This window comes from Thalassophryne amazonica, chromosome 1 (genome assembly GCF_902500255.1).
Source record: "Thalassophryne amazonica chromosome 1, fThaAma1.1, whole genome shotgun sequence".
In the NCBI taxonomy this organism is placed as follows: Eukaryota; Metazoa; Chordata; class Actinopteri; order Batrachoidiformes; family Batrachoididae; genus Thalassophryne; species Thalassophryne amazonica.
In genome coordinates this window covers 23,968,632-24,102,651 of record NC_047103.1, presented here as the reverse complement: position 1 = coordinate 24,102,651, position 134,020 = coordinate 23,968,632, and the positions used below count along the sequence as shown (strand labels likewise).

The following is a 134,020-nucleotide window of genomic DNA, read 5'->3' as shown; positions in this document are numbered from 1 at the left end:
TATTTTAACGTGCTGAAGATGCAAAAGCTTTTTGTAAATTTTTGTTTTTCGCTGTTTGCAGTTTTGTAAATGAAGGTAATGTAGCCATGTCAGCCAAAGCGCAGCTCCTTTGTAGCGTCATTGTTCCACGCAGTATGCAAAACGTGACAAACTTTTTTTTTTTTGTGCTCCTGAAACAAACCGCTGTTTAAGGAAGGGTGCTTAAGCGCTAACCTAACACCATCACCAACCCCCGGAATGCATGAAAAATTTGGAAATTTGACAATACTGTTGCTTGAAGTCTTATGTAGTACCAGAAGTACTAGAAGGGTCTGTTTTTGGGAATGCTTTACGTTCGCATACTGCGCAGAACATTGCATCGTTGAAGCTTGTACATATCAGACATGACACTGCCAGAAAACAGTTTCTTCATGAACAACTACATTAGAGTGCGAGACGTTTGAGTGAACTCAGTGAGACTCCGATGACGCTACGATTTTTAGCAACAATATTTTCTTTAACAAATGGCTTCTTGCCAGTTTAGCAGCAGCTAAATTGTTGTCACTGTAAAGGCTAACAAACAATGTTAAATTCAGTAAAGTAACACTAACTTTTATTAAACACATTATTAGAATATATTTTCATAGATATAACTACTTAATTCGGTAGTCTGTAAACAAACGTCATGCTACCCAGCCTGGTTATCCAGCCTAGCTCCTGCTACCTAAGTAAGTTAGCTAGCTTGGTGGCCACCTAGATTGTATATGTAACTGAATTAATTAAATCTGTTTGTACTATAAATGTTACATGTGAGTGTAAAATGTCTGACGTGTCACACTTTGATCTCCACACCTACAAACTCCCTTTGATGGTTGTTGGAGGTAATGGCAGTTGGGCGTTTTGTGCGCTGAAAGTGCCCTTTTTATAACTCCAGCGGCAGGAATTATTGCATGAATCAACATGCGCGATCACCAAATGTGGTAGTTCTTAAACTTCAGTCAGAATTGTCTGTGAGAATTTAAGAAAAAACAAAAGTTTTGCTGCACTGTCAGAGGAATCACATGTAATAGTTAGAATAATTTGATTTTGAGGAGTCCAACATACAGTAGTGTTCAGAATAATAGTAGTGCTATGTGACTAAAAAGATTAATCCAGGTTGAGTATATTTCTTATTGTTACATGGGAAACAAGGTACCAGTAGATTCTCACAAATCCAACAAGACCAAGCATTCATGATATGCACACTCTTAAGGCTATGAAATTGGGCTATTAGTAAAAAAAAAAAGTAGAAAATGGGGTGTTCACAATAATTGTAGCATCTGCTGTTGATGCTACAAACTCAAAACTATTATGTCCAACTGCTTTTTTAGCAATCCTGTGAATCACTAAACTAGTATTTAGTTGTATAACCACAGTTTTTCATGATTTCTTCACATCTGCAAGGCATTAATTTTGTTGGTTTGGAACCAAGATTTTGCTCATGTACTAGTGTGCTTGGGGTCATTGTCTTGTTGAAACACCCATTTCAAGGGCATGTCCTCTTCAGCATAAGGCAACATGACCTCTTCAAGTATTCTGACATATCCAAACTGATCCATGATACCTGGTATGCGATATATAGGCCCAACACCATAGTAGGAGAAACATGCCCATATCATGATGCTTGCACCACCATGCTTCACTGTGTTCACTGTGAACTGTGGCTTGAATTCAGAGTATGGGGGTCGTCTCACAAACCGTCTGCGGCCCTTGGACCCAAAAAGAACAATTTTACTCTCATCAGTCCACAAAATATTCCTCCATTTCTCTTTAGGCCAGTTGAAGTGTTCTTTGGCAAATTGTAACCTCTTCTGCACGTCTTTTATGGAACAGAGGGACTTTGCGGGGGATTCTTGCAAATACTCGTAAATTAGCTTCACACAGGCGTCTTCTAACTGTCACAGCACTTACAGGTAACTCCAGACTGTCTTTATCATCCTGGAGCTGATCAGTGGGTGAGCCTTTGCCATTCTGGTTATTCTTCTATCCATTTTGATGGTTGTTTTCCATTTTCTTCCACGCGTCTTTTTTTTTTTGTCCATTTTAAAGCATTGGAGATCATTGTAGATGAACAGCCTATAATTTTTTGCACCTGCGTATAAGTTTTCCCCTCTCAATCAACTTTTTAATCAAACTACGCTGTTCTTCTGAACGTCTTGAACGTCCCATTTTCCTCAGGCTTTCAAAGAGAAAAGCATGTTCACCAGGTGCTGGCTTCATCCTTAAATAGGGGACACCTGATCACACCTGTTTGTTCCACAAAATTGACGAACTCACTGACTGAATGCCACACTACTATTATTGTGAACACCCCCTTTTCTTTTTTTTTTTTACTAATAGCCCTATTTCATAGCCTTCAGAGTGTGCATATCATGAGTGTCTTGTTGGATTTGTGAGAATCTACTGAATCTACTGGTACCTTGTTTCCCATGTAACAATAAGAAATATACTCAAAACCTGGATTAATCTTTTTAGTCACATAGCACTACTATTATTCTGAACACTACTGTAAGTGTAGATTTAAAACTGATTAGACACGGCAAAAATATGTGGCTGCACTTCGCTTATTGTGCCAATGTCTATATTTGTCACTTCATCAGGAAAGAACGTCTTGACTATAACGTAGCTCTCGATGTGACAGTCCAGTTTCCAGAACAGATTTAAAGAGACGCTTACAACAAAGATTATTTTGGATTTATTCTTTACTGTAACAATCAAAAGAATCAGTGGTACTTAAGGATTTGTCCGTTTCAGCTGTGTGTTTGACATGGTCGTGTGTCGTGGTCACTGCTTTGGTGTGGATGTGCGTGAATTTGTTGTTGCAAAGACCAACTGAATCACCATGTTTGTCAACAACCCAATCAAATCAAAACAACTTTTCTCAGGTTACAATCAGGTCCATTTGTTTTTTGATGAACAAATTCCACTTTGAACTGTCAAAATTAGTAACATTTGAGAAGACACACTATTTCCATGGATTTAATGCTATTTTACTGAGCTGTTGTTTGAACTTTCTGAATGTAACTGATGTCGTTGACTTTGTTCATGTAAATTTCTGCTGCTTCAGTTTGTGTTCTATTTATTCACAACTTCAACAATAAAATCTTTCAAATGTCACAAGGGTTTTATTCAATAAATTTTAACACATTACCCAAAACATGAAACTCAAGTCTGAAGGTCAATCAAGTGCTTTATTTAACTTTTGCAGGTTAATAGCAATGATGTGAAAACAGTTTAGGTTTAAGTAAAGGTTGACAAATACAGTAACATCTTTAATTGGTGATGCTTGAAGAATATAGAGGCCAAAACATGAATTTGTCTAAATAAGATGTATAAATAAATAGACTCTTTATTTATACCTTATTACATGTTTATATATTTAGATATTTATATTTCTACACTTGTATTACACATTTATCTTTTTATTTAGTCTTAATTCATGTTTGGTCCTTTTAAGTATAAATAAATGGCTAAATACATATGTGTATGAAGTGGGTGGTCCGTGTAAAAATTTTTTTTTCTCCCTCTGACGATGCAATTAACATAAAGGTGTGGGTCTATACACTTCCTGCTCCCCACATCTGACTTCTTCACCAATGAGCATCATCATATTTAAAAACCAGTAATGCAGGTTTATCTGGAAAAATAAATTATTTAAAAAGGTCTAAAAATAAATGTTATGCTCTGGCCAAGTAAAGGCAGGACATTGTACATACGAAGCGCTCCCTTTGTATATTGTGTGTCAGTTGTGCGCACCATCGGTTTTGGAATCTGTCAGTAGTGGGCGGCCTATAGACACGCCCTTTATGTTAATTGCCTCATTTGCCGGGGGGGGATTATCCACCTCATACATTTATGTATTTATCCATTTATTGTTTTCCTTCAGAGGACCAAATATGAATTAAGACTAAATAAATGTATAAATAAACATCTATATATTCATTTATTTATAATTGTGTGTATGTATGTATTTATTTTGATCATTCATGTTTGGTCCTTTGAAGATGAGTAGTGACAGCAAAAATACAATGTTTACTACATCACATCATAGTTTTAATGATTGAAAGATTTGATTTTGAGGAAGGTTTGAAACATTTCAGCACACTGGCATAGTGGTTAAATGCAGGGGGTCCAGTTGCAAAATAAAACTAAAGATGCAACACTGGAACATTCTCTCAGATCTGGTGTGTAATTTTATATATAACTGTTGATGTATTCGGTTATACAGTAAATCTTATTTTATTAATTGCTTGATTTATTTATTTGGTAAAAAAGTACATGTACATTATGGTGTGTGTGTGTGTGTATATATATATATATATATATATATATATATATATATATATATATATATATATATACACACACACACACTTTTGTGGTCCTAAGTGAAAAAGGAGAGGGTGTTTTTAAAAAAAAAAAAAAAAAAGAAAAAAAAAGGCAGCATTAATACTAACAGACTGCTTTGGTGCAAAATGAAAGTTTAACAGAAAAAAAAAAACAATGTAGTTTCCATTCGATTACAATTTATTGGGTGTGTTTCTGTCCATTATTTACTTGTATTAATTATTTTATCAAGAATAATCTAATTGTGCTCAGACATAAAATGATTTCTCTTACTTAAAATCTATTTTTGAGAAGATATTCTCACCTTCCATCATTAATACTGATCATCAGACTAACAAAAGTGATGTTCCAAAATCAACACTGGTAATTCAGATGTTCAAATGAGATTGAACAGATTATATCAGGCACAATCAGAGTAGTTTGTACACAAAAACACACAAGCAATATGAGATTTGTTTGAATCAAAACAATCCTAATTCATTCATGTGCATCTTTTTTTTTTTCTTTTTTTTTTTTTTTTAACACCAGGGCCCTTATCCGCCAAGCATCCTAAAGCTAAAAATAGCTCCTAGTAGTGTTATTCTAAGAAAAATCATAGAATTCCTCAAATTCTTTGACATTTCTTGGAATTTTCCATTGGTAAGAAGTTATTCACAAAGCACCTTAGGCCTTATAAGAGAGCTCCTCTCTTAGGCTTCTTCAAAGTCCTCCTCCCTCCTCTTAACAATTTGCCATAAATACGCCAATGTGAAAGGGGCAGAAAACACAGAGGAAGCAGAGATATTCTCCATATGTAGGATGACAGTGAGCCAATAACACGCTACCTGCTTGATCTATGTAATTCTTTTCTGTTAATTTATGGTCTTAATGTATTTCTAAATTGTTTAGGTTCTTATATACACATTGTCAGTATTACAATTATCGGTATTATTAATATTATTTTCTTTTATTATAACATCTATTTTGTCATTTGATTTTTGAATGGACCACAATGGAAATACGTATTTTCACTTTCTTGCGTCTTGTATGCATTTTTTAACATATTTACAATTTATATATATATATATATATATGAGAGAGAGAGAGCTAAATAAACTCACACATGCACACGTTTAATATATAGATAATTCGCCATGTGAATGAGGTACGTTCAAACATTTTCAAGCTGTATAACAATTGATTTAATTTTGCTGGGTTTTATCATCATCATATTAAGTTATCCTCATGATTACGTCTTAATGCAGCTCAGGTTATATGATCGGTTGATTTTACTGTCCATTCATATTTATAATTGTTTTGTTTTTTTTATTTCTCCTCTGCTTTCCGTGACAACTAATCACAGCTCTTAGAGAACTGCGTGATACCTAGCAATGGGGTCAACCCCACCTCCTCACAAAGATAGGGGTTTTGTTCCCCACCTTGCGGATACAGGCCGAGATGAACAGTAAAGTTTTGGAAAAGTTGGTGAGAAGCCACATTTATTTTGGGGCATCACTTCTTCCTTCCTGTTCCAAAAGACAAGTTTACCCCCCCCCCCCCCCCCCAAAAAAAAAAAAAACAGCCCTCACTCGTAACAAAGTAACCATTTAAGCCCCTTTCACACCAAGCCTGCTTCAAGATGCATCATGCGGCGTCATGATGAGGCCAAGCTGATGCAGCCTAACGCCACAATACTGTAAGGGACGCAAAGGGCGGCACAAAATGGATGCAACAAAATTAAACATTTAATTTTTTCTGCATCGAGCACTGGACGCAATAAGGACCTAGTTTTCTCGCAAGTTGAGGCAACTTAACGGTACTTAACGTGACTGGATGCCACACCCATACAATATAATGCTACCCAATGCCAATTTATGATTCCTGCTGTGCTCCATTGTTGCCGAGCTATAAATCATGTAGGATTATTGTCGAACTTTTTATATCGTGTACATAATTCAGTAAAACTACACCGCTCAAAAAGTACATGTGAACAATTAAAAGAAAAAATGCTCATTGCAGCCTGGCCGCAGCTCCTCGCGCTCACCTCAAGTTCTCTCACGATTATGTTAAATAAAGTCCATTAAGTCCTGCTCACAGACTGATTGCCAACGACAGGACATGTCCACATCCAGTATAACTCTCATGGAGGACATCTCCACGTCCACTCACGTACACCGACTGCAGCTCCGCGGTCACAGGTAGAACAGAAATCTGAGCGCACGCCTGCAGCGCTGCACAAGAAGAAATATAAACTAGAACAGAAACCAGAGCGCACACCTGCTCATTTTATAGTCTGGCTGCAGCTGAGCTCCTCTGTGCTCTCACCTCCTCAAGGGTGCAACTGATGCAGACATTCCTCCGTTATTAGATACACAGCATACGCAAATCGAAGCAGGCCTGGTGTGAAAGCGGCTTTAGTTCTTCACTAAATGCAGTAAAATAAGTGGTTCGTCACAGCATTTTGGATCTTATAAAGTTACATTGTCAGAATCCTCTCATCCCAACAATGATTAAATTTCACATTTGTACCTGAAGTGACATTTAATAGTATTAACAGTTTATCCACAAATGTGAACAGTTGTCATACAACTGATTCAAAGCAGCATCAGTGTAAACTGCAAATGAAGACCTGAAGTGTTGGAAATCAGCAATTTGGGTCCAAATCATCATCTTCAAACTCCACATTCATCTGGGAACAAAAGAAATGATTCAGAATGGTTGGCATTGTTATTATATGGTTTTCATGTAACATGCTTTTCTTTAGCCAGTATTAATGTTAGCCTACAGTACTAACATTCCAAATTGCTCGTTGACAAACTTGTAGGAAAGGTTATGTTCAAATACGAATAAGATAATTTATCAAGCACAAAAACAGTTATTTAGATATTCTACAGCATATGCTGCAACAACCTTAACTGAAATGACAGATTATAGAATCGTTTTAGCATAAACCGTATCATTTTTCAGAGCATCCCGTACAACATATTTACGATGTCCTGTACGACACACTGCCCTGTACTTTTGTAGTCTCTGCATTTAATAAAAAATAGTCTTATATGAGAAAAGGTTTCATTTGGCTTCTTTTCAGACTCTAGGGAACATATTCAGCATGGTTACATTAATCTGTCTCCATTCAACTCAGACTTTTTGTGTTGAATTTAATGGAAAGAATTTTACCAATTGTCTGTGTCCCATATGACAGATTTTATTTTTTTGTTTTGTTTTTTGCCTGTTTCCCCCCAAAAACATTTCTGATCAAAAGTATGCACAAGGCAATATTGCCCAGTGGTATCATAACCTATCTGCACCCAAATGTAGGTACTTGCTCTAACACTGTCTCACCAGGCTGGAAATGCATCTCTGAATGTCCCGTACGACCTGTGGTGGGCACAGATAACCAAAAAAAATTTACTTCAATAACAGATAATCGGATAACTGAAAAGTTATCTTTGATAAAGATAAAATGATAAACCACCCAAAAATGTATCGGAAGGTACAGATAACTGATAACCGATAAATTCCAGTATTGTTTCTGGTACATTTGCAACTAATAACAAACTAAATTTGAGTTTTAACACCACGATTGCTTCTGGTAGTATCAAAAGCAACAACAAACCCAAACAATGAGCCCGCACTTCTGTCTTTGAACATCTTGCTCCCTGCTGGAAGCTCTACCACATGGCTTCCAGCACAAACGCAAGCTGAGAGCAGCCGCAAAGCCCAGCTCTCTACTTATTCGCAACGCTCCGGTCAGGCGGAGGTCTTGGAAAATAAAGCAGTGCTGACTTATGGTTTGGTGTATAAATAAAATGAATACTGATAGAATAACTCCATTAATGTCAATTCTGTCATTTGTACAAAGTTAAAATATAACATGTATCTTTTAATGTTGAATAATACACTAATTCTGAAGTTTTCTAAAAAAAACACACAGATCGCAAAGGATTCTGGGTAAAATGTGCCTCTTCTGCTAGACAGATTGGTCGAGTCATTCATTATGTAAACCAACAAGTTAATGTGACGTGTCGTGTGTTGGTGTTTACAGATAAATGTGGATTTGTAAAATATTCCACTTTTTTTTTATTTGTAAAAACAGGCATTTTTACAGAGCTCTGGAAGTGTCATTGCAAAATGTTTTGCATGTGGAGAGAATGTGCGCTCATTTTATTATATTGTGTGCACATTTTATGATGTGCGCACATTTTATTATATTGTGCACGTTTTATTATATTGTAAAACGTGCATTCAATATTGTCTTGACACATAAATGTTGGCTATTCGCCGTATTGACGGTTCAAATCCTGCAAAACCTCAGAGGTCGCCACGCTGCAAGATCTCAGAACTGCATTGAGATGCTCTGATCACGCTGCACTTTAACCGCTGCACACAGACAACACCATTAACAACATAAAACTATTTTTATATTGTGCCTAAAACTCTCATAAATATATTCTCTGGGTTTATAGACGTTGTTACTGCATTTATTTTATGTAAACATGCGAGAATCACAGGCTGTCTCTCTGGTATTTTAGGCACTAGAGTTTAATGCTGTTGTCCGTAGAGCCTGATCAGTGTTTCAAATTCATTGAGTCAATACTGAGTCAATACTAAAAGTTAGTGGTTAGCTGTAACTTCTGCTAAATTTTTTTTAGTGGTTTATCTGTGTAACGTCGTAAAAGTTAACGTTTCAGTTAGTGGATTAGCGATTATTGAAGCTAACGTTTCAGTTAGCTGTGCCCACCAATGCTGATGTCACATTTCTGGTGTTAATGCAGCGCCTCCAGGGGTGATTTATTTTTAGGGAATTTGTTTAGTGCAGTGGTTATTAATAGAAAATGCACATTTTGAAAATAACTGCAAAAAATGTTTTATTTAACACTTAGAATAATACTATTATACAAAAAAAATTACAAGAGCTCCCTTTTAAATGTGCACAGGCCAAGAGTATGAATGAGGGAAAGAAAAGCTCATAGCACAGAAGGGGTGTTGCTTTGTTCTCTGCATAGGATGCCAATAAGCTACTAAATCTTTGAATAGAAAATAGTTGTTGGCTGCTATAATAATGTATATAGTGGTCTAGAATTAACTGCAGGATCCCGGTGGCCATTGCTGCTTTTGCTAACAGCAGGCTATGCTGTTTGCATTACTAACACCAGTGATCTTGATGTTAGTTCTGTGTAGAGTTGAAATGCTAGCATTAGCATCAAAGATAGTTCCTGCATGTGTGATATGCAACACTGACATTGCGTTTGTTCAATTTATTTTTATTTATACAGCTCCGAATCACAACCAAGCTGCCTCAAGGCACTTAACACAAGGTCTAACTTTACCAACCGAGCAAGCACACAGGTGACAGTGGTAAGGAAAAAATACCTCTGATGATGCTGAGGGAGAAACCTCAAGCAGACCAAACAGATGAGTGACCCACTGCTTATGCCATTCTAACAATATCTGTACAAAGTTTTACCAAGTTGTAGAAACAAGAAACAGAAAAAAAAAGAGTGCATTACAAAGTCCGGCATCCTGGGGTGCAGGCCACCTTCCATCCATCGCCTCATTAGTTTCACTTAAGTAAAAACTGTTTTTTGTCCGCTAATGTGGAAGAACATTGCAGTGAAACATTTCACAAACATAAAAAGCACAAAAATCCATGACATTTTGTGCTTTTCCCATGTTTGTATCACAGAAACTGCACAAATTAGCATGTTGTCAAACCAATTATCAAGTGAATAATTACAATAACAGATTAAAAGAAAACAGGGGAGAATACTGGATTTTGTTTCTTTTAAAGTAGCAGAGCAACAGGATCAATCTGCAGCTACCTGAATGTCAAAATGTCCAAATCAAGCAGATTGTTTGTCTGAAGGCAGAAAGAGAAGAGCGAGGTGAAAACATTTTAGTCCATGGGCCAAGCAGGTTTTCGGTACCACTTAAGGGGAATAAACAACACTTAGAATTCAGCCTCAGTGTATCATGGCCTACACAAAAATGTATGACAGCAATCTCAGGGTGGTCTCAGCAAAAATTGTGACAAAGGTCAGTTTCAGTTTGTACAGGGGTCAAAAGTTAAAGTTGCTCCAATTTCAGTACAGAATGATGCAAATTATTGGTTGAAATAAAAGGATTAATAAATGGAATAGTTTTGACTGTGTTGAATGTTTGGTCTCCAAGGTAAAGGTCAAACAAGGTCAACATCTATTGGATTCTATGACATGTGACATATATTACCCTGTAACATGATAACTAAACATGACAGATGGTCCAAACTATTCCTTATTAGAACCCTATTAATCCAAACAATAATTTGCATCATTTTTTTTTTTTACTGAATTTTAGGAACCTTAACTTTTGACCCCTGTACAAACTGAAATTGACCTTTGTCACAATTTTTGCTGTTTTTACCCCATAACTCCAGAACATTCCATCACAGATAGTCCAAACTGTACCTTTTTGTAATCATTATGACCAGACAAGTAATGGAACACTGAACTGGTACGCAACAGGACTCACCACAGCGTCGATGTCTCGTGGACTGACGTGCTGCTCCAAAGCCCTGTAGACATCGGGAGACATCGGCATCATGTTGTCCTGCATTCTGGACGGATGGCTGGACCAAGAGGACACGGCAACCGGTACGTTAAAAGATCATCCCAGACTCAGAAGGAAAGCAAACACTAATGACGTTAACGTTAAGTGGTAAGGACAGACACCACCACAGTGGAGCTGAAGTGACCCAATCATGATGTGTCTACATTTAGCTTTAACTTAAGAAGGTATAACAAAAATATCATTTACTAATTTAGGAATGATGGACATCTGTATACATAGTTCCTCCATCTCAGGGGCCATAATTAATTGGACAAACTACACAACTGTTTTTAATACAAATCACTTTTTGGTGCCAGTCTTCTTTACACTGGTCAAGGAATGAATGGCTACATGAACATTTTCAAGATACTGAATGTTTTGGACATTGTTTCTTTGAGCAATAGTACTTGTATTTACTATGTCCAATTACTGATGGCCTCTAAATGGAGGTTAAACGTACTACAATGGTTATGCAAGAATACTCTTATTCAACCCACTGAATTAATAGATAATTCTAATACAATTACATTTGTTATGCAAATCTGATTGGTTAATCGTGAGAATTCAGACCATAAAAATATCGCGTTGACGGTGGCAAAATACTCGAATGTTTCAAATCTGATGTATTACTCTGTGCCCTGACCACGCACGTTGCTACACAGATGCCAATAATGGCACTGTCAGCTGAGAGCGAGAGAAACTGGATGCCGAAATGGGTGAATTTAAGATGCCATATGAACGTATTGATGTGGATTCTGTTGATGAGATGGAGAAATCTGTGGGTCTGCTCACAGAATTTCCAGTTTGGCATGAAGACTATGTTGCTACGGTAAGCTTCGCCGAAAACACAGATCCAAGTCGAATTACTTACAGAAAAATAAACCGTGCAAACAATGGAATTGGATTAGAATGGGAATAATCCTCCTTGTGTTTGATGATTTGCGGACGTTAATGCTGGATTTTACGGTCACAGATCATCAGCCTACCTCTATATTATTTCATTTCAACTCCACTGTGGTGGCGCACAAATGCAAATTTCAAAAACATGTCAATATCCAAATATAGAGCCAACTGTGTAAGAAATTAATGGATTTAATCAACATTAAATCCATTTCTACATATTTCTACATATTTTATTGTTGTTTCACATCTGCTTAGATGCTGTGAATACATTTAAATCAGTTTGAAGACTTTAACCTAGAAAAAAATGTCACTTTTGAGATGGAGCAAGTATAAATATGTTTATTCCTGTTTATTTCAGTTGTGTTAATGTTTAAGACATCAGTTCTAACTGAGTGGTGGGCACAGATAACCAAAAAATTAACTTTGATAACAGATAATCAGATAACTGAAAAGTTATCTTTGATAAAGATAAAACGATAAACCACCCAAAAATGTATCGGAAGTTACAGATAACCGATGAATTCCAATATTGCCTCTGGTACATTTGCAACCACTAATAAACTGAATTTGAGTTTTAACACCACAACAGCTTCTAGTAATATTAAAAGTGACAACAGACCCAAACAATGAGGCCACACTTTTGTCTTTGAACGTCCTGCCCCTGCTGGCAGCTTTTGTTTACTACACAGATTCCAGCACAGAGGCACCCTGAGAGCAGCCATAAAGCCCAAAATAAAGTCATGCTGACTTATGGTTTTGATTTATAAATAACATTAATACTGATAGAATAAATGGTAAAAATGGACTCTATTTATATAGCGCTTTTCCATCTGCATCAGATGCTCAAAGCGCTTTACAGTTATACCTCACATTCACTCCGATGTCAGGTGAATAACTCCATTAACGTCAATTCTGTCATTTGTACAAAGTTAAAATATAACATACATCTTTTAATGTTGAATAATGCACTAATTCTGAGGTTTTGTAACAAACAGACAGATCGCAAAGGATTCTGGGTAAAAGTGCCTCTGCTAAACAATGATTGGTTCAGTCATTCATTATGTAAACCAACATGTTAATGTGTCGTGTGTTGGTGTTTACAGATAAATGTGCTTTTGTAAAATATTCCATTTTTTATTTGTAAAAACAGGCATTTTTATGGAGCCCTGGAAGTGTCATTGCAAAATGTTTTGCATGTGGAGAGAATGTGCAGTCATTTTATTAGTGCCGTGCGCACGTTTGATGTTGTAAAACGTGCACTCAATTTTGTCTTGACACATAAATGTTGGCTTTACACTGCGAGTTTTGGCCCGTTTTCAGATGATTTTTCATTCGTGCGAGAATTTTTTTTGCTGTTGTGTTTTGTTTATAAACTTAATTTGTAAAAAAAATTAAAGCCATTTGCAAAGCCAAAAAGTTGATTTGACAACCATCTGATATAACCGGGGTCAAAATAAATAGAACACTGCCATCTACTGGTGCCCAGACGCTTAGTACTTAGGGCGAATACTGCCATGAACACTACTGGCCAGTAGATGGCAGTAGAGGCTTGAAAAACTTGCCAAAACAAAATCCCAGCTAATCCGTGTCTGATACATTTAAGATGGGTGGAATTTAACAAACGCAAATACAATAACGTCTATAAACCCAGAGAATATATTCATGAGAGTTTTAGGCACTAGAGTTTAATGCTGCTGTCCGTAGAGCCTGAACAGAGTGTCTGAAATTTGTCCTGTCGTGAACATACTGAGATTACACTATCCTACCCATAATGCACTGCTGGGCACTAAAACCTTAAAATTAGCACATTACTTTAAAACTAAAACATATAGCTGATATTTTCACTTTATAAAACGTCAGACATGCCAGTAATTTTAAATAAATAGTTTGGTTAAAATTTGAACCATAAGTTAAAAATGTATGCCTCTGGGTGACTTGGGTGATATTGCCAGCATATCAGTATGGTGTTAAAGGAAATGATTTTTTTTTTTTTTTTTGTGAGACCAGTTCTCTTTTGCTTGCAGAGGATAGAGTGGTTTCTTATGGAAGTAGTTCTCCTCTGTTTGCAGAGGGTAGAATTATGCATCTGTTAAGAAACTTTTAACAGGTAGGTGCTCAACTGATTTTAAATTTTAAGTGTTTGTCACTGTTCATCTTTGTTTACTATGTTATCGATCTAAACGTTGTCGGACAAAAATGTATCAGAAGATAATTAGTCCGATAATGGTATCTAAAAAGATAATCCGATAATGAAAACATTATCTTCGATAATTATCTATTATTGGATTATCGGAACTGTGCCCACCACTGTTCTAACCCACATACAGTAATTTGAAACATGAACCACCTGAAAATTTGGAGGTCAGATGATTTATTTATTTTTTTGTAAGTCTTCTGAAACAATGAAAAAACAGCCAAAAGATCTGAAGCAGTCTTCGTTCTCTCACTGGCTCTGTTTTTGTGCCGAACGATGATTCTGTACTTACACTTCTGAGACTGATATGAGCTCCGTCTTCATGTAGCCGTATTTCTCAAGGTTCTCCGTGTCCATGGGCTCTGAAGCTGTAAACGTCCAACAGAGATGCATCAACTTTCCTGTCTGAAGAACCAAACTGAGCGATTAGAGTCTGATGCCTAGTAGATCTTTCCCACGTACTCTCTGACGGTTTGGTGTAGTATTTTCCGAAGGCTTTGTCTTTCGGGATGTCTGGGTAGAGGAAGCGGAGCGGGTTCTCTGGAATATTATCGGCAGCCATCATCTTGTAGGTGCGGATGATGTCAGGCAGTGAAACGGCACCCAACTCCTTCTTGGTGTACGGCTCCACAGAGTGGTAGACCGGCTATCTGGGTGGAAAAAAAAACAGCATTTCAACCATCAATCTGCTGTTACTACCTTCGATGCATATATCTTTATGGTTCTATATAAACGCGACCCAAACTCTGGGAATCACTGATCTGCCACATCTACTATTATAAGCAACAGGTCAGTTGTCATCATGTCCCACAGCAGCCTGTACTTAAGGTTCTTGAAATGGAGCCATATCACCACCTGGTGTACATTTATTATTAATGCAGGTACAATAGAATTTCACCAGGAGCTCTAGTAGCAAATATAACTCAAACCTTTTCACAAAGTGTGGTTCTGCAGGTGGGCTATGGTACCTTTGTGGTGCCATGAAGGTACTGCAACTGGACCATGAGTGGTCATTAAAAGAAATCTTAACTGAAAATTAAAATTTGAAATTTGGACAGACAAAAAAAAAAAAAAAACTAGCATTACACACAGAAATTAAATTTTTGTCAATAACTCGAGAGTATTTACCTTCATGTGGCTTGATGATGTAAGTGATCACTGAGTCGCGATCGTATATTGTGAATCATTAACTCCGTAATGAAGACTCAATTACATCACCACATAGTGATAGAAATTAGTGAATAGTAGAGGATTTAGAAATGTCTTCTGGATGCTCACCGTGCACATCGTGTTCGATCCAGGTAAAGGTGATGGCGCCCTCTTTGCTGCTCTCACTGAACCTGAGCAGGAAGGTTCCCGGACACTTGTCAATCAGCAGAGCCTTCTCTCTCTCCTTACTGATGAAACCCATGATAGACCTACACACAAATAAATCCAGACTCATTTAAAAATCCGCCCTGGGCTTCCTATCAGGAAGAAACTGCACACAACCAACCAAAACCATTTTACCCCTCTGGTACACGCAACCAAGTTTAAAAGATCCAAACTAAGATGTGAAATAATTCACAGAAAAATAAGTCTTAACTGTTTTGATAACCAGTTAATTGTTTAAAGACATAAATGTGAGCCTAAAAAATAGACTTTTCAGACTTAAAACCAAAGTGCTGTCTTAATAACCAGCCTGCGTTAGAATTTATTGGACCCACTGCATAAAGACTCTCCCATTTTCCACTTCATCAACCAATAGCAAAATACTGAACCCAAACACATGACGTTTCCACTAAATGTTCAACAGGCATCGCTCTGGTTTGTGAGCCTAATTTGGAACTGAATTTTGGCAAAAATATACAGAATGCTAAATGTTTCTTCATCAGAATCTAAAATCAGCAAGCGTATATTAATTTAGATTAGATAGAACTTTATTGATCCCTTTGGGAAGACTCCCTCAAGGAAATTGAGGTTCCAGCAGGATTGTATAGCAGTACAAAGGGTAAGAAGCACACAGAGTATCAAAATTGAGAGTTTAAAAAAAAAAGTTTGCAAATATAAATACCAGACATACTGCTCAATACTGGTTTACTGGCTACTACTGCTCCTCTCCTTCCTGTCCTCTGTCTTCCTGTTACTTCTCCTCCCCCTGAGTGAGGACTATATTGTTCCATAATTTAAATATTTCTAATATTGTTAGGGGCTTAATGTTGTTCATTTTGTTGTTTATTAGTTTTAATGTAACCATGATGCTATCCTCTTGGCTGAGGCACTGTTTCCTCAGACAAGTGGTTAGAGCAATGTTTCCTTATCCTGTTCCTCTGGACACAAAGTATTACACATTTTCCATTCCTCCTTGCTCTGTGTGTACCATTGTTCTGCCAGCTTGTGATTGGCTGAATACATCTGACTAAGATGGCTGGGTTTGAGTACATCACTGACAAATTTGCAGTACTTTTGGTCCTGGGGACCAGGTTTGGGCAACACTGGGTTAGAGAACCAAAACTTTGGAAAAGCACCAAATGTGGTTCCCTATTGAAACTGAATACAAGAAGTCCTTAACAATGGTTCCAATCCACACTGGTGGCACAGTGGCCAATTTTGTGGATGGTACCTTTAGACCACAGCTACTGAACCAAATCATGTCGTGGCACAAAACTGACCCGTCATTCCACAGACAAAGCAGCTGTCTTTTGATGAGATCCAGAATTCCTTCGATCCACAACCAGAAAGGAAAGGCTTTCTCGTTTGCAGTTTGCTGTAAGAAAATGGTTTTACAATTTGTGATTTTGTTTTAATGAAGGTGGAGGCAGACTCTGGAGAGAAGGGGAATGAAAATCAGTAGGGGAAAGACAGGATACATGTGTATGAATGAGAGTGAGCACAAAGTTTTCCACAACATAAATTGCAATGACAAACAATAAAATACCTTAATTTAAAAACAAATTAAACAGAATAAATAAAGAATTTATATATTAGAGGGACAATAAAGGTAGAATGGTTTAGAGACAGAGAGGCAACACTAAGATATTTGGGCATGTGCAGAGGAGGGACATGGTATATCAGGAGATGGATGCTGAGGATGGAGACCAGGCAGGAGGAGAAAAGGAGGATTTTGAATGTGGTGAAAGAGGACAGCAGGTGGCTGGTGTGACAAAAGATGAACAGGGAAGGATGGAGACAGATGACCTGTGGTGGCAACCCCCCGACAGAATCAACCAAAAGAAGATTGAAAAGAAACACATGTATTGCTGAAGCCAGGGTCTATGTAAATTTTGCTTTTGTCAAAAAGAAGTCACACCAAAAGTCAATGCATTTATCTCACACTTTTTGAGTTCTTTTTAGTCTTTGAACAAACAAATCCAAATGGCACATGAAGAATTTGGCAGAGGCTCTGGTTCACACCTTGCAGAACTTGGGCCACTGGATCTGCCCCTCTGGGTTCTGCTGGGCTTTGGATCCTAAAACGACACAAACATTTTGTTCAAATCTCACTTTTGCTACATTTACACGCATTAGAAGCACTTTTTTTGCACAGAGTAACAGATCGAGTTGTTCTGTTTATTCATTCATTTTCTGTTGCTTATCGAGGTCGCAGTGGCAGCAGACCAAGCAGCTCATTGCACACAAGTCCTGTATATCTTCCCAGGGGATCCAGAGGCATTCCCAAAGCAACAGGGAAATATAATCCCACCAGTGTGTCCTGGGTCTCCTCTAGGGTCTCCTCCTAGTTGGACGTGCCTGGAAGACCTCCCAAGGGAGACGCCAGATGGCCGAAACACCTCTGCTGGCTCCTTTTGATGCAAAGAAGCAGCGGCTCTACTCAGAGTCCCTTCCTGGTAGTTGCGCTTCTCACTCTGTCCAGGAGTGTAAGTCCACATACCCAACGGAGGAATCTCATTTTTACAGCTTGTATCCGCAGTCTTATTCTTTGTCATTACCCAAAGTTCATGATCATAGGTGAGGACTGGAGCGTAAATCGTGTAAAATTACAAACTACATTGGACTCCATTCTAAAAAAAAGAAAAAAAAAAGACACTAAGCACATTTATCACCCCCAAAATGGAAAGAATATTATTATAAGAGTAAGCCCTACAAAGTTCCTGGGGATCCTCATTGATGACTTTCTTAATTTCAAATGTCACATTGATGATCTAACAAAAAAAAAACACTTTAAATATGCTGCATTTTTTTTTAAAGCTGACACATTTTGTTCCACACTCATGCTATATAAAACATTATTTGACACTATTTATTATTTGAGCCTCATTTACATTACTGCAATATCATATGGTGTAACATATAAAAGCTAGAAATCATTCAAAAGAAAGTCATAAGCACCTTATCATGGTCTGACTTTAATTCTCCTCCCAGAATACTTTTCCACCATTACAACTTCTCGGGCTTGCTGAGTATAATTACCTCTGGAATGCTTATATGATGTACCAGATTGTCTACAAACTCAACCATAAACTGCGTGACCTCATTCCAGTCTTCCTTCCTATGCACACCTATGTCACCAGGAACAAAAACCTAATTAATGGGGGGGGGGGGGATGAATTTAAAAAATGAAGGTTAAAATGGACCAGTTTTAGTATTGTGTGTAGAAGACTAACAATGTCTCATTCCATCTTCAAGAAAAAGCTAAAAATGCAACTCCTGTCATTGTATGATTAATTTACTGATCTCCATTCATTATATCTTGAGTTTACCTGCTAATCTAATGTATTCAGAATGGTGGGATTATCTGTTGTGCGTCGGTTATACAGTATGTCTACATGTATGTTGTTGTACTCAAAGGATATCTGGCCAATATCTTGTGTTACCTTCTTATTTGTAGGAAACTGGGGCCCCTATCAAAAGCTTTAAATAGCTAACTTCAGGTGACCCTTTCACACATTCAGGCATCGTGATCATGTGTATGATATACAGCGGGTAAAATAAGTATTGAACACATCACCATTGTTCTCAGTACATTAATTTCTAAAGATGCTATTGACATTAGGTTATGTGTAACTAGAAGCACTCGGAAAGTGCAAACCTCCGCCAAGGCCAATGGGTCACTGACGCCATAACATCTACACGCCATGGAATCACTGAACCTAAAAAAGGCTAACAATGATGTTTGCTCAGCAGTAAAAAAAAAAAAGTTTCATCTGCTGTGACTGGATAGCATGTATCCTTAGCGCTTGACATCACAGTTTATTGCAACTTGCACCTTTCCCAGAAGCTACTGTCATCTGAGCACTGATATTGATATTGCATGTGCTTATAGACAAAAACAAATAAGAGACAAAATTAAATTTATTATTCAACTAAACTGCAAATATATGAATTTTTTAACATTTATGAAACACTTCTCTAAACCAGGCCATAGGGTCAGTGACCCTAAAGAGATTCCCTCCTTGGCACAGTGATCTATTCAACAATTCAATGTTACAACCAAAACTATGATACATACACTTTTCTTTCCTTTATATTTGACTTCCTTGACCATGAAAACATACCACTAAAACTTGGAATCACTTTTATGTCTTTATTAGTTGAAAAATTATTGTATCAATCAATCAATTTTTTTTATATAGCGCCAAATCACAACAAACAGTTGCCCCAAGGCGCTTTATATTGTAAGGCAAGGCCATACAATAATTATGTAAAACCCCAACGGTCAAAACGACCCCCTGTGAGCAAGCACTTGGCTACAGTGGGAAGGAAAAACTCCCTTTTAACAGGAAGAAACCTCCAGCAGAACCAGGCTCAGGGAGGGGCAGTCTTCTGCTGGGACTGGTTGGGGCTGAGGGAGAGAACCAGGAAAAAGACATGCTGTGGAGGGGAGCAGAGATCAATCACTAATGATTAAATGCAGAGTGGTGCATACAGAGCAAAAAGAGAAAGAAACAGTGCATCATGGGAACCCCCCAGCAGTCTACGTCTATAGCAGCATAACTAAGGGATGGTTCAGGGTCACCTGATCCAGCCCTAACTATAAGCTTTAGCAAAAAGGAAAGTTTTAAGCCTAATCTTAAAAGTAGAGAGGGTGTCTGTCTCCCTGATCTGAATTGGGAGCTGGTTCCACAGGAGAGGAGCCTGAAAGCTGAAGGCTCTGCCTCCCATTCTACTCTTACAAACCTAGGAACTACAAGTAAGCCTGCAGTCTGAGAGCGAAGCGCTCTATTGGGGTGATATGGTACTACGAGGTCCCTAAGATAAGATGGGACCTGATTATTCAAAACCTTATAAGTAAGAAGGAGAATTTTAAATTCTATTCTAGAATTAACAGGAAGCCAATGAAGAGAGGCCAATATGGGTGAGATATGCTCTCTCCTTCTAGTCCCCGTTAGTACTCTAGCTGCAGCATTTGAATTAACTGAAGGCTTTTTAGGGAACTTTTAGGACAACCTGATAATAATGAATTACAATAGTCCAGCCTAGAGGAAATAAATGCATGAATTAGTTTTCAGCATCACTCTGAGACTGTGTGGGCTCGCTGAAGAGGAGGTACTGCTGGCCCACCACCACCAGAGGGCGCCCTGTCTGGAGTGCGGGCTCCAGGCACCAGAGGGCGCTGCCGCCTCACAGGAGCAGCCGGGGTGACAGCTGTCACTTATCGCCTACGACAGCTGTCACCAATCATCTGATCAGCAGTGGTATATCAGCAAGACGACATCTCCACCTCTTTGCCGAGATATCGCTCTACCTAGGAGGTACAGTACTCAGCCGACTGTGTTGTCTTTTTGACATTAACACTTTGTTACTTTTGTGCGTTAAATAGCAGACATTCTTCCGACGAGAGGTGGAGGTGGTTTTCCCGCCATACGGGTTGCTGGGTGCAAACGCACCCACATTTAACTGTTTTTGTTCCTCGCCAGCAGTACCAGATCCGACACGCGGAGGCAGTGGCCACCTGGGAGTTCGGGACTTGGCGGCTCCAGTATTCCCGGGGTTCGGTGGCGGAGGAAATCATGTGGTTCCGGTTCTGCTTTGGACAGACGTCTCTTATCTTCGAGCCTGCCCACGTGACACATTTTGTGAATTGACTTCTTTGTCTATTGTTGTAATCTGTTGTGTTTGTTGTGCTTATTCACAACAGTAAAGTGTTGTTATTTGACTTCCTCCATTGTCCGTTCATTTGCGCCCCCTGTTGTGGGTCCGTGTTCCTACACTTTCCCAACAGGATATCTCGGCCAAGGTCATGGACTCCGAGGGGCGTCACCCGGCTGTTGAACGACCAATGGGAGAGCAGGGAGCGCAGGCGTCTGCAGGAGACGTGATTGGTGAGCTGCAGCACATTCTCACCGCCTTTACGGCTCGGTTGGATCAAATGACTGAGCAAAACATCCTCCTGAACCGCAGGGTGGAGGCTCTCTCCGCACAGATGGCGGCGAGCGCTCAGGGCGCTGCTGCAGCTCGTCCTCCTGCCGACCCTGTGCAGGATATAAACGTTCCAGTGGTGGTTCAACAACCCCTCCCACCATCCCCTGAAGCATACATAAGCCCTCCTGAGCCATACGGAGGTTGTGTGGAGACGTGCGCGGATTTTCTTATGCAGTGTTCGCTCGTCTTCGCACAACGTCCCGTCATGTACGCGTCAGATGCTAGTAAAATAGCTTATGTGATTGCTCTGCTTCGGGGTAAAGCACGCGCCTGGGCTACGGCGCTCTGGGAACAGAACTCACGGTTGTTATCAGCATACACTGGGTTTGTGGGGGAGTTCAGAACAGTGTTTGATCACCCTAACAGAGGAGAGACCGCGTCAACCGTGCTGCTGTCAATGAGACAGGGACGCGAGAGCGCAGCCGCTTATGCAGTCAACTTCCGCATCACGGCTGCGAGGTCCGGCTGGAATAAAGTTGCGCTCCGCGCCGCCTTCATAAACGGACTGGCGTTGGTTCTGAAGGAGCAGCTGGTAGCTAAGGAGGAACCGCGGGATTTAGATGGGCTTATCGATCTCGTTATACGGTTAGACAATCGGTTGGAGGAACGCCGTCGGGAGCGAGGCGAAGGACGTGACCGGATACGCGCCGCCCCTCTCCCTTCCGGGTTCGAAAAGGGGCCACCGTCCCCACGCTCCACAGCCGCAGCGCTTTGTAGGGCAACAGCTCCCCCTGCTGACATTGTTAGGGAAACGCACAGGGCCAAAATGGGGAGGCTGATCCGTGGAGAGTGTTTTCTCTGCAGTTCAACTGAGCACACACAGAGAAACTGCCCCAAACGGCCAAAACGACAACACTCGCCCTTAGAGGACTGGGCTAAGGGGGGGTCAAACATTCAAGTGAGACACACACAAATTGCCACACGACTCCCAGTCACAATCCTGAGCGGGGATTTAACCCTTCAAGCCCGAGCACTGGTGGACACGGGGTCAGAAGGGAATCTGCTAGGCAAGGGAGGTAGGGCTCCCTCTGGTGGCGCTTCCTTCGCCGTTGCAGGTGCGGGCACTAGATGGCACCCTCCTCCCTTTACTCACACACAAGACACAACCAGTAACTCTGGTGGTGTCTGGAAACCAACGGGAGGAGATGAGTTTTTTTGTAACTCCTTCTACCTCCCGCGTGATTTTGGGCATCCCATGGATGTTGAAGCACAATCCCCGGATTGATTGGCCGTCTGGGGTGGTGGTTCAGTGGAGCGAAACCTGCCATCGGGGTGTTTAGGATCCTCGGTTCCTCCCGGTTCACAGGCTAAGGAGGAGGTCAAAGTCCCTCCCAATCTGACGGCAGTGCCGGTTGAGTACCACGATCTTGCTGACGTCTTCAGTAAGGATCTGGCACTCACCCTTCCCCCGCACCGTCCGTACAATTGTGCCATTGATTTGGTTCCAGGCGCTGAGTTCCCGTCCAGCAGGCTGTACAACCTCTCACGACCTGAGCGCGAATCAATGGAGACCTACATCCGGGACTCATTAGCTGCCGGCTGATCCGGAACTCCACCTCCCTGATGGGGGCAGGTTTCTTTTTTGTGGGCAAGAAAGATGGCGGACTTCGTCCATGTATTGATTACAGGGGGCTGAATGAGATTACGGTTCGCAACCGATACCCGTTGCCATTGTTAGATTCCGTGTTCACCCCCTGCATGGAGCCAAAATCTTTACTAAAGCTGGATCTTAGAAATGCGTATCACCTGGTTGGATCCGGAAGGAGACGAATGGAAGACGGCATTTAACACCCCATTAGGTCACTTTGAGTACCTGGTCATTGCCGTTCGGCCTCACCAACGCCCCCGCGACGTTCCAAGCCTTGGTTAACGACGTCTTGCGGGACTTCCTGCACCGATTCGTCTTCGTATATCTGACAATATTCTCATCTTTTCTCCGGATCCTGAGACCCATGTCCAGCATGTACGTCAGGTCCTGCAGCGGTTGTTAGAGAACCGACTGTTTGTGAAGGGCGAGAAGTGCGAGTTCACCGCACGTCTTTGTCCTTCCTGGGGTTTTATCATCTCCTCTAACTCCGTCGCCCCTGATCCGGCCAAGGTTGCGGCGGTGAGAGATTGGGCCCAACCAACAAGCCGTAGGAAGCTGCAACAGTTCCTCGGCTTCGCTAATTTCTATAGGAGGTTCATTAAGGGCTACAGTCAGGTAGTTAGCCCCTGACAGCCCTGACCTCTCCAAACGTCTTCTTCACCTGGTCGGATCGGTGCGAAGCCGCGTTCAAGGAGTTGAAACAACGGTTCTCTACTGCGCCAGTTTTGGTGCAGCCCGACCCTAGCCGCCAGTTCATGGTTGAAGTGGACGCCTCTGACTCAGGGATAGGAGCTGTGCTGTCCCAGAGCGGAGAGACCGAAGGTACTTCACCCATGTGCCTACTTTTCACGCAGGTTGACCCCGGCTGAACGGAACTATGACGTCGGCAATCGAGAACTCCTTGCGGTGAAAGAGGCTCTTGAAGAGTGGAGACATCTGTTGGAGGGAACGTCCGTGCCATTCACGGTTTTCACTGACCACCGGAACCTGGAGTATATCAGGACCGCCAAGCGGCTGAACCCCAGGCAAGCCCGCTGGTCACTGTTCTTCGGCCGTTTTGACTTACGGATCACCTACCGCCCGGGACCAAAAACCAGAGATGGATGCCTTGTCCCGGGTGCATGAAGACGAAGTCAAACGGAGTTGTCGGATCCACCGGAAACCTATCATCCCGGAGGTCCGCTATCGTGGCCACCCTCACCTGGGACGTAGAGGAAAACCGTCCGGGAGGCCCTGGCACGGAGCCCGGATCCCGGAACTGGGCCGAAGAACAAACTTTACGTCCCACCAGAGGCCAGGGGCTGCAGTCCTGGACTTCTGTCACGGCTCCAAGTTCTCCTGTCATCCAGGGGTGCGTAGGACCGTGGCAGTTGTCCGGCAGCGCTTCTGGTGGGCGTCCCCTGGAGGCCGACGTCCGGGATTATATCCAGGCCTGCACCACCTGCGCCAGGGGCAAGGCTGACCACCGCAGGGCATCGAGGACTGCTCCAGCCGCTGCCTGTGCCTCATCGCCCCTGGTCCCACATCGGCCTGGATTTTGTCACGGGCCTCCCGCCCGTCCAGGCGCAACACCACCATACTCACGATAGTGGACCGATTCTCCAAGGCGGCCCACTTCGTGGCCCTCCCGAAGCTCCCGACTGCCAGGAGACAGCGCGACCTCCTGGTCCACCACGTCGTCGGCTGCATGGGATTCCAAAGACATCGTCCTCCGACGCGGTCCCCAGTTCTCCTCGCAAGTATGGAGGAGCTTCTGCCGGGAACTGGGGGCCCGGTGAGTCTCTCGTCCGGGTATCATCCTCAGACCAACAGGCACGCAGACCGGGCTTCAATCAGGAGGTGGAACAGGCCCTGTGCTGCGTGACGGCCGCGCACCCAGCGGCCCTGGGAGTACCATTTGGCCCTGGATCGAGTAGCCCATAACAGCCAGGTGTCTCAGCCACCGGTCTCTCCCCCTTTGAGGTGTGTCTGGGGTATCAGCCCCCAATTGTTTTCGGTGGTTGAGGGAGGAGGTCGGTGTGCCCTCGGTCCAGGCCCCACCTGCGGAAGTGCCGTCGGGTGTGGCGCGCCGCCCGTTCTTTCTTTGCTAAAGGCCCGGACGAGGGCAAAAGCCCATGCAGACCGTCGGCGGACCCCGGCCCCTGCGTATCGGCCAGGGCAGGAGGTGTGGTTGTCCCACAAAGGACATTCCCTGAAAGGGACTCCCCTAAACTACAGGACCGTTACATCTGTACCTTCAGAATCCTTAAGGTCATCAGTCCAGCCGCAGTGGAGGCTGGAAGCTTCCAGCCTCACTGCGGATCCATCCTGTTTTCCATGTGTCCCGGACAAAGCCGCATCACACCTCACCCCTCTGTGCTCCGGGTCCGGCGCCGCCTCCTGCCAGGATCATCGAGGCGAGCCGGCTTGGACTGTGCGCCGGCTCTTGGATGTCCGTAGGATGGCCGGTGGCTTCCAGTATTTGGTGACTGGGAGGGGTACGGACCCGAAGAACGCTCCTGGGTGAAGAGGAGCTTCATCCCTGGACCCGGCCCCTCCTGGCCGATTTCTACCCGCCGCCACCGGACAAGCCTGGTCGGGCGCCAGGAGGCGCCCGTTGAGGGGGGGTCCTGTTGTGTGGGCCGCTGAAGAGGAGGGTACTGCTGGCCCACCACCACTAGAGGGCGCCCTTCTGGAGTGCGGGCTCCAGGCACCAGAGGGCGCTGCCGCCTCACAGGAGCAGCCGGGGTGACAGCTGTCACTTATCGCCTACGACAGCTGTCACCAATCATCTGATCAGCAGTGGTATATCTCAGCAAGACGACATCTCCACCTCTTTGCCGAGATATCGCTCTACCTAGGAGGTACAGTACTCAGCAGACTGTGTTGTCTTTTGACATTAACACTTTGTTACTTTTGTGCGTTAAATAGCAGACATTCTTCCGATGAGAGGTGGAGGTGGTTTTCCCGCCATACGGTTGCTGGGTGCAAACGCACCCACATTTAACTGTTTTTTGTTCCTCGCCAGCAGTACCAGATCCGACACGCGGAGGCAGTGGCCACCTGGGAGTTCGGGACTTGGCGGCTCCAGTATTCCCGGGGTTCGGTGGCGGAGGAAATCGTGTTGGTTCCGGTTCTGCTTTGGACAGACGTCTCTTATCTTCGAGCCTGCCCACGTGACACATTTTGTGAATTGACTTCTTGTCTATTGTTGTAATCTGTTGTGTTTGTTGTGCTTATTCACAACAGTAAAGTGTTGTTATTTGACTTCCTCCATTGTCCGTTCATTTGCGCCCCCTGTTGTGGGTCCGTGTTCCTACACTTTCCCAACAGAGACAAGACCTTTCTAATTTTAGAGATAATTACGTAAATGCAAAAAGCAGTCCTACATATTTGTTTAATATGCGCTTTGAATGACATATCCTGATCAAAAATGACTCCAAGATTTCTCACAGTATTACTAGAGGTCAGGGTAATGCCATCCAGAGTAAGGATCTGGTTAGACACCATGTTTCTAAGATTTGTGGGGCCAAGTACAATAACTTCAGTTTTATCTGAGTTTAAAAGCAGGAAATTAGAGGTCATCCATGTCTTTATGTCTGTTAAGACAATCCTGCAGTTTAGCTAATTGGTGTGTGTCCTCTGGCTTCATGGATAGATAAAGCTGGGTATCATCTGCGTAACAATGAAAATTTAAGCAATACCGTCTAATAATACTGCCTAAGGGAAAGCATGTATAAAGTGAATAAAATTGGTCCCTAGCACAGAACCTTGTGGAACTCCATAAATAACTTTAGTCTGTGAAGAAGATTCCCCATTTACATGAACAATTGTAATCTATTAGACAAATATGATTCAAACCACCGCAGCGCAGTGCCTTTAATACTTATGGCATGCCTAATCTCTGTAATAAAATTTTATGGTCAACAGTATCAAAAGCAGCACTGAGGTCTAACAGAACAAGCACAGAGATGAGTCCACTGTCCGAGGCCATAAGAAGATCATTTGTAACCTTCACTAATGCTGTTTCTGTACTATGATGAATTCTAAACCTGACTGAAACTCTTCAAATAGACCATTCCTCTGCAGATGATCAGTTAGCTGTTTTACAACTACCCTTTCAAGAATTTCTGAGAGAAAAGGAAGGTTGGAGATTGGCCTATAATTAGCTAAGATAGCTGGGTCAAGTGATGGCTTTTAAGTAATGGTTTAATTACTGCCACCTTAAAAGCCTGTGGTACATAGCTAAACTAACAAAGATAGATTGATCATATTTAGATCGAAGCATTAAATAATGGTAGGGCTTCCTTGAGCAGCCTGGTAGGAATGGGGTCTAATAGACATGTTGATGGTTTGGATGAAGTAACTAATGAAAATAACTCAGACAGAACAATCGGAGAGAAAGAGTCTAACCAAATACCCGGCACCACTGAAAGCAGCCAAAGATAACGATACGTCTTTGGGATGGTTATGAGTAATTTTTTTCTCTAATAGTTAAATTTTGTAGCAAAGAAAGTCATGAAGTCATTACTAATTAAAGTTAATGGAATACTCAGCTCAATAGAGCTCTGACTCTTTGTCAGCCTGGCTACAGTTGCTGAAAAGAAACCTGGGGTTGTTCTTATTTCTTCAATTAGTGATGAGTAGAAAGAGTCCTAGCTTTACGGAGGGCTTTTTTTATAGAGCAACAGACTCTTTTTTCCAGGCTAAGTGAAGATCTTCTAAATTAGTGAGACGCCATTTCCTCTCCAACTTACGGGTTATCTGCTTTAAGCTACGAGTTTGTGAGTTATACCACGGAGTCAGGCATTTCTGATTTAAAGCTCTCTTTTTCAGAGGAGCTACAGCATCCAAAGTTGTCTTCAATGAGGATGTAAAACTATTGACGAGATACTCTATCTCACTTACAGAGTTTAGGTAGCTACTCTGCACTGTGTTGGTATATGGCATTAGAGAACATAAAGAAGGAATCATATCCTTAAACCTAGTTACAGCGCTTTCTGAAAGACTTCTAGTGTAATGAAACTTATTCCCCACTGCTGGGTAGTCCATCAGAGTAAATGTAAATGTTATTAAGAAATGATCAGACAGAAGGGAGTTTTCAGGGAATACTGTTAAGTGTTCTATTTCCATACCATAAGTCAGAACAAGATCTAAGATATGATTAAAGTGGTGGGTGGACTCATTTACATTTTGAGCAAAGCCAATAGAGTCTAATAATAGATTAAATGCAGTGTTGAGGCTGTCATTCTCAGCATCTGTGTGGATGTTAAAATCGCCCACTATAATTATCTTATCTGAGCTAAGCACTAAGTCAGACAAAAGGTCTGAAAATTCACAGAGAAACTCACAGTAACGACCAGGTGGACGATAGATAATAACAAATAAAAACTGGTTTTGGGACTTCCAATTTGGATGGACAAGACTAAGAGTCAAGCTTTCAAATGAATTAAAGCTCTGTCTGGGTTTTTGATTAATTAATAAGCTGGAATGGAAGATTGCTGCTAATCCGCCCGGCCCGTGCTACGAGCATTCTGACAGTTAGTGTGACTCGGGGGTGTTGACATTTAAACACATATTCATCCTGCTGTAACCAGGTTTCTGTAAGGCAGAATAAATCAATATGTTGATCAATTATTAATCATTTACCAACAGGGACTTAGAAGAGAGAGAATGTTTAATAGACCACATTTAACTGTTTTAGTCTGTGGTGCAGTTGAAGGTGCCATATTATTTTTTCTTTTTGAATTTTTATGCTTAAATAGATTTTTGCTGGTTATTGGTGGTCTGGGAGCAGACACCGTCTCTACGGGGATGTATAAAACGATTTTTCGTTAATGGTGGTTTTCTTCTGGATCTAGCTTCATAACATTTGAAGCTACATTAAATCTGATGACACCTTACTGAATCAGTACAGATTCAGCTACAATTTGTTAGTTGTGCATCTCTAGCTTCATTTGTCACCTCACACTGACACATTTTCTATTTTCCCTATATTTTTGCATATTCTGGCTCACCAGATCCGGAATCCGGATCCGATCATCACCAAACTTTGTTGTTTGATAGAGCATTTGACTATGTTACACCCTAATTTTTTTCAAGCCTTTCTGCCTTGTTTTTGTGGAGTTAGAAACTAGAACGTCAAAATTCCCCCATCCCGCAATGGTGAAGAATCCTTTAAAAAATTCCTGGATCCGGATCACCACTAAAATTTAATCACTTGTTCCTCTTGTCATTTCCAACCACTCCACAAAATTTCATCAAAATCCGTTCAAAGTTTTCTGCGTTATCCTGCTGACAAACAGACAGACAAAAACAAACAAATGCAACTGAAAACATAACCTCCTTGGCGGAGGTAATAAATTTAAGAAATATTACAATTTGAAAACAAATGCACCCAAACGTGATGACAGCTGCAACTGCTTAATGCTAACTTTTAACATTGAAAATGCCATAGACATGCTAACGCGTTAGCATCGGGATCCGGATCACCACTGAAATTTAATCACTTGTTCCTTGTTCCTCTTGTCACAAAATTTCATCAAAATACGTTCAAAACATTTTTGAGTTATCCTGCTGACAGGCAGGCAGACAGACAAACAAACAAACAAACGCGACCGAAAACGTAACCTCCTTGGCAGAGGTAACAGTGTGTAATGACAGAGGGATAAAGTATTGAACACCTGAAAAAAGGGAGATGCAAAAAGGCATGGAAAGCCAAGACACCTGCTGAAATCTATCAGTAATTAGAAACCAATCCTGCCCCTTGTCAGTGCAAATTAATATTAGCAGGTTCCATCCCAACGAATGGCCTATAAAAAGCTGTCTCATCACCAAGGTGTCACAGAAAAAAAAACATCTCATGATGGGTAAAAGCAAAGAGCTCTCTGAAGAGCTTCATAATTATTGTTGCAAAACATACTGATGGCACTGGTTACAGAAAGATTTCTAAACTTGTGTATGTTACAGTGAGGATTGTTGGGGCCATAATTCGGAAGTGGAAAGAACATCATTTTGCCATAAACTGGCTACAACCAGGTGACCCTCGCAAGATGTCTGACAAAGGAGGGAAAATAATTATCAGTAGAATTGTTGAAGAGCCAAGGGCCGCTTGTGAAGTGTCAGAAACACCTGGAATTACCAGATACAATTGTTTCAAAAGAAACAATAAGTAATGCACTCAACCGCCATGGCCTGTACACATGGTTACCACACAAGACTCCATTACTGAAGAAAAAGCATGTTGAAGTTCATTTAAAGTTTGCTGGACAACATTTACACAAGCCTGTGAAATACTGGAAGAATATAGCCTGGTCAGATGAGACCAAAATTTAACTCTTTGGATGCCATAATACACACCATGTTTGGAGGATAAATGGCACTGCACATCACCCCAAAAACACCACACCAATAGAGAAGTTCGGAGGTGGGAAGATCATGGTGTGGGGCTATTTTACAGCATCTGGCACTGGCAAACTTCATAGAATTGAAAGAGGGATGAATGGAAAAATGTACCGAGACATTCTTGATAAATATTTTCTACCATCTACCAGGACGATGAAGATGAAACTAAGGTGGACATTTCAGCAAAATGTTGATCCCAAACACACAGCAAAGGAAACTCTCAGTTGGTTTCAAAGAATGAAAATAAAGCTGCTAGAATGGCCCAGCCAATCACCCGACTTGAATCCAATAGAAAATCTATGGAAGAACTGAAAGTCAGAGTTCATAGAAGATGTCCAAGGAATTGTCAAGATTTGGAGACATTCTGTATGGAAGAATGGGCCAAAATCACACCTGAGCAATGCATGTAATTAGTTTTCCATACAGGAAGCATCTTGAAGCTGTCATTACCGACAAAGGGTTTTGTACGAAGTATTAAATAAATTTCAGTGTGTGTTCAATGTGTTTTTTGTGTCATTCCACTTTACTACACCAAAATCTGTACATATTTGTTTTGGTTTATTTGTATGTGTGGATTATTGGGTTGCTACCAACCTCTGGTGAAAATGTCATGTCAATAGCATCTTCAGAAATATGTATTGAGAAAAATTGATATGTTTGATACCTATTTTACCTGCTATATATATATATATATATATACTGTATTTAGTTGCTAATGTGTGAAAACTAATTGATTGGTACACTGAGAGCCTTGCATTCCCCCTCAGCTCCTTCATCACGATGGCACACCTGCCAACATTTGATGCCACAATGCGGGACACGTAGGCGTAGCTGCGAGCGGCAACGGCGCGGAGTGTAACTAGGGGGGTCTGGGGGCATGCGTGGACACAACTGCGGGACTAACGAGCGTCCCACACCACTCTTGCGGGACGCGGGACACTGTGATAAATCCTGCCAAATGTGGGATTTTTGGCAGCTCTGCAATGGTCCTGTGCAGCGTCTTACGCCAGACGTCATAACAGCATAGCATCAGAGATGATGGAATCCCAATATTTTCTACATATGACTTATGTGACTTATTGCACATTATCATGCCTGATGCATCAAATTTTGTTGTTACCAGCAAAGCGTACCAGGAAGGACAAACATATTATTGTTTTTTAAAACAGATTATCAATTACTTATTTATCGTCATCAATTCACCGTTTCTGAGAACGATGCAGTACATTTCTCCTTTTGTAGAGAAGCTTGAATCTTCGACTGGACTGGGTTGCTTGACGCGAGGACGTTTGTGATTTGAAGCGAAACGTCCTCGCGTCAAGCAACCCAGTCCAGTCGAAGATTCAAGCTTCTCTACTATGGAAACCACCTGGACAACTGAGAGCCTACACAGAAACTTTCTCCTTTTGTTCAATAAATGTAGACATTCTGAAATAGAATGTTGTGCAGCATATTAGATTTGTAGACAAACCTGGCAAATTGACATAAATAGTCAAATATATCAGCAAGGTTTGTTACATTTGGAGGCATATCTTGAAACACGTCAATATTAGCATGCTAGCATGCACGTATCATAGCCTGAAATGCAAACACTAGCATGCACCCAGCGTAGCCCTTTTTGTTTTTTACTGGCTGTTGACAGAGGTGTGTGCTCCATGGCTCTAGTTTTATTTTGGAGCCTGATGGTGGATTACTGTGGTGTTTGGTTCTGACCGAGTAGTTTGTCTGCTAGCATGTTGAGCTGCTCCTGGTTCAGGCCTCGCTTGGTGACGGAGGAGAACTGCCAGCTGAGAACCTCGGATAGCTGAGACCATTTTGCTGGTGGAGGCGACAGGAAGAACTTTAGATTCTGAAAAGAAGAGAAAAATGCCTTCATAAGATTTTGCTCACATATGGGTATTAGCCACACTACATAATGTTCCGACTGTTTCTGGAGAAATCGATGTTTTCCAGTGAGGACCGTCTGTCAACTACACAGGCTAACTGCATGTCAATGTTGATACTAGTTGCAGCAGTTACGTTGTGATGACTAAACCTTTGTAAGCATACCTTATTTGTAGCCAAAGAGTTCTAAAGTTTGATCCTGGTTGAGTGATCTCATACTAACTTTTTACTTTGGTTGTTGTTCCGGCTGATGGCTTCTGTTCAAGTCACCACTGTTCAGGTGGATCGCGAATGAATAATTTGAAGGCTTCTCATAACGAACACGCCAAAAGGAACAATGGTGGGTGTGACACCATAAGTGCAAATATGGTTGAATGTTCAACACAAAAAATTACAGCCACAAAAAGCGCAAATTCGCCCTATTGACGTTTCAAATCCCGTAAAATTTCGAAGAGGTCGCCGAGCTGCGAGATCTCAGTAACATTGAGAACTGCATTAAGACGCTCTGATCAGGCTGCACTTTAACCACTGCACACGGACAGCACCATTAACATCGCAACATAATACTATTTTTATATTGTGCCTAAAACTGTCATGAAATATTCTCTGGGTTTTTAGATGTTATTGTGTTTGTTTTATGTAAACATGCAAGAATCACAGACTGTCTCTCCGTTATTTTCAATGGGAGCTGCTGTGAGCTCCGCTCGCTTCTGATCATGTTCTGGTGGAACGTGAAGTTTGCTCTTTAACGTCTTGATTATTGTTCTTTACAACACTGTTTGTCCTCTTTGTTCCAGACTATATATAATATTCTGAAATTCGGTTTGCGTTTATAAATTCCACGCAGATTAAATGTAACAGACACGGATTATTTGTTATAAATGTTTTAGCAAGTTTTCAGGTATCATGCATGCAGTCTCTTATTAACGTGACAAAAAGCATAAAAAATTACATTTTGTAGTATAATACACCCATACAATATAATGCTACCCAATGCCAATTTATGATTCCTGCTGTGCTCCATTGTTGCCGAGCTATAAATCATGTAGGATTATTGTCGAACTTTTTATATCGTGTACATAATTCAGTAAAACTACACCGCTCAAAAGTACATGTGAACAATTAAAAGAAAAATGCTCATTGCAGCCTGGCCGCAGCTCCTCGCGCTCACCTCAAGTTCTCTCACGATTATGTTAAATAAAGTCCATTAAGTCCTGCTCACAGACTGATTGCCAACGACAGGACATGTCCACATCCAGTATAACTCTCATGGAGGACATCTCCACGTCCACTCACGTACACCGACTGCAGCTCCGCGGTCACAGGTAGAACAGAAATCTGAGCGCACGCCTGCAGCGCTGCACAAGAAGAAATATAAACTAGAACAGAAACCAGAGCGCACACCTGCTCATTTTATAGTCTGGCTGCAGCTGAGCTCCTCTGTGCTCTCACCTCCTCAAGGGTGCAACTGATGCAGACATTCCTCCGTTATTAGATACACAGCATACGCAAATCGAAGCAGGCCTGGTGTGAAAGCGGCTTTAGTTCTTCACTAAATGCAGTAAAATAAGTGGTTCGTCACAGCATTTTGGATCTTATAAAGTTACATTGTCAGAATCCTCTCATCCCAACAATGATTAAATTTCACATTTGTACCTGAAGTGACATTTAATAGTATTAACAGTTTATCCACAAATGTGAACAGTTGTCATACAACTGATTCAAAGCAGCATCAGTGTAAACTGCAAATGAAGACCTGAAGTGTTGGAAATCAGCAATTTGGGTCCAAATCATCATCTTCAAACTCCACATTCATCTGGGAACAAAAGAAATGATTCAGAATGGTTGGCATTGTTATTATATGGTTTTCATGTAACATGCTTTTCTTTAGCCAGTATTAATGTTAGCCTACAGTACTAACATTCCAAATTGCTCGTTGACAAACTTGTAGGAAAGGTTATGTTCAAATACGAATAAGATAATTTATCAAGCACAAAAACAGTTATTTAGATATTCTACAGCATATGCTGCAACAACCTTAACTGAAATGACAGATTATAGAATCGTTTTAGCATAAACCGTATCATTTTTCAGAGCATCCCGTACAACATATTTACGATGTCCTGTACGACACACTGCCCTGTACTTTTGTAGTCTCTGCATTTAATAAAAAATAGTCTTATATGAGAAAAGGTTTCATTTGGCTTCTTTTCAGACTCTAGGGAACATATTCAGCATGGTTACATTAATCTGTCTCCATTCAACTCAGACTTTTTGTGTTGAATTTAATGGAAAGAATTTTACCAATTGTCTGTGTCCCATATGACAGATTTTATTTTTTTGTTTTGTTTTTTGCCTGTTTCCCCCCAAAAACATTTCTGATCAAAAGTATGCACAAGGCAATATTGCCCAGTGGTATCATAACCTATCTGCACCCAAATGTAGGTACTTGCTCTAACACTGTCTCACCAGGCTGGAAATGCATCTCTGAATGTCCCGTACGACCTGTGGTGGGCACAGATAACCAAAAAAAATTTACTTCATAACAGATAATCGGATAACTGAAAAGTTATCTTTGATAAAGATAAAATGATAAACCACCCAAAAATGTATCGGAAGGTACAGATAACTGATAACCGATAAATTCCAGTATTGTTTCTGGTACATTTGCAACTAATAACAAACTAAATTTGAGTTTTAACACCACGATTGCTTCTGGTAGTATCAAAAGCAACAACACCCAAACAATGAGCCCGCACTTCTGTCTTTGAACATCTTGCTCCCTGCTGGAAGCTCTACCACATGGCTTCCAGCACAAACGCAAGCTGAGAGCAGCCGCAAAGCCCAGCTCTCTACTCATTCGCAACGCTCCGGTCAGGCGGAGGTCTTGGAAAATAAAGCAGTGCTGACTTATGGTTTGGTGTATAAATAAAATGAATACTGATAGAATAACTCCATTAATGTCAATTCTGTCATTTGTACAAAGTTAAAATATAACATGTATCTTTTAATGTTGAATAATACACTAATTCTGAAGTTTTCTAAAAAACACACAGATCGCAAAGGATTCTGGGTAAAATGTGCCTCTTCTGCTAGACAGATTGGTCGAGTCATTCATTATGTAAACCAACAAGTTAATGTGACGTGTCGTGTGTTGGTGTTTACAGATAAATGTGGATTTGTAAAATATTCCACTTTTTTTTTTTTGTAAAAACAGGCATTTTTACAGAGCTCTGGAAGTGTCATTGCAAAATGTTTTGCATGTGGAGAGAATGTGCGCTCATTTTATTATATTGTGTGCACATTTTATGATGTGCGCACATTTTATTATATTGTGCACGTTTTATTATTTAAAACGTGCATTCAATATTGTCTTGACACATAAATGTTGGCTATTCGCCGTATTGACGGTTCAAATCCTGCAAAACCTCAGAGGTCGCCACGCTGCAAGATCTCAGAACTGCATTGAGATGCTCTGATCACGCTGCACTTTAACCGCTGCACACAGAAACCCATTAACAACATAAAACTATTTTATATTGTGCCTAAAACTCTATAAATATATTCTCTGGGTTTATAGACGTTGTTACTGCATTTTTTATGTAAACATGCGAGAATCACAGGCTGTCTCTCTGGTATTTTAGGCACTAGAGTTTAATGCTGTTGTCCGTAGAGCCTGATCAGTGTTTCAAATTCATTGAGTCAATACTGAGTCAATACTAAAAGTTAGTGGTTAGCTGTAACTTCTGCTAAATTTTTTTTAGTGGTTTATCTGTGTAACGTCGTAAAAGTTAACGTTTCAGTTAGTGGATTAGCGATTATTGAAGCTAACGTTTCAGTTAGCTGTGCCCACCAATGCTGATGTCACATTTCTGGTGTTAATGCAGCGCCTCCAGGGGTTTTATTTTTAGGGAATTTGTTTAGTGCAGTGGTTATTAATAGAAAATGCACATTTTGAAAATAACTGCAAAAAATGTTTTATTTAACACTTAGAATAATATTATACAAAAAAATTACAAGAGCTCCCTTTTAAATGTGCACAGGCCAAGAGTATGAATGAGGGAAAGAAAAGCTCATAGCACAGAAGGGTGTTGCTTTGTTCTCTGCGCATAGATGCCAATAAGCTACTAAATCTTTGAATAGAAAATAGTTGTTGGCTGCTATAATAATGTATATAGTGGTCTAGAATTAACTGCAGGATCCCGGTGGCCATTGCTGCTTTTGCTAACAGCAGGCTATGCTGTTTGCATTACTAACACCAGTGATCTTGATGTTAGTTCTGTGTAGAGTTGAAATGCTAGCATTAGCATCAAAGATAGTTCCTGCATGTGTGATATGCAACACTGACATTGCGTTTGTTCAATTTATTTTTATTTATACAGCTCCGAATCACAACCAAGCTGCCTCAAGGCACTTAACACAAGGTCTAACTTTACCAACCGAGCAAGCACACAGGTGACAGTGGTAAGGAAAAAAACCTCTGATGATGCTGAGGAGAAACCTCAAGCAGACCAAACAGATGAGTGACCCACTGCTTATGCCATTCTAACAATATCTGTACAAAGTTTTACCAAGTTGTAGAAACAAGAAACAGAAAAAAAAGAGTGCATTACAAAGTCCGGCATCCTGGGGTGCAGGCCACCTTCCATCCATCGCCTCATTAGTTTCACTTAAGTAAAAACTGTTTTTTGTCCGCTAATGTGGAAGAACATTGCAGTGAAACATTTCACAAACATAAAACACAAAAATCCATGACATTTTGTGCTTTTCCCATGTTTGTATCACAGAAACTGCACAAATTAGCATGTTGTCAAACCAATTATCAAGTGAATAATTACAATAACAGATTAAAAGAAAACAGGGGAGAATACTGGATTTTGTTTCTTTTAAAGTAGCAGAGCAACAGGATCAATCTGCAGCTACCTGAATGTCAAAATGTCCAAATCAAGCAGATTGTTTGTCTGAAGGCAGAAAGAGAAGAGCGAGGTGAAAACATTTTAGTCCATGGGCCAAGCAGGTTTTCGGTACCACTTAAGGGAATAAACAACACTTAGAATTCAGCCTCAGTGTATCATGGCCTACACAAAAATGTATGACAGCAATCTCGGGTGGTCTCAGCAAAAATTGGTGACAAAGGTCAGTTTCAGTTTGTACAGGGGTCAAAAGTTAAAGTTGCTCCAATTTCAGTACAGAATGATGCAAATTATTGGTTGAAATAAAAGGATTAATAATGGAATAGTTTTGACTGTGTTGAATGTTTGGTCTCCAAGGTAAAGGTCAAACAAGGTCAACATCTATTGGATTCTATGACATGTGACATATATTACCCTGTAACATGATAACTAAACATGACAGATGGTCCAAACTATTCCTTATTAGAACCCTATTAATCCAAACAATAATTTGCATCATTTTTTTTTTTTTACTGAATTTTAGGAACTTAGTAACTTTTGACCCCTGTACAAACTGAAATTGACCTTTGTCACAATTTTTGCTGTTTTTACCCCATAACTCCAGAACATTCCATCACAGATAGTCCAAACTGTACCTTTTTGTAATCGTTATGACCAGACAAGTAATGGAACACTGAACTGGTACGCAACAGGACTCACCACAGCGTCGATGTCTCGTGGACTGACGTGCTGCTCCAAAGCCCTGTAGACATCGGGAGACATCGGCATCATGTTGTCCTGCATTCTGGACGGATGGCTGGACCAAGAGGACACGGCAACCGGTACGTTAAAAGATCATCCCAGACTCAGAAGGAAAGCAAACACTAATGACGTTAACGTTAAGTGGTAAGGACAGACACCACCACAGTGGAGCTGAAGTGACCCAATCATGATGTGTCTACATTTAGCTTTAACTTAAGAAGGTATAACAAAAATATCATTTACTAATTTAGGAATGATGGACATCTGTATACATAGTTCCTCCATCTCAGGGGCCATAATTAATTGGACAAACTACACAACTGTTTTTAATACAAATCACTTTTTGGTGCCAGTCTTCTTTACACTGGTCAAGGAATGAATGGCTACATGAACATTTTCAAGATACTGAATGTTTGGACATTGTTTCTTGAGCAATAGTACTTGTATTTACTATGTCCAATTACTGATGGCCTCTAAATGGAGGTTAAACGTACTACAATGGTTATGCAAGAATACTCTTATTCAACCCACTGAATTAATAGATAATTCTAATACAATTACATTTGTTATGCAAATCTGATTGGTTAATCGTGAGAATTCAGACCATAAAAATATCGCGTTGACGGTGGCAAAATACTCGAATGTTTCAAATCTGATGTATTACTCTGTGCCCTGACCACGCACGTTGCTACACAGATGCCAATAATGGCACTGTCAGCTGAGAGCGAGAGAAACTGGATGCCGAAATGGGTGAATTTAAGATGCCATATGAACGTATTGATGTGGATTCTGTTGATGAGATGGAGAAATCTGTGGGTCTGCTCACAGAATTTCCAGTTTGGCATGAAGACTATGTTGCTACGGTAAGCTTCGCCGAAAACACAGATCCAAGTCGAATTACTTACAGAAAAATAAACCGTGCAAACAATGGAATTGGATTAGAATGGGAATAATCCTCCTTGTGTTTGATGATTTGCGGACGTTAATGCTGGATTTTACGGTCACAGATCATCAGCCTACCTCTATATTATTTCATTTCAACTCCACTGTGGTGGCGCACAAATGCAAATTTCAAAAACATGTCAATATCCAAATATAGAGCCAACTGTGTAAGAAATTAATGGATTTAATCAACATTAAATCCATTTCTACATATTTCTACATATTTTATTGTTGTTTCACATCTGCTTAGATGCTGTGAATACATTTAAATCAGTTTGAAGACTTTAACCTAGAAAAAAATGTCACTTTTGAGATGGAGCAAGTATAAATATGTTTATTCCTGTTTATTTCAGTTGTGTTAATGTTTAAGACATCAGTTCTAACTGAGTGGTGGGCACAGATAACCAAAAAATTAACTTTGATAACAGATAATCAGATAACTGAAAAGTTATCTTTGATAAAGATAAAACGATAAACCACCCAAAAATGTATCGGAAGTTACAGATAACCGATGAATTCCAATATTGCCTCTGGTACATTTGCAACCACTAATAAACTGAATTTGAGTTTTAACACCACAACAGCTTCTAGTAATATTAAAAGTGACAACAGACCCAAACAATGAGGCCACACTTTTGTCTTTGAACGTCCTGCCCCTGCTGGCAGCTTTTGTTTACTACACAGATTCCAGCACAGAGGCACCCTGAGAGCAGCCATAAAGCCCAAAATAAAGTCATGCTGACTTATGGTTTTGATTTATAAATAACATTACTGATAGAATAAATGGTAAAAATGGACTCTATTTATATAGCGCTTTTCCATCTGCATCAGATGCTCAAAGCGCTTTACAGTTATACCTCACATTCACTCCGATGTCAGGTGAATAACTCCATTAACGTCAATTCTGTCATTTGTACAAAGTTAAAATATAACATACATCTTTTAATGTTGAATAATGCACTAATTCTGAGGTTTTGTAACAAACAGACAGATCGCAAAGGATTCTGGGTAAAAGTGCCTCTGCTAAACAATGATTGGTTCAGTCATTCATTATGTAAACCAACATGTTAATGTGTGTGTGTTGGTGTTTACAGATAAATGTGCTTTTGTAAAATATTCCATTTTTATTTGTAAAAACAGGCATTTTTATGGAGCCCTGGAAGTGTCATTGCAAAATGTTTTGCATGTGGAGAGAATGTGCAGTCATTTTATTAGTGCCGTGCGCACGTTTGATGTTGTAAAACGTGCACTCAATTTTGCTTGACACATAAATGTTGGCTTTACACTGCGAGTTTTGGCCCGTTTTCAGATGATTTTCATTCGTGCGAGAATTTTTTTTGCTGTTGTGTTTTGTTTATAAACTTAATTTGTAAAAAAAATTAAAGCCATTTGCAAAGCCAAAAAGTTGATTTGACAACCATCTATATAACCGGGGTCAAAATAAATAGAACACTGCCATCTACTGGTGCCCAGACGCTTAGTACTTAGGGCGAATACTGCCATGAACACTACTGGCCAGTAGATGGCAGTAGAGGCTTGAAAAACTTGCCAAACAAAATCCCAGCTAATCCGTGTCTGATACATTTAAGATGGGTGGAATTTAACAAACGCAAATACAATAACGTCTATAAACCCAGAGAATATATTCATGAGAGTTTTAGGCACTAGAGTTTAATGCTGCTGTCCGTAGAGCCTGAACAGAGTGTCTGAAATTTGTCCTGTCGTGAACATACTGAGATTACACTATCCTACCCATAATGCACTGCTGGGCACTAAAACCTTAAAATTAGCACATTACTTTAAAACTAAAACATATAGCTGATATTTTCACTTTATAAAACGTCAGACATGCCAGTAATTTTAAATAAATAGTTTGGTTAAAATTTGAACCATAAGTTAAAAATGTATGCCTCTGGGTGACTTGGGTGATATTGCCAGCATATCAGTATGGTGTTAAAGGAAATGATTTTTTTTTTTTTTTTGTGAGACCAGTTCTCTTTTGCTTGCAGAGGATAGAGTGGTTTCTTATGGAAGTAGTTCTCCTCTGTTTGCAGAGGGTAGAATTATGCATCTGTTAAGAAACTTTTAACAGGTAGGTGCTCAACTGATTTTAAATTTTAAGTGTTTGTCACTGTTCATCTTTGTTTACTATGTTATCGATCTAAACGTTGTCGGACAAAAATGTATCAGAAGATAATTAGTCCGATAATGGTATCTAAAAAGATAATCCGATAATGAAAACATTATCTTCGATAATTATCTATTATTGGATTATCGGAACTGTGCCCACCACTGTTCTAACCCACATACAGTAATTTGAAACATGAACCACCTGAAAATTTGGAGGTCAGATGATTATTTATTTTTTTGTAAGTCTTCTGAAACAATGAAAAAACAGCCAAAAGATCTGAAGCAGTCTTCGTTCTCTCACTGGCTCTGTTTTTGTGCCGAACGATGATTCTGTACTTACACTTCTGAGACTGATATGAGCTCCGTCTTCATGTAGCCGTATTTCTCAAGGTTCTCCGTGTCCATGGGCTCTGAAGCTGTAAACGTCCAACAGAGATGCATCAACTTTCCTGTCTGAAGAACCAAACTGAGCGATTAGAGTCTGATGCCTAGTAGATCTTTCCCACGTACTCTCTGACGGTTTGGTGTAGTATTTTCCGAAGGCTTTGTCTTTCGGGATGTCTGGGTAGAGGAAGCGGAGCGGGTTCTCTGGAATATTATCGGCAGCCATCATCTTGTAGGTGCGGATGATGTCAGGCAGTGAAACGGCACCCAACTCCTTCTTGGTGTACGGCTCCACAGAGTGGTAGACCGGCTTATCTGGGTGGAAAAAAAAACAGCATTTCAACCATCAATCTGCTGTTACTACCTTCGATGCATATATCTTTATGGTTCTATATAAACGCGACCCAAACTCTGGGAATCACTGATCTGCCACATCTACTATTATAAGCAACAGGTCAGTTGTCATCATGTCCCACAGCAGCCTGTACTTAAGGTTCTTGAAATGGAGCCATATCACCACCTGGTGTACATTTATTATTAATGCAGGTACAATAGAATTTCACCAGGAGCTCTAGTAGCAAATATAACTCAAACCTTTTCACAAAGTGTGGTTCTGCAGGTGGGCTATGGTACCTTTGTGGTGCCATGAAGGTACTGCAACTGGACCATGAGTGGTCATTAAAAAGAAATCTTAACTGAAAATTAAAATTTGAAATTTGGACAGAAAAAAAAAAAAAAAAACTAGCATTACACACAGAAATTAAATTTTTGTCAATAACTCGAGAGTATTTACCTTCATGTGGCTTGATGATGTAAGTGATCACTGAGTCGCGATCGTATATTGTGAATCATTAACTCCGTAACGAAGACTCAATTACATCACCACATAGTGATAGAAATTAGTGAATAGTAGAGGATTTAGAAATGTCTTCTGGATGCTCACCGTGCACATCGTGTTCGATCCAGGTAAAGGTGATGGCGCCCTCTTTGCTGCTCTCACTGAACCTGAGCAGGAAGGTTCCCGGACACTTGTCAATCAGCAGAGCCTTCTCTCTCCTTACTGATGAAACCCATGATAGACCTACACACAAATAAATCCAGACTCATTTAAAAATCCGCCCTGGGCTTCCTATCAGGAAGAAACTGCACACAACCAACCAAAACCATTTTACCCCTCTGGTACACGCAACCAAGTTTAAAAGATCCAAACTAAGATGTGAAATAATTCACAGAAAAATAAGTCTTAACTGTTTTGATAACCAGTTAATTGTTTAAAGACATAAATGTGAGCCTAAAAAATAGACTTTTCAGACTTAAAACCAAAGTGCTGTCTTAATAACCAGCCTGCGTTAGAATTTATTGGACCCACTGCATAAAGACTCTCCCATTTTCCACTTCATCAACCAATAGCAAAATACTGAACCCAAACACATGACGTTTCCACTAAATGTTCAACAGGCATCGCTCTGGTTTGTGAGCCTAATTTGGAACTGAATTTTGGCAAAAATATACAGAATGCTAAATGTTTCTTCATCAGAATCTAAAATCAGCAAGCGTATATTAATTTAGATTAGATAGAACTTTATTGATCCCTTTGGGAAGACTCCCTCAAGGAAATTGAGGTTCCAGCAGGATTGTATAGCAGTACAAAGGGTAAGAAGCACACAGAGTATCAAAATTGAGAGTTTAAAAAAAAAAGTTTGCAAATATAAATACCAGACATACTGCTCAATACTGGTTTACTGGCTACTACTGCTCCTCTCCTTCCTGTCCTCTGTCTTCCTGTTACTTCTCCTCCCCTGAGTGAGGACTATATGTTCCATAATTTAAATATTTCTAATATTGTTAGGGGCTTAATGTTGTTCATTTTGTTGTTATTAGTTTTAATGTAACCATGATGCTATCTTTGGCTGAGGCACTGTTTCCTCAGACAAGTGGTTAGAGCAATGTTTCCTTATCCTGTTCCTCTGGACACAAAGTATTACCATTTTCCATTCCTCCTTGCTCTGTGTGTACCATTGTTCTGCCAGCTTGTGATTGGCTGAATACATCTGACTAAGATGGCTGGGTTTGAGTACATCACTGACAAATTTGCAGTACTTTTGGTCCTGGGGACCAGGTTTGGGCAACACTGGGTTAGAGAACCAAAACTTTGGAAAAGCACCAAATGTGGTTCCCTATTGAAACTGAATACAAGAAGTCCTTAACAATGGTTCCAATCCACACTGGTGGCACAGTGGCCAATTTTGTGGATGGTACCTTTAGACCACAGCTACTGAACCAAATCATGTCGTGGCACAAAACTGACCCGTCATTCCACAGACAAAGCAGCTGTCTTTTGATGAGATCCAGAATTCCTTCGATCCACAACCAGAAAGGAAAGGCTTTCTCGTTTGCAGTTTGCTGTAAGAAAATGGTTTTACAATTTGTGATTTTGTTTTAATGAAGGTGGAGGCAGACTCTGGAGAGAAGGGGAATGAAAATCAGTAGGGGAAAGACAGGATACATGTGTATGAATGAGAGTGAGCACAAAGTTTTCCACAACATAAATTGCAATGACAAACAATAAAATACCTTAATTTAAAAACAAATTAAACAGAATAAATAAAGAATTTATATTTAGAGGGACAATAAAGGTAGAATGGTTTAGAGACAGAGAGGCAACACTAAGATATTTGGGCATGTGCAGAGGAGGGACATGGTATATCAGGAGATGGATGCTGAGGATGGAGACCAGGCAGGAGGAGAAAAGGAGGATTTTGAATGTGGTGAAAGAGGACAGCAGGTGGCTGGTGTGACAAAAGATGAACAGGGAAGGATGGAGACAGATGACCTGTGGTGGCAACCCCCGACAGAATCAACCAAAAGAAGATTGAAAAGAAACACATGTATTGCTGAAGCCAGGGTCTATGTAAATTTTGCTTTTGTCAAAAAGAAGTCACACCAAAAGTCAATGCATTTATCTCACACTTTTTGAGTTCTTTTTAGTCTTTGAACAAACAAATCCAAATGGCACATGAAGAATTTGGCAGAGGCTCTGGTTCACACCTTGCAGAACTTGGGCCACTGGATCTGCCCCTCTGGGTTCTGCTGGGCTTTGGATCCTAAAACGACACAAACATTTTGTTCAAATCTCACTTTTGCTACATTTACACGCATTAGAAGCACTTTTTTTGCACAGAGTAACAGATCGAGTTGTTTGTTTATTCATTCATTTTCTGTGCTATCGATGGTCGCAGTGGCAGCAGACCAAGCAGCTCATTGCACAACAGTCCTGTATATCTTCCCAGGGGATCCAGAGACATTCCCAAAGCAACAGGGAAAATATAATCCCACCAGTGTGTCCTGGGTCTCCTCTAGGGTCTCCTCCTAGTTGGACGTGCCTGGAAGACCTCCCCAAGGGAGACGCCAGGATGGCCGAAACACCTCTGCTGGCTCCTTTTGATGCAAGAAGCAGCGGCTCTACTCAGAGTCCCTTCCTGGTAGTTTGCGCTTCTCACTCTGTTCCAGGATGTAAGTCACAGACCCAACGGAGGAATCTCATTTTTACAGCTTGTATCCGCAGTCTTATTCTTTGTCATTACCCAAAGTTCATGATCATAGGTGAGGACTGGAGCGTAAATCGTTGTAAAATTACAAACTACATTGGACTCCATTCTAAAAAAAAAGAAAAAAAAAAGACACTAAGCACATTTATCACCCCCAAAATGGAAAGAATATTATTATAAGAGTAAGCCCTACAAAGTTCCTGGGGATCCTCATTGATGACTTTCTTAATTTCAAATGTCACATTGATGATCTAACAAAAAAAAAACACTTTAAATATGCTGCATTTTTTTTTAAAGCTGACACATTTTGTTCCACACTCATGCTATATAAAACATTATTTGACACTATTTATTATTTGAGCCTCATTTACATTACTGCAATATCATATGGTGTAACATATAAAAGCTAGAAATCATTCAAAAGAAAGTCATAAGCACCTTATCATGGTCTGACTTTAATTCTCCTCCCAGAATACTTTTCCACCATTACAACTTCTCGGGCTTGCTGAGTATAATTACCTCTGGAATGCTTATATGATGTACCAGATTGTCTACAAACTCAACCATAAACTGCGTGACCTCATTCCAGTCTTCCTTCCTATGCACACCTATGTCACCAGGAACAAAAACCTAATTAATGGGGGGGGGGATGAATTTAAAAAATGAAGGTTAAAATGGACCAGTTTTAGTATTGTGTGTAGAAGACTAACAATGTCTCATTCCATCTTCAAGAAAAAGCTAAAAATGCAACTCCTGTCATTGTATGATTAATTTACTGATCTCCTTCATTATATCTTGAGTTTACCTGCTAATCTAATGTATTCAGAATGGTGGGATTATCTGTTGTGCGTCGGTTATACAGTATGTCTACATGTATGTGTTGTACTCAAAGGATATCTGGCCAATATCTTGTGTACCTTCTATTTGTAGGAAACTGGGGCCCTATCAAAAGCTTTAAATAGCTAACTTCAGGTGACCCTTTCACACATTCAGGCATCGTGATCATGTGTATGATATACAGCGGGTAAAATAAGTATTGAACACATCACCATTGTTCTCAGTACATTATTTCTAAGATGCTATTGACATTAGGTTATGTGTAACTAGAAGCACTCGGAAAGTGCAAACCTCCGCCAAGGCCAATGGGTCACTGACGCCATAACATCTACACGCCATGGAATCACTGAACCTAAAAAAGGCTAACAATGATGTTTGCTCAGCAGTAAAAAAAAAAAAAGTTTCATCTGCTGTGACTGGATAGCATGTATCCTTAGCGCTTGACATCACAGTTTATTGCAACTTGCACCTTTCCCAGAAGCTACTGTCATCTGAGCACTGATATTGATATTGCATGTGCTTATAGACAAAAACAAATAAGAGACAAAATTAAATTTATTATTCAACTCAAACTGCAATATATGAATTTTTTAACATTTATGAAACACTTCTCTAAACCAGGCCATAGGGTCAGTGACCTAAAGAGATTCCCTCCTTGGCACAGTGATCTATTCAACAATTCAATGTTACAACCAAAACTATGATTACATACACTTTTCTTTCCTTTATATTGACTTCCTTGACCATGAAAACATACCACTAACACTTGGAATCACTTTATGTCTTTATTAGTTGAAAAATTATTGTATCAATCAATCAATTTTTTTTATATAGCGCCAAATCACAACAAACAGTTGCCCCAAGGCGCTTTATATTGTAAGGCAAGGCCATACAATAATTATGTAAAACCCCAACGGTCAAAACGACCCCCTGTGAGCAAGCACTTGGCTACAGTGGGAAGGAAAAACTCCCTTTAACAGGAAGAAACCTCCAGCAGAACCAGGCTCAGGGAGGGCAGTCTTCTGCTGGGACTGGTTGGGGCTGAGGGAGAGAACCAGGAAAAAGACATGCTGTGGAGGGGAGCAGAGATCAATCACTAATGATTAAATGCAGAGTGGTGCATACAGAGCAAAAAGAGAAAGAAACAGTGCATCATGGGAACCCCCCAGCAGTCTACGTCTATAGCAGCATAACTAAGGGATGGTTCAGGGTCACCTGATCCAGCCCTAACTATAAGCTTTAGCAAAAAGGAAAGTTTAAGCCTAATCTTAAAAGTAGAGAGGGTGTCTGTCTCCCTGATCTGAATTGGGAGCTGGTTCCACAGGAGAGGAGCCTGAAAGCTGAAGGCTCTGCCTCCCATTCTACTCTTACAAACCCTAGGAACTACAAGTAAGCCTGCAGTCTGAGAGCGAAGCGCTCTATTGGGGTGATATGGTACTACGAGGTCCCTAAGATAAGATGGGACCTGATATTCAAAACCTTATAAGTAAGAAGGAGAATTTTAAATTCTATTCTAGAATTAACAGGAAGCCAATGAAGAGAGGCCAATATGGGTGAGATATGCTCTCTCCTTCTAGTCCCCGTTAGTACTCTAGCTGCAGCATTTTGAATTAACTGAAGGCTTTTATAGGGAACTTTTAGGACAACCTGATAATAATGAATTACAATAGTCCAGCCTAGAGGAAATAAATGCATGAATTAGTTTTTCAGCATCACTCTGAGACTGTGTGGGCCGCTGAAGAGGAGGTACTGCTGGCCCACCACCACCAGAGGGCGCCCTGTCTGGAGTGCGGGCTCCAGGCACCAGAGGGCGCTGCCGCCTCACAGGAGCAGCCGGGGTGACAGCTGTCACTTATCGCCTACGACAGCTGTCACCAATCATCTGATCAGCAGTGGTATATCAGCAAGACGACATCTCCACCTCTTTGCCGAGATATCGCTCTACCTAGGAGGTACAGTACTCAGCCGACTGTGTTGTCTTTTTGACATTAACACTTTGTTACTTTTGTGCGTTAAATAGCAGACATTCTTCCGACGAGAGGTGGGAGGTGGTTTTCCCGCCATACGGGTTGCTGGGTGCAAACGCACCCACATTTAACTGTTTTTGTTCCTCGCCAGCAAGTACCAGATCCGACACGCGGAGGCAGTGGCCACCTGGGAGTTCGGGACTTGGCGGCTCCAGTATTCCCGGGGTTCGGTGGCGGAGGAAATCATGTGGTTCCGGTTCTGCTTTGGACAGACGTCTCTTATCTTCGAGCCTGCCCACGTGACACATTTTGTGAATTGACTTCTTTGTCTATGTTGTAATCTGTTGTGTTTGTTGTGCTTATTCACAACAGTAAAGTGTTGTTATTTGACTTCCTCCATTGTCCGTTCATTTGCGCCCCCTGTTGTGGGTCCGTGTTCCTACACTTCCCAACAGGATATCTCGGCCAAGGTCATGGACTCCGAGGGGCGTCACCCGGCTGTTGAACGACCAATGGGAGAGCAGGGAGCGCAGGCGTCTGCAGGAGACGTGATTGGCGAGCTGCAGCACATTCTCACCGCCTTTACGGCTCGGTTGATCAATGACTGAGCAAAACATCCTCCTGAACCGCAGGGTGGAGGCTCTCTCCGCACAGATGGCGGCGAGCGCTCAGGGCGCTGCTGCAGCTCGTCCTCCTGCCGACCCTGTGCAGGATATAAACGTTCCAGTGGTGGTTCAACAACCCCTCCCACCATCCCCTGAAGCATACATAAGCCCTCCTGAGCCATACGGAGGTTGTGTGGAGACGTTGCGCGGATTTTCTTAGCAGTGTTCGCTCGTTCTTCGCACAACGTCCCGTCATGTACGCGTCAGATGCTAGTTAAAATAGCTTATGTGATTGCTCTGCTTCGGGGTAAAGCACGCGCCTGGGCTACGGCGCTCTGGGAACAGAACTCACGGTTGTTATCAGCATACACTGGGTTTGTGGGGGAGTTCAGAACAGTTTTGACACCCTAACAGAAGGAAGACCGCGTCAACCGTGCTGCTGTCAATGAGACAGGGACGCGAAGGAGCGCAGCCGCTTAGCAGTCAACTTCTGCATCACAGGCTGCGAGGTCCGGCTGGAATAAAGTTGCGCTCCGCGCCGCCTTCATAAACGACTGGCGTTGGTTCTGAAGGAGCAGCTGGTAGCTAAGGAGGAACCGCGGGATTTAGATGGGCCTTATCGATCTCGTTATACGGTTAGACAATCGGTTGGAGGAACGCCGTCGGGAGCGAGGCGAAGGACGTGACCGGATACGCGCCCGCCCCTCTCCCTTCCGGGTTCGAAAAGGGGCCACCGTCCCCACGCTCCACAGCCGCAGCGCTTTGTAGGGCAAACAGCTCCCCCTGCTGACATTGTTAGGGAAACGCACAGGGCCAAAATGGGGAGGCTGATCCGTGGAGAGTGTTTTCTCTGCAGTTCAACTGAGCACACACAGAGAAACTGCCCCAAACGGCCAAAACGACAACACTCGCCCTTAGAGACTGGGCTAAGGGGGGGTCAAAACATTCAAGTGAGACACACACAAATTGCCACACGACTCCCAGTCACAATCCTGAGCGGGGATTTAACCCTTCAAGCCCGAGCACTGGTGGACACGGGGTCAGAAGGGAATCTGCTAGGCAAGGGAGGTAGGGCTCCCTCTGGTGGCGCTTCCTTCGCCGTTGCAGGTGCGGGCACTAGATGGCACCCTCCTCCCTTTACTCACACACAAGACACAACCAGTAACTCTGGTGGTGTCTGGAAACCACCGGGAGGAGATTGAGTTTTTTGTAACTCCTTCTACCTCCTGCGTGACTTTGGGCATCCCATGGATGTTGAAGCACAATCCCCGGATTGATTGGCCGTCTGGGGTGGTGGTTCAGTGGAGCGAAACCTGCCATCGGGGGTGTTTAGGATCCTCGGTTCCTCCCGGTTCACAGGCTAAGGAGGAGGTCAAAGTCCCTCCCAATCTGACGGCAGTGCCGGTTGAGTACCACGATCTTGCTGACGTCTTCAGTAAGGATCTGGCACTCACCCTTCCCCCGCACCGTCCGTACAATTGTGCCATTGATTTGGTTCCAGGCGCTGAGTTCCCGTCCAGCAGGCTGTACAACCTCTCACGACCTGAGCGCGAATCAATGGAGACCTACATCCGGGACTCATTAGCTGCCGGGCTGATCCGGAACTCCACCTCCCTGATGGGGGCAGGTTTCTTTTTTGTGGGCAAGAAAGATGGCGGACTTCGTCCATGTATTGATTACAGGGGGCTGAATGAGATTACGGTTCGCAACCGATACCCGTTGCCATTGTTAGATTCCGTGTTCACCCCCCTGCATGGAGCCAAAATCTTTACTAAGCTGGATCTTAGAAATGCGTATCACCTGGTTCGGATCCGGAAGGGAGACGAATGGGAAGACGGCATTTAACACCCCCATTAGGTCACTTTGAGTACCTGGTCATGCCGTTCGGCCTCACCAACGCCCCCGCGACGTTCCAAGCCTTGGTTAACGACGTCTTGCGGGACTTCCTGCACCGATTCGTCTTCGTATATCTGGACAATATTCTCATCTTTTCTCCGGATCCTGAGACCCATGTCCAGCATGTACGTCAGGTCCTGCAGCGGTTGTTAGAGAACCGACTGTTTGTGAAGGGCGAGAAGTGCGAGTTTCACCGCACGTCTTTGTCCTTCCTGGGGTTTATCATCTCCTCTAACTCCGTCGCCCCTGATCCGGCCAAGGTTGCGGCGGTGAGAGATTGGGCCCAACCAACAAGCCGTAGGAAGCTGCAACAGTTCCTCGGCTTCGCTAATTTCTATAGGAGGTTCATTAAGGGCTACAGTCAGGTAGTTAGCCCCCTGACAGCCCTGACCTCTCCAAACGTCTTCTTCACCTGGTCGGATCGGTGCGAAGCCGCGTTCAAGGAGTTGAAACGACGGTTCTCTACTGCGCCAGTTTTGGTGCAGCCCGACCCTAGCCGCCAGTTCATGGTTGAAGTGGACGCCTCTGACTCAGGGATAGGAGCCGTGCTGTCCCAGAGCGGAGAGACCGATAAGGTACTTCACCCATGTGCCTACTTTTCACGCAGGTTGACCCCGGCTGAACGGAACTATGACGTCGGCAATCGAGAACTCCTTGCGGTGAAAGAGGCTCTTGAAGAGTGGAGACATCTGTTGGAGGGAACGTCCGTGCCATTCACGGTTTTCACTGACCACCGGAACCTGGAGTATATCAGGACCGCCAAGCGGCTGAACCCCAGGCAAGCCCGCTGGTCACTGTTCTTCGGCCGTTTTGACTTCCGGATCACCTACCGCCCCGGGACCAAAAACCAGAGATCGGATGCCTTGTCCCGGGTGCATGAAGACGAAGTCAAAACGGAGTTGTCGGATCCACCGGAACCTATCATCCCGGAGTCCGCTATCGTGGCCACCCTCACCTGGGACGTAGAGAAAACCGTCCGGGAGGCCCTGGCACGGAGCCCGGATCCCGGAACTGGGCCGAAGAACAAACTTTACGTCCCACCAGAGGCCAGGGCTGCAGTCCTGGACTTCTGTCACGGCTCCAAGTTCTCCTGTCATCCAGGGGTGCGTAGGACCGTGGCAGTTGTCCGGCAGCGCTTCTGGTGGGCGTCCCTGGAGGCCGACGTCCGGGATTATATCCAGGCCTGCACCACCTGCGCCAGGGGCAAGGCTGACCACCGCAGGGCATCGGGACTGCTCCAGCCGCTGCCTGTGCCTCATCGCCCCTGGTCCCACATCGGCCTGGATTTTGTCACGGGCCTCCCGCCGTCCCAGGGCAACACCACCATCCTCACGATAGTGGACCGATTCTCCAAGGCGGCCCACTTCGTGGCCCTCCCGAAGCTCCCGACTGCCCAGGAGACAGCGGACCTCCTGGTCCACCACGTCGTCCGGCTGCATGGGATTCCAACAGACATCGTCTCCGACCGCGGTCCCCAGTTCTCCTCGCAAGTCTGGAGGAGCTTCTGCCGGGAACTGGGGGCCACGGTGAGTCTCTCGTCCGGGTATCATCCTCAGACCAACAGGCAAGCAGAACGGGTCAATCAGGAGGTGGAACAGGCCCTGTGCTGCGTGACGGCCGCGCACCCAGCGGCCTGGAGTACCCATTTGGCCCTGGATCGAGTATGCCCATAACAGCCAGGTGTCTTCAGCCACCGGTCTCTCCCCTTTTGAGGTGTGTCTGGGGTATCAGCCCCCATTGTTTCCGGTGGTTGAGGGAGAGGTCGGTGTGCCCTCGGTCCAGGCCCACCTGCGGAAGTGCCGTCGGGTGTGGCGCGCCGCCCGTTCTTCTTTGCTAAAGGCCCGGACGAGGGCAAAAGCCCATGCAGACCGTCGGCGGACCCCGGCCCCTGCGTATCGGCCAGGGCAGGAGGTGTGGTTGTCCACAAAGGACATTCCCCTGAAAGTGGACTCCCCTAAACTACAGGACCGTTACATCTGTCCCTTCAGAATCCTTAAGGTCATCAGTCCAGCCGCAGTGAGGCTTCAGCTTCCAGCCTCACTGCGGATCCATCCTGTTTTCCATGTGTCCCGGACAAAGCCGCATCACACCTCACCCCTCTGTGCTCCGGGTCCGGCGCCGCCTCCTGCCCGGATCATCGATGGCGAGCCGGCTTGGACTGTGCGCCGGCTCTTGGATGTCCGTAGGATGGGCCGGGGCTTCCAGTATTTGGTGGACTGGGAGGGGTACGGACCCGAAGAACGCTCCTGGGTGAAGAGGAGCTTCATCCTGGACCCGGCCCTCCTGGCCGATTTCTACCGCCGCCACCCGGACAAGCCTGGTCGGGCGCCAGGAGGCGCCCGTTGAGGGGGGGTCCTGTTGTGTGGGCCGCTGAAGAGGAGGTACTGCTGGCCCACCACCACTAGAGGGCGCCCTGTCTGGAGTGCGGGCTCCAGGCACCAGAGGGCGCTGCCGCCTCACAGGAGCAGCCGGGGTGACAGCTGTCACTTATCGCCTACGACAGCTGTCACCAATCATCTGATCAGCAGTGGTATATCAGCAAGACGACATCTCCACCTCTTTGCCGAGATATCGCTCTACCTAGGAGGTACAGTACTCAGCCGACTGTGTTGTCTTTTTGACATTAACACTTTGTTACTTTTGTGCGTTAAATAGCAGACATTCTGCCGATGAGAGGTGGAGGTGGTTTTCCCGCCATACGGGTTGCTGGGTGCAAACGCACCCACATTTAACTGTTTTTGTTCCTCGCCAGCAGTACCAGATCCGACACGCGGAGGCAGTGGCCACCTGGGAGTTCGGGACTTGGCGGCTCCAGTATTCCCGGGGTTCGGTGGCGGAGGAAATCGTGTGGTTCCGGTTCTGCTTTGGACAGACGTCTCTTATCTTCGAGCCTGCCCACGTGACACATTTTGTGAATTGACTTCTTTGTCTATTGTTGTAATCTGTTGTGTTTGTTGTGCTTATTCACAACAGTAAAGTGTTGTTATTTGACTTCCTCCATTGTCCGTTCATTTGCGCCCCCTGTTGTGGGTCCGTGTTCCTACACTTTCCCAACAGAGACAAGACCTTTCTAATTTTAGAGATAATACGTAAATGCAAAAAAGCAGTCCTACATATTTGTTTAATATGCGCTTTGAATGACATATCCTGATCAAAAATGACTCCAAGATTTCTCACAGTATTACTAGAGGTCAGGGTAATGCCATCCAGAGTAAGGATCTGGTTAGACACCATGTTTCTAAGATTTGTGGGGCCAAGTACAATAACTTCAGTTTTATCTGAGTTTAAAAGCAGGAAATTAGAGGTCATCCATGTCTTTATGTCTGTAAGACAATCCTGCAGTTTAGCTAATTGGTGTGTGTCCTCTGGCTTCATGGATAGATAAAGCTGGGTATCATCTGCGTAACAATGAAAATTTAAGCAATACCGTCTAATAATACTGCCTAAGGGAAGCATGTATAAAGTGAATAAAATTGGTCCTAGCACAGAACCTTGTGGAACTCCATAATTAACTTAGTCTGTGAAGAAGATTCCCCATTTACATGAACAAATTGTAATCTATTAGACAAATATGATTCAAACCACCGCCAGCGCAGTGCCTTTAATACTTATGGCATGCTCTAATCTCTGTAATAAAATTTTATGGTCAACAGTATCAAAAGCAGCACTGAGGTCTAACAGAACAAGCACAGAGATGAGTCCACTGTCCGAGGCCATAAGAAGATCATTTGTAACCTTCACTAATGCTGTTTCTGTACTATGATGAATTCTAAAACCTGACTGAAACTCTTCAAATAGACCATTCCTCTGCAGATGATCAGTTAGCTGTTTTACAACTACCCTTTCAAGAATTTCTGAGAGAAAAGGAAGGTTGGAGATTGGCCTATAATTAGCTAAGATAGCTGGGTCAAGTGATGGCTTTTTAAGTAATGGTTTAATTACTGCCACCTTAAAAGCCTGTGGTACATAGCTAACTAACAAAGATAGATTGATCATATTTAAGATCGAAGCATTAAATAATGGTAGGGCTTCCTTGAGCAGCCTGGTAGGAATGGGGTCTAATAGACATGTTGATGGTTTGGATGAAGTAACTAATGAAATAACTCAGACAGAACAATCGGAGAGAAAGAGTCTAACCAAATACCGGCACCACTGAAAGCAGCCAAAGATAACGATACGTCTTTGGGATGGTTATGAGTAATTTTTTCTCTAATAGTTAAAATTTTGTTAGCAAAGAAAGTCATGAAGTCATTACTAATTAAAGTTAATGGAATACTCAGCTCAATAGAGCTCTGACTCTTTGTCAGCCTGGCTACAGTGCTGAAAAGAAACCTGGGGTTGTTCTTATTTTCTTCAATTAGTGATGAGTAGAAAGATGTCCTAGCTTTACGGAGGGCTTTTTTATAGAGCAACAGACTCTTTTTCCAGGCTAAGTGAAGATCTTCTAAATTAGTGAGACGCCATTTCCTCTCCAACTTACGGGTTATCTGCTTTAAGCTACGAGTTTGTGAGTTATACCACGGAGTCAGGCATTTCTGATTTAAAGCTCTCTTTTTCAGAGGAGCTACAGCATCCAAAGTTGTCTTCAATGAGGATGTAAAACTATTGACGAGATACTCTATCTCACTTACAGAGTTTAGGTAGCTACTCTGCACTGTGTTGGTATATGGCATTAGAGAACATAAAGAAGGAATCATATCCTTAAACCTAGTTACAGCGCTTTCTGAAAGACTTCTAGTGTAATGAAACTTATTCCCCACTGCTGGGTAGTCCATCAGAGTAAATGTAAATGTTATTAAGAAATGATCAGACAGAAGGGAGTTTTCAGGGAATACTGTTAAGTGTTCTATTTCCATACCATAAGTCAGAACAAGATCTAAGATATGATTAAAGTGGTGGGTGGACTCATTTACATTTTGAGCAAAGCCAATAGAGTCTAATAATAGATTAAATGCAGTGTTGAGGCTGTCATTCTCAGCATCTGTGTGGATGTTAAAATCGCCCACTATAATTATCTTATCTGAGCTAAGCACTAAGTCAGACAAAAGGTCTGAAAATTCACAGAGAAACTCACAGTAACGACCAGGTGGACGATAGATAATAACAAATAAAACTGGTTTTTGGGACTTCCAATTTGGATGGACAAGACTAAGAGTCAAGCTTTCAAATGAATTAAAGCTCTGTCTGGGTTTTTGATTAATTAATAAGCTGGAATGGAAGATTGCTGCTAATCCTCTGCCTCGGCCCGTGCTACGAGCATTCTGACAGTTAGTGTGACTCGGGGGTGTTGACTCATTTAAACTAACATATTCATCCTGCTGTAACCAGGTTTCTGTAAGGCAGAATAAATCAATATGTTGATCAATTATTATATCATTTACCAACAGGGACTTAGAAGAGAGAGAATGTTTAATAGACCACATTTAACTGTTTTAGTCTGTGGTGCAGTTGAAGGTGCCATATTATTTTTTCTTTTTGAATTTTTATGCTTAAATAGATTTTTGCTGGTTATTGGTGGTCTGGGAGCAGACACCGTCTCTACGGGGATGTATAAAAACGATTTTTCGTTAATGGTGGTTTTCTTCTGGATCTAGCTTCATAACATTTGAAGCTACATTAAATCTGATGACACCTTACTGAATCAGTACAGATTCAGCTACAATTTGGTGTTAGTTGTGCATCTCTAGCTTCATTTGTCACCTCACACTGACACATTTTCTATTTTCCCTATATTTTTGCATATTCTGGCTCACCAGATCCGGAATCCGGATCCGATCATCACCAAACTTTGTTGTTTGATAGAGCATTTGACTATGTTACACCCTAATTTTTTTCAAGCCTTTCTGCCTTGTTTTTGTGGAGTTAGAAACTAGAACGTCAAAATTCCCCCATCCCGCAATGGTGAAGAATCCTTTAAAAAATTCCTGGATCCGGATCACCACTAAAATTTAATCACTTGTTCCTCTTGTCATTTCCAACCACTCCACAAAATTTCATCAAAATCCGTTCAAAGTTTTCTGCGTTATCCTGCTGACAAACAGACAGACAAACAAACAAATGCAACTGAAAACATAACCTCCTTGGCGGAGGTAATAAATTTAAGAAATATTACAATTTGAAAACAAATGCACCCAAACGTGATGACAGCTGCAACTGCTTAATGCTAACTTTTAACATTGAAATGCCATAGACATGCTAACGCGTTAGCATCGGGATCCGGATCACCACTGAAATTTAATCACTTGTTCCTTGTTCCTCTTGTCACAAAATTTCATCAAAATACGTTCAAAACATTTTTGAGTTATCCTGCTGACAGGCAGGCAGACAGACAAACAAACAAACAAACGCGACCGAAAACGTAACCTCCTTGGCGGAGGTAACAGTGTGTAATGACAGAGGGATAAAGTATTGAACACCTGAAAAAAGGGAGATGCAAAAAGGCATGGAAAGCCAAGACACCTGCTGAAATCTATCAGTAATTAGAAACCAATCCTGCCCCTTGTCAGTGCAAATTAATATTAGCAGGTTCCATCCCAACGAATGGCCTATAAAAAGCTGTCTCATCACCAAGGTGTCACAGAAAAAAAAACATCTCATGATGGGTAAAAGCAAAGAGCTCTCTGAAGAGCTTCATAATTATTGTTGCAAAACATACTGATGGCACTGGTTACAGAAAGATTTCTAAACTTGTGTATGTTACAGTGAGGATTGTTGGGGCCATAATTCGGAAGTGGAAAGAACATCATTTTGCCATAAACTGGCTACAACCAGGTGACCCTCGCAAGATGTCTGACAAAGGAGGGAAATAATTATCAGTAGAATTGTTGAAGAGCCAAGGGCCGCTTGTGAAGTGTCAGAAACACCTGGAATTACCAGATACAATTGTTTTCAAAAGAAACAATAAGTAATGCACTCAACCGCCATGGCCTGTACACATGGTTACCACACAAGACTCCATTACTGAAGAAAAAGCATGTTGAAGTTCATTTAAAGTTTGCTGGACAACATTTACACAAGCCTGTGAAATACTGGAAGAATATAGCCTGGTCAGATGAGACCAAAATTTAACTCTTTGGATGCCATAATACACACCATGTTTGGAGGATAAATGGCACTGCACATCACCCCAAAAACACCACACCAATAGAGAAGTTCGGAGGTGGGAAGATCATGGTGTGGGGCTATTTTACAGCATCTGGCACTGGCAAACTTCATAGAATTGAAAGAGGGATGAATGGAAAAATGTACCGAGACATTCTTGATAAATATTTTCTACCATCTACCAGGACGATGAAGATGAAACTAAGGTGGACATTTCAGCAAAATGTTGATCCCAAACACACAGCAAAGGAAACTCTCAGTTGGTTTCAAAGAATGAAAATAAAGCTGCTAGAATGGCCCAGCCAATCACCCGACTTGAATCCAATAGAAAATCTATGGAAAGAACTGAAAGTCAGAGTTCATAGAAGATGTCCAAGGAATTGTCAAGATTTGGAGACATTCTGTATGGAAGAATGGGCCAAAATCACACCTGAGCAATGCATGTAATTAGTTTCTCCATACAGGAAGCATCTTGAAGCTGTCATTACCGACAAAGGGTTTTGTACGAAGTATTAAATAAATTTCAGTGTGTGTTCAATGTGTTTTTTGTGTCATTCCACTTTACTACACCAAAATCTGTACATATTTGTTTTGGTTTATTTGTATGTGTGGATTACTTGGGTTGCTACCAACCTCTGGTGAAAATGTCATGTCAATAGCATCTTCAGAAATATATGTATTGAGAAAAATGATGATATGTTTGATACCTATTTTACCTGCTATATATATATATATATATATATATATATATATATATATACTGTATTTTAAGTTGCTAATGTGTGAATAAACTAATTGATTGGTACACTGAGAGCCTTGCATTCCCCCTCAGCTCCTTCATCACGATGGCACACCTGCCAACATTTGATGCCACAATGCGGGACACGTAGGCGTAGCTGCGAGCGGCAACGGCGCGGAGTGTAACTAGGGGGGTCTGGGGGCATGCGTGGACCCACACAACTGCGGGACTAACGAGCGTCCCACACACACTCTTGCGGGACGCGGGACACTGTGATAAATCCTGCCAAATGTGGGATTTTTGGCAGCTCTGCAATGGTCCTGTGCAGCGTCTTACGCCAGACGTCATAACAGCATAGCATCAGAGATGATGGAATCCCAATATTTTCTACATATGACTTATGTGACTTATTGCACATTATCATGCCTGATGCATCAAATTTTGTTGTTACCAGCAAAGCGTACCAGGAAAGGACAAACATATTATTGTTTTTTAAAACAGATTATCAATTACTTATTTATCGTCATCAATTCACCGTTTCTGAGAACGATGCAGTACATTTCTCCTTTTGTAGAGAAGCTTGAATCTTCGACTGGACTGGGTTGCTTGACGCGAGGACGTTTGTGATTTGAAGCGAAACGTCCTCGCGTCAAGCAACCCAGTCCAGTCGAAGATTCAAGCTTCTCTACTATGGAAACCACCTGGACAACTGAGAGCCTACACAGAAACATTTCTCCTTTTGTTCAATAAATGTAGACATTCTGAAATAGAATGTTGTGCAGCATATTAGATTTGTAGACAAACCTGGCAAATTGACATCCAAATAGTCAAATATATCAGCAAGGTTTGTTACATTTGGAGGCATATCTTGAAACACGTCAATATTAGCATGCTAGCATGCACGTATCATAGCCTGAAATGCAAACACTAGCATGCACCCAGCGTAGCCCTTTTTGTTTTTTACTGGCTGTTGACAGAGGTGTGTGCTCCATGGCTCTAGTTTTATTTTGGAGCCTGATGGTGGATTACTGTGGTGTTCTGGTTCTGACCGAGTAGTTTGTCTGCTAGCATGTTGAGCTGCTCCTGGTTCAGGCCTCGCTTGGTGACGGAGGAGAACTGCCAGCTGAGAACCTCGGATAGCTGAGACCATTTTGCTGGTGGAGGCGACAGGAAGAACTTTAGATTCTGAAAAGAAGAGAAAAATGCCTTCATAAGATTTTGCTCACATATGGGTATTAGCCACACTACATAATGTTCCGACTGTTTCTGGAGAAATCGATGTTTTCCAGTGAGGACCGTCTGTCAACTACACAGGCTAACTGCATGTCAATGTTGATACTAGTTGCAGCAGTTACGTTGTGATGACTAAACCTTTGTAAGCATACCTTATTTGTAGCCAAAGAGTTCTAAAGTTTGATCCTGGTTGAGTGATCTCATACTAACTTTTTACTTTGGTTGTTGTTCCGGCTGATGGCTTCTGTTCAAGTCACCACTGTTCAGGTGGATCGCGAATGAATAATTTGAAGGCTTCTCATAACGAACACGCCAAAAGGAACAATGGTGGGTGTGACACCATAAGTGCAAATATGGTTGAATGTTCAACACACAAAAATTACAGCCACAAAAAGCGCAAATTCGCCCTATTGACGTTTCAAATCCCGTAAAATTTCGAAGAGGTCGCCGAGCTGCGAGATCTCAGTAACATTGAGAACTGCATTAAGACGCTCTGATCAGGCTGCACTTTAACCACTGCACACGGACAGCACCATTAACATCGCAACATAATACTATTTTTATATTGTGCCTAAAACTGTCATGAATATATTCTCTGGGTTTTTAGATGTTATTGTGTTTGTTTTATGTAAACATGCAAGAATCACAGACTGTCTCTCCGTTATTTTCAATGGGAGCTGCTGTGAGCTCCGCTCGCTTCCTGATCATGTTCTGGTGGAACGTGAAGTTTGCTCTTTAACGTCTTGATTATTGTTCTTTACAACACTGTTTGTCCTCTTTGTTCCAGACTAATATATATATAAAATGCCTGAAATTCGGTTTGCGTTTATTAAATTCCACGCAGATTAAATGTAACAGACACGGATTATTTGTTATAAATGTTTTAGCAAGTTTTCAGGTATCATGCATGCAGTCTCTTATTAACGTGACAAAAAGCATAAAAAATTACATTTTTGTAGTATAATATTCATTTATTTTTGTCATCATGTAGATTCTCTATGTTGTTTGACTGCAGCGACTCTATGGCGCGCAAGGGATTATGGGATACGTCAATAGGGCGAACGTAAATGTACACTTTGGGTCTCTTCCACATACATATAAACACAGATTTTAAAAACTTATTTGTTTTCACCTTGGGCTCAGTGGTCAGCATGTTGTACCAGAGGATGGAGGCCCAGCCGCTGGGTAGCTGGGAAACATTAGAGATGACGACAACAGGAAGTGACATGACCTATGACAACAAGTCACAAAATCAACATGAATTCAGACTGAGCGTCTAATGAAAATAATACAACACATGCTACACACGAAAAGTAAGAATATTTGTTTTTACCACCGCCACCCCCACCTCAACAAAAATGCTTAGAAATGAAAAATGTAATTACTGTCTGGTGCTTGCATATTACCATAATGATTTTTGCTGATAAATCAGTAATCTGTGTTTACAAATTTACCTCAATTGAATAATTTGTGAGCATGAACTGCTTAGTGTGCTTTCTGGACAAGAAGTTGCACTTTTTTTGGGGGGGGGGGGGGGGGGTCTTGCAATCTATATTTCAAAGCAACTTATATGTCAAAAATTCAGCATCATCATCATCATATCTATGGCCACAGCTTGGTACTGTCTGTATGACAAGCTGCTCCTGTATGCTGATCTGAATGAGGTACTCCTTGATCCACACTCTGGAGCAGAAGGTGGTGGTAATACATTTGGTGGATGCCAACGGCCGTAAAACAAGAAGATGATGATCTGAATGAGGTGGACACACTGGGTCTTAAAGTAGAGAAGCTTGAATCTTCGACTGGACTGGGTTGCTTGACGTGAGGACGTTTCGCTTCAAATCACAGAAGCTTCCTCAGCTAAAATTCATTGCTCTGGTAGTCTGACTTCTATCTTGACTCTTGTAGAGAAGAATAAACCAGAAGCCAACAAAAGCTGGAGTTTTTTAACCTAACCAGACCCCACCTACCGAGAGACTGACTGCTATAGGCTAGTGACTAAACAATAGCTCTAATTAGCACCTATTGTGCGCTAGTTAGCACTCTCCTAATGACAGGACAGAAGCCTCCCCTGATGGCTCCCTTGACGACTCACAATCAAGCCTCCCCTGATGGCTCCCTTGACGACTCACAATCAAGCCTCCCCTGATGGGGAGGCTTCCGTCCTGTCATTAGGAGAGTGCTAACTAGCGCACAATAGGTGCTAATTAGAGCTATTGTTTAGTCACTAGCCTACAGCAGTCAGTCTCTCGGTAGGTGGGGTCTGGTTAGGTTAAAAAACTCCAGCTTTTGTTGGCTTCTGGTTTATTCTTCTCTACAAGAGTCAAGACAGAAGTCAGACTACCAGAGCAAGAATTTTAGCTGAGGAAGCTTCTGTGATTTGAAGCGAAACGTCCTCACGTCAAGCAACACAGTCCAGTCGAAGATTCAAGCTTCTCTACTATGGAAACCACCTGGACAACTGAGAGCCTACACAGAAACTAGATCTTACAGAATGAGCAAATTAATAATTTACACTCAAACTAAAAATCATGTTTTGAATAAAGAGAGAGAACAGCTAAGGTAAGCCTAACTATAATGTTTTAAAAATAAATAATCAATTAAAAAGTTTATTTACATTTAGTAAGGTAAACGTGCACACATTTAACTTCTTAATATTTTCATCTGTTCAGTGAAGCAGAAGCAGTTTCCCCTTGAGTTGTTTGTGCCTTATACAATAATGTTTATTATTATTAAGTCCATTTGCTTCTGCTAGCTAATATGGCATTTGCTTTATTAATAATGCACAGATTAAATTAATTTTGCCATGTTGCAATAATAAATTTGACAGACTGATGCAACAAGTTTTTTCCTCTTCAAGACACGTTTTTTTCAGAGATGGAACTACTCCAGTGTAACATACAGCCTGGAAAATACACTAGTTTGTCCTCAAGTATCAATTTCTACTAAGTTTCTTAATATGTACCCATAAATTTACCAGCATAAGACAAAAAAAAAAAAAATGCTCTCAAATGAGCAATGTGTTCACGCAATTTACTGAACTTCTGCTCTCAGTAATTTTATAACACAAACATTTGAATGTGTTAAATTAGAAAAGTGTTAACAGAAATTACTTGATTTGTAATCACACATTTGTAATCTGTGAACCCAGAACAATCAGTAATTTGAACACAAATATCAGTGTATAAAGTTAGCAAACTGTTCAAAAATGATTTAATCTGTGTTCTAATATGACAAAACTGTTGACACATTGTGTTGTTCCCTCATGTTAATGAGTTGTCTTGACAGCACTACAATCTGTTCACAAAAGACTTACTTAATCTCAAATGAATAATGTATGAGCATAAACTACAACCCCAATTCTACTGAGGTTAGGACGTTGTGTAAAATGTAAATAAAAACAGAATACAATGATTTGCAAATCCTCTTCAACCAATATCCATATTCATATGAATACACCACAAAGACAAGATATTTAATGTTCAAACAGATAGACTTTGTTGTTTTTGTGCAAATATTTGCTCATTTTGAAATGGATACCTGTAACACATTTCAAAAAAGTTGGGACGGGGCAACAAACGACTGGGAAAGTTGATGAATGCTCAAAGAACACCTAATTGGAAACAGGTGAGTGTCACGATTGGGTATAAAAGGAGCATCTCCAAAAGGCTCAGCCATTCACAAGCAAAGATGGGGCAAGGATCACCACTTTGTGAACAACTGTGTGAAAAAATAGTCCAACAGATTAAGAACAATGTTTCTCAACTTTCAATTGCAAGGAATTTAGGATTCCATCATCTACAGTCCATAATATAATCAGAAGATTCAGACAATCTGGAGAACTTTCTATACGTAAGCGGCAATGCTGAAAACCAACAACGAATGCCCGTGACCTTCGATCCCTCAGGCAGCACTGCATTAAAAACTGACATCATTGTGTAAAGGATCTTACCGCATGGGCTCAGGAACACTTCAGAAAACCATTGTCAGTTAACACAGTTCGTCACTACATCTACAAGTGCAAGTTAAAACTCTACCATGCAAAGTGAAAGCCATACATCAACAACATCCAGAAACACTGCCGCCTTCTCTGGGCCCGAGCTCATTTGAAATGGACAGACGCAAAGTGGAAAAGTGTGCTGTGGTTTGATGAGTCCACATTTCAAATTGTTTTTGGAAATCATGGACGTTGTGTCCTCCGGACAAAAGAGGAAAAAGATCATCCAGATTGTTACAAGCGCCAAGTTCAAAAGCCAGCATCTGTGATGGTATGGGGGTGTGTTAGTGCCCATGGCATTAGCAACTTACACATTTATGATGGCACCATCAATGCTGAAAGGTAAATCCAGGTTTTGGAGCAACACATGCTACCATCCAAGCAATGTCTTTTTTCAGGGACGTCCCTGCTTATTTAATCAAGACAATGCCAAGTCACATTCTGCACGTGTTACAACAGCGTGGCTTCATAGTAAAAGAGTGCAGGTACTAGACTGGCTTGCCTGCAGTCCAGACCTGTCACCCATTGAAAATGTGTGGCGCATTATGAAGCACAAAATACGACAAGGGAGACCCTGGACTGTTGAACAACTGAAGTCCTACATCATGCAAGAATGGGAAAGAATTCCACCTACAAAGCTTCAACAATTAGTGTCCTCAGTTCCCAAATGCTTATTGAGTGTTGTTACACTCAACAAAAATATAAACGCAACACTTTTGGTTTTGCTCCCATTTTGTATGAGATGAACTCAAAGATCTAAAACTTTTTCCACATACACAATATCACCATTTCTCTCAAATATTGTTCACAAACCAGTCTAAATCTGTGATAGTGAGCACTTCTCCTTTGCTGAGATAATCCATCCCACCTCACAGGTGTGCCATATCAAGATGCTGATTAGACACCATGATTAGTGCACAGGTGTGCCTTAGACTGCCCACAATAAAAGGCCACTCTGAAAGGTGCAGTTTTGTTTTATTGGGGGGGGATACCAGTCAGTATCTGGTGTGACCACCATTTGCCTCATGCAGTGCAACACATCTCCTTCGCATAGAGTTGATCAGGTTGTCAATTGTGGCCTGTGGAATGTTGGTCCACTCCTCTTCAATGGCTGTGTGAAGTTGCTGGATATTGGCAGGAACTGGTACACGCTGTTGTATACGCCGGTCCAGAGCATCCCAAACATGCTCAATGGGTGACATGTCCGGTGAGTATGCCGGCCATGCAAGAACTGGGACATTTTCAGCTTCCAAGAATTGTGTACAGATCCTTGCAACATGGGGCCGTGCATTATCCTGCTGCAACATGAGGTGATGTTCTTGGATGTATGGCACAACAATGGGCCTCAGGATCTCGTCACAGTATCTCTGTGCATTCAAAATGCCATCAATAAAATGCACCTGTGTTCTTCGTCCATAACAGACACCTGCCCATACCATAACCCCACCGCCACCATGGGCCACTCGATACACAACATTGACATCAGAAAACCGCTCACCCACACGACGCCACACACGCTGTTTGCCATCTGCCCTGAACAGTGTGAACCGGGATTCATACGTGAAGAGAACACCTCTCCAACGTGTCAAATGCCAGCGAATGTGAGCATTTGCCCACTCAAGTCGGTTACGACGACGAACTGGAGTCAGGTCAAGACCCAGATGAGGATGACGAGCATGCAGATGAGCTTCCCTGAGACGGTTTCTGACAGTTTGTGCAGAAATTCTTTGGTTATGCAAACCGATTGTTTCAGCAGCTGTCCGAGTGGCTGGTCTCAGACGATCTTGGAGGTGAACATGCTGGATGTGGAGGTCCTGGGCTGGTGTGGTTACACGTGGTCTGCGGTTGTGAGGCTGGTTGGATGTACTGCCAGATTCTCTGAAACGCCTTTGGAGAGGGCTTATGGTAGAGAAATGAACATTCAATACACGAGCAACAGCTCTGGTTGACATTCCTGCTGTCAGCATGCCAATTGCACGCTCCCTCAAATCTTGCGACATCTGTGGCATTGTGCTGTGTGATAAAACTGCACCTTTCAGAGTGGCCTTTTATTGTGGGCAGTCTAAGGCACACCTGTGCACTAATCATGGTGTCTAATCAGCATCTTGATATGGCACACCTGTGAGGTGGGATGGATTATCTCAGCAAAGGAGAAGTGCTCACTATCACAGATTTAGACTGGTTTGTGAACAATATTTGAGGGAAATGGTGATATTGTGTATATGGAAAAAGTTTTAGATCTTTGAGTTCATCTCATACAAAATGGGGGCAAAACCAAAAGTGTTGCGTTTATATTTTTGTTGAGTGTAGAAGGAAAGGTGATGTAACACAGTGGTAAACATACCACTGTCCCAACTTTTTTGAAACGTGTTGCAGGCATCCATTTCAAAATGAGCAAATATTTGCACAAAAACAATAAAGTTTATCAGACTGAACATTAACTATCTTGTCTTTGTGGTGTATTCCATTGAATATAGGTTGAAGAGGATTTTCAAATCATTGTATTCTGTTTTTATTTACATTTTACACAACTTTCCAACTTCTTTGGAATTGGGGTTGTAAACAAATGGCTTAATGTGTAAAGTTAGTAAACTTTTTCAACAAATAACTTAATTTGGACTCTCAAATGAACAATTTCTGATTACAAATTAACAGCCCAGCACAATCAGCTGCATTTCCATAATCCTACATGTCTAATATACATGATATTATTAGTCAATCAACTGTTTTATCACTTTATATCAAATAAACAATTAATAAAGCGATTTATCAATGTCAACAAATGATTGGTTCTACCTTCTTAAATGTGATCATTTGTTTTGCTACTATTGCTGGTGTTTATATAACTACCAACAGAATCTTTTGAGATCTGGTACAAAAAAATGCTGATGCTTATTAGTGATTATGAACATACAGTAATGTGTAATTCTTCTGAATCATGTGGAGTAGCCATTTGTTGTTGCCTCCCCACACTCTTTTGGCACAAATTGTGTACAGATATAGATAATAATTTGTGAATATAAAATACATATCTGTTCAGTAATAATTAATTTCAGTTTACAATTTCATTGTACGTGGTTAGTGCTTCCACGTCCCAACAGCCAGGGGCTGTGAGCATGGACCGGGCCGCCGGGCCACCCGCCCTCAACTGCCACCCAATCCTCTTTGCACCCGACCCCCATGGCCCCCTCTGCAGGTGGTGAACCCACAGGAGGGCGGGCCCACATCGCTCTTTCTGGCTGAGCCCGGCCAGGCCCCATGGACTAAGGCCCGACCACCAGGCGCTCGCGCGCGAGCCCCAACCCCAGGCCTGGCTCCAGGGTGGGGTCCCGGCTCCGCCATACCGGGCGACGTCTCGGTCCTTGATTTTTTACTGGTCATGGAAGTTCTGAACTGCCCTTAGTCTGACCCGTCACCTAGGACCTGTTTGCCTTGGGAGACCCTACAAGAAGCACAAAGCGCCCCTTGGGGAAAATCAGCACTTCCAAATCCGAGGTCATGGTTCTCGACCGGAAAAAGGTGCTTTGCCCTCTTCAGGTCGGTGGAGTGTCCTTGCCTCAAGTGAAGGAGTTTAAGTATCTCGGGGTCTTGCTCACGAGTGAGGGACAGATGGAGCGTGAGATCAACAGACGGATCAGTGCAGCATCTGCAGTGATGCGGTCGCTGTATCGGACCGTCGTGGTGAAGAGAGAGCTGAGGGCAAAGCTCTCGATTTACCGATCGATCTACGTTCCGACCCTCACCTATGGTCATGAGATTTGGCTCATGACCAAAAGAACGAGATCACGAGTACAAGCGGCCGAGATGAGTTTCCTCCGCAGGGTGGCTGGGCGCTCCCTTAGAGATAGGGTGAGGAGCTCGGTCACTCTGGAGGAGCTCGGAGTCGAGCCGCTGCTCCTCCACGTCGAAAGGAGTCAGTTGAGGTGGCTCGGGCATCTTTTCCGGATGCCCCCTGGACGCCTCGCTGGAGAGGTGTTCAGGGCACGTCCCATTGGGAGGAGGCCCCGGGGAAGACCCAGGACATGCTGGAGGGACTACATCTCTCGGCTGGCTTGGGAATGCCTTGGGGTTCCCCCAGAGGAGCTGGGGGAGGTGTGTGTGGATCGGGAGGTCTGGGCGGCTTTGCCTGAGCTGCTGCCCCCGCGACCTGTCTCCGGATAAAGCGGAAGAAAATGGATGGATGGATGGATGGTTAGTGCTTCAACTACTTTTTTTGACATTTGTGTGGCATTTTATAAATTAAACACTCATAAAATCGTTAGCAATGAAAATAATCGTTATCATCCCGCCCTCTTGCTAGATTTTGTAAAATAAACTGTTTTATCTGTGAGCTGCATCAGTGGTTGGGTTTACAAGCAAATCATTTTTCGGTAACAAGTGTCTCTGTTTACATAATTCAGACTCGCTGACTGGATGACAGAAGCAAGGGGAGGAGTCAGTGTTTGTGCGTTTTGGTCTCACCTCCAGCTTGACGCTGAGGCCAGACTGATTGAGCTCAGACTCGAAGCTGAGTGAATGAAGCTCCTCTGTGACGATCAGGGGACCCTAAACAAACACAAAACCACCACTATGACAAAAACACTCTTACATTTTGAACATCCTTCATTTCTTTGGGTTTTTACCTCATTGTTTCGGTTTCCAGGAACTTTCTGCTCTTTCAGTTGCTGTTTGGGGTGGGGGGGGGGGGGAGACATCAACGATTCAACGCTGTGTTAATACATTTTTAAACACTGACGTGCCATACTTTACAACAAAAGCTGCAGTTGTTCAGTTTTTACAAAGTTTATACATTTAACTTCCCAAATTAATTAGACGTGATTTACTGCAGTATACACATAAAAACACAAAAATTGCAAATAAATAAATAAATTCTTACCAAATGTCGGAATTCTGCTGCCAAGCTCCCGTTTGATTCCTCCATGTTCATAACTTTTGTGTTTGTCCCTAAAATGTTGAACTTTCGAAACCTGTTTATTTATTTATTTTTTTTTTTTGGGGGGGGGGGGGGGGGGATAATAATCACTTTACTACTTAATTAACACACAATGACAATGTTGATAATTAATTTAAAAACAATTCCAATGTAAGTTTTTTCATTATTGAACACAGTCAATTATTGGATTAGTACACTACAAAAACTACTACTAGTAAACAACTAGAGAGGAACAAAAAAAGGTACAACTGATAATAATAACAACGTTAGTAGCAGAACTAATAGTAACTGTAGAAAATAAAGGGAAAATGACATTAAACTTTCATAGAGTGTATTTGCAAAATAAATAAATAAATGAATGAAAATTCAATTACATTCTTTAAAAAATTGAATGACTGTTAAATGATAAAATGGTCCTTAAAAATAATAACTTCTAAATAATCATTTATGAGTCATTTCCATCTTTCTTTACTTTCCCCACATGAAATATTGGTATCATTTTGACACGTACCCTTTTTTCTCCACGACGTCCCTGTGGAGAAGAAACAGATATGTGAAGTATTTGAAAACTTTGCTTAACTGTATCCAAATGTTAACAAATAAATCAACTTACTTATCAAATAAAGCTTTGACTTTGAGTTGATGGTTAAATTCCTGCAGCTTAACCAGGAACCTGAACAAAAAAGACAGAAGAAATTCAGTAATAAACATCTGCAGAGTAAGAACAAGTGGCAGAAACAATAATTAATATAAGTAGGGCCATGTATATTTGGACTTCACTTCTGAGAGCATGGCACTGGTCTTGCGTGTTGCTGCACCCACCACATTACAGAACCACTCTGAGTCCTAGATGGAAACCACACAGAGAGACAACTGGTCCATATCCACCTCTCAAAAGTAACCATCTGTTTCAGTCGGGGGAAACAAGGGCCTCCCTTTGGCCTTCTCCAGCTGCTGGGGTCCCTAAAGCCAAAATGTCGGAGCCAGTGACCTCCACAATGGAAGCGATACTCCTCATCCCCTAAGCAACCTCTTGTCTGTCACAAAGTCATTCCAGCGGTACTCAAGGAAGAGACCAAGTATGAAAGCCATCCAGCTGTGGTCTTAGGTCACTGGTTAGCACCCAGGTTTCACAGCAATACAGTAAGACAGGAAGGCCCTGTACCTGAAAGACTTGGAGCTTTGTTTTCTGGCAAAGGTATCAGCATCACCAAACACTTCTGTCCACCAACATCATGAGTCCATAAGCTCTATGGACAGCCGTAGAAAAAAACCCCGTTCTTTGTCTGGACTGTAGTTTCACGGCAGTGAAGCTCAGTTGCTTCTTACCGGAGTTTGACGGTGAACTGGACGCCTGTTTTGAGCACCAGTGGCCTCTGTGGGTGGGTGGGCATGCACGGCTGACGCTCTACAACCAAAGAGCTGCACACAAGCAGAAACAGTTCAGTCAGTCACGATGTGAACTGAAAATGACCAACACAATGACCGATAACTTATTTACTTGGTAAGGAGGGTCTTGAGGAGATCCAAAGCTCGGGCCTCCAGGAAGCCTTTCTTCTGGGTGATGGGGTCGTTGTCGTATGTGAACTTCTGCTCCAACTCTTGCAGCTTCTTCAGGTGCTGACGGACATGCTGCAGGCTCTCTGCTGCCACCGTGAACCTGCCGGGAGGAGGAGCAGAGAGAGGCAACAGAGGAAGAAAGCAATACAAGATGAACCCGGAGACAAGCAAAAAGATATGAAGAAAAAAGGTGAAGGAGAAGAATAAATATGGAGTGGAGGAAAGCAAAGAAAAAGATGAGGATGGAGAGAAGCATGAAGCATGAATATGGAAGAGGGGAAAGAAATAATAGATATAATAAATAAAAATAGATGAAATGATAATCTCACACTGAATTAAAGTCTGAAACACTGACAGATGACCTCCTGCTGTTTTCTGGTTTCTGGACTTTGGTTCTTACCAGTGCTGCAGCAGGTCCACGCAGGCATTTGGCGGCCCGCCGATACAGACGATCTGCTGGCGCTGCTTCCACTCCGGCAGCTCCTCGCTGATCAGGTCCGACAGCAAAGCCTGAGTCACGTTCAGAAGTTCGGCAAGCTGGACCACCACGTCCTGATGAACAACAGAGGTCACAGGTATTTATTTTTGTTTTCAAACTGCAAACTTGCAATTAAAAAGGCCACCAAGTTTAATACAAACTTTTCAAGCAATCCCAGTTTAATTTTGTTTCGGTTTCATGTTAAACAATCTTAAAGTCTCACAGTTACGCCTGTGCCGATGGGAAAGAAATTCGATCCTGAAACAAATCATGACGCAAATATCTGGAGTTGCAATAAGCCCGGTGATGCCCTGTGTGACACGCCCCCACATACTCTGCAGGACAGTGCTGCAGCTACACACAGAAAGGCCACAGATGGGAATCAAACCCATGACCTTTTTGCTGTGAGGCAGTAGTGCTAACCACTAAGCCATTCTTCTGCCCTTGCTGTAAACTGCATAAACATAAAACACTCCATTGTTTTGGATGGCTGTCAAATGTTTTGCACATGTAATTGCACGCATGTGTTGAATGGATGAAGCAGGCGTTGTGGATCTGGTACCAACACCAACCTTATTTATCTGTTTGCAGTGGTACACTGATAATGATAAAACATTTGGACTAGGGGACACTGCAACAGCTACAAGCACATACTTCATAATACCATGCAGTGACTGGGTTTTTAAACATGCTCAAAACTTCACAATGGAACACAAACAGCCTGATATCGGGTCAGATAGGCACACACCAAACCATATGGTTCTGATCAGATTTCCAATCAAACTGGCTGAATATTTCACTGGATCATCTGCTGGTCGGTCAAACAAAACTAAAAAAAGTGGCCGCAGTTAATATTTCCTTGAAAATGATATTGATTCGGCCTAAAAACCGGATATCCGGAAACACCTGGAAAACTTTCATCACTATATAAAAGGATGAGCACCTCACCTGTCGTTTGGCTTTCAGCTCAAAGCACATCCTGCCGATCATCATCTTCTCTTTCTCCAGCTTCATCTGAGACATTCCGTTCACTTCGTTCTCTAAAGAAATTAAATTTAAGTACCTTAAATCTACTCTCCAGATTACGATGCCTCTTTTCTTTTTTTTCCATTTGGAATCATTATTAGCATAAATCAAATGCAAACGTGCCAAGAAATACCAAACCAAATACCAAGACCGGGCTGTTGAGAGGCAAAATCCTTGCTATGCTGTGGGCCTATTGTTTGAATGAACACTTCTGACATATAGCACACAGCCTTATATGGTATTTTGGGGTGCTGCATATGCAAATTTACAATCCTTATGAACATGCATTGATTTTCACACAGGCTGAATTCATCACACAGCTCATTCATGCTGATGTTAGAAGTATTTGGTGTGGCAGACCCGTACAATTCTATTGTATGAAATAAAGTAGAAGACATAGGTCCGTCATAGGCCCTGAGAACTATTAGTGATAGAGCATATCCATGGATACCATAGCGTCAAGCAGATGACTTCCCCTAGACGGGATGTCAGTCCATTGCAGGTTACTTCCCCAGTTATAGACAATACTCATTTATAGCTGGGTGGACGGAGACAAAGACACGGACAGGTAGGTCTTCATCTTGGTAGGCCAACCTTTAAACATCTCAGAATTTTGTGTTTAAGAAAACCCAGGTGTACATATTAGGCCTGTTTCCACCACAGCAACTTGCTGGCAATTTTAGGGGGTCCAATACTTTTGCGCATGTCTCCACTGCAAGGACAGGAACATACCACACAACAGTGGTGAGTGAAAAGAGAAGAGTTTAAACAGGACTACAAGGGTCTGAACGACCACCACAAGTAAAGTTGCTCAGAACACCCAAGGAAATACTGCACCACAGACCGTCTATTAGCAATGTGGGGAATAAAAACTCCCTTCTTTTTTGTTTGATGACAGACTCTGTGAGTAGGGTAAACAATTAATGGCAGATATTTTAAAGGTTTACATTACCCAGCGCAATTAAGTTGGAAGCAAAAAAAGTATAAATAACTCCTGGTTTTGCCTTCTGACTAGTGCACGAACTATGGATACTAGCGATAGCTAGAAAGCAAACTTTTTTATGTTGCCTTACATTTAATGCTAAAGATAAAGGCTGCTTGCAAGTTATCACTAACAAAACAATGGCTGAGAAGACCAATTACTGGGTCATCCCTGAAATGTTTGTGACATCTGGGAAGTAGGACGAGTTCCTGTGGTATAAATGGGCTTATTGGTAGACCTAGGTTCTCTCAAGAAAAACTAAGAGAAATTTAAGATAATAATACAAAAATATTCTTGCATGAGGCCAAATGTGTTTCGAGAAAACATTTTTGGTGGAAATGTTAATAATTAGACATATGGAAACTGTTACCCAGGACTAAACACTGCCTCATTATTATAAGGCAGATCCTCTACAAGTGTGTCAAATTTCTCACCTTGGTTTTTCAGTGTGTTGAATTTGAAGTCATATTCATCCTGCAGCTCTTCAAGATCCTTAATATTTTGATCCACAACCTGACAAAGAGATTTAGTAATTCTTCAATAGCATTTTGTATCAATTAATCTCTTTTTTATTTATCAGAATTAAAAAAGACATACAGCTATAGGAAAATAAAATTAACCAAAGGTACATGATTCATCCAGCAGGTTCTTCACAACACTAAATTTTATTTTCCATGAGCTTTTCAGTAAACAAAATGAGGCACAATATTTCAGACAGGACAATAGTTTAGGTCATGTTGGCTTTAAGGCACCTATTTTCAGGCCACTTTATCGTGACTTGATCAAGTTGGCAAATTATTTTGACAATTTTTTAAAGTCTTTTTACGAGTAAACCATGTCAATGATATATGAGGCATAAAAGTTTCCAAAAACATTGATACAGTTTGAAGTCTGTTTTAAGATGATACCAAGACATGGGCCTCAGCTGTAAACTTAATATCCACATAGAGACAAACTTCACTACTGACTTGAGTTAGACATTTCTATCATAGAACAAGTGCAATTTCAAAAGAATCCAAGCATCCAAGAATGAAGGAGAAGGATAAGTTACATGAAAGCACCAAGTAAAATGTCTAACTTAAGAGACAACGAGATCCAGGAGTTTCTGTTCATAATTACAGACCAACTACTAAATATCAAATTCAAGGAAAGGCAAGAAGTATTTCTACATTGTAGTTTTTGCATGATATTTCTTCCTCATGCTCATGAACCCAAACAGTCTTTTCAGTGGGTGAATAGCAGTGGTGGGCACAGTTCCGATAATCCGATAACAGATAATTATCGAAGATAATGTTTTCATTATCAGATTATCTTTTTAGATAACTTTAAAAACCATTATCAGACCAATTATCTTCCAATTAATTTTTGTCCGATAACTTTTAGACCAATAAACAAAGTTGAACAGCAACAAACATTTTTAAAATTTAAAATCAGTTCAGCACCTACCTGTTAAAAGTTTTGTAACAGATGTACAGTTCCACCCTCTGCAAACAGAAGAGCGCTGCTTCTATGAAAATGTCTCTATCCGCTGCAGACAAAGGAGAACTGATCCAAAAAAAAAAAAAAAAATTCATTTCCTTTAACACCATACTGATATGCTGGCAATATCACCTAAGTCATCCAGAGGCATACATTTTTAACTTATGGTTCAAATTTTAACCAAACTAATTTTGGACAAGTTATTTAAAATTACTGTCATGTCTGAAGTTTTATAAAGTGAAAATATCAGATAAATGTTTTAGTTTTAAAGTAATGTGCTAATTTTTAAGGTTTTGTGAGCAAGCAGTTTTGTTGTGCCCAGCAGTGCATTTTGGGTAGGATTATGTAATCTCAGTACGTTCACGACAGGACAAATGCATTTCAGACACTCTGTTCAGGCTCAACGGACAACAGCATTAAACTCTAGTGCCTAAACCTCTCATGAATATATTCTCTGGGTTTATAGATGTTATTGTATTTGCGTTTGTTAAATTCCACGCATTTTAAATGTAGCAGACACGGATTATCTGGAATTTTATTTTGGCATGTTTTCAAGGCCTCTACTGCCATCTACTGGCCAGTAGTGTTCATGGCAGTATTCGCCCTAAGTACTAAGCGTCTGGGCACCAGTAGATGGCAGTGTTCTATTTATTTTGACCACGGTTATATCAGATGGTTGTCAAATCAACTTTTTGGCTTTGCAAATGGCTTTATTTTTTTTTACAAATTAAGTTTAAAAACAAAACAAAACAACAGCAAAAAAAAAAAAATTACAAGACAGCTCTGCGGTGTTTGCACAGGCAAAGTGCGAGCGGTTGGATGCTTGTAGCTTTTCAGCAGCAGGATAACCTCACAACGGCCCACCAGAATAATATCAAACAGGTTTGATTTCCATTCGACCATACGATCGGCGATCAGGAGGTGGTTGTGAGATGTTAAATGCAGCTTGTTACTCCATGTACACTACACGATGCAGGACGCGTGATTAACCTGAAACGCGGTCCAAAAAATTCTCGCACGAATGAAAAATCATCTGAAAAAGGGCCAAAACCCGCACAGTGTAAAGCCAACATTTATGTAGACAGTACTGAGTGCACGTTTTAAAACGTGCACACGGCACTAATAAATTGAGCGCACATTCTCTCCACATGCAAAACATTTTGCGATGACACTTCCAGGACTCCATAAAAATGCCTGTTTTTACAAATAAAAAAATGGAATATTTTACAAAAGCACATTTATCTGTAAACACCAACACACGACACACATCACATTAACGTGTTGGTTTACATAATGAATGACTGAACCAATCATTGTTTAGCAGAGGTACTTTTACCCAGAATCCTTTGCGACCTGTCTGTGTTTGTTACAAAACCTCAGAATTAGTGCATTATTCAACATTAAAAGATATATGTTATATTTTACCTTTGTACAAATACAGAATTGACATTAACGGAGTTATTCAATCGGTATTAATGTTATTTATAAATCAAAACCATAAGTCAACATGGCTTTATTTTCCAAGACCTCCGCCTGACCGGAGCGTTGTGATTGGCAGAGAGGTGGGCTTTATGGCTGCTCTCAGAGTACCTCTGTGCTGGAAGGTGTGTAGTAAACAAAAGCTTCCAGCAGGGGCAGGATGTTCAAAGACAAAAGTGTGGCCTCATTGTTTGGGTCTGTTTTAGCCTGGCACGACTGTATCATGAACCGGCGCTTCGTAACACCATGCTAGGGCAAACAATGGAGTCAGGGACAGCTAGCTGCAATGTAACGTTATCATTGGTAATGAAAATGAAAGCTGGCTGGTGGTATTGTTTTACCATGGTATTGAATTTGCTGTTGAGAATCATGTAATTTCACTAGTATTGTATCAACTACAAATTTTTCTTTTTGTATTTGACAACTCTTCAACATTAGTGGTTGCACAACCTGCACAAAACACCACATCATCCTGCATGTAGCCCCGCCTACTATGTCAACATTGTGTGTTTGAAAGTTACTAGTGTGATCAAGATGTTAAGTTGGTATTTCCCACAATCTGGAGCTTAGACAGAGAGCAGCTTGGAGCCAGAGGATCCTAAGTTCAAGTCCGCATCAGACAGACAGAAAACCTAGTAAGGCACCCCTGAGCAAGGTCCTTAATCTGCAAGTTGCTACTGGTGTGCAGTTGAGCACCTTGCATGGTAGCACCTGACTTGAGTGTGGGAGTGTCTCAATGCAAATCATCAATGTAAATTGCTTTGAGCGAGTGCATCAGATAGAAAAAAGTTATAGAAATGCACTCCACTTACTGAGGCCCAGTCTTACCTGGACTCTGTCCTTCATCTCCTTCACTTTGTTGTCCAACTTCTGCTTCTCCACCACCATAGCCGCAATGGCCCCCTCACCTTCCTGCTGGATGAGTGACAAATTTTAAATTACTCAACCTGAAAGTATCCTTGAATTCTTACACACATATTTTTTATTTATCCATTGATTCATTTATTTATTTATCGGGGGGGGGGGGGGGGGGGGGGGTTGTTGTCGTACCTTATTAACTGTTTTAATGTGTGTGGCAGTTACCACACTGGCTGTAAAATTGCTTTTGTCATCACTGAAAAGTTTAATAGAGTGTTTAAAAAATAAATAAGAATTGGGCAGTGCAGTCTCATTTGAGGGTGGGCGCTAAAGGGTTAAGACATGATGCATATGATGCATTCGGGGACACCCCTCATATTTCCCCATCCCATATGTCCCCATCCTAAACATGGCCCTTTCTGTGAATTTTTGGGCAAATTACATGGCAAACAAATGAAATGCAAAGAAAAAGTGACGATGCGGTGGGAAGCGGACATGTGCTGCGGTTTGTTTATGACCCAGTGTCGCCAACTGAACGGTCCTCCCTAAAAATCGGTCTGCCCTGCTTTCATTGTGCATGCATCCTTTCGGAGCATCACCAGCATCATTTCTGAGTGTCAGCATTGAATCACCGATTATCACCTCGTTTCTGCTTAAAACTGCACTCCAGTCATCTTCTATCTCAGCGACAGCTATATGAAGCTTTTCCACATAAATTCAGTATTATTTCATCATAAAAGATGGGGGACCGATCAGAGTGCCTACGTCATTTCAGAGCGTCAGTAGCAATTCACCGATTATCGTTTCTGCTTAAAACTAAATTTAGAATGATTGAAGAGGTTTTACCTTGTCATCTGATAACTCAGGCACATGGGATGTGCAGGCAGTACATTCTGAGTGTCAGTCCCAAGCCAGGATCAATGAGGAGGGTTGCGTCAGGAAGGGCATCCGGTGTAAAACAAGCCAAACCAACCATGCAGACTAAGAATCGAATTTCCATACCTGTTCGTCCGAGGCCCAGGTTAACAATGTCCGCCACCAGTGTTGATGCCCAACAGGGTGCCGGCGGAAACTGGGCTATGGCTGGGCAAAGAAGAGGAGGATAATGTGTCCACAGACAGCGGGAGAAGAGGAAAACTAGAAGGGTGGAAATGAGAGTAGGGACTTTGAATGTTGGCAGTATGACTGGTAAAGGAAGAGAGCTGGCTGATATGATGGAGAGGAGAAAGGTAGACATATTGTGCAACAGACCAAGTGGAAGGGAAGTATGAGCAGGAGCATCAGCGGTGTGTTCAAGTTGTTGTACCATGGTGAAGATAGCAAGAGAAATGGTGTTGGGGTCGTTGTAAAGGAAGAGTATGTTAAAAGTGTGTTGGAGGTTAAGCGAGTGTCTGACAGTGTGACAAGTGTGAAGTTGGAAATTGAAGGGATGCATATGCCCCACAGGTAGGTTGTGAGGTTAAGGAGAAAGATTTCTGGAGTGAGTTAGGTGAGGTGGTGCCCAAGCATGAAAGAGTGGTGATAGGACTGGACTTCAATGGGCATGTTGGCAAAGCAAACAGAGGTGATGAGGAAGTAATCAAATCAAATCAATTTTATTTATATAGCACCAAATCACAACAAACAGTTGCCCCAAGGCGCTTTATATTGCAAGGCAAAAGCCATACAATAATTACAGAAAAACCCCAACGGTCAAAACGACCCCCTATGAGCAAGCACTTGGCGACAGTGGGAAGGAAAAACTCCCTTTTAACAGGAAGAAACCTCCAGCAGAACCAGGCTCAGGGAGGGGCAGTCTTCTGCTGGGACTGGTTGGGACTGAGGGGAGAGAATCAGGAAAAAGACATGCTCTGGAAGAGAGCAGAGATCAATCACCAATGATTAAAAGCAGAGTGGTGCATACAGAGCAAAAACAGGTGAATAAAAAGAAACACTGGGCGCATCACGGGAAACCCCCCAGCAGTCTAAGTCTATAGCAGCATAACTAAGGGATGGTTCAGGGTCACCTGATCCAGCCCTAACTATAAGCTTTTTCAAAAAGGAAAGTTTTAAGCTTAATCTTAAAAGTAGAGAGGGTGTCTGTCTCCCTGATCCAAATTGGGAGCTGGTTCCACAGGAGAGGAGCCTGAAAGCTGAAGTCTCTGCCTCCCATTCTACTCTTACAAACCCTAGGAACTACAAGTAAGCCTGCAGTCTGAGAGCGAAGCGCTCTATTGGGGTGATATGGTACTATGAGGTCCCTAAGATAAGATGGGACCTGATTATTCAAACCTTATAAGTAAGAAGAAGAATTTTAAATTCTATTCTGGAATTAACAGGGAGACAATGAAGAGAGGCCAATATGGGTGAAATATGCTCTCTCCTTCTAGTCCCTGTCAGCACCCTAGCTGCAGCATTCTGAATTAAGTGAAGGCTTTTCAGGGAACTTTTAGGACAACCTGATAATAATGAATTACAGTAGTCCAGCCTAGAAGAAATAAATGCATGAATTAGCTTTTCAGCATCACTCTGAGACAAGACCTTTCTAATTTTAGAGATATTGCGCAAATGTAAAAAAGCAGTCCTACATATTTGCTTAATATGCGCATTGAAGGACATATCCTGATCAAAAATGACTCCAAGATTTCTCATAGTATTACTGGAGGTCAGGGTAATGCCATCCAGAGTAAGGATCTGGTTAGACACCATGTTTTTAAGATTTGTGGGGCCAAGTACAATAACTTCAGTTTTAGCTGAATTTAAAAGCAGGAAATTCGAGGTCATCCATCTCTTTATGTCTGAAAGACATTCCTGCAGTTTAACAAATTGGTGTGTGTCCTCTGGCTTCATGGATAGATAAAGCTGGGTATCATCTGCGTAACAATGAAAATTTAAGCAATGCTTTCTAATAACACTGCCTAGGGGAAGCATGTATAAAGTGAATAAAATTGGTCCTAGCACAGAACCTTGTGGAACTCCATAATTAACCTTAGTCTGTGAAGAAGACTCCCCATTTACATGAACAAATTGTAATCTATTAGATAAATATGATTCAAACAACTGCAGCACAGTGCCTTTAATACCTATGGCATGCTCTAATCTCTGTAATAAAATTTTATGGTCAACAGTATCAAAAGCTGCACTGAGGTCTAAGAGGACAAGCACAGAGATGAGTCCACTGTCTGAGGCCATAAGAAGATCATTTGTATCCTTCACTAATGCTGTTTCTGTACTATGATGAATTCTGAAACCTGACTGAAACTCTTCAAATAGACCATTCCTCTGCAGATGATCAATTAGCTGTTTTACAACTACCCTTTCAAGAATTTTTGAGAGAAAAGGAAGGTTGGAGATTGGCCTATAATTAGCTAAGATAGCTGGGTCAAGTGATGGCTTTTTAAGTAATGGTTTAATTACTGCCACCTTAAAAGCCTGTGGTACATAGCCAGGTAATAAAGATAGATTGATCATATTTAAGATCGAAGTATTAACAAATGGTAGGGCTTCCTTGAGCGGCCTGGTAGAAATAGGGTCTAATAGACATGTTGATGGTTTGGAGGAAGTAACTAATGAAAATAACTCAGACAGAACAATCAGAGAGAAAGAGTCTAGCCAAATACCAGCATTACTGAAGGCAGCTGAACATAAAGATATGTCTTTGGGATGGTTATGAATAATTTTTACTCTAATAGTTAAAATTTTATTTGCAAAGAAAGTCATGAAGTCATTACTAGTTAAAGTTAAAGGAATACTCGGCTCAATAAAGCTCTGACTCTTTGTCAGCCTGGCTACAGTGCTGAAAAGAAACCTGGGGTTGTTCTTATTTTCTTCAATTAGTGATGAATAGTAAGATGTCCTAGCTTTATGGAGGGCTTTTTTTATAGAGCAACAGACTCTTTTTCCAGGCTAAATGAAGATCTTCTAAATTAGTGAGACGCCATTTCCTCTCCAGCTTACGGGTTATCTGCTTTAAGCTGCAAGTTTGTGGGTTATACCACGGAGTCAAGCATTTCTGATTTAAGGCTCTCTTTTTCAGAGGAGCTACAGCATCCAAAGTTGTGCTCAATGAGGATGTAAAGCTATTAACGAGATAATCTATCTCACAGAGTTTAGGTAGCTACTCTGCACTGTGTTGGTATATGGCATTGAAGAACATAAAGAAGGAATCATATCCTTAAACCTAGTTACAGCGCTTTCAGAAAGACTTCTACTGTAATGAAACATATTCCCCACTGCTGGGTAGTCCATTAAAGTAAATGTAAACGTTATTAAGAAATGATCAGACAACAGGGGGTTTTCAGGGAATACTGTTAAGTCTTCAATTTCTATGCCATATGTCAGAACAAGAGCTAAAGCCAGACAGCATACACTCAAAAAACCAACATGGGTGTTTTGGTTTTTATGTTACATGAACATAAATCTAACACGTTAGATTTACGTTCCATCCCTGGTTCTCAAGACCAGGCACCTAAGTGGCTCTACTCTATTCTACTCTTCTATTTTACTCTTCCTTTTTAGATGTTTAGATATACCTTAGTATACTAGCATAGTTCCACCTTAGAATTGGAATATAATATATAAGATATATCTACTGAATTTTCATGTAGTTTCTATGATATAGAATCAGGTTTTACGGGTGAACACATTGAAATCATGTAGTTTTAACGTAGCATGCAACAACTTAAAATTTATCTTGCTCAGTGAACATAATAAAATTATGGAAAGTATTTCCACCCAAGGAAAATGCATCATCGTAGCCAGAAACAATTTTGCTGAGTGACCAAAATGTAAATTTGTTGGGTCAACATGATGAATTTGCGTTACTGTTACTTAATTACCATGGGTCAGGCCAACTAGATTTGTAAGGGTAAATGTAACAAAAAACGCAGTAAGTCCCTTTGGCTGCTCACTTGTTTGTACTCGGGGTCGCCACAGCAAATCCAAGGTGGATCTGCATAAATTGTGCTGATCCAATACAGCAAAGTTAAGTTGACATGTAACTGTACTATTTTAAAAGTAGTTGTAACTACTTACAGGGCAGGTGTGGTTGCAAGTGGTTAGTGCACTTGGTTTCAGTACGAAAGGTTCCCGGTTCAAACCCCAGCCATGCCACATTTCTCCATGTAATGTGGAGTTGTGTCAGAAAGGGCATGTGTTGTAAAACTAGTGCCAATTCAACATGCAGATCCACCTCAGATTTGCTGTGGCAACCCCAAGCACAAACAAGGGAGCAGCTGAAGGGACTTACTTTTTATTTTTCTTACATTTACCCGTACAAATCTAGTTGGCCTAAATCATGGTAATTGCAGCCCAGTCTCATGTTTTTTTTTCGTGCTCCCGTGATGAAATGAGTTAAATTTTCATGACGGAGCTTTTTTTTAACTCACTATTCCTAACCCTACTCCCACACCCAACGCTAACCATAACCATAACCTAATCTTACTCCTTCCCCCCCCACCTTAACCATAACCACCCCTGACACCCCCCGCTTCACTTTTAATTTCGTGCAGCCATCACGGAATGAATGAGAATGAATTTGTGCTGCCATGACGAAAATGAGGCGCTTTTCGTCACAATATCACGACCCAAAAGATTAATGTATATTTCGTGCTGCTGAAGCACGACTTGCCGTGAGACCAGGTTGGTAACTGAGTAGCAGTAATGCAAATTCATCATGTTGACCCAACAAAATTACATTAGATCTACATTTACCTTTTCAAATCTAGTTGGCCTGAACCATGGTAATTAGGTAACAGTAACGCATGTTAGGGTAGTGCAGGACATGTACAAGAATAGTGTGACAGCGGTGAGATGTGCAGTCGGAATGACAGACTGCTTCAAGGTGGAGGTGGGATTACACCAAGGATCAGCTCTGAGTCCTTTCTTGTTTGCAGTGGTGATGGACAGGTTGACAGATGAGATCAGTCCCCATGGACTATGATGTTTGCAGATGACATTGTGATCTGTAGTGAGAGTAGAGAGCAAGTTGAGTCTAGTCTGGAGAAGTGGAGATATGTTCTGGAGAGCAATGGAATGAAAGTCAGTAGGAGCAAGACTGAGTACATGTGTGTGAATGAGAGGGAGCCCAGCGGAACAGTGCATTTACATACAATGAGTAGACGTGGTGAAAGTAGATGAGTTTAAATACTTGGGGTCAACTGTCCAAAATAATGGCGAGTGTGGTAGAGAGGTGAAGAAGAGAGTGTAGACAAAGTGGAGTGAGTGGAGAAAGATGGGAGGAGGAGGAGGGATTTGTGACCGAAGAATATCAGCAATAGTGAAGGGGAAAGTTTACAAGACAGTAGTGAGACCAGCTATGTTGTACGGCTTAGAGACGGTGGCACAAACAAAAAGACAGGAGGTGGAGCTGGAGGTAGCAGAGCTGAAGATGCTAAGATTCTTTTTGGGAGTGATGAGAATGGACAGGATTAGGAATTAACATATCAGAGGTACAGCTCAGTTGGGATGGTTTGGAGACAAAGTCAGAGAGATGAGATGAGATGGTTTGGACATCTGTAGAGGAGGGACCCAGGGTATATAGGGAGAAGGATGCTGAGGATGGAGCCACCAGGCAGGAGGAAAAGAGGGAGGCCAAAGAGGAGGTTTATGGATGTGCTGAGGGAGGACATGCAGGTGGTTGGTGTGACAGAGGAAGATACAGAGGACAGGGTGAGATGGAAATGAGTGATCTGCTGTGGTGACCCCTAACGGGAACAGCCGAAAGACAAAGAAGAAGACAACTTTGTCATTTGATGGTTAATAATCACATTATTCCCTTTGATTGCTTTGGGTGGAGAGTGTCAGATCAGACATGCTGCTGTGGTCCAAAATGACACATGCGCAGTGGAGGCAGGGTGGACCAATTTTTAGAGGGGACATTCGGTTGGTGACACCGGAGCTCCCACATGTCAAGGCAGTTCTGCAGATGAGAGACTACAGCTGCTCTGGTTAGCTGTGTAGGCTAACACTTACCAACATGACCTCTCCCATTTGCCTCGTCTTCCTTGCGCCACTGAGAACCAAATAAACTGCAATTTTCGCAACTGCTTCGGTGACTGCAGCCGAAAACAAACAGTACACCATTTTTCTGTGCGAAGTAATGCTGTGTTTATATTGTGCAACATCATCATCATCATCATCTTCTGGTTCTTTTGTGTTTCAAATCAATTACAAACCAAGATACATGTGATGTCACACACACAGTTGCTGCATGACTCCAACCACACAAGGCTCAACTTTGACTGGAGGTAACTAAGGGACTCGGGCCAAGATTTCTTTTTTTTTTTGTTTGTTTAATGCTTTTTCTGAACGCCTCCAACATGAAGCATTGATTGATTTGTTGCACTCATTTGAGTGCACGCTTCCTTTTGTGTGTTGCTGCATTAGTGTTACACAAGCAGTCTCCACACTCGTGATTTCAAACAGACTGTTATACAAAAAAAGAAGAAAAAACACAATTTCAACAATAAATGATTTCTTACTTTGGCACTGTTGACACTGACAAGGATCTTCTGCTCCTCTTTCAGATTCCTGGAGATGATCATAGCCATGTGGACCGGATCTTCCTGGAACCGGTCCTGAGAGCAGGATCAGATCCGATCAGTGTAAATAGGAGCAAAATTTTTTTTCTCACAAAAATGAAGTCCTTTATTTTCACTCATCTTTCTTTTATACTACGCCAACACAGAACATCTACCCATAATAAGGGAAAGTCACTAAAGCTCTCCTATGTCTCAAACATAACTAATTGCATTTAAAAAAATAATATTAATAATTAATATTAATAATTAATAACTGCATTTTTAAAAACTCAGTGCAGTGAATACAGTGATGTATTTTCATGTCATGGGGTGGACAGGTGTCTTTATGCAGCTAAAGATTTCAAATAGGTGCTTCTAATTTGGAATAAGTGGGTGGAGGTGGACTTTTTAGAGGCGGACTAATGGGTCTTTGAGGACCAGAATTTCTGGTGATTGGCAGGTGTTGAAATACTTATTTGCAGCAGTAACATGCAAATAAATTCTAAAAAAAAAATCATACATTGTGATTCCGGATTTTTTTTTTTAGATTATGTCTCTCACAGTGGACATGCACCTAAGATGAAAATTTCAGACCCCTCCATGATTTCTATGTGGGGGAACTTGCAAAATCGCAGGGTGTTATATATATAGATATCTCCCTCAGCCCCAACCAGTCCCAGCAGAAGACTGCCCCTCCCTGAGCCTGGTTCTGCTGGAGGTTTCTTCCTGTTAAAAGGGAGTTTTTCCTTCCCACTGTAGCCAAGTGCTTGCTCACAGGGGGTCGTTTGACCGTTTGGGTTTACATAATTATTGTATGGCCTTGCCTACATATAAAGCGCCTTTGGGCAACTGTTTGTTGTGATTTGGCGCTATATAAAAAATTGATTGATTGATTGATTGATATATGTATACTCAACAAAATATAAACGCAACACTTTTGGTTTTGCTCCCATTTTGTTGAGATGAACTCAAGATCTAAAACTTTTTCCACATACACAAATATCACCATTCCCTCAAATATGTTCACAAACCAGTCGAAATCTGTGATAGTGAGCACTTCTCCTTTGCTGAGATAATCCATCCCCACCTCACAGGTGTGCCATATCAAGATGCTGATTAGACACCATGATTAGTGCACAGGTGTGCCTTAGACTGTCCACAATAAAAGGCCACTCTGAAAGGTGCAGTTTTGTTTTATTGGGGGGGATACCAGTCAGTATCTGGTGTGACCACCATTTGCCTCATGCAGTGCAACACATCTCCTTTGCATCATGCGTGAAGAGAACACCTCTCCAACGTGCCAAACGCCAACGAATGTGAGCATTTGCCCACTCAAGTCGGTTACGACGATGAACTGGAGTCAGGTCGAGACCCCGATGAGGACGACGAGCATGCAGATGACCTTCCCTGAGATGGTTTCTGACAGTTTGTGCAGTAAATTCTTTGGTTTATGCAAACCGATTGTTCCAGCAGCTGTCCTAGTGGCTGGTCTCAGATGATCTTGGAGGTGAACATGCTGGATGTGGCGGTCCTGGGCTGGTGTGGTTACACGTGGTCTGCGGTTGTGAGGCTGGTTGGATGTACTGCCAAATTCTCTGAAACGCCTTTGAGATGGCTTATGGTAGAGAAATGAACATTCAATACACGAGCAACAGCTCTGGTTGACATTCCTGCTGTCAGCATGCCAATTGCACGCTCCTCAAATCTTTGCGACATCTGTGGCATTGTGCTGTGTGATAAACTGCACCTTTCAGAGTGGCCTTTTATTGTGGGCAGTCTAAGGCACACCTGTGCACTAATCATGGTGTCTAATCAGCATCTTGATATGGCACACCTGTGAGGTGGGATGGATTATCTCAGCAAAGGAGAAGTGCTCACTATCACAGATTTAGACTGGTTTGTGAACAATATTTGATGAGAAAATGGTGATATTGTGTATGTGGAAAAAGTTTTTATGATCTTTGAGTTCATCCTCATACAAAATGGGAGCAAAACCAAAAGTGTTGCATTCATATTTTTGTTGAGTTGCATGCAAAGGTTGTGGGCAGCCCTCATGATTTTTCTTTATATAACATTGTTGTCTGGATCAGAAATTTCAGTTAATATTTCATATAGCAGACAAACACACTGATATTTGAAAAGTGAAATGAAGTTTCTAGTATTTACAGAAAGTGGTGAAATAATATTTAAACAAAATAGGCTGGTGCATAAATTTGGGCTCCTTGTCATTTTATTGACTTGAATACATTTAGCAGTTATTGGAACACAAAATTGTTTTGGTAAGCTCATTGACCCTTGACCCCTCCTAGACAGGGTGAATCCAATGATGAGAAAGGGTATTTAAGGTGGCCATTTACAATGTTTCTCCTCTTTGCATCTCTTCTAATGAGTGACAACATCAGTGACACCTCTAAACAACTCTCAAATGACCTGAAAACAAAGACTGTTCAACAACATGGTTTAGGGGAAGGATACAAAAAGCTATCTCAGAGATTTTAGCTGTCAGTTTCCACTGTGAGGAACATAGTGAGGAAATGGAAGACTGCAGGCACAGTACTAGTTAAGGCCCAAAGTGGCAGGCCAAGAAAAATCTCAGATAAGTTGAAGCAAAGGATGCACAAGCACTATCTCATCTATATACATAAAGGGCTAATTCTGTCTGTCTGTCTGTCTGTCTGGGATAAACTCCTAAACTATAATATGTAGCCCTAAAAACTATATATATTCTGAATCCTCATGACATGAGGAACAAACTGGTACCATTTTTTAAAAGTTCTGGGCAACCAATAAATTAATGCTTTAATCTATTCTCTTTATCTGTTTATCTTTTATGGTTACTTTGATGTCATCAAGAAAGCCTGAGTACAAAAATTATAAAGCAGTCAGAATTCTAATTCCACCCCCCCCCCCCCATCCTGATGATGTCATCAAGAAAACCTGAGTACAAAAATTATAAAGCTGTCAGAATTCTAATTCCACCCCCCCCCCCCCCCCATCCTGATGATGTCATCAAGAAAGCCTGAGTACAACAATTAGAAAGTGATCAGAATTCTAATCCCCCCACCCCAATCCTGATGATGTCATCAAGAAAGCCTGAGTACAAAAAGTATAAAGTGGTCAATTCTAATTCCACCCCACCCAAACTATAATATGTAGCTCTAAAAACTATATATATTCTGAATCCTCATGACATGGGGAACAAACTGGTACCATTTTTTTTTAAGTTGAACTGAAAATTACCCCCAAAATAGTCTTTTATGTAAGAAATGGCCTTTTATGTAAGACCATACAGTGTTGTACGATGTGGTTTCTCAACTGTTCTCAACTGTTAAGCACCTGACTGTCCTGTACAACCCAGTTTGCCTTCCTGTCTGAATACATTCAACCAAAGAAGTTATTTGATTGAACATAACATTATATTGAATCTGTAAAATAGTTACCTTTGGTGTACAACCCAGTATAGTTTGAAGATTTGCTGTCTGAAAACTTTTTTATGACAAGACAGAAAAAGCTGGCAAGATACATAAAAGTTAAAGGTAAGACATCTTTTACTTCCTAAAGACACAATTAAGAGCAACCAATAATTTAATGCTTTAATCTGTTCTCTTTATCTATTTATCAATTACAGAATTCAGCTTTAATCATTACTGCCAGATATAATCTATAGATCTATTACAGAATTCAGCTTTAATCATTATTGCTAGAAATCTTAGACAAAAAGAACTTTCACTTTAATTCTTTATGATTACTGGACTAATGCTTTAATCTATTCTCTTTATGTATTTATCTGTTACAGAATTCTGCTTTAATCATTATTGCTAGAAATCTTAGACAAAAAGAACTTTAACTTTAATTCTTTATGGTTACTGGGCAACCAATAATTTAATGCTTTAATCTATTCTCTTTATCTATTTATCTTTTATGGTTACTGGGCAACCTGACACTCTGGATGACCAGGTCAAGCTGCCCTTTGGTCACACTGTTCATGACATATGTGAGGTGGTGGCCAAAGTCTTTCCAAACCTCCACCGTAACTACCAGAACCACAACTGGCTGAGCGAACATGCTATCCTTGCTCTAAACAAGTTGGCAGTGGATGACATCAATGCTAAGCTTCTGGCCCAGCTTCCAGGACAGGCCTCCAGCGACATGTCAATTGACACAGTGCCCGATCCAGATGAGGTGGTTAACTACCCAGTTGAATTACTTAACAGCCTGGCATCAGCAGGCCTCCCACCACACAGCTTGGTGCTCAAAGTTGGTGCCCCAGTCATGCTCCTGCGGAATCTCGACCCACCCAAGCTCTGCAATGGAACGCGACTCACAATAAAGACGTTGGTGCCAAGAGTCCCAGACAACACAGTAATGACAGGGAAGACCAAGGGAGAAGATGTCTTTATACCAAGGATTCCACTTATCCCATCAGACATGCCATTTGAGTTCAGGCGTCTGCAGTTCCCAGTCAAACCCAGCTTTGCAAAGTCCATCAACAAGGCTCAGGGACAGTCCCTTAAGGTGGTTGGACTGAATCTGGCAGAGCCTGTGTTCTCCCATGGCCAGTTGTATGTTGGCTGCTGCAGGGTTGGTAACCCAGAACAGCTGTACACCCACTCGCCAGGTGGCATGACAAGGAACATTGTCTCTCAAGAGGCTCTTCAAAACTAATGGTCAGAAAACACTAAGTGAATTTCATGAAGAAATATTTCTCCATTCTAATATTTACATTTGCTGTTTAAAGCCATTTATGTTTGTTAAAATTACAATGTAAAAACAGAGAAATACACCACTACCTCAATTTTGATTCATTGATATTTACATTTACTGTTACCTATCTTTTGTGTGTAATTTTGTTATAAATTTGATTGCAAAACAAAGTCTGCATGAAGGACTTCAAATGTGTTTGTCTTTTAACGAAGTATTTCCACTTAGTTTGGGGAGTCCATCTCTTATACTTCTGCTGGACAAACTTTAGCCCATTAAACATTACATTTGTAAGACATCAGCATTACAAAAACAAATGTTTGGCAATTGTTTTGATTAAAATGATTGGCATTTGGCAGCAGAGTAAGCAGCTCATCCTACACTTTGCTATCCTCTGCAAAGTCCTCTAACTCCTGAGGGGTTCCATTGCCAGCTGAAAGCTGCAATTCCTTCTGCATGTCCTGGGGCTTTCTCCCAGTTGGACATGTCTGAAAGCCCTCCTTAGGGAGACACTCAGGGGTCATCCTCACCAGATGCCCGAACCACCTCAGTGGATCCCTTTTGATGTGAAGAATGAAGAAGCAGTGGCTCTACTCTGAGTCCCTCCCGGATATTTGAGTTTCTCACCCTGACCCCAAGTGTAAGCGTGAATACCCTACGGAGGAACTTCATTTCTGCCGCTTGTATCAAGAGTGACGCAGATTTTTTTGCTGTTACAGAACTGAGTGGTAATGTCATGCAGCAGCTTTGTGGTGTGTGACTCAAGATCATAACCAGTCTATCTGACTTGTATAAAATGACCAAAAAAAAAAAAAAAAGAAACCTGCAGGTTTCCTCTTGATCTTGCGATGTTGTGCTGTAGCAGGAAAGTTGCTTTCCAAAGCAAAGCGACTGTTGCTGGTCATCCAGCTGAGCCAAGAGGTCGTGGAACCGGACAGTGGCCAAGGAGTCCTGCATTGCTACCATGTCCCTGAGGAGGCGAAGACAGAAAACAGTCATGACCCTGGTCTAGACGTTGACATACAGTCTGGACAATTTTTTTTTTTTTTTGTGACATTTCACCTGCCTGCGACAGATAGATGGTTACTTTTTGAGATGTTTGCCATTCGGGATAAAAGGCAGTTCTGTGGTGTGTTCTTAAGGTCAAAGCTGGCTCTTGGCATAGGCATTTAGGCAGTAGCTTAGAGTGCCACCTGCTGGAGGGGTGCTGCTCCAAGCGTTCAAAAAAAAAAAGTTAAAAAAGGTCCCCTTTTGTAGCAATTTTAAAAACATTTTTGCACATAATAATAATAAACAGATTTTAATACTTTAAAAAAATAAGATTTTAATTAATAATATATTATTATCATTATTTGACTTACTATTTGTAATATTTAAGAATAAAGTAATTTTGCTGAAAAACCCAGAAACTTCATACACTAAATACAGTAAATATGTATTGTATTATTTTAAAAATTACTGTATAAATTAAAGATACATATCGAGGGGAAATCAAATTGAGAGATTTCACATGATATCACTATTCATAACGGAGCTGCACAGCACCGTGACAGACCCCTGCACTGTTGTTAAAAAGCAGACAGGTTAAGGCAGACTGGATTTACATAATATTTTAGTGCTACATTATAGTTTCATGTTGTCTTGTTTGCACATTCTGCTTCTATAAGGCCCATTAATACCAAGTACAATTACAAAGTATTCACTGACCATTGCACCATTTTAAATTTATGTTGTTGGGGGGAAAAGGAAAAATCATTTGCTGTCGCTGGGACTGACTTTGAGTTAATCCTACACTGCAAATTTTGTATTCTGGTTTTTGTTTGTTTGTTTTAAATATATTGCACTGTTTTTAGCGAGCAGGTGAGAGAAGCACTGGTTGGAGGGGAAGCAATTTTGGACAACTGGAAAAGTACTGCAGATGTGGTAAGGGAGACAGCTAGGACAGTACTGGGTATGACATCTGGACAGTGGAAGGAAGACAAGGAGACTTGGTGGTGGAATGAAGAGGTCCAAGAAAGCATAAGGAGAAAGAGGTTGGGGAAAAAATGTTTTGGGATAGTCAGAGAGATGAAGAAAGTAGACAGGAGTACAAGGAGATGTGGCGTAAGGCGGAAATAAAAGTGGCAAAAGTGAAGGAAAAGGCATATTGCGAGCTGTACAAGAAGTTGAATACTAAGGACTGATTGGCCAGACAAAGGGACAGAGCTGGAAAGGATGTGCAGCAGGTTAGGGTGGTAAAAGATGCATATGGTAATGTGCTGACAAGTGAGGAGTGTGTGCTGAGAAGGTGGAGGGAATATTTTGAAGAGCTGATGAATGATTAAAATGAGCGAGAGAAAAGGCTGGATGATGTGGTGAGAGTAAGTCAGGAAGTACAAGAGATTAGTAAGGAAGAAGTGAGGGCTGCTATGAAGAGGATGAAGAGTGGAAAGGCAGTTGGTCCAGATGACATTCCAGTGGAGGCATGGAAATGCCTAGGAGGGATGGCAGTGGAGATTCTAACCAGATTGTTTAATAAAATCTTGGAAAGTGAGAGGATGCCTGAGGAGTGGAGACGAAGTGTGCTGGTTCCTATTTCAAGAAACAAGGGTGATGTGCAGAGCTGCAGTAACTACAGAGGCATAAAGCTGATCAGCCACAGCATGAAGTTATGGGAAAGAGTAGTAGAAGCTAGGCTTAGAAAACAGGTGAAGATCTGTGGAGCAGCAATATGGTTTCATGCAAGAAAGAGCACTACAGATGCAATGTTTGCTCTGAGAAATACTGTTGGAGAAGTACAGAAAAGGCCAGAAAGAGTTACATTGTGTGTTTGTGGACTTAGAAAAAGCTTATGATAGGGTGCCAAGAGAAGAGCTGCTGGTATGTATGAGAAAGTCTGGAGTGGCAGAGAAGTATGTTAGGGTAGTGCAGGACATGTACAAGAATAGTGTGACAGCGGTGAGATACGCAGTCAGAATGGACAGACTCATTCAAGGTGGAGGGGGATTACACCAAGGATCAGCTCTGAGTCCTTTCTGGTTTGCACTGGTGATGGACAGGTTGACGGATGAGATCAGACAGGAGTCCCCATGGACTATGATGTTTGCAGATGACATTGTGATCTGTAGTGAGAGTAGAGAGCAAGTTGAGTCTAGTCTGGAGAAGTGGAGATATGCTTTGGAGAGAAGGGGAATGAAAGTCAGTAGAAGCAAGACTGAGTACATGTGTGTGAATGAGAGGGAGCCCACTGGAATAGTGCAGTTACAAGAAGTAGAAGTGGTAAAAGTAGATGAGTTTAAATATTTAGGGTCAACTGTTCAAAGTAATGGAGAGTGTGGTAGAGAGGTGAAGAAGAGAGTGCAGGCAGGGTGGAGTGGGTGGAGAAAGGTGGCAGGAGTGATTTGTGATCAAAGAATATCAGCAAGAGTGAAGGGGAAAGTTTGCAAGACAGTAGTGAGACCAGCTATGTTGTACGGCTTAGAGACGGTGGCACTAACAAAAAGACAGGAGGCACAGCTGGAGGTGGCAGAGCTGAAGATGTTGAGATTCTCTTTGGGAGTGACGAGAATGGACAAGATTAGGCATGAACATATCAGAGGGACAGCTCAGGTGGGACGGTTTGGAGACAAAGTCAGAGAGGCGAGATTGAGATTGTTTGGACATGTGCAGAAGAGGAACCCAGGATATATAGGGAGAAGGATGCTGAGGATGGAGCCACCAGGCAGGAGGAAAAGAGGGAGGCCAAAGAGGAGGTTTACGGATGTGCAGAGGGAGGACATGCAGGTGGTTGTTGTGTCAGAGGAAGATACAGAGGACAGGGTGAGATGGAAACGATTGATCTGCTGTGGCGACCCCTAACGGGAACAGCCGAAAGACAAAGAAGAAGAAGAAGCACTGTTTTGTATTGTTATTACCTCCGCCAAGGAGGTTATGTTTTTGGTCAAGTTTGTTTGTTTGTTTGTCTGTCTGTCTGTTTGTCAGCAGGATAACTCAAAACGTTTTAAACGGATTTTGATGAAATTTTGTGGAGTGGTTGGAAATGACAAGAGGAACAAGTGATTAATTTTAGTGGTGATCCAGATCATGATCCGGATTCCAGGAATTTTTTAAAGGATTCTTCCCATTGCGGGATAGGGGGAAATTTTGACATTCTAGTTTCTAGCTCCACAAAAACAATGCAGAAAGGCTTGAAAAAAATTAGGGTGTAACATAGTCAAATGTTCTATTCAAACAACAAAGTTGGTGATGAATCGGATCCGGATCCGGATCTGGTGATCCAGAAATATGCCAAAAATATAGGGAAAAATAGAAATGCGTCAGTGTGGGTGACAAATGAAGCTAGAGCTGCACAACTAACACCAAATTGTAGCTGAATCTGTACTGATTCAGTAAGGTGTCATCAGATTTGATGTAGCTTCAAATGTTATGGAGCTAGATCCAGAAGAAAACCGCCATTACCGAAAAATCGTTTTTTTTATACAATAACTTTTGAAACTAATAAAGACATAACAGTGATTCCAAGTTCTAGTGGTATGTTTTTCATGGTCAAGGATGTCAAATATAAAGGAAAGAAAAGTGTATGTATCATAGTTTTGGTTGTAACCTGAACTGTTGAAGTAGATCACTGTGCCAAGGAGGGAATCTCTTTAGGGTCAGTGACCCCATGCCCTTGGCGGAGGTTGCACTCTCAGAGTGCTTTTAGTTTTAACATATATTTTTATTATCCATATTGTGGGAGCTATCAGGACTTTCTAAATGTTTGCACAAAATCTGAACAGGAACTCTGTTTTTATTTGTTACTTCATTTAATTAGTTTTTGCTATTTTTTCATTATTATTATTATTAGTAGTAGTAGTAATGCTCCCCCCCCAGTCAGTCAGAACGGGGTCTGACCCGTCCAGCACAGCCTATCAGTAGTCTGCTCCTTACCAGTCAATGCTCTCGATCCATTTGCTCAGGTATTGTCGGATGTCCATGGGAAAGCAGTCGTCATACAGCTGGTCCACCTGCTCCAAGTACTTGGAGTCCAACTGCTGAAGCTGGCACCACTGCGCCATCTACAGATGAACAAGTACATGATTTAAATTGTAATATCATTTTATAATGTAACTTTTGAAATGGTGTTTTATGTAAGACCATACACTGTTGTACCATGTGCTTTTCATGCTGCCACTTCTGCTTGTCTTTGTGTCTGTCCGGGATAGACTCCCAAACTATAATATGTAGCCCTAAAAACTATATATATTCTGAATCCTCATGACATGGGGAACAAACCAGTACCATTTTTTAAAAAGTTGAACTGAAAATTACCCCCAGAATAGCCAGCTGTGGGTATGACCAGGCAGATTCAAATTTCCAGCCCTGTATATGTGTTGGCCATCTCTGTTTACTTAATCCCTTTCTACAGCACACCCAGCACAGCCACAGCACACTCTGCAAAACAACAACATGCTTAGGCTGAGGCTTGGGTATGACCAGGCAGATTCAAATTTCAGCCCTGTATATGTTTTGGCTATCTCTGTTTATTTAATCCCTTTCTTCAGCTACTTTATTGTCTCAACTGTTAAGCACCTGACTGTCCTGTACAACCAGTTTGCTTTCCTGTTTCAATACATTAATTTTATGTTTGTAAAATTGCAATGGAAAAAACAGTGAAATACACCACTACCTCAATTTTGATTCATTGATATTTACATTTACTGTTTACCTATCTTTGTGTGTAATTTTGTTATAAATTTGATTGCAAAACAAAGTCTGTATGAAGGACTTCAAATGTGTTTGTCTTTTAACCAAGTATTTTCACTTAGTTTGGGGAGTCCACCTCTTACAGTTCTGCTGGACAAACTATAAGACATCAGCATTACAAAAATAAATGTTGGGCAATTGTTTTGATTAAAATGACTGGCATTTGGCTTATGTCTAAAACAGGTTAACCTGGGCAGCGCCGGGTACCCCAGCTAGTAAACAATAAATGCCATCATCAATTTTTTTGTTGATAATTTAAGTTTTATTGATTTTGTTGGAAAGGCACAGTACATGCATAATAAACAATTGCATGATGTCAGATATCAGAAAACCAAAAAGAACACAAAATACAACATTTTTATGAGCATTAAGTAAACAGAAAACCTTCTTGCATAAGTCCAAAACTTATTTCACAATCAAGTCCCATCATCCATTTCCCCTTTCAGTCTGTTGAGCATACACTGGTATGATGCCATTTCCACAATTGCTTCTAGCATTCTTCCACATCTGGAACCTTGGTTGTTTTCCAGTGTCTCAAGATAATTTTACCAGTCAAAATAACTGAAAAAGTAGACAAATTTATCACTTGGGATGTATCCCCTAACAAACAAAGACGTGGAGTCAAAGGAATTCTAGAACCATATCATCCAATCAGAATGTCCAGAACTTTAGTCCAGAATAGCCCAATTCCAGGACATTCTCAAACAATGAAGAAAGGTTCCTATTGCTATCCGACATTTCCAGCACAAATAATCAGGCGTATGATACCTATGAAGTATTTTAAACTAAATGAATTTCCCTTTTGCTTCATTCTGCTTGAATAGTCAACTGTATCTCATGTTCATTTTCTTCTGCAAAATCTTTCTCCCAAAGCCATTTTATATTAGTACAATCAGTGCTCATGAAACTGCTGGTAATTTTATAAAACTGTGAGGCTGTGTGACACTCCAGTGGTAGACCCAAATACCTAAGACAGCCTAGCAATTTTATAGATAGATAGAATTTTGTAGATCACACAATTTCTTATCTGTAAATATCTCCAAAACTAGTGTTGGATCTTAGGACCATAATGTTCAGACATATCTTCATATAACATAAAGATCCCCAATAGTGCGTATGCCACTTGAATGTCACCATCTCCAGTATACCACTGACCTTCCTATACGAATGGCAGGTTTATTCCACAGTGTTGAATATTTTTGAACATGGGGTGATAACTTGTAGTTTTTATGAACCTTGACCTGCATGACCTAAGAATGGGATTTGTTGTATTTTTCTGGGTTTTGCGATAAAACATCAAAAGGATTAAAGCAAAAGTTCTTTTTGTCTAAGCTTTGTAGCAATAATGAATAAAAGCTGAATTCTGTAATAGATTTATAGATTATTTCTAGCAATAATTATGAAAGCTAAATTCTGTACAGTGGTCCCCTCGCTATAACGCGGTTTCACCTTTCGCGGCTCACAGTTTCGCTGATTTTTTTTAGTCCAATTTTGCTTGCTTTCTTTTTTTTTTTTTTTTTTACAGCGCATTGTGTTCTGCGTCCTCATCAAGCAGGCCGGTGTGCACCGCGAAGGGAGAGCACGCGCATTGTGTTCTGCGTGTCTGTGTATAAGAATCTTCTCGCCCAGAAGAAAAAAGAGCGACAACAACTACCCATAACTGTGTTCTTCACTCGGAAAAAGACATCTGCACCGAGGTGTCACTCAGTGGAAAAAGACGCGACAGCGGAGCGGTGCCAGGATGAAGAGACATGATCAGAGGAACTGTGAAATACTGGTCAGTTACTATTAGTAATTTCTAATGTGTCCAACCTCGTAGGTTGATCGTTAAAATTAAATGTTAGTTCTAAAAGCCATCATAATTATTTATAAGAAAACGTTCTATTTTTATTTCTCAAACAATTGTTTGGGCCTGAAAACAGGTTGGTCTTATTTTTCTACTAAGGTTTGAACTTTGAGAGTGTTTACACACAAGAGAAAAGTGAGAAAATGTTAATGCCTGTTTGAGAAAAGTGTATAAAGTGTGTAGTGAGGGGTTTTACAGCCTTAAAACGTCTATAATAATTGTAAAAAATAACGCTGACTACTTCGCGGATTTCGCCTATTGCGGGTTATTTTTAGAACGTAACTCCCACGATAAACGAGGAACCACTGTAACTGATAAATAGATAAAGAAAACAGATTAAAACATTAAATTGTTGGTTGCCCAGAAGTTCTTTTTGTCTAAGAATTCTAACAATAATGATTAAAGCTGAAGTCTGTAATAGATAAACAGATAAACAGAATAGATTAAACCATTAAATTATTGGTTGCCCAGTAACCATAAAAGATAAAACAAATAGATTAAAACATTAGCCCAGTAACCATAATTAAAAATGAACTGTTCTTTTGTCTAAGATCTCTAGCATAATGATTAAAGCTGAATCTGTAATCGATAAATAAATAAAGAGAATAGATGAAAGCATTCAATTGGTGGTTGTGTTGTGAAAGTGTAGTGACACGGACCCACAACAGGGGGCGTTAATGAACGGACAATGGATAAGCCAAAAAGTAACAATTTAATGTTGTGAATCGCACAACGAAATACAGACAATAACAGAGGATGAGGATGGTCAATCATACACAAGGTGATGTTTGGGCAGGCTCGAAGACTGAAGACGTCTGGCCAGAGAAGAGCCGGATCCCACAGTTTCCACCGCCAACGGATCTGAAGAACACCGGAGCCGCCAAGTCCTGCGCCCCAGGTGGCCACTGTCTTCAGCAGTCAGACCCGGTACTGCTGGCAGAAACAGAACCAGTTAATGGTGGGTGTGTGAATACACACCCAGCAATCTTTCAGTGCTTAATTCCTCCAGGAGGGAAAACCTCCACCTCCAGACACAGAATCACCCGTGCAGCTCCTGTCAGTCTCTTCCCTGGAAGGAGTGAGAAGCGAAGACGTCGCAAACCCACACTATACGCCAATCCAGCAGAAGACTGTGTCCACAGGAAAACGGCTGCACACAGAACAGTATTTAGTCTCAGTAATTACCGCAGAGAAAGTTACCTGAGTGGTAGCTGATTTCTCGGCAGGGACGTGGAGTTGCAGTCCGGCTTTTATGGATGTTGTGGTTGATGAGTGACAGCTGGTGTTGATGAGTGACAGCTGTCACTCCCAGTGGTTCCGACGCCCTCTCGTGCTTGAAGCCCGCACTTCAAGCAGGGCGCCATCTGGTGGTGGTGGGCCAGCAGTACCTCCTCTTCAGCGGCCCACACAACAGGACCCCCCCCCCCCCTCAACGGGCGCCTCCTGGCGCCCGACCAGCTTGTCCGGGTGACGGTTGTAGAAATCGGCCAGGAGGGCCGGGGTCCAGGATGAAGCTCCTCTTCACCCAGGAGCGTTCTTCGGGTCCATACCCCTCCCAGTCCACCAGATGCTGGAACCCCCGACCCTTTCGACGGACGTCCAGGAGCCGACGCACGGTCCCTGCCGGCTCCCCGTCGATGATCCGGGCAGGAGGCGGTGCAGGTCCAGGGGTGCAGAGTGGTGAGGTGTGATGAGGTTTGAGGCGTGACACATGGAAAACCGGGTGGATCCGCAGTGAAGCCGGCAGCTTTAGCTTCACTGCGGCCGGACTGAGAACCTTGAGGATGGGAAATGGACCAATAAACCTGTCCTTGAGTTTTTGTGATTCCACTTGAAGCGGGATTTCCTTGGTCGACAACCCCACCTCCTGCCCGGGCTGGTATGCAGGGGCCGGGGAACGCCGGCGATCTGCATGGGCCTTGGAACCTCGTCCGGGCCTTCAACAGGGCAGAACGGGGCGGATCCGCCACACCCGGCGGGCACCTCTGAGGTGGCCTGGACCGAGGGCACTCCGACCTCTCCCTCCACGAGCGGGAACAATGGGGGCTGGTACCCCAAACACACCTCAAACGGGGGAGAGGCCGGTGGCAGACGAAACTTGGCTGTTGTGGGCATACTCGATCCAGGCCAGATGGTTGCTCCAGGCCGTCGGGTGCGCGGAGGTCACGCAGCGGAGGGCCTGCTCCAGCTCCTGGTTAGCCTGCTCTGCCTGTCCATTTGTCTGAGGGTGGTACCCGGACGAGAGACTCACGGTGGCCCCCAGTTCCCTGCAGAAACTCCTCCAGACTTAGGAAGAGAACTGAGGACCACGATCCGAGACGGTGTCCGATGGTATCCCATGCAGACACACGACGTGGTGGACCAGGAGGTCTGCCATCTGCCAGGAGGGCCTCCTCTCCATCTTCGGGAGGGCCACGAAGTGGGCCACCTTGAAGAACCGGTCCACTATCGTGAGGATGGTGGTGTTGCCCTGGGACGGCGAGAGGCCCGTGATGAAGTCCAGGCCGATGTGGGACCAGGGGCGATGAGGCACTGGCAGAGGCTGGAGGAGTCCCGAAGTCCTTTTGTGGTCAGCCTTGCCCCTGGCACAGGTGGTACAGGCCTGGACATAATCCGGATGTCGGCTTCCATAGACGCCACCCAGAAGCGCTGCTGGACCACTGCCACGGTTCTGCGCACCCCTGGACGACAGGAGAGCTTGGAACCATGACAGAAGTCCAAAACCGCAGCTCTGGCCTCTGGTGGGACGTACAGTTTGTTCCTCGGGCCGGTCCCCGGGTCCAGGTTCCATGCCAGGGCCTCCCGAACGGTCTTCTCCACGTCCCAGGTGAGGTAGCCACGACAGTGGACTCGGGGATGATGGTTTCTGTTGGGTCCGACATCTCGGCCTTGGCTTCCTCTGCGTGCACCCGGGACAGGAAATCCGATCGTTGGTTCTTGGTCCCGGGGCGCTATGTGATCTGGAAGTCAAAGCGCCCGAAGAACAGTGACCAGCGGGCTTGCCTGGGGTTCAGCCGCTTGGCGGTCCGGATGTACTCCAGGTTCCGATGGTCCGTGAAAACCGTGAAGGGCACCGTCGCTCCCTCCAACAGGTGTCTCCACTCCTCAAGAGCCTCCTTCACCACCAGGAGTTCCCGATTGCCGACGTCATAATTCCTTTCAGCCGGGGTCAACCTGCGGGAAAAATAGGCACAAGGGTGGAAGACCTTGTCGGACTCCCTGCTCTGGGACAGCACGGCTCCTATCCCTGAGTCAGAGGCATCCACTTCAACTATGAACTGGCGATTTGGATCAGGCTGCACCAGGACTGGTGCAGTCGATAACCGGCGTTTCAACTCCCTAAACGCGGCTTCGCACCGACCCGACCAGGTGAAGGGGACTTTTGGGGAGGTCAGGGCAGTCAGGGGGCTAACTACCTGACTGTAACCCTTAATGAACCTCCGGTAGAAATTTGCAAAACCGAGGAACTGTTGCAGTTTCCTACGGCTCGTTGGTTGGGGCCAATCTCTCACCACCGCAACCTTGGCCGGGTCAGGGGCGACGGAGTTGGAGGAGATGATGAACCCCAGGAAGGACAAAGAAGTACGGTGGAACTCGCACTTCTCGCCCTTCACAAACAGCCGGTTCTCCAACAACCGCTGCAGGACCTGACGTACATGCTGGACATGAGTCTCAGGGTCCGGAGAAAAGATGAGTATATCGTCTAGATACACGAAGACAAACCGATGCAGGAAGTCCCGCAAGACGTCGTTAACCAAAGCTTGGAACGTCACGGGCGCATTGGTGAGGCCAAACGGCATGACCAGGTACTCAAAGTGACCTAACGGGGTGTTAAATGCCGTCTTCCACTCGTCTCCCTTCCGGATCCGAACCAGGTGGTATGCATTCCTAGATTGAGTTTGGTGAATATTTGGGCTCCATGCAGGGGCGTGAACACCGAATCCAACAGAGGTAACGGATATCGGTTGCGAACCGTTATTTCGTTCAGCCCTCTGTAATCGATGCATGGACGGAGTCCGCCGTCCTTCTTACCCACAAAAAAGAAACCCGCACCCATCGGGGAGGTGGCGTTCCGGATCAACCCGGCAGCTAAGGAGTCCCGGATGTAGGTCTCCATTGATTCTCGTTCCGGACGTGAGAGGTTGTACAGCCTGCTGGACGGGTACTCAGCGCCCGGGATCAAATCGATGGCGCAATCGTACGGTCGTTGCGGGGGAAGAGTGAGTGCCAGATCTTTGCTGAAGATGTCAGCAAGATCGTGGTACTCCTCAGGCACTGCCGTCAGATTGGGGGGGACTTTGACCTCCTCATTAGCTGTCACACCGGGTGGAACCGAGGATCCTAAACATTCCCGATGGCAGGTTTCGCTCCACTGCGTCACAACCCAGACGGCCAATCAATCCGGGGATTGTGCTTCACCATCCATGGAAACCCTAAATCACTCGGGAGGTAGAAGGTGTTACATAAAACACAATCTCCACCCTGTGATTCCCAGACACAACCAATGTCACGGGCTGTGTCTGGTGTGTGATTAATGGAAGAAGAGTGCCATCTAGTGCCCGTACCTTCAAAGGTGAAGGCAGAGCCACCAGAGGGAGCCCTACTTCCTTTGCCCATCTGCTGTCCAGCAGATTCCCTTCCGACCCTGTGTCTACTAGGGCTGGGGCCTGAAGGGTTAAATCCTCACTTAGGATTGTGACTGGGATTTGTGCAGATTTACGGGGTTTCCCCGTGTGGGTATTATGACCCACCCTTAGCCGAGTCTCTAAGGACGAGTGCTGCCGTTTTGACCGTTTGGGGCAGTTTTTCTGCGTGTGCTCGCTTGAGCTGCAGAGAAAACACTCCCCACGGACCAGCCTCCTTTGTCTCTGATCTGATCGCCTTTTGGCCCTGCTCGTTTCCATAGCAATGGCAGCAGGGGGAGCTGTCGTCACGTGGAGTGCCCTGGCTGTGGAGCGTGGGGAAGACGGCTCCCTTTCGGACCCGGGAGGAAGAGGGATGGCTTGAGCCTGACCACGCCCTTCGTCTCGCTCCCGTCGGTGTTCTGTTAATCGGTTGTCCAACCGTATAACCAGGTCGATAAGCCCGTCTAAATCCCGCGGCTCGTCCTTCACCACCAGGTGCTCCTTAAGGACCAGAGACAGTCCGTTTACAAAGGCGGCGTGAAGCGCAACAGCATTCCAGCCGGCTCGCGCTGCCGTGATGCGGAAGTCGACTGCATACTTAGCTGCGTTCCGGCACCCCTGTCTTATCGACAGCAGCACGCTTGAAGCGGTCTCGCCTCTATGAGGGTGGTCGAACACTTGTCTGAACTCCCTCACAAACTCAGCGTATGACGTTAGGAGCCGTGAATTCTGCTCCCAGAGCGCAGTAGCCCAGGCGCGTGCCTCTCCTCGAAGCAAATTTATAACGTAAGCCACCCGGCTAGCGTCTGACGCGTACATGACGGGACGCTGTGAAAGACGAGCGAGCACTGCATTAAGAAGTCCGCGCACGTCTCGACACAGCCTCCGTACGGCTCCGGGGGGCTTATGTATGCTTCAGGGGACGGTGGGGGGGTTCGTTGAACGACCAGCGGAATGTCTGTTTCAGGCCTCCGGTCAGCAGGAGGAGGTGCTGCAGCAGCGCCCTGAGCCTGCGCTTCCACCTGGGCGGTGAGAGCCACCATCCTTCGATTGAGAATCACATTCCGCTCGGTGACTAAGTCCAACCGAGCAGTGAAAGCGGTTAAGATTTGCTGCAGCTCAGCTAACACGCCTCCTGCTGACGCCTGTGCACCTCGCTCTTCCATTGGCTGTTCAAGCGATGGTTGACGCCCCTCGGGATCCATGACGCTGGCCGAGAAATCCTGTTGTGAAAGTGTAGTGACACGGACCCACAACAGGGGGCATTAATGAACGGACAATGGATGAGCCAAAAAGTAACAATTTAATGTTGTGAATCGCACAACGAAATACAGACAATAACAGAGGATGAGGATGGTCAATCATACACAAGGTGATGTGTGGGCAGGCTCAAAGATAGAAGACGTCTGGCCAGAGAAGAGCCGGATCCCACACAGTTTCCACCGCCAACGGATCTGAAGAACACCGGAGCCGCCAAGTCCTGCTCCCCAGGTGGCCACTGTCTTCAGAAGTCAGACCCGGTACTGCTGGCAGAAACAGAAACAGTTAATGGTGGGTGTGTGAATACACACCCAGCAATCTTTCAGTGCGTAATTCCTCCAGGAGGGAAAGCCTCCACCTCCAGACACAGAATCACCCGTGCAGCTCCTGTCAGTCTCTTCCCTGGAAGGAGTGAGAGGCGAAGACGTCGCAAACCCACACTATACGCCAATCCAGCAGAAGACTGTGTCCACAGGAAAACGGCTGCACACAGAACAATATTTAGTCTCAGTAATTACCGCAGAGAAAGTTACCTGAGTGGTAGCTGATTTCTCGGCGGGGAGGTGGAGTTGCAGTCCGGCTTTTATGGATGTTGTGGTTGATGAGTGACAGCTGGTGTTGATGAGTGACAGCTGTCACTCCCAGTGGTTCCGACGCCCTCTCGTGCTTGAAGCCCGCACTTCAAGCAGGGCGCCATCATCCAAAAAAGCTCTATTCTGGTCTCATCTGACCACATGAACTTCTCCCATGCCTCCTCTGGATCATCCAGATGGTCACTGGTGAACTTCAAAGGGGCCTGGACATGTGCTGGCTTGAGCAGGGGGACCTTGCTGCCCTGCAGGATTTTAAACCATGACAGCATCATGTGTTACTAATGTAATCTTTGTGAATGTGGTCCCAGCTCTCTTCAGGTCATTGACCAGGTCCTCCTGTGTAGTTCTGAGCTTTCTCAGAATCATCCTTACCCCACAAAGTGAGATCTTGCATGGAATCCCAGACCGAGGGAGATTGACAGTCATCTTGTGTTTCTTCCACTTTCTAATAAATAATCATAACAGTTGTTGTCTTCTACCAAGCTGCTTGCCTGTTGTCCTGTAGTCCATCCCAGCCTTGTGCAGGTCTACAGTTTTGTCCCTGGTGTCCTTAGACAGCTCTTTGGTCTTGGCTATGGTGGACAGGTTGGAGTGTGATTGATTGAGTGTGTGAACAGGTGTCTTTTATACAGGTAACAAGTTCAAACAGGTGCAATTAATACAGGTAAAGAGTGCAGAATAAGAGGGCTTCTTAAAGAAAAATTAACAGGTCTGTGTGAGCCAGAATTCTTGCTGATTGGTAGGTGTTCAAATACTTATTTGCAGCAGTAACATACAAATAAATTATTGAAAAAAATCATACATTGTGATTTCCGGATTTTTTTTTTTTTTGGCCCTCAAAAGTCCATCATGATGCAACTTTCTGGTATTACATAAAATAAAAATTCACATTAAAAGTTCCTAAATTGCTAAAACCCTGTTTTGAAAAAGACTGATTTGCACCATATGGTAAAACAGTTGAACTTTCGTTAAATAAGCTGTGTTAAATAAGCATATTTAACAGCGCAAATTATTTAATACAAAAATGTGTTTTATTTTGTAGCCTTTTTGATCAATTTTACTATCGAGCTTGAAAGTAAGCGAAAATGCTGGTAAATGCTGTCAGTGTAACAGAACGTAATTAATTAAACATACCTTTTTTGTTAGTGGATAATTAACCCTGACACCAAAGAGTTGTTATTTACTTGAATATTTTTTGCTCCTATCGCAGCGAACACGACCTCCTGTGTGTACGTAAACGGGCTGAAGCTGCATTACCCAATCAACGTTCAGGATCGCTGAGCTGTGCCCGCCCTTTGCATGTAACGGCCAATCACAGTCATGGAATTACGGCTCTTCCGACACTGGGCGAGCCCATTCATAAATACAGTTATACACAAAGTATTTCTATGGAAATTTCCACCTGCGAGCGTAAAATAAAAAAATCTAAAACTGCTTTGTATTTTGACAAATCCATATGTTAACTAAATTCACGTTTAGCTAACTTTTGAGATCATTCAAACCAATACTTTTTGGGGATGGGAGGGGAGGGAAGACAATAAACAGAACAGCGAACAGATCCACGTGTTTTCACAGAAACAGCAGAACCCAGTAAAGTAACTCTGAAACTGAAACTTACAGTCAGCAGTTGTGGAAAGACCTTCATTAGTACCTTTGAGATTTTTTTTTTTTTTTTTTGTGAGTAGAAAATGACAGTGATACACTTCAGCAACAGTTGTTGACTTAGGTAAAGTTAGAAAGATATTCACAGATTCAAAGTTCACGGCTCAATAGATCTTAAGAGAAACGTTGTAGAAAGACAACACCACTGGTTTCTAACCTCAGGAAGGTAGACAACGAGCTACAACCTTATTTTTATCCATATGAGCCGTCCTCTGAGCTGAAAAAATTACACTGATCTGAACGGACAGGCGGCAGAGAAACGGAAGATTAGGGACCGTCTAAAAAGTGCATACATGGAAAAAAAAGACACCAGAAAATTATTGAATAAATCATTGTAATAAGGAGTGATATCGCCAAATTCACTGCACACATCAGTGGGGTCTTGCTGATTATACTACAGAGCTCAGTTTGGAAAAATGCCATTATGAAAAACTTTGCAGAATTTTTTAATTTTTTAAAGCATCAAAGTCACAAGATGGGGTGTCACCAAATTTACTGCACACAATAGCTGTGTCCTGTTGATTATACTACAACACTCAGCTTGGAAAAAAGTAATTTTAAAAAAATTTGGAGAATTTTTTTATTGTTTAAATTTTCAATAGCATCAAAGTCATAAGGTGTAGTGACACAAAATTTACTGCACACAACAGTGGTGTCCTGCTAATTATACTACAACACTCACTTTGGGAAAAAGTCATTTAAAAAAAGTTTGGAGAATTTTTTATTTTCAATAGCATCAAAGTCATAAGGTGTAGTGACACAAAATTTACGCCACACAATAGGGGTGTCATGCTGATTATACTACAACACTCACTTTGGGAAAAAAGTCATTTTCAAAAATTTTGGAGAATTTTTTATTGTTTAAATTTTCAATAGCATCAACGTCATAAGGTGTAGTGACACAAAATTTACTGCACACAACAGTGGTGTCCTGTTGATTATACTACACCACTCACTTTGGGAAAAAGTCATTTTAAAAAATTGTTGGAGAATTTTTTATTGTTTAAATTTTCAATAGCATCAAAGTCATTTGGTGTAGTGTCACAAAATTCACTGCACACAACAATGGTGTCCTGCTGATTATACTACAAGACTCACTTTTGGAAAAAGTCATTTTCAAAAATTTTGGAGAATTTTTTATTGTTTAAATTTTCAATAGCATCAAAGTCATAAGGTGTAGTGACACAAAATTTACTGCACACAACAGTGGTGTCCTGCTAATTATACTACAACACTCACTTTTGGAAAAAGTCATTTTCAAAAATTTTGGAGAATTTTTTATTGTTTAAATTTTCAATAGCATCAAAGTCATAAGGTGTAGTGACACAAAATTTACTGCACACAACAGTGGTGTCCTGCTGATTATACGACAACACTCACTTTGGGAACAAGTCATTTTCAAACATTTTGGAGAATTTTTTATTGATTAAATTTTTAATAGCATCATAGTCATAAGGTGTAGTTACACAAAATTCACTGCAGACAACAGTGGTGTCCTACTGATTATACTACAACACTCACTTTGGGAAAAAGTCATTTTTAAAAAATTAGGAGAATTTTTGATTGTTTAAATTTTCAATAGCATCAAAGTCATAAGGTGTAGTGACACAAAATTTACTGCACACAACAGTAGTGTCCTGTTGATTATACTACAACACTTAGTTTGGGGAAAAGTCATTTTCAAAAATTTTGGAGATTTTTTGATTGTTTTATTTTGAATAGCATCAAAGTCATTTGGTGTAGTGTCACAAAATTCACTGCACACAACAGTGGTGTCCTGCTGATTATAATACAACACTCACTTTGGGAAAAAGTCATTTTAAAATTTTTGGGAGAATTTTTTATTGTTTAAATTTTCAATAGCATCAACGTCATAAGGTGTGGTGTCGCCAGATTCACTGCACACAACAGTGGTGTCCTGCTGATTATACTACAACACTCACTCTGGGAAAAAGTAATTTTAAAAAATTACTCGAGAATTTTTGATTGTTTATATTTTCAATAGCATCAAAGGCATAAGGTGTAGTGACAAAAAATTTATTGCACACAACAGTGGTGTCCTGCTGATTATACTACAACACTCACTTTTGGAAAAAGTAATTTTCAAAAATTTTGGAGAATTTTTGATTGTTTAAATTTTCAATAGCATCAAAGTCATAAGGTGTAGTGACACAAAATTTACTGCAGACAACAGTGGTGTCCTGCTGATTATACTACAACACTCACTTTGGGAAAAAGTCATTTTAAAATTTTTGGGAGAATTTTTTATTCTTTAAATTTTCAATAGCATCAAAGTCATAAGGTGTGGTGTTGCCAGATTCACTGCATACAACAGTGGTGTCCTGCCAATTATACAACACTCACTCTGGGAAAAAGTAATTTAAAAAAATTAAAAAAAAATTAAAAATTAAAACAATTGTAGTATAATCAACAGGACACCACTGTTGTGTGCAGTAAATTTTGTGTCACTACACCTTATGACTTTGATGCTATTGAAAATGTAAACAATCAAAAATTCTCCTAAATTTTTTAAAATGACTTTTTCCCAAAGTGAGTGTTGTAGTATAATCAGCAGGACACCACTGTTGTCTGCAGTAAATTTTGTGTCACTACACCTTATGACTTTGATGCTATTAAAAATATAATCAATTAAAAATTCTCCAAATTTTTTTAAAATTACTTTTTTCAAACTGAGTGCTGTAGTATAATCAACAGGACACAGCTGTTGTGTGCAGTGAAATAAGGTTGTAGCTCGTTGTCTACCTTCCTGAGGTTAGAAACCAGTGGTGTTTGTCTTTCTACAACGTTTCTCTTAAGATCTATTGAGCCGTGAACTTGGAATCTGTGAATATCTTTCTAATTTTACCTAAGTCAATTGTTGCCAGTGAGGGAAAACGGGTTAATGTTACTAATATCATTTAAGGCATATAAAATATTTCAGTTAATATGACTGTGCTACTCATAGATGAAAAGTGAACCTTAATTTAATTTTGCAACATGTCCATCAGATTATAATCCCATTTTAATATAATCCCGTTTTTAGTTTTTTTAATTTATATTCATTTACAAGTACATCTCAGTTTTGTTTGTTGTTGTTGTTGTTTTGCTTGTTTTTTGAAATGTTGCATTTTCTTGCCACTATCCATTCATGTGCTTGTTTTAAGTTTTTGTAACAACTGCTCGAAGGCAGGGTCAGATCAGGGGTCAGGTCCTGGTGCTGCAAATCATAAAGATTCCAAAAAAGGTATACTATCTGTGACTGAATTCTATGGAGTTAAGGGATAAAAATAGCAAGAATGGTGACAAAGGTCAGTTTCATTTTGTACAGGGGTCAAAAGTTAAAGTTGCTCCAATTTTGGTAAAAAGTGATGCAAATTACTAGTTGAGTTACCACGGTTCTAAAAAGGAATAGTTTGGACCATGTATCATCCTTACTTATCATGTTACGGGGTAACATATGTCGCATGTCATAGAATCCAATAGACGTAGACCTTGTTTGACCTTTACTTTGGAGACCAAGCATTCAACACTGTCAACACTATTCCATTTATTAATCCTATTAGCTCAACCAATAATTTGCATCACTTTTTTACCAGAATTGGAGCAACTTTAACTTTTGACCCCTGTACAAAATGACACTGACCTTTGTCACCATTCTTGCTGTTTTTATCCTGTAACTCCATAGAATTCAGTCACAGGTAGTCCAAACTATACCTTTTTGGAATCTTTATGATCAGGCAAATAATGTGGAATATTTTTCAATATGATTGGAGCATCTTTTAATTTTGACCTCTGTGTAATTCTTCAATTGACCCCTACCTGACCACCGATTGAAAAGTCAAGTGGCCAATCGTTTTTTTCAAAAGAGGAGTGTCTAAGGAGCATTTCTGCCAGATTTGATGCTTTTATCGCCATTTGCATGATTGTTTCACTTATCTGCTGCACTATAATGTGTTTGACAAACTGATGGTATTATTTTCTATCTGAACTGGAACAAACAAAGTCATTCAGGTTTATTATATAAATCTGATCCTTTTCTATATTTGTTTTGACAAATAGTGGCTGTACAAGTGTGGGACTGAGTTTGAATAAATGTAACGGCACAATAACAGCACAGAAAAAGCAGATTCATGGTCAAACGCTCTTGAAAACATTGATCATGCCCACATTGATTTCTATTTATGTCTGGTTGTCAGATGCTAACCAAGATGGCGGCGCTCTGGCAACAGCCAGTGAATGAGCGGATCGCCCCGGTCCTCCATCTAGTGAGTAAATAGCAATCGATGTGTTGTGTGTTGGGGGGGTTTGGCTGGACATTTTGGTGTTCTTTTCTTTTCTTTGCTCTCCAGGTGGTATGCAAACTGTTTTTTGTCTGTGGAGAAGGTGCTGGCAGAAGAGTCCTTCACCCTCATCAGCATGATTTGCAGCACCTGTGGATGATGCTCACGTGCAAACTTAAAGACTTTCAGCTGAAGCAGATAATGAGATGGCGTTCTGCATTTAAGCCATGAGTGATTCAAGCAGAATTGCTGGGAACTCGACCTTGTGACGTTCGTTTGTGAGACGCTGAGGACCGCGCCTGGGTTTGACACATCGTGCCTGTGAAAGAGGATGGGTGAGGGACACATGCTGTCAGCACACATCAGAGGTGATTGATTGTCTGAATAAGTGTTAATAGTAATTTGGTATTTTGTTACGCAGTATATTTGAACATTGATGAGAATTGTGCAGCTCGCTTCTCACGGCCGTGGCGTGCGGACTGATGATCCTCCACCTGTTATGAGAAGCTGCTCATTTACATAAGTCTTAAATTCAGACCTGAATGTGTTGCTGATAGTGTGTGCCTTTGAAGGATATTAGTTGTAGCTGCTGACTTACCTCACCTTTTCTATCCTTCACAGAGTCAGTTTGTCGTGTCCACCTGGGGGGTGTTTGGCGGTGAACGTGAGTCCAGAAGCGCCGGCTTCGATCCCTTTGGGCGCTGGAGAGCGCGCTGTCCTTCACTCCGCCAGACAAATGCGTTTTTATGTTTGTACACTGAGTATTGCACAAGAGGGGGGAAAATAAACTTGTTTTGTTTTTTGGAACCGCTTTCTGGTTATTTAGCGCTGGGTTCAGTCAGGCGCAGGTCCGCTCCTCAACCCGCGTCGGCACATAACACGATGGTCCTAAATGACAACCGCCCAGGCAGAACTGGTCCATCCTCACTTTTCTAAACTATCTATCTGCAATTGACAGGTTAAATGTAAGCGCCCCCTTTGGCCTTCTCCAGTTGCTGGGTTCTTCAACATGCCCAGAGAAACATACCACGTGGCCAAAATGTATGTTCCCTCACATCAAAATGATGAAATTTGGGAGTTTTACCTGCATAGAAAACAAAAGTGGTATTTTCTAAGTAGATGACAACTTTCTGATACATGCACCTAATTTATTTTACTGTGAATTTAGTTGTAGTGCTTTATAGCTGGGGCTGGTAAAGGATGGTTACAGTATGGAACAAACATTCACTTTGCACGGTGGCTTAGTGGCTAGCACTGTTGCCTCACAGCAAGAAGGGCATGGGCTCGATTCCCACCTGTGGCCTCTCTGTGTGGAGTTTGCATGTTCTTCCTGTGTTTACGTGGGTTTTGTCTGGGTGCTCCGGCTTCCTCCCACATCCCACAAGCAGGTTTTGGTGGATTGGACACTTTATAATTGTCCAGGTCTCCCTTGCAAAAGAGATCTCAATGGGACTAACCTGATTAAATAAAGGTTAAATTTAATTAAACTTTAAATTTTTGGAAAAATGTTGTACTCTGCGCTACCCAGTCCTTCAGAACTTTCTCTAACAGAGGGCGCTGTTAGCTCGATAATTTAAGACACCTGGTGACCCAAATCAGGTTGCAGGAAATAGATTTTCTCCAGAAAATTTTATCTGATAACAGGAGTGTGATTGTAAAGTGCATGTGAAATTTATGCCACACAGTCTGCCTTTAAGTCAGTCTGTGGATTTTAAATCTTTAATATAGTATTTCAGCATTTCTGCTCATATAATTCGTTCAATGAGCAATTCTGCACATGTACAAGAGAATTTACATATACTCAATTAAATTACATTATATTGCATGGTTGTTCATTGTTTAAACTGGGGTTATGTATATTTATTAGATGGAAATTGTGCATGTGCGTACATTAAAGTCCATAAGTATTTGGACAGTGACACACTTTTGTAATTTAGCATCTGTACACCATCACAGTGTTGTAGAAATCACACAATGAAGATGCAAGCATCATGTAGCATTTTAGCTTTAATTCAGTGGGTTTAACAAAAAATATTACATTCGCCATTTAGCAAGTATGGACATTTATAAACACAGTGCCTCTATTTTTGGAACTCATAAGTAACTGAACAAATGACAGTACTGACTAATAGTGTAAGACAACCCAGATTGTAACACAACCCCATATTTTCATGGGGTTGTACACTGACTTAAAGTTTAGTCTGTGTACGATCATTCCCCAAAGTTTCAATTATCTTGGTCACTTTGCGTAAAAGTCATGTTCTTTCCAAATTATGCACCAAATGGTATGATTTGTTGGTAAAATAAGCCTCCAGGCAAAATGTCTTTTCTTTGGTTATCCAAGACATGTTGGGGAAGATGACTGTTCTTGTTTTTTCCTGTTTGTAAGTGATCATTATCTGATCTCACAGCAGTCATATCACCAGTGATGACAAAGAAAGCAGAATGAAATCAGACCTGAATCTGATCTTCGAGCACATACACAAAGGAAGGTAACGGGAAAAACACATAAACTTGACATGTTCAGACAGCTCATAAAACAGTGAGGAGCTCAAATCTCATATCAAATAATTTGATTTGGCACATTCACACTCTGCTACATTTACTTAATCTAGTCCCGTATGTCTTGGTTGGTTAAATATTAAACAAAACATACTATAAAATACAATACAATTAATTGTATATTTTGTCAAAATAATTATATATTTTGTTGAATAACCACATTGTGCGGTGAGGGTTAACAAAACTAAAACAAAAAAAGGTCAGATTCAAGTCACTTCAGCTAGTAATGTGAACGCAGCTCAATTTCTAAACCCTCAATAAGCAGGCTAACCTTTACGCAAACTTTTTTTTCTCCTACAAGTGGACAGTTTGTCCTCTCCGGTGAGATTCAAACCCGTTCTTACATCCTGTCTATCCGCTTTCAAGCAGCTTTTCTTTCATAAACTGGGTGCCTGCCTCGTTCTTCCTGTCATTTTGGCACTTGATGATCCGCAGAGAAATGTGGCACAGAGTTCTGGTTCTGTGCTCCATCCTAAGTGGACTTTGCCCTGCCAGAGGAGACGCTGTGGAGCCGAATCGCAGGATCCTGCTGAGCGGAGCAGCAGGGACACGAGAGCGTCTGGAGCCAAAGCGAAGCAGACTGCTCCCCAGGGACAAAGCAGGAGACAACCACCAAACCTCTCACACCGCTTCTGTTCTGTGCACATCAGCAAGCAGGGGTGCATGCAGCCGCTAGAGGGAGCACCGATTTGCCAATTCCACACACAGTGATATGGTAACCACTTTGTGGTGCAGATGATTTTTTTTTTAAAGTGCTCATGCCACCCCCAACCCCCTTATGTGTCATGAAAAAAATGCCGGTCCGAGTGGCTGCCTAGTTCACCTGTGCCAAAAACCGCTACTGTTGTACTTGGCCCTTTTAATTACTGCTCACAAGCAGACAAAAAAGTTTGTTCATGCATCCAAAATGATACCTCAAAAATACAAAAGAAAAATCACAGTAATGTGTCCTTGTCTACATTTTTGTATGTGTCAGTCGATCCATCCTGTTCTGTCTGTATTGTTTTCATTGAAAAAGCTGCTTGTTTGTAATGTAGACAGTCTGGAGCCTGAAGACATCGAATCGACACAGACAAAGAAAATTGTTGATGAAGAGGAAGAAGCAATATGACACCTGTAATCTGTGTGGGGAATTCCATCTTTTTCCTCTACCAAACAGTGTCTGTTGCTTTCCTGAAATGATGACCCATTTTTGAAAAGACGTATGGATTTAGATTAAATTAACTATGTAATTGAATAACTGGATTTATCAAAATAACCACATTCAATCACAAATTGAAAACTGGGACACCAAGGAAATGAAAAACTAAATAATAAGTGTAATTCACATGTTACAACACTAATGCCAATGAAGTTGGGACCAGAGAAGGCGGCGGTGTTTCTGGATGTTGTTGATGTATGGCTTTCGCTTTGCATGGTAGAGTTTTCACTTGCACTTGTAGATGTAGTCAGTTAACTGTGTTAACTGACAAGAGTTTTCTGAAGTGTTCCTGAGCCCACGCAGTAAGATCCTTTACACAATGATGTCGGTTTTTAATGCAGTGCCGCCTGAGGGATCGTAGGTCACAGACATTCAATGTTGGTTTTCGGCCTTGTCACCTATGTGTAGAATGTTCTCCAGATTCTCTGAATCTTCTGATTATATTATGTACTGTAGATGATGGAATCCCTAAATTCCTTGCAACTGAACATTGAGAAACATTGTTCTTAAACTGTTGGACTATTTTTTTTCACACAGTTGTTCACAAAGTGGTGATCCTCACCCCATCTTTGCTTGTGAACGGCTGAGACTTTTTTGGGATGCTCCTTTTATACCCAATCATGATGCTCACCTGTTTTCAATTAGGTGTTCTTTGAGCATTCATCAACTTTCCCAGTCTTTTGTTGCTCCGTCCCAACTTTTTTGAAATGTGTTGCAGGCATCCATTTCAAAATGAGCAAATATTTGCACAAAACAACGTCTGCCACCGGTGCTATTGCCCAACAGGGTGCTACTGCTGAGTGAAGACGATGAAGAAGAGGAGGAAAACATTGCCATGAACAGCGGGAGAAGAAGAAAACTAGAAGGGTGGAAATGAGAGTGGGGACTTTGAATGTTGGTAGTATGACTGGTAAAGGGAGAGAGCTGGCTGATATGATGGAGAGGAGAAAGGTAGACATATTGTGTGTGCAAGAGACCAAGTGGAAGGGAAGTAAGAGCAGGAGCATCGGCGGTGGGTACAAGTTGTTGTATCATGGTGAGGACAGGAAGAGAAATACTGTTGGGGTCATTTTAAAGGAAGAGTATGTTAAAAGTGTGTTGGAGGTTAAGCGAGTGTCTGACAGGGTGATGAGTGTGAAGTTGGAAATTGAAGGGGTGATGATGAATATCATCAGTGCATATGCCCCACAGGTAGGTTGTGAGATGAAGCAGAAAGAAGATTTCTGGAGTGTGTTAGATGAGGTGGTGGAGAGTGGGCCCAAGCATGAAAGAGTGGTGATAGGAGCGGACTTTAATGGGCATGTTGGTGAAGGGAACAGAGGTGATGAGGAAGTAATGGGTAGATATGGTATCAAGGATAGGAATGGGGAAGGACAGATGGTAGTTTGTTTTGCAAAAAGGATGGAAATGGCTGTGGTGAATACCTCCTTTAAGAAAAGGGAGGAGCACAGGGTAACATATAAGAGTGGAGGAAGGTGCACACTACATTCTTTATAGGAGATGCAAGCTAAAAGAAATCACAGACTGTAAGGTGGTAACAGGAGAGAGTGTCACTAGACAGCATAGGATGGTTGTTTGTAGGATGACTTTAGAGGTGAAGAAGAAGAGAGTGAGAGCTCAACAAAGGATCAGATGGTGGAAGCTGAAGGAGGAAGACTGTTGTGCGAAATTTAGCGAGCAGGTGTGAGAAGCACTGGTTGGAGGGGAAGCAGTTTTGGACAACTGCAAAAGTACTGCAGATGTGGTGAGGGAGACAGCTAGGACAGTACTGGGTATGATATCTGGACAGTGGAAGGAAGACAAGGAGACTTGGTGGTGGAATGAAGAGGTCCTGGAAAGCATAAGGAGAAAGAGGTTGGTGAAAAAGTTTTGGGATAGTCGGAGAGATGAAGAAAGTAGACAGGAGTACAAGGAGATGCGGCGTAAGGCGAAAAGAGAAGTGGCAAAAGCAAAGCAAAAGGCATATTGCGAGCTGTACAAGAAGTTGAATAGTAAGGAAGGAGAAAAGGACTTGTACCGATTGGCCAGACAAAGGGACAGAGCTGGAAAGGATGTGCAGCAGGTTAGGGTGGTAAAAGATGCACATGGTAATGTGTTGACAAGTGAGGAGTGTGTGCTGAGAAGGTGGAGGGAATATTTTGAAGAGCTGATGAATAAAGAAAATGAGCGAGAGAAAAGGCTGGATGATGTGGTGAGAGTAAATCAGGAAGTACAGGAGATTAGCAAGGAAGAAGTGAGGGCTTCTATGAAGAGGATGAAGAGTGGAAAGGCAGTTGGTCCAGATGACATTTCAGTGGAGGCATGGAAATGTCTAGGAGAGATGGCAGTAGAGTTTCTAACCAGATTGTTTAATAAAATCTTGGAAAGTGAGAGGATGCCTGAGGAGTGGAGATGAAGTGTGCTGGTTCCTATTTTCAAGAACAAGGGTGATGTGCAGAGCTGCAGTAACTACAGAGGCATAAAGCTGATCAGCCACAGCATGAAGTTGAGATGCGCAGTCGGAATGACAGACTCATTCAAGGTGGAGGTGGGATTACACCAAGGATCAGCTCTGAGTCCTTTCTTGTTTGCAGTGGTGATGGACAGGTTGACGGATGAGATCAGACAGGAGTCCCCATGGACTATGATGTTTGCAGATGACATTGTGATCTGTAGTGAGAGTAGAGAGCAAGTTGAGTCTAGTCTGGAGAAGTGGAGATATGCTTTTGAGAGAAGGGGAATAAAAGTCAGTAGAAGCAAGACTGAGTACATGTGTGTGAATGAGAGGGAGCCCAGTGGAATAGTGCAGTTATGAGTAGAAGTGATGAAAGTAGATGAGTTTAAATATTTGGGGTCAACTGTTCAAAGTAATGGAGAGTGTGGTAGAGAGGTGAAGAGAGTGCAGGCAGGATGGAGTGGGTGGAGAAAGGTGGCAGGAGTGATTTGTGACCGAAGAATATCAGCAAGAGTGAAGGGGAAAGTTTACAAGACAGTAGTGAGACCAGCTATGTTGTATGGTTTAGAGACGGTGGCACTAACAAAAAGACAGGAGGCAGAACTGAAGATGTTGAGATTCTCTTTGGGAGTGACAAGAATGGACAAGATTAGGAATGAACATATCAGAGGGACATCTCAGGTGGGACGGTTTGGAGACAAAGTCAGAGAGGCGAGATTGAGATGGTTTGGACGTGCAGAGGAGGGACCCAGGGTATATAGGGAGAAGGATGCTGAGGATGGATCCACCAGGCAGGAGACCAAAGAGGAGGTTCATGGATGCGCTGAGAGAGGACATGCAGGTGGTTGGTGTGACAGAGGAAGATACAGAGGACAGGGTGGAAACGATTGATCTGCTGTGGCGACCCCTAACGGGAAGAGCCGAAAGACAAAGAAGAAGAAATATTTGCACAAAACAATAAAGTTTATCAGTTTGAACATTAAATATCTTGTCTTTGTGGTGCATTCAGTTGAATATAGATTGAAGAGGATTTGCAAATCATTGTATTCTGTTTTTATTTACATTTTACACAATGTCCCAACTTCATTGGAATTGGGGTTGTATTTCTATTTCACGGATTGCATCATTGGATCTGTAACGTGCACCCGAATAACCATGATTTTCAACAAAATGTTTGACCTCGGGTTGACTTTACCAGGGTGATTCTGGAATCTACCTGTGCACTACATTTGGTTCAAATTGGGTTGAATAGCAAATTTCTTGACCTTGACGTTTGCCAAAAGTAATTGTTTAAGGACAGTTTCAGGGTCATTGTTCATTGACATAGCAAGTTTGGTAGAAATCAGCTAAAGCGCAAGGGAGGAGTACAACCCCAATTCCAATGAAGTCGGGACATTGTGTAATATTATATGTAAGATTTGCACAAAAACAATATAGTTTATCAGTGTGAACATTAAATATCTTGTCTTTGTGGTGTATTCAATTCAATATAGGTTGAAGAGGCTTTGCAAATCATTATATTTTGTTTTTTAATTTACATTTCACACAATGTCGGAATTGGGGTTGTAAACCATTTAAGGGTTGCTCTTGGGTCAACCCATACTTTCATCCATGTGCCAGATTTGGTGAATACAGAAAATACAAAACTGAAATACTGACTTATTTTTGAGTTTTTAATTTTAAAGATTGAATGGAAATTAAGTTGTTTTAGTAAACCACAGGCTAATATGCAGGAAGTCTAGAGACATTCAAGTCCGGACTTAAGACGCACTTATTTTCCCTTTCGTATGGCTAGCATACTGGCATAGTATAGTTCTACGCTTTTTACTCTTTTAATTCTTTTTATTAGGAAACAGAGCGTGCCGTGGCCTCAACTTTACCTAAATTCTGGGTCTTTTAGTGAAGCTTAGGGCTAGTGTCCGGCGATCACCTTAGTCTTTCTTCTGTTTTTCTTGTTGCTTAATGATGACAAATTATACTGTATTTGTTGTCTTTCTGCCACCTGATTCTGTTTTTTTCTCTCTGTTTGAGGTGCAACTCCATCCAGAAGTGGGAGTGGGTGTCTTTTTCTGCAGGCCTCCCGTTCTCAACACCAGCATGGACTCACAAAAATTTCTTGTATATTTGTATTGTCAATTGTGTCAGTAGCATGGCCCAAGCAGAGGGTCACCCCTTTGAGTCTTGAGGTTTCTTAGAGGGAGTTTTTCCTTACCACTGCTGCTCTGGGGGTTAGTAAGGTTAGACCTTACTTGTGTGAAGTGCCTTGAGGCAACTCTGTTGTGATTTGGCGCTATATAAATGATAATAAATTGAAATTGAATTTGACAGTCACCAACAAGCAATGACGGACACCGACAGGCATGGGCGTAAAATCAATAAGCAACCACAGCCACCAGCTGGCTTGGACAGGCATCAACAAGCGCTAAAAGATACAAACAGGCACCAGCAAGCAATGGCAGCCACAGCCAGCCATGCACAAGCACAGACAAACACCCACAAGCACTGACAGGTACCAGCAGGCACCAACAAGCACTGAAAGATACAGACAGGTACCGACACACACCTACATTGTGGTTATGTGAGAATAGTTTACCGTTTATCAACATTTTTTGAAAAACAGTTGGCAAAAACCACGCACCTGTTGCAACTTCATTATGATGTAGATGATTACCTGTGACAATTTCAATTCAATTTAATGCACCTTATAAAGCACCAAATCACAACAAAAGGTGTTTCAAGGCACCTCACACAGAACAGTTTATTTGTTTATTTGGATCCCCATTAGCATCTGCAGTGTAACTGCATCAGCTACTATTCCTGGGGTCCATTCAAATTTTAATTACAATTCACAAATACACATTTCAGTACAATAACACAACACATTTCCATTAAGGCCTATAAAACACAATGAAAACTCATAATACATTACAATGCTTCAGACATTTGCTTAAAATAATACTTTTTAAGTTCCTTTTTAAAACCCAGACCACTGCTCAGTTCCCTTAACTTTTGTGGTAAATGATTCCATTCTCTCATGGCTCAAAACATCACTGTCCGTTGGCTCTGGTTTGTTCTACATTTAGGCAGTCCTTTGGCATGCCTAGTTGGATAAAAATGAGTATCTTTGCTGAAAGGCAATTGTTGGTAAAGGACAGACGGTATCTGAGTTATAATAATATTTCTTAAAAAGTTTGATTTTGCATATAACCACCTGTCCCTTACCAAAAGCCAAGAGAGGTGCTTATGCATTGTATCTACACTCGTCCTAAAGCCACATTTTAACGCCACACGTGCAGCTTTATTTTGCACAAGCTGTAATTTTTATACATTATTACATACAGTTCAACATAAAAAATTAAAATAAATAAATAAATAAAAAATCAAGTTCATAATTAAAAACAGAAGTAAAACAATAAAACAGATAAAAAAAAACTATTCATAAGAAAGAGAATAAAAGTAGGTTTTAAATCTTGACTTAAAACTGTCCAGGGACTCCGACTGTCTCACGGTCACAGGAAGACCGTTCCACAGAGCGGGTGCAATAAAGAAAAGCTCTTTGACCCGCTGACTTCTTCACCCTGGGAACACAGAAAAGTCCCACATCCTGCGACTGCAAAGCCCAGGTCGGCACGTAGGGTTCCACCAGATCGGCCAGATAATATGGCGCCAGTCCATGAACAACTTTATAAGTCAATAATAAAACCTTAAAATCTGCTCTCACAGAGACAGGGAGCCAGTGTCAAGACGTGAGAATGGGTGTGATATGTTCAAACCTGCTTTGTGTCAAAAGTCTGGCAGCAGCGTTCTGAACCAGCTGAAGTCCCCTAATGCTGGACTGCGGTAACCCTGAAAATAGAACATTAAAATAATCTAGTCTTGAAGAAACAAAAGCATGAATCAGGGTCTCAGCATCAGTCATAGACAGGATGGGGCGGATCCTTGCTATATTTCGCAGATGGAAAACACACATCTATTTATGGTTATATACCTCAAATAACCACAGGCTTTTTTTTTACCACATGTGTGAGAGAACCAGAACTGATCATGCTATAGACAAATGTTACATTACGCAGTCTCTCCAACCACATTCTCAAAAGCCTAGAACTTCTTCAGCATTGCATTGGGTGTCTTGTTGGGTTCCCTCACTGGTCTTCTTGCACAGTCTGAGAATAATCAATAAATACATTTACTAGCTACAGTATGTAAATATAACATCAACACCCAAAGCTGATGGACACAATGACCACAACATTAAATATCGTCATTTTTATCACCATCACTGCTCACCAAAGTGAGGAAAGGAGAGAAAGGAGTCGTAGAAGGAATAAAGACTTGACCTTCAAGAAAATCTACCACTGAGCCTTCCTTTTTGTGTACTTGTCTTTTTTTGTCTACTCCGTTACTGCTCAGTGATTGATTTAGTTTTTTTTCCTTTTAAGCCACATAAGTGGAAATCACCCAGTTACTGTTACTGAACCACATGTCCTACGACAAGCTAATAAAAATCCCAGGATGGCAAGTTAGAAGTGAAGGGAGAAGATGTGACCTTTAAACATGACCTAACAATTAGTGGATTATATCATTTAGGCTGAATAAAAACTATGAAAAATTGGGCTAAAAGACGTACAGCGCCAAATCAGAACATAAATTAAAGTGCGAGACACAAATAAGGTCTAGACATTACCCGCCCCAGGAACAAGCACATTGAAGACAGTGGGAAGGAAAAACTCCCTCTGTGACCATCTGCTTTGGCCATATACAGTAACAGGGACAAACAAAAATCACAACACAAGATGGAATGAACTTGCTATGACAAATATGTTGCAGATCAATAAACAAATATCCACCATAAACACAATAAACGATGTCTACAATGATCAGATAATTGAAAATATAATAAGGTATAGATTAGAGTCCCCGTGAAATAGAAACTTGGTTATTTTAATTAGGTTGTTTTAATTAAATGTATTTAATACATTTTAATTATATTCTTATTGTTATTGTTATATTTTTTATTATTTTTATGTTTTTGAGGTACCTGTTTTATTTTTACTTTTATCTTTCTGAGGTACCTGACTGCTATGACAACTGAAATGTTTCCCTTTGGGGATTGATAAAGTTATCTATCTATCTATCTATCTATCTATCTTGGAGCCATTTGCAAGCATTTCTCTTATCTTTTGAATTTCTAAGTGGACAGTGGTTTAACTGTTGGACTTTGAGAAGGTCTGACAGGAAAGCCCAGCCACATTTAACTGTTAATTAAAGTAATTTATATTGATTTAAAACTGATTTTACATAATGACCATTTTAAAGCTACAATTTGTAGAAAGCAGTGGTGATCATTTCAGTGATCAGTGATCTTTTTTGGACAAAAAAAAAAAAAAAAAAGTAAATGTGAGGTGCTCAACTGCACACCGGAACAAACATGGTGATTAAGGGCCTTGTTCAAGGGCACTTTAGGGAGTTAGTTTCCTGTTTGACGGGTCACAAGTTTGCTTAAGGTCATCTGAGATTCCACTGGTTTAAAAGAAAAAAGCATCAACGTGATCTTGAATGACTGCTGCTTTCGTTTTGAATCATATATTGTTAATAAATGCATAATTTGCACAGAGGATTTATTAAACTTAATTTCATATTAATTCCAGATTGTTTTCCCTTTAAATTAAGTGAAATAATAAATCCAAGAAGGAGCTTTGGGGACTCGATGCACAGCACCCTTTCATGCTACCCTGTGCCCTAAAATATCTCTCTTTTTGTTTAATTATTTATTTACTGGCAGTAAAATCAATGTGTAATTTTTATTTTTATTGTTTTTTTTTGGGGGGGGGGGGGGCATTTCAAGGTTGTGACTCCTGAGCCAAGCTATATGCTGTCCAGTCCTAGAGAACTTTTCCCAGCAGAGGGCGCTACTAGCCCGACAATCAGAGCACACTTCCATCCAAATTCATCGAACTGCCTCCACTCTGTCCTAAACCAGACAGCGAGCTTTCCAAGATTATCATCAAGCAGCTTCATTTTCTGTGTTTCTCGATATTTCATGAAATGTTCGCAGCCTTTTCCTGTGTAATCCACTAGTTTAATCTAGACAGATTTCATCTGTGGGTTTTATTTTGGTTTTATACTGAGAAATTGTGCTTGTATCGGATGAAAATGTGTCATTTATACGTTTCTGCAGGCTGTACGGCTGTACGGTTTTATTTCAACGGGATATTTATGTAAGAATTGGATAATTTCCTGTGTCAATTTGCAGACGATATGATCATTGTAAAACAGTCGTATAGTAGTAACTCGGACTTTATTGCCTCATTCAGTACTATTTTTGCTGCATATCTCCAGTCAATGGAAGAAAATACTATTATAACCACGCCCACTTTTATAGACCCGCCATACGGGAGGAAAAAAAAACAACGCGTTGACAGAATACAGCAGTAAACGCGGTTGTTTTAGTGTAGATTCGATTTTACATGTATAAGCGTTGCTTTTTCGTGAAATAGCAGAATAAAGCTGCTCTTTTGGATTTTTTTAAAGACCGGCGAGGGTTTCGTGGGAAAAGTGGCGGATGGACACAGCGGAGGTAGTGACGCGGCCTTTTTATGTGCGCCGGCGGCGGCCGCAGCTGTGATTCTCACGCTGCTGATGACAGACTGCAGGTCGCTGCTGCAGCAGCTTCCAGAGTTCATGCAGACACTACCGAGAACGACACTGTGAGGATTTCATGCTGCTTTTCCCGCTGGAATAACCTCCCCTTCTCTGTTGTTTTTTGTGCGTGTGTGTCGACTTTTACCTCGTATTTCTGCCTCGAGAAGGTTCTAAAACTACAAGGTAAGAGAGGGGCGGAGTTTCGTGTTGCATTCTGCACTTGTCTTGCCTGAAAATAGGTTATCGTTCATGTTCAAAGTGTGGTTTCCGTGCTGGCTTGCGCTATTTTTTTCTTCTGTTTTTAATTCTGCTCGTCTGTTTTGCTGCAGACGTGCACGCGTGTTTTGAAGAGCCATGTGACGTTGCTTGCGCTAAACTCTCCGTCTCTGTGTCCTCCGCCAGGATTTTGCCCGCGTAAGAAAACATGCCGCTGAGTTCAAGTCTTGCGACTAAGAACTACGATTACGACTACGATTCTCTGCAGCCGTACTTCTACTACGACAACGAGGAGGAGGACTTCTACCCTCAGCAGCTGCAGCCTCCGGCGCCGAGCGAAGACATCTGGAAGAAATTCGAGCTGCTGCCGACGCCTCCTCTGTCACCCAGCCGACGATCGTCCCTGTCCAGCCTATTCCCCTCCACGGCTGATCAACTGGAGATGGTCACGGAGTTCCTGGGCGACGACGCGGTCAATCAGAGTATCATCTGCGACGGGGACTACTCCCAGACCTTCCTCAAGTCCATCATCATCCAGGACTGCATGTGGAGCGGCTTCTCGGCTGCAGCCAAGCTGGAGAAGGTGGTGTCGGAGCGGCTCGCCTCCTTGCACGCTGTCCGGGTGGAGCCTGCAGCCTGGAAGGTGAACAGCAGCTACCTGCAAGACCTGAACACCCCCGCGACCGAGTGCATCGACCCGTCGGTGGTTTTCCCCTACCCGGTGGCAGAGATCCCCAAGCAGAGCGCAGCGCGTCCGCCAAGTGAGGATTTGGCGCTGGACACGCCACCGAACAGCAGCTGCAGCGACTCAGGTAAGCTCGTGCATGCGCGTGCACCATGCAGCCACGCCCCTTGTGCAGTTGAACGCCTGCTCCACCCTTTACTGGTTGCAGATTGGCTGCAAGAGGATGGAGACTGGATGCTGGGGCAGGATCTAATTGATTTGTGTTGTCTTGTAGAAGATGATGACGAGGAGGATGAAGATGAGGAGGATGAAGAAGATGAGGATGAACAAGAGGAGGAGGAGGAGATTGATGTGGTTACAGTAGAGAAGAGGCAGGCGGTGAAGCGGTGCGACCCCAGCCCAGTGGAGAACCGGCACCCCAGCCCGCTTGTGTTGAAAAGGTGCCACGTCTCTACCCATCAGCACAACTATGCAGCCCACCCATCCATGAGGCAGGAGCAGCCAGCTGTCAAGAGGCTGAAGCTGGAGAGTGTCAGCAGCTCCGGTGGCGGCGGCGGTGGAAGCGGCAGCTACAGCAGGGTCCTCAAGCAGATCAGCAGCAACCGAAAATGTTCTAGTCCCCGGACATCTGACACTGAGGACTACGACAAGAGAAGGACTCATAACGTGCTGGAGCGTCAGAGGAGGAACGAACTCAAGATGAGCTTCTTTGCACTGCGGGATGAGATCCCAGAGGTGGCCAACAACGAGAAGGCGGCCAAAGTGGTGATCCTGAAGAAGGCGGCCGAGTGCATTTACAGCATGCAGTCGGACGAACAGAGACTTGTGTTGGTCAAAGAGCAGCTGAGGAGGAAAAGTGAACTTTTAAAGCAGAGACTGGTGCAGCTGCAGAGCGCACGTGCTTAAGTGTGAATCAGACTTTATGGCCTTGTTTGTTTATTTTTAAATCAAAGTTCAAGTGTGTACAGTTAATGATTGCATGCAAATGCAAAAAAGGGTTTGTTGGGTTTTTTTGGAATCTTGTTTGATTTCAAAGTTTAACTGCCTCAATTGAAGTTATAAATATTTAAAGTTTATTTTTATTAATAAAATGTTTAAAAAAATTGGGCAGCCCAGTTGAGTGCCCAGACTAAAATATACATTTTTATGTTTTTGTATATAATTAATATTTCCTAAGAAAATGTATTTTTGGATCTCAATTGTCTGGATGTTCAGACCTGGTGTTTATTTCTTTTTCATTGTGTTCATAGATTGTTTTGAAATATAAAACATTTCTCCTTGGATTTCTTCTTTGTTCTTGCTGTGCCAAAAACATCTCATTTTTATCATTGTTCTGTTGTGCATGCAATTCCCCATTTGCAAGTTGTCTCCATTCCTGCTCCTGCAGATCACCTGCACTACAGACACCTGGATAATTACCTCGTGACGCCTCACCTGCATTTGCTGCACACACCTGATTGAGTTAATTGGCTGTGGGTGTTGGGAAACATGTTGGACAGGGATGGAGATCCCTGTGTTTGTGAGTTAAAAAAAAGGTGTTCAAGATTCCACCTCCTCAAAATGGAAGATCCTGAATTATCCCTGTTAACTTTGGATTTCACATTGATGGTAATTGGTATTTTCAAGACTTTGAAAAGCCTCTTCCCCTTAACATTTTAGTGACAAAATTAAGGTGAAACTTTTAGCGGCCTGGTTGGGGGGAGTTTATGTTGCACAATAGTGTGTTGAGCAACAACTGTGAACTCTTGCAAAAAACTTAAACACTATGATGGTCTTTGCCATTATAATAAAAAAATAAAGCTGGTAAGTTGAGGATTCATGTTGTTAAATTGAGTAAGATCAATTCTTGGGGTCTAATTAGTGCATTGAAACAACGGAGTGTCTTAACACGAGGTCCCACGGATCCTAAAGGCTGCTTCAATGCTTCAAATAGTCAATGAGAAATTTACTAAATTAGAATCCTGTGTGCAGGTGAGGATTCAAATGGGTAAAGATGACCTGGCTGAGGCACATACGGTTGTGCTCGACAATTTGTGAACTCTTCGGCGGCTGTTACATTTGACTTGTGTGATAGCAAATAGTTCAGGCTTCTGTATATTCACAGTTCTGAAATCCCTTGAAACTGTAAAAACTAAAAATCAAACTGGTGTGCTCAAGTACACCCTTAAGTGTAACACCACTAAGTCAGTTTTACAGCCAGTTTTCAGAAAGATTGGGATGAATACATGAACATTAATAAGTCAATGATTGTCTTGGGCTTCATGCATCAGTCTTTATCAAATACAAACATTATGGCACTGCATGGTAAATGTGTGTTAAATAGGTAGTTCTCAAAAATGGAGTCACCATGCTGGAAGGAGCCAAGTGAGGGAAGCTATCAAGACACCTATGGCTATTCTGTAGGAATTACTGTTTGGAAAAACTACATAGTGTAACATCACTCTGTAATGATACCTAAACTTTCAAATCTTTTAAAGAAAATACTCTAAACACTAAACGCATTATTTCTCCAGCCACAGAAACCTACCTTCTTCAGGGTTTGTAGGTGTAGTGGCTTTCCTCACTTGTCTTCTTCTTGCACAGCCACTCAGTTATTGACAACTGCCTCATCTAAACAGATGGCAAATCTGTCTAGAGGAAGCAGTTCTCAAAACAACTATGCAAGAAGGAGACTAGTGAGGAAAGCCATCAAGATACCCATGACTGGGGAGACTTGCATGGTGCAACTTTTGCCTGGTGCTTCACCAATCGCACAGCATCTTGGCTCTCCCAAGTGGTGGTGCTGAACTGTACTGTAAGAGTAAACTGTAGTTTAAATTTCCCATCTTTTCAAGAAGCTCATCTTCATGCGAGGTCACACAGTTTTTGAAAACTGATTCTAAACATTTATACAGTACCATACTATTTCTAGTTCAGGTTCTGCTACTTCTTGTCTTTCTGTATAGTTGGGAGACTTGGACACTAATCACTGACCTAAGGTGAGAACTACATGTCTCTCTGGAGATTCCTCAGGTGCTGCTTGAATGACTTTGTGTCAAATAAGTAGTTACTTTGGGACTCTGATGATGTGTATTTGGACAATGTGGCGTGTTTCTCTGGGTATGAGCCAGCACACGAGTGTCTCAGTATTCAGCACCGCAGCGACAGGACAAGGCCAAGAAGACTCCCACGGCATGTGGCAGGTAGATGGTTTCATTTCAGAAGTGGGGATGGATCAGGACGTGGGGCAGTTCTTTGTCGTAGTGACCAGACCATCTCTAAGGTGCCAGCTCATGGTGTGGGTAAAGCCTAGACCTTATTTATTGTGCTTTGAGCTGACTTATGATTGATGAAATACATTGAAATGCACTGAATTAAAAATGGCATGCATTTCATTATGTTACCTTTCATTGCTGTACATGTCTTCATACATCAACAGCACACTTTCTTGTGCATGTGAGATAATGTGAACAAAATCATCCATTTTTCACCCAATTTAAATTGGATATTCTGAATGAGTGGAAAACACACCCATGACAGCTCTGCAGGAGTTAAAGGCTTCTGTGACTGTGATTGGAGAAACTGCTTAGTAAAACATTGGTCTGATGCATCATGAGTTATACAGCTTCATTGTGTGGAACGGAGAAGGAAAAAGAAGACAGGAAAATTTCAGATACAGTTGCTTCTAAGACACACAGGAGACTCAACCAGAGATATGGTCTGGTTTCTTGTAGGAAAAGTTTTCTCTGTTCCAATCCACTGTGAATCTGACTGCAACAGTCACAGTTTCTGCAATTTTGGTGGCTTCCCTCACATCTCATTCTAATCATTCTTGCACAGTAACTCACCTTTTGAGAACTATCTACTGTGCTCCAGACAGATTTACCGTACTGTATTTATTTCTTCTTAATGATTGATGAAAATGAAGTCCAAGACATGTTCCGTGTCTTGAAAATATTCATGCATCCATCAACAAACCTGTTGAAAGAAAAGTGAGTTTCATGATGATGGATTCAAGCTAATCTTCTTTGTCCACTTTCATGTGAGCTTTGAAAATTATGCATTCAAATGACCGTGATTCTTAAACTGTTAATTTGATTATTTTTGGAAAATCCCTCCACTTAAATTTACATGTCTACACGCTAATAATAAACCCTTAGTTTTATTTAATGATCTATCTATCTATCTATCTATCTATCTATCTATCTATCTATCTATCTATCTATCTATCTATCTATCTATCTATCTATCTATCTATCTATCTATCTATCTATCTATCTATCTATCTATCTATCTATCTATCTATCTATCTATCTATCTATCTATCTATCTATCTATCTATCTATCTATCTAATTTAGACATATATGCATTGGTTCTAGTCTGGCCGTGACGTCACGCGGACTATCCCGAGCGCTCCCTCGAGCGCGCGTGCATGCGAGCACGTGGAGTGAGCTCGAGGTTTGTGTCTGCGAGTCGCGCGACTGATGATCAGGAAAAACAAAAGGAATATAACCTGAATATAAACAAAACAACAAAACCAAAGCGAAACACGGAGACTCCCGCAGCGTCCCGGTAAGTTCTGCTTTCTGGGGATTCAAACGCTGCATGATACTATTGTTGTTATTGTTATTAAGTAAAATATGCGGACCTTTAAATTGGTTTAATCCAAATTTGTTGTTTTAAAATAAGAACTCGGTGTTGATTTAAATCCGTCCAGAGATACAACCTGTGTGAAACTATTGTTCTCTGACAAGTGTTATTTACTGGCTGCTGTCTGTTTTCTCTCCAACATACTGCAGAATTAGAACAGACCTTTTGTTTTTCTGTAGCTCATCATCATGATGATGATGATATGTTTCTTTGTTTCTGGTCTATTCTTGTAAAGCTTTATTGTCTCTGACACTGTTTCTGGCACTCTGTGTGTGTGTGTGTGTGTGTGTGTGTGTGTGTGTGTGTGTGTGTGTGTGTGTGTGTGTGTGTGTGTGTGTGTGTGTGTGTGTGTGTGTGTGTGTGTGTGTGTGTGTGAGACTGTGCAGAAGATTGCTGCATTATAAGATAAGAATGATAAAGATTATAAAATGCATCGCATAGCATCAATTAAGGCACAAAGGTTGGTTGTGCTGAATTTAGACCCCATTTCATGGATTATTTGTGTATAAAACAAAAACAAACAAACAAAAAAGAGGTGAAGCATTTGAAATATGAGGTAGAAAGGATCAATTTTGAACCATGTGAACAAATTGTACCCCAAAATGTTTCATAGTTTCAATAAGATTAAAACAGTTATAAAAACAGTTGTCAAACTGTGTGTCAAGCATTTTCGAACTGTGAAACAGAAACAATCACCTGAATATTTATGAAATACGAGGTCTGTTAGAAAAGTATCAGACCTTTTTATTTTTTTCAAAAACTATATGGATTTGAATCACGTGCGATTACATCAGACAAGCGTGGACCCTCGTGGGCATGCAAGAGTTTTTTCACGCCTGTCGGTTACGTCATTCACCTGTGGGCTGGCTTTGAGTGAGGAGTGGTCCACCCCTCCCGTCGGAATCTCTTTGTCTGAGAACTTCCTGAGAGACTGACGCTTTGCTTGATCAAAATTTTTTCAAAAACTGTGAGGCACATCGAAGTGGACACCATTCGAGAAATTCAGCTGGTTTTCTGTGAAAATTTTAACAGCTGATGAGAGATTATGGACTGTTGCTGTCGCTTTAAGGACTGCCCACGGAGCGGGACGTCGCGACGCGCCCTGAGCCGCCGCTGTCTGCCTGTTTCGAGCTGAAATCTTCCAAATTTAAGCCTCTGTTGACCCAGGACGTCGTGACAGAACAGAGAACTTTCAGAAGAGGTCGGGATCAGCAGTTTATCCGGACATTCCACTGTTAAAGGAGATTTTGTAATGAAAGAAAGTGCGGACGGGTCCGCACGTCGGGACACAGCCGGCGCCGTGCGCCGCCACAGGAAAAACACCTCCGTTGGAAGCCTTAAGGACAAGATGGAACATGTCCAGCTGTTAAACAATTTCTCAGATACTTACTCAACTGAAAGCCATCAAAAGCCGCCTGGTTTTTACAAATGGTTATCAACACGGAGGTGTTTTTCCTGTGCCGCCGCACGTCTTTCATTAATAAAATCTCCTTTAACAGTGGAATGTCCGGATAAACTGCTGATCCCGACCTCTTCTGAAAGTTCTCTGTTCTCTCACGACGTCCTGGGTCAACAGAGGCTTAAATTTGGAAGCTTTCAGCTCGAAACAGGCAGACAGCGGCGGCTCAGGGCGCGTCGCGACGTCCCGCTCCGTGGGCAGTCCTGAAAGCGACAGCAACAGTCCATAATCTCTCATCAGCCGTTAATATTTTCACAGAAAACCAGCTGAATTTCTCGAATGGTGTCCACTTCGATGTGCCTCACAGTTTTTGAAAAAATTTTGATCAAGCAAAGCATCAGTCTCTCAGGAAGTTGTCAGACAAAGAGATTCCGACAGGAGGGGTAGACCACTCCTCACTCAAAGCCAGCAAAAAACTCACGCATTCAATCTTATAAAAATGCTCACAACTGAAAAGGGAACATGTTTGACACTAGGATTCACTGCTTGAGACTGCTAAATACACAAGTGCATCATATAATGACTGTATCAAAATGCTCAAAGCAGTCAGTGAAACAACTGCTTCGGAAGACCAGTGAAATGCTTGAAACACCACGTGAAACATTTTTCTTAAACAACGATTTGCCCTTTCATTATTATTAAAATTGAAAAAGCAACAGATTCACACAAGAATGAATTATTCAAAGAACTAAATGAAACAATTCCATCACACAGTTTACTGTGGCAAAATGCCCAAAATGATAAATGAAACAATTGCTTTGGGTTATGATTCACTGTTTTGAAATATGTGAAACACTAAATAAAATAATTTTTTAGACATTAAATCACTCTTTGCAAATGATTGAAACAAAAAAAAGAAACCATTGTTTCAGATTTGCTTTTTGAAAACGAATGAAACAATTGGTTCATGTATTGATTCACTCTTTTGACATGCTTGAAACACAATAAGAAATAAGACAGTGATTTACCATTTGAAAATGTTCGAAGCATTAATTGAAATAACTGCATCAGTCAGTAATTATCTGTATCAAAATGTTCAAAAGAGTAAATGAAACAATTGCTTCAGGTAATGATTTTCCAATTTCAGATTTTCGAGCATTAAATGAAATAAACAATTACTTCAGAAAATGAATCACTCTATCACCATGTTCAAAAGTGAACCAAGTGCTATTCAAAAAGAATCACTGTTTTAAAAAGGTCTGAACAGTAAATTATTTTGCTCAGGGTAGCGACTGCTAATCTGCATGTTAATTTGGCACGTTTTACACCAGATATCCTTCCTGGTGCAATGCCTGTTTTAGACCGTCCACTTTGTTTCACTGTTTCAGATAGATTTTCTGTTTCAGAACAGTTGTTCACTTTTTCTTTTAACTCAAGAAATCCACAAAAAGTTATTTAGAATCCATAATTTTGCCACAGTGCAACTGGTTAGCATTTGGTTGGCTAACTAGCCTGTTCTGTGTGTTTGCTAGCAAATGACTTATTGTGCTGTATATGTTCATCATTTATGATTTGATTTATTAATATAACTTTGCAGTTGTGATGTATCGCAGAATTTAGGCACTGATTAAAATGTTTAGTAAAATCCCCTTTCTGAAGTGACTGACATAAATCCACTAAACAGGCCACAAGTTCATGCAATTAGCATTAACGTTTCAAAGAGGGTCCAAAACCTAGAAGCTATAAATAGGCCGAGGTTTGTGACTGTGACCAGATCAGAGCTGGCAGGAGGGCTGGAAAATACGGCGAAGGTGTACATAATAATCTGGCAAGATGGGCATTTCGTGAGCTAGCACAAGTGTGTGGATTCACTGCAAGGAATGCTCGTTCCCTCAGTCCGCAGGAACACATAGAGGTTTGCCGTTATGTAACTGGAGATGGAATCTGCAACAGATTAAAGCAGTCGGTGCTCCTGAAGTCAAACTCTGAGCTGCTTGCCAGCTTCAATTTTCTCCACCTGTGTCTCATTTAAAAATAAAAAATAAAAAACATTATTGTACACTGACATCACTTTCCTATTTGGGAGTAGACTCTCTAATTTACATTCTGTCTTTCTGTCTCTCTGCCATCGGAATGTTTTTATTGGCGAGGATGGCTGCCAGGTCCTCGTCTGCAGTGTTTTCGCTGTCAAACTATTTATGTTGCTGAAAAATGTGACACGTGTGCTCTTGAATGGAGTGGAGATCCCATGATACGTCAGTGCCCCCAACAGATTTGTTTACAAGCAGGTGAGGGACGCAAGTATTAGCTGCGTTAAATGTGCCGATTCCCCTTTTTTACATTATATACGACAAATTGTTGGTCTTCGTGACTGCACATATATTTGTGCTGTGTACCTTTTTTACCTCCAGCAAGGACGTAAGGTTTTCACTAACTTTGTTTGTCTGTTAGCAGGATAACTCAAAAAGCAAATAACTTGATTTCAATGATATTTGGTGAGCAGATAGATATCGTTTCGGGAAATCAAATCAAATCAATTTTATTTATATAGCGCCAAATCACAACAAACAGTTGCCCCAAGGTGCTTTATATTGTAAGGCAAGGCCATACAGTAATTATGGAAAAACCCCAACGGTCAAAACGACCCCCTGTGAGCAAGCACTTGGCGACAGTGGGAAGGAAAAACTCCCTTTTAACAGGAAGAAACCTCCAGCAGAACCAGGCTCAGGGAGGGGCAGTCTTCTGCTGGGACTGGTTGGGGCTGAGGGAGAGAACCAGGAAAAAGACATGCTGTGGAGGGGAGCAGAGATCAATCACTAATGATTAAATGCAGAGTGGTGCATACAGAGCAAAAAGAGAAAGAAACACTCAGTGCATCATGGGAACCCCCCCAGCAGTCTAAGTCTATAGCAGCATAACTAAGGGATGGTTCAGGGTCACCTGATCCAGCCCTAACTATAAGCTTTAGCAAAAAGGAAAGTTTTAAGCCTAATCTTAAAAGTAGAGAGGGTGTCTGTCTCCCTGATCCGAATTGGGAGCTGGTTCCAGAGGAGAGGAGCCTGAAAGCTGAAGGCTCTGCCTCCCATTCTACTCTTAGAAACCCTAGGAACTACAAGTAAGCCTGCAGTCTGAGAGCGAAGCGCTCTATTGGGGTGATATGGTACTGTGAGGTCCCTAAGATAAGATGGGACCTGATTATTCAAAACCTTATAAGTAAGAAGAAGAATTTTAAATTCTATTCTAGAATTAACAGGAAGCCAATGAAGAGAGGCCAATATGGGTGAGATATGCTCTCTCCTTCTAGTCCCTGTCAGTACTCTAGCTGCAGCATTTTGAATTAACTGAAGGCTTTTCAGGGAACTTTTAGGACAACCTGATAATAATGATGTTGTGTGGGCCGCCAGAAGAGGAGGTACTGCTGGCCCACCACCAGAGGGCGCCCTGCCTGAAGTGCGGGCTTCAGGCACGAGAGGGTGCTGCGGCCTCACAGGAACAGCCGAGGTGACAGCTGTCACTCATCAACTATGACAGCTGTCACCGATCATCTGTACTTCACCCCGGATAAAAGCAGGATGACACCTCCACCACGTCAGATCTTCTAAATTAGTGAGACGCCATTTCCTCTCCAACTTACGGGTTATCTGCTTTAAGCTGCGAGTTTGTGAGTTATACCACGGAGTCAGGCACTTCTGATTTAAGGCTCTCTTTTTTAGAGGAGCTACAGCATCCAAAGTTGTCTTCAATGAGGATGTAAAACTATTGACGAGATACTCTATCTCACTCACAGAGTTTAGGTAGCTACTCTGCACTGTGTTGGTATATGGCATTAGAGAACATAAAGAAGGAATCATATCCTTAAACCTAGTTACAGCGCTTTCTGAAATACTTCTAGTGTAATGAAACTTATTCCCCACTGCTGGGTAGTCCATCAGAGTAAATGTAAATGTTATTAAGAAATGATCAGACAGAAGGGAGTTTTCAGGGAATACTGTTAAGTCTTCAATTTCCATACCATAAGTCAGAACAAGATCTACGATATGATTAAAGTGGTGGGTGGACTCATTTACATTTTGAGCCAAGCCAGTTGAGTCTAATAATAGATTAAATGCAGTGTTGAGGGTGTCATTCTCAGCATCTGTGTGGATGTTAAAATCGCCCACTATAATTATCTTATCTGAGCTAAGCACTAAGTCAGACAAAAGGTCTGAAAATTCACATAGAAACTCACAGTAATGACCAGGTGAACGATAGCTAATAACAAATAAAACTGGTTTTTGGGACTTCCAATTTGGATGGACAAGACTAAGAGTCAAGCTTTCAAATGAATTAAAGCTCTGTCTGGGTTTTGGATTAATTAATAAGCTGGAATGGAAGATTGCTGCTAATCCTCCGCCCCGGCCCGTGCTACAAGCTTTCTGGCAGTTAGTGTGACTCGGGGGTGTTGACTCATTTAAACTAACATATTCATCCTGCTGTAACCAGGTTTCTGTAAGGCAGACTAAATCAATATGTTGATCAATTATTATATCATTTACTAACAAGGACTTAGAAGAGAGAGACCTAATGTTTAATAGACCACATTTAACTGTTTTAGTCTGTGGTGCAGTTGAAGGTGCTATATTATTTTTTCTTTTTGAATTTTTATGCTTAAATTGATTTTTGCTGGTTATTGGTTGTCTGGGAACAGGCACCGTCTCTACGGGGATGGGGGTAATGAGGGGATGGCAGGGGGAGAGAAGCTGCAGAGAGGTGTGTAAGACTACAACTCTGCTTCCTGGTCCCAACACTGGATAGTCACGGTTTGGAGGATTTAAGAAAATTGGCCAGATTTCTAGAAATGATAGCTGCTCCATCCAAAGTGGGATGGATGCCGTCTCTCCTAACAAGACCAGGTTCTCCCCAGAAGCTTTGCCAATTATCTATGAAGCCCACCTCATTTTTTGGACACCACTCAGACAGCCAGCAATTCAAGGAGAACATGCGGCTAAACATGTCACTCCCAGTCCGATTGGGGAGGAGCCCAGAGAAAACTACAGAGTCCGACATTGTTTTTGCAAAGTTACACACCGATTCAATGTTAATTTTAGTGACCGATTCAATGTTAATTTTAGTGACCTTGGCGTAACCGGGTGTCATTACTGCCGACGTGAATTACAATCTTACCAAATTTACGCTTAGCCTTAGCCAGCAGTTTCAAATTTCCTTCAGTGTCGTTTGGTCTGGCCCCCGGAAGACATTTGACTATGGTTGCTGGTGTCGCTAACTTCACATTTCTCAAAACAGAGTCGCCAATAACCAGAGTTTGATCCTTGGCGGGTGTGTCGCCGAGTGGGGAAAAACGGTTAGAAATGTGAACGGGTTGGCGGTGTACACGGGGCTTCTGTTTAGGGCTACGCTTCCTCCTCACAGTCACCCAGTTGGCCTGCTTTCACGGCTGCTCGGGATCTTCTGGAAGGGAACTAACGGCGGCTAAGCTACCTTGGTCCGCACCGACTACAGGGGCCTGGCTACCTGTAGAATTTTCCACGGTGCGGAGCCGAGTCTCCAATTCGCTCAACCTGGCCTCCAAAGCTACGAATAAGCTACACCTATTACAAGTACCATTACTGCTAAAGGAGGCCGAGGAATAACTAAACATTTCACACCCAGAGCAGAAAAGTGCGGGAGAGACAGGAGAAGCCGCCATGCAAACCGGCTAAGAGCTAGTAGCTGCGCTAAGCTAGCGGATTCCTAAAAACACACAAAGTGAATAATGTGTAAATAATTTAGAGGTGATTCAGCAGAGGGAGTGCTTTAGTTAAGGCATGTGAAGATTACACTGTGAAACAAATCGTTATCTAGATCAATCTAACTACGCAGATTAAACAGCTAACAGATACAGCAAAACACAGCTGTGCTCCGGAACAGGAAGTGATACAATACCGCAGAAATAAGTGATCCAGTGTTGGAGGTGATCCGGAATACATTCTGGAACAGTTGACACATAG

At 41.9% G+C, this 134,020-nt stretch overlaps 2 protein-coding genes across 2 annotated transcripts; one reads left to right on the top strand and one right to left on the bottom strand.

Annotated features, from left to right (window-relative positions):
• Positions 1-14,317: 14,317 nt before the first annotated feature.
• Positions 14,318-103,584, bottom strand: LOC117507440 (signal transducer and activator of transcription 1-alpha/beta-like). The gene is given in 24 exon segments (XM_034167314.1): positions 14,318-14,397; positions 14,492-14,679; positions 15,304-15,447; positions 43,665-43,759; positions 44,405-44,460; positions 59,099-59,234; positions 60,415-60,513; positions 67,741-67,824; positions 67,902-67,943; positions 68,156-68,246; positions 68,724-68,744; positions 68,826-68,885; positions 69,542-69,634; positions 69,714-69,872; positions 70,173-70,324; positions 71,199-71,290; positions 72,693-72,771; positions 76,045-76,131; positions 83,535-83,630; positions 89,098-89,142; positions 89,144-89,167; positions 89,169-89,244; positions 93,183-93,310; positions 103,457-103,584. Coding segments are annotated over 23 exon segments (2,127 nt in total). The 5' UTR covers positions 103,457-103,584.
• Positions 103,585-120,998: 17,414 nt separating this feature from the next.
• Positions 120,999-123,285, top strand: myca (MYC proto-oncogene, bHLH transcription factor a). The gene is made up of 4 exons (XM_034167304.1): positions 120,999-121,292; positions 121,387-121,395; positions 121,508-122,131; positions 122,279-123,285. The coding sequence occupies exons 3-4, from the start codon at positions 121,528-121,530 to the stop codon at positions 122,908-122,910; spliced, it is 1,236 nt and encodes a 411-aa protein (XP_034023195.1). The 5' UTR covers positions 120,999-121,292; positions 121,387-121,395; positions 121,508-121,527; the 3' UTR covers positions 122,911-123,285.
• The last annotated feature ends 10,735 nt before the right edge of the window (positions 123,286-134,020 follow it).

Coding starts and splice junctions, on each gene's coding strand:
- myca (XM_034167304.1), top strand. CDS start 121,528: ATGCCGCTGAGTTCAAGTCTTGCGACTAAGAACTACGATTACGACTAC. Junction 122,132..122,278: donor CAGCAGCTGCAGCGACTCAG/GTAAGCTCGTGC, acceptor GTTGTCTTGTAG/AAGATGATGACGAGGAGGAT.